The 144,179-nt window shown below is 42.9% G+C and overlaps 3 protein-coding genes and 2 pseudogenes across 5 annotated transcripts; 3 read left to right on the top strand and 2 right to left on the bottom strand.

The window, feature by feature from the left end:
• Positions 1-24,188: 24,188 nt before the first annotated feature.
• On the bottom strand, positions 24,189-43,760 carry cmpk2 (cytidine monophosphate (UMP-CMP) kinase 2, mitochondrial). The gene is made up of 5 exons (XM_064954124.1): positions 43,093-43,760; positions 27,924-28,038; positions 27,537-27,738; positions 26,519-26,752; positions 24,189-24,958 (listed from the first exon to the last, which is right to left on the bottom strand). Exons 1-5 carry the CDS (start codon positions 43,678-43,680, stop codon positions 24,838-24,840), a joined length of 1,260 nt encoding a protein of 419 aa, XP_064810196.1. The 5' UTR covers positions 43,681-43,760; the 3' UTR covers positions 24,189-24,837.
• A 756-nt stretch (positions 43,761-44,516) lies between these two features.
• Positions 44,517-48,068, top strand: LOC135526987 (S-adenosylmethionine-dependent nucleotide dehydratase RSAD2-like; annotated as a pseudogene).
• A 7,999-nt stretch (positions 48,069-56,067) lies between these two features.
• Positions 56,068-59,189, top strand: LOC135526061 (S-adenosylmethionine-dependent nucleotide dehydratase RSAD2). The gene is made up of 6 exons (XM_064954123.1): positions 56,068-56,494; positions 56,644-56,805; positions 57,239-57,468; positions 57,597-57,746; positions 58,050-58,082; positions 58,551-59,189. The coding sequence occupies exons 1-6, from the start codon at positions 56,188-56,190 to the stop codon at positions 58,713-58,715; spliced, it is 1,047 nt and encodes a 348-aa protein (XP_064810195.1). The 5' UTR covers positions 56,068-56,187; the 3' UTR covers positions 58,716-59,189.
• Positions 59,190-61,725: 2,536 nt separating this feature from the next.
• On the top strand, positions 61,726-136,008 carry rnf144aa (ring finger protein 144aa). Of its 3 annotated transcripts, XM_064954120.1 has the most exons (11): positions 61,726-62,095; positions 62,375-62,425; positions 91,833-91,983; positions 97,615-97,719; positions 101,614-101,674; positions 103,690-103,909; positions 106,898-107,045; positions 107,663-107,752; positions 109,741-109,825; positions 120,194-120,314; positions 135,921-136,008. In XM_064954120.1, exons 3-10 carry the CDS (start codon positions 91,849-91,851, stop codon positions 120,271-120,273), a joined length of 924 nt encoding a protein of 307 aa, XP_064810192.1. In that variant the 5' UTR covers positions 61,726-62,095; positions 62,375-62,425; positions 91,833-91,848; the 3' UTR covers positions 120,274-120,314; positions 135,921-136,008. The 3 variants fall into 3 exon arrangements, with proteins under 3 accessions (XP_064810192.1, XP_064810194.1, XP_064810193.1); XM_064954122.1 differs by lacking the exon at positions 97,615-97,719 and having other exon boundaries at positions 61,726-62,425; XM_064954121.1 differs by lacking the exons at positions 120,194-120,314; positions 135,921-136,008 and having other exon boundaries at positions 61,726-62,425; positions 109,741-115,012.
• On the bottom strand, positions 98,376-101,317 carry LOC135526832 (leukocyte elastase inhibitor-like; annotated as a pseudogene).
• Positions 136,009-144,179: the final 8,171 nt, after the last annotated feature.

Raw genomic sequence — 144,179 nt, 5'->3', positions numbered from 1 at the left:
TTGAAATAAATTGGCACTGTAATTTCATAAACAATTATATTTCCCACTCAGACAATTACTGTCATGCCCTGATTTGTTTCACCTGTTCCTGTTATTGTCTCCACCCCCTCCAGGTGTAGCTTATTTTCCACAGTGTATTTATCCCTGTGTTTCCTGTCTCTCTGTGCCAGTTAGTCTTGTACGTTTAGTCAAGTCAACCAGCGTGTTTTTCCCTCTACTCCTTTTGCTATTCTCTTTTTGATAGTCTTCCCGGTTTTGACCCCTGCCTGAGTCTGGACTACTTTCCCGCCTGCCTGATCATCCTGCCTGCCCTGACCTTGAATCTGCCTGCCCTTCGGTACCTATTGGACTCTGAACTGGTTTTGACCTTTTTGCCTGCACACAACCATTCTCTTGCTTACCGCTTTTTGGATGAATAAACATTGTAAGCCTCCAACCGCCCCCCTCCTGTGTCTGCATCTGGGTCTCGTCTTGTACCTTGATAGATTACGATAGAAACAAATCTGTTTTTTTGCTTTGTCCTTTGAATGCGTGTATACCGTGATGACACGTTAACCATGGATTTAGCCGGTTAATTATATCAATGTCATTTTACCTTAGGTTCTCCCCTTCAGTTTCTCCATGTAATTCAAACTCCCCATAATGCTGTGTGTGTGTGCCCTTGAACTTAATAAATATCCTAAATATTGGATCATGCCTTCATCTCAATTCTTGCGCGTTCTCTTAACTAGCCCACTGGTCCTTCCTTTCTTTCAATGCTATCGTCAAATACGCCATTGATATGTGTGTGCCCATATGTTATTCCCAACAATGGAGTCATTATATTCAGCTATATTAAATGATGTACAGTACCTAGTGTATGATGAATGAACTTGTTAGATCACAACCACATTATGTCCACAATCCACCTATTCTTTGATACATTGGGGGAAACTCCCTCATATCAAGCAAAGGGATACCAGACACTTTGTGGAAAGGTGAAGGAAAAACATCTTACAGACGAACAAATGTTGCTGGCTAACAAGTAATTAGCGATCTAACTTTAGCAAGTAGATTCCACTCAACTCAAGGTATATGCTTATGTATCAAGTTAAGGCTGCGTTTCTCAAGTCATGTGGCGCTTCCTGTTCAAGCCGGGTAGCAAGCTAAACAGACGGCTCTGAAGCGCATCTGTTTGATGTCGGGTACCCAAGAAGACTCAACCAATCACACAACACTGGACTGTCCAAGGGAAAGCATTTGTTAGTTCATCCATCACTCAAGTGTAAGTGACCAATCTAAGGTTTTTAGACACGCGCCCGCCTCAAAGTCCTCCCCCACCAGCCTGAACTCCAGCGGATGAAAGAGTCACCGACATTTTTTTTGTTGTTTGCTTCTGCTGCAGCCTTCGCTGTAAAATATAACACATTGCTGCTCTGCTTCAACCCTACAGCATCTTACCAACTTGTGGTCTACATTACCCTACATTATCATAACAACTTGAGTATCACCTGATGCATCCAAGTGACCTGTAAGACAATTTAAAATGTATCCACAATTCGCCTATGTCATAGTTCGCCTATGACACAGCTCGTAGGGTGTTATAATGTGCTTATATCCCATTATGAAGATGGTATTTGTAGGAAGTGCTACCATGAATCTTTCGTGGGTGACAGGGGACAGGCTATAGTCTCCCATTCCATCCATCCACTTTGGATGTCCATCCACTCTTTCTCATTTCCTAGGTGATTTCCTGAGCTGTCACTCTAGTTAGAAGAACTCAGTGAGAGGAAGAGTCGCTGAAGTGGTCAGCACATGACATGGCGTAGGGACAAGACATAGGGAGAGAGAGATTGTAAAAACACTGTATATATATATAATATGACATTTGAAATGTCTTTATTGTTTTGAAACTTCTGTATGTGTGATGTCTACTGTTAATTTTTATTGTTTATTTCACTTTATATATTATATACCTTACTTGCTTTGGCAATGTTAACACATGTTTCCCATGCCAATAAAGCCCCTTGAATTGAATTGAATTGAATTGAGAGAGAGAGAGAGAGAGAGAGAGAGGGAAAATAAAGAAAAAAAAGACAGAGGGGTGGTCTCAGCCAACCTGTCCTCCCTGTCCGTGTGGCCACACTCGTCTTCTCGTCTCTCGTTTCTCTCTCAGCGCTTTGGCCAAGCCAAGGCAGGCAGTAAATCCACTTTCTTTTGGCTGGGTGTTCCTGCTGACACCTTCACGAGCTCGCACAGCGGAGAGAGAGAAGAGAGAAAAGAGGAGAGGGAGGGGAATAGGAGACAATTAAAGACAGAGAACAGAAAAAAAAGAGAAAAGGTGAAAAAGAGAGAAGAGAGAGTTTTGGAAAAAATGGGAAAAGAGAGAAGAGAGAGTGAAGAGAGCGAGAGCCACAGTGTGTCTTGGCCAGAAATGCAGTGTCAGATTCTCTGAGAGCAGTGTTGTCCCGGGAAAAGTCAGTCAGTGTAATAGAGATAGGCCAACAGAACAGCTTGCCGTAGGTAGAGCCGAGTTGACTTTTCACATTACACAAGTCAGCCAACTATTCCACTCAAGTGGCGCTTGTGTTTGGGGAGCTCAGTTCTTATATTGTCTTTGTACTTCTTTACCTCCTCACTCAGTCTCAAGAATGTTATTGATGTCATGGTTTGTGTGGGGCTCCCACTGACTCATAAGTGCTGTGTAGGATAACCTTGTAATTACATTTGCAGCTTTTGTCTCCTACTCTTCTCACAGTTTGTCAGGTGTTTTTGAGATTTGCCAGTTGGGGTGTCTCTTTTTGGGGGGAGAGTGTCTGTGAATGCATCAGTTGAGAAATACTGTGAATGAATGTTTATCAGTTGATTATAGTTATCTCAACAGGATGTAATGTATATGGAATGTTCAAGATTGTGTCCACGTCGTTCAGACAATATATTCTCATGTCATGCTTCCGAACATAAAGGTAAATCAAAGTCAAAAAGCAATTGCGAGACAAACTGCAATGTCCCTTTGTCATTGAGGTTTGAATCAAATCATAAAAACAAATTCCAACTTTTTCAAGCTTATCAAATCGCCATTATACTGCTATTCCTGTGCACCATGCAAATGCATGTGATTCTCAGTTCGGAGGCAAACGTTATCTCAGTATTTGAATTACCTACCCCTCCACAAATACCCTTAAAACATTTCAAAACAACAAGTCATTAAAATAGGGTGATTATCTTCCATTGGCTGTTTATTTGTTCTTCTATTGCTATGCTCGCAGGTTATTTTAAATGACATGAGGAAGTGTACACCCACGGGGGTGAGTAGAGTGTGTGCAAAGCCCATTTAACATCATTACCACTGGGTTACTCACACAAGATTCATGTAGTCCACGTACACTTTTAAAAATAACGGTGCAAGTTGGAACCAAATAAGGTTCTTGAGAGCGACGCCATTGAGGAATCATTTTAGGGTCTCTGAAGAACAATAAATAGGATTTAGAAAAAGGATTTAGAAATAGAACCGTTGTCGAAAGTGTTCCACGGGGATGCTGGCCCACGTTGACTCCAATGCATCCCACAGTTTTGTCAAGTTGACTGGATGTCCTTGATGGACGGTGGACCATTCTTGATACACACAGGGAAAAACCCAGCTGCTTTTCAGTTTTTGACACAAACCGGTGCCTTGTGTCAAAAACTGAAAAGCAGCTGGGTTTTTCAAACCGGTGCCTTGTGTCAAAAACATGGTCCAGCATCCCTGTGGAACGCTTTCGACACCTTACCCTGACAAGTCCATACCCTGACAAATGGGGTGGGGTTCTTAATGTTTCGTACACTCGGTGTATTGTATAAAATATTCAATTAGGGTCTCACTTGGTGACGGCCACAGACTTACTACCACCCCGTTCAAAGGCACTTAAATATTTTGTCTTGCACATTCACCCTCTGAATGGCACACAAACAATCCATGTCTCAGTTTTCTCAAAGCTTAAAAATCCTTATTTAACCTGTCTCCTCCCCTTCATCTACACTGATTGACATCAATAAGGGATCATAGCTTTCACCTGGAGACACCTGGTCAGTCTATGTCATGTAAAGAGCAGTTGGTCTTAATGTTTTGTACATTCAGTGTACATATTTCATAAGGCCTTCTTTTGAGGGTCTAGTTTTACCCTAATACAGTGGCTTCAGGCCTGCGAGTCACATTATGCTGCCTTGCAAAGTGATGTGAAATTCTTCTAAGAATTCAGACAGAGCGAGTATATCCAACATTTTGAATTCTTATTCACGGCAACCTGCATTTAGAGTGATTGCCATGGTTGGGAAGACTGAAATATGAGACTACCTTAAACATCTAAACTGGAACTGGAACGGTCTTCATGCGGTGAAAGAGAGTCGGACCAAAATGCAGCGTGTAGATTGCGATCCATGTTTAATGAACAAAACGTAACACGAATCTAAATACAAACACTACAAAACAAAGAACGAAACGAAAACCGAAACAGCCTATACGAGTGTAAACTAACACAGATACAGGAACAAGGACACTAAGGACAATCACCCACGAAACACACAAAGAATATGGCTGCCTAAATATGGTTCCCAATCAGAGACAACGATAATCACCTGACTCTGATTGAGAACCGCCTCAGGCAGCCATAGACTAACGCTAGACATCCCACAAAACCCCAAGACAAAAACACACCACAATAACCCATGTCACACCCTGGCCTGACCGAATAAATGAAGAATAAACATAATATATTTCGACCAGGGTGTGACAGGAACAACCAATTCAGTAACTGAAACAAACTTAAACATCTAAACTGGAACAACCATTTCAGGACCAGTTGCAATAAGTCCAAGTAACAAATTGGAATAGTTTAGAAAAATGTATATTATTTATATTTGAGTAGCATTCGATGAATCAACCAAATCAAATCCAATTTTATTGGTCACATACACATGGTTAGCAAATGTTAATGCGAGTGTAGCGAAATGCTTGTGCTTCTGGTTCCAACAATGCAGTAATATCTAACAAGTAATCAAACAAATTCAGAACAACTACCTTATACACACAAATGTAAAGGTGTGAATAAGAATATGTACATATAAATATATGGATGAGCGATGGCCGTGCGGCATAGGCAAGAAGCAGAAGATAGTGTAGAATACAGTGTATAGAGATGAGTACTGTAGGATATGTACACGTTATTGAAGTGGCGTCACTTAAAGTGACTAGTGATACCATTATTAAGTTAATTTATTAATAAAGTGGCCAGAGATTTGAGTCTGTATGTTGGCAGCAGCCTCTATGTGTCGGCATCGACAAATTAGCCAGCACAGTCAGTGGAGTCAGCTCAGCTATCACCATTGAGACCGTGTCTGTGCCTCGACCTAGGTTGGGCAAAACTAAACATGGCGGTGTTCGCCTTAGCAATCTCACTAGGATAAAGACCACCTCAATTCCTGTCATAATTGAAAGAGATCATGATACCTCACATCTCAAAATAGGGCTACTTAATGTTAGATCCCTTACTTCAAAGGCAATTATAGTCAATGAACTAATCACTGATCATAATCTTGATGTGATTGGCCTGACTGAACCATGGCTTAAGCCTGATGAATTTACTGTGTTAGATGAGGCCTCACCTCCTGGCTACACGAGTGACCATACCCCCCGTGCATCCCGCAAAGGCGGAGGTGTTGCTAACATTTACGATAGCAAATTTAAATTTCCCCCAAAAAATGACGTTTTCGTCTTTTGAGCTTCTAGTCATGAAATCTATGCAGCCTACTCAATCACTTTTTATAGCTACTGTTTACAGGCCTCCTGGGCCATATACAGCGTTCCTCACTGAGTTCCCTGAATTCCTATCAGGCCTTGTAGTCAGAGCAGATAATATTCTAATCTTTGGTGACTTTAATATTCACATGGAAAAGTCCACAGACCCACTCCAAAAGGCTTTCGGAGCCATCATCGACTCAGTGGGTTTTGTCCAACATGTCTCTGGAACCACTCACTGTCACAGTCATACTCTGGACCTAGTTTTGTCCCATGGAATAAATATTGTGGATCTTAATGTTTTTCCTCATAATCCTGGACTATTGGACCACCATTTTATTAATTTGCAATTGCAACAAATAATCTGCTCAGACCCCAACCAAAGAACATCAACATGCTATAAATTCACAGACAACACAAAGATTCCTTGATGTCCTTCCAGATTCCCTCTGTCTACCCAAGGACGCCAGAGGACAACAATCAGTTAACCACCTAACTGAGGAACTCAATTTAACCTTGCGCAATACCCTAGATGCAGTTGCACCCCTAAAAACTAAAAACATTTCTCATAAGAAACTAGCTCCCTGGTACACAGAAAATACCCGAGCTCTGAAGCAAGCTTCCAGAAAATTGGAACGGAAATGGCGCCACAACAAACTGGAAAGTCTTCCGACTAGCTTGGAAAGACAGTACCGAAGAGCCCTTACTGCTGCTCGATCATCCTATTTTTCTAACTTAATTGAGGAATATAAGAATAATCCGAAATTCCTTTTTGATACTGTCGCAAAGCTAACTAAAAAGCAGCATTCCCCAAGAGAGGATGACTTTCACTTTAGCAGTGATAAATTCATGAAACTTCTTTAAGGAAAAGATTATGATTATGAGAAAGCAAATTACGGACTCCTCTTTAAATCTGCGTATTCCTTCAAAGCTCAGTTGTCCTGAGTCTGCACAACTCTGCCAGGACCTAGGATCAAGAGAGACGCTCAAGTGTTTTAGTACTATATCTCTTGACACAATGATGAAAATAATCATGGCCTCTAAACCTTCAAGCTGTATACTGGACCCTATTCCAACTAAACTACTGAAAGAGCTGCTTCCTGTGCTTGGCCCTCCTATGTTGAACATAATAAACGGCTCTCTATCCACCGGATGTGTACCAAACTCACTAAAAGTGGCAGTAATAAAGCCTCTCTTGAAAAAGCCAAACCTTGACCCAGAAAATATAAACAACTATCGGCCTATATCAAATCTTCCATTCCTCTCAACATTTTTAGAAAAGGCTGTTGTGCAGCAACTCACTGCCTTCCTTAAGACAAACAATGTATATGAAATGCTTCAGTCTAGTTTTAGACCCCATCATAGCACTGAGACGGCACTTGTGAAGGTGGTAAATTACATTTTAATGGCATCGGACTGAGGCTCTGCATCTGTCCTCGTGCTCCTAGACCTTAGTGCTGCTTTTGATACCATCGATCACCACATTCTTTTGGAGAGATTGGAAACCCAAATTGGTCTACACGGACAAGTTCTGGCCTGGTTTAGATCTTATCTGTCGGAAAGATATCAGTTTGTCTCTGTGAATGGTTTGTCCTCTGACAAATCAACTGTACATTTCGGTGTTCCTCAAGGTTCCGTTTTAGGACCACTATTGTTTTCACTATATATTTTACCTCTTGGGGATGTTATTCGAAAACATAATGTTAACTTTCACTGCTATGCGGATGACACACAGCTGTACATTTCAATGAAACATGGTGAAGCCCCAAAATTGCCCTCGCTAGAAGCATGTGTTTCAGACATAAGGAAGTGGATGGCTGCAAACGTTCTACTTTTAAACTCGGACAAAACAGAGATGCTTGTTCTAGGTCCCAAGAAACAAAGAGATCTTCTGTTGAATCCTACAATTAATCTTAATGGTTGTACAGTCATCTCAAATAAAACTGTGAAGGACCTCGGCGTTACTCTGGACCATGATCTCTCTTTTGAAGAGCATATCAAGACCATTTCAAGGACAGCTTTTCTCCATCTACGTAACATTGCAAAAATCAGAAACTTTCTGTGGGGTTATATCCTTCCTGTTTGGCCCTGTCCGGGGGTGTCCTCGGATGGGGCCACAGTGTCTCCTGACCCCTCCTGTCTCAGCCTCCAGTATTTATGCTGCAGTAGTTTATGTGTCGGGGGGCTAGGGTTAGTTTGTTATATCTGGAGTACTTCTCCTGTCCTATTTGTTGTCCTGTGTGAATCTAAGGGTGTGTTCTCTAATTCTCTCTTTCTCTCTCTCGGAGGACCTGAGCCCTAGGACCATGCCCCAGGACTACCTGACATGATGACTCCTTGCTGTTCCCAGTCCACCTGGCCGTGCTGCTGCTCCAGTTTCTACTGTTCTGCCTTATTATTATTCGACCATACTGGTCATTTATGAACATTTGAACATCTTGGCCATGTTCTGTTATAATCTTCGCCCGGCACAGCCAGAAGAGGACTGGCCACCCCACATAGCCTGGTTCCTCTCTAGGTTTCTTCCTAGGTTTTGGCCTTTCTAGGGAGTTTTTCCTAGCCACCGTGCTTCTACACCTGCATTGCTTGCTGTTTGGGGTTTTAGGCTGGGGTTCTGTACAGCACTTTGAGATATCAGCTGATGTACGAATTTGATTTGATTTGATTTGATTTATGTTAATGGTGGCTGTTTAATAGTCTGATGGCCTTGAGTTAGAAGCTGTTTTTCAGTCTTTTCAGTCTCTCCGCTTTGATGCAACAGTACTGACCTCGCCTTCTGGGTGATAGCGGGGTGAACAGACAGTGGCTCAGGTGGTTGATGTCCTTGATGATCTTTTTTGGCCTTTTTGTGACATCAGGTGCTGAAGATTTCCTGGAGGGCAGGTAGTTTGCCCCCAGTGATGCGTTTTTCAGACCGCACTACCCTCTGGAGAGAGTTGCAGTTAAGGGCAGTGCAGTTGCCATTCCAGGTGGTGATACAGCCCATTAGGATGCTCTCAATTGTGCATCTGTAAAAGTTTGGGAATGATTTAAATGACAAGCCAAATTTATTCAGCCTCCTGAGGTTCAATAGGCACTGTTGCACCTTCCTCACCACGCTGTCTATGTGGGTGGACCATTTCAATTTGTCCTTGATGTGTACGCCAATGAATCGAAAACTTTCCACCTTCTCCACTACTGTCCCATCGATGTGGATGAGGGGGGGGGGGTGCTCCACCTGCTGTTTCCTGAAGTCCACAATCATCTTCTTTGTTTTGTTAATGTTGTGTGAGAGGTTGTTTTTCTGACACCACACTTGTTTTTCTGATCCTTGTGGGGCCTCAGTGTTGAGGATCAACGGGGTGGAGATATTGTTTCCTACCTTCTCCACCTGGGGGGCGGCCCGTCAGAAAGTCCATAACCCAGTTGCACAGGGCGGGGTCGAGACCCAGGGTATCGAGCTTAATGACGAGTTTGGAGGGTACTATGATGTTAAATACTGAGCTGTAGTCAATGAACAACATTCTTACATAGGTATTCCTCTTGTACAGATGAGATAGGGCAGTGTACAGTGTGATGGCGATTGCATCATCAGTGGACCTATTGGGTCTAGGGTATCAGGTTAGGTGGAGGTGATGTGATCCTTAACTAGTCTCTCAAAGCACTTCATGATGACAGAGGTGAGTGCAACAGGGCGATTATCATTTAGATCAGTTACCTTAGCTTTCTTGGGAACCGTAACAATTGTGGCCATCTTGAAGCATGTGGGGACAGTAGACTGGGATAGGGATTGGTTGAATATGTCCTGAAACACATGAGCCAGCTGGTCTGCGCATGCTTTGAGGACACGGCTAGGTATGCTGTCTGGTCCGGCGGCCTTGTGAGGGTTAACTCGTTTAAATGTTTTACTCATGTTGGCCACGGAGAAGGAGCGCCCACAGGCTTTCTTAGCAGGCCGTGTCAGTGGCACTGTATTGTCCTCAAAGCGAGCAAAGATGTTGTTTAATTTGTCTGGGGGTAAGACGTTGGTGTCCACGGCAGGGCTGTTTATCTTTTTGTAATCCGTGATTGACTGTAGACCTTGCCACGTACGTCTCCTATTTGAGCCATTGAATTGTGACTCTACTTTGACTATACTGACGATTTGCTTGTTTGATTGCCTTGCGAAGGGAATAGCTACACTCGTTGTATTCAATCATGTTTCCAGTACCCTTGCCATGTTTAAAAGCGGTGGTTCGCGCTTTCAGTTTAGCGCGAATGCTGTCATCAATCCACGGTTTCTGGTTAGGAAACATTTTAATAGTCAGAGTGGGTACCACATCTCTGATGCACTTGCTAATAAACTCGCTCACCGAGTCAGCATACGCATACACATATTTTCCAAGGCTATGCAGAACATATACCAGCCCACGTGACTGGTATAGCGTGGAATCCATTTGGTCAGACCAGCGTTGGATGGACCTGAGCACAGGCGTTTCCTCTTTTAGCTTTTGCTTATAGCAGGGGAGAAATAAATGGACTCATGATCAGATTTGTGAAATGAAGGATGGTGGACGGCTTTGTATGCATCGCGGAAGTTAGAGTAGCAGTGGTCCAGAGTGCTACCAAATCGTGTTGCGCATTCGATATGCTGACAGAATTTAGGAAGAATTATTCTCAGATTAGCTTTGCTAAAATCCCCAGCTACAATAAATGCAGCCTCAGTTTATATTGTTTCCAGTTTCCATAGAGTCCACTGAAGTCCTTTCAGGGCTGTCGCGGTATCTGCTTGTGGTGGATAGCTGTGACTATAATCGAAGAGAGTTCTCTAGGAAAATAATGCTGTCGGCATTTGATTGTAAGGAAATCTAGGTCAGGTGAACAAAAGGACTTGAGTTCCTGTATGTTGTTATGATTACACCATGAGTCGTTAATCATAAGGCATACACCCCCGTTGTAACGGCTTTCTTCTGTGGACGAAGGATCGGACCAAAGCGCAGCGTGGTTAGTGTTCAACATGTTTAATAAAGACGATAAACGTGAACACTACAAAATACAAAACAACAAATGTGAAAAACTGAAACAGTCCTATCTGGTGCATAGACATGAAGACAGGAAACAACCACCCACAAAACCCAACACAAAACAGGTCTACCTAAATATGGTTCCCAATCAGAGACAATGACTAACACCTGCCTCTGATTGAGAACCATATCTGGCCAAACATAGAAATGGGAAAACTAGACACACAACATAGAATGCCCACTCAGCTCACGTCCTGAGCAACACTAAAACAAATAAAACACAAAAGAACTATGGTCAGAACGTGCCACCCGCCCTTCTTCTTACCAGAGAGATGTTTGTTTCTGTCAGTGCGAAGCATGAAGAAACCAGGTGGCTGTGCCAACTCTGACGACATATCCGGAGTGAGCCATGTTTCTGTGCAACAGAGAATGTAACAAACAATGTGCACGCAAAAACATAGATATTGAAACAAAAAATTCAAATTCTGGTTATTAAAGCGATACCTCAGGATTTTGGCAATCTACTTTCCCAGAGTCATATGAACCTGTGAATTTGTCTGTCTCTGTGTCAAGTGTGAAGGAAGTTAGAGGTCGTTTTGTGAGCCAATGCTAACTAGGATGCAATGGTGCAATGACTGGAAGTCTATGGGTATTTGCATGGTAGCACCTAAGAATTAATTTAAGTCTTGAATCAACACTAGAAGTTTTATAGTGAAAAATCAACACTAGTTAACACTGGCCAATTTGCTGAGTGCTATGAAAGGGACACATTTGCAGGGTTTCATACATTTCAATACACTTTTAGAATTCTGAAGAACCGTAGATGCCACGTCACGAAACCCACACTTAACTCAAAGGTTCTTTATCGGGGAAGAGTTCTCCAATGAACCTTCAGAGCTGAGGACGAACCATTTAAGAATCATCATTTTTTTCCAATGTAGTAACACATAAGTGGCTAATAACTTCACCAACTTCTAAAACCCTTGGGCTCTGCTTTTCCTTCTCAGGTAATTGTACACACCCACACACCAATCTGATTCCCCTTTCTCTTTCTCTAACACAACAATGAACCATCCCAGCCTGATATAGTAGTACAGCTCCTATAATATAAACATGATGCTGCATTATGCATTATTTCACAGTAAGATTAATCAGTGGGCTTGGCATGGGATAGCTCTGCCAGGAGACATCAGACAAACCCTGCCTGCCTGACTGGCATTATACCCTGGAGAGCCAGCCAGTGATAGAGGAAACGACTTGCCTCTGGTACACAATCTCCCACCGGAATCCATATTGATTACACCTGCCACGGGCGCGTGCAGTATCTCTGTAACTCTGACAGGGCACTGGCGAGGCGATGTGGATAAACGCTCTATCACTGATGTTAGAGGATGTTCGGAAGGCAAGTTGGGGAGTTTTTTTTTTTTTTTTACGGGTGAACACACTGTAGCAGGTGTTATTGAAGTCCATGTGTTGGCTGTTGCATGAAAAGCTACTGTGTTTATGAGATTTACAGTGTAATACCAGGTTGATAGCTTTTGTTTGTTATTCTAGGTTGTTTTTGGCCACAGGCTTATCTGAGAAATGAATGTATTGACAGAACTCATTGCAATGCACAGAGGGAGTTAGAGTCAGGGAGGTATATTTTTCGAGAACACCTAGAACACCTCCGTGAGCTGTTCACTTCTTGACTGTTGCTTCTGAAAACCTGATGACTTGTGTGTCAGGAAGAGTAGGGGGAAACGGATTGTTTTGATGAAGCTCCCAGATGTAAAGGCTAGCGGGTAGATAGAGCTGTTGATTATTGAGATTAACCACTATCAACTCAATATTTTTATAACAAAGGTGAGAGGACTGTGAAGTAAGAAAACAGCTGCTTTCTTGCGCCGGAGAGCCACAGAGCAGTGGTGTGAAGTACTTAGATGAAAATAGTAGTTCTTTTGGGGTATATGTACTTTACTATTTGTACTTTACTATTTACTATTTATATTTTTTTCAACTTTTACTTTTACTCCACTACATTCCGAAAGAAAATAATGTATTTTTTACTCCATACATTTCCCCTTACACCCAAAAGTACTCGTTACATTTCAAATGCTCAGGCATAACAAGAAATGTTCCAATACACGTGTTACATTGATAGGTGCGTGTATTGGAGCATTTCCTGTAATGTCTGAGCATTTAAAATGTAACGAGTACTTGTGGGTGTCAGGGGAAATGTATGGAGTAAAAGTACATTCTTTTCTTTCGGAATGTAGTGGAGTTGTGAAAAATGTCATTTGTTATATTGTGTACCTATCAATACAACGCGTAGTCATTCCTACTGCCTCTGATTTGGCAGACTCACAAAACAAAAATACTGCGTTTGTAAATTGTGTCTGAGTGTGGGAGTGTGTCCCTGTCTGTCCGTAAGTTAAAAAAAAGAAGAAATACAAATCGTGGCATCTGGTTTGCTTAAAGCAGCAATTTATAACTTTTGGGGTGACACGACTAAATTCACATAGAAATGTGTTTTCGATCTGTCATTCTCATTGAAAGCAAGTCTAAGATCCAGTAGATCTATTCTATGTGTGCTATTTATAAGCTTACCGTTCTTAAATGTCATCTTCGCATCTTTTACTTTTGGTTTGGTACACCAGCTTCAAACAGCTAAAAACACAATATTTTAGTTTATAGAAAATACATTTCATAGCGGTTTAGATGGTACAATTATTCTCTACATTGTATTTGCTTGTTTTGTCACATAATCTGAAATTAGGAAATGGCAGAGGGATTTCTGCCTAGTGAATCTGTTATTTAAGGAATGTGATGTATAGCATTTACTTGTACTTTTTTCTTTTACTCTAGTATGACAATTAAGTACTTTTTTCACTCTATACCAGGCGGTACTTAAGTACCTTTCAAACCAGATTACTTTTAGACTTTTCAAGTAATATTCTACTGGGTGACTTTCACTTTTACTTGTAATTTTCTATTAAGGTAATCCCCTTTTGAATACTTTTTCCACCACTGCCACAGAGCGAGCCAGTCAAATGGGTGTAGTGGATTCATATGGCTTAGTTAGGTTAAGGAACTAGGATCTAGCAGTAAAGTTTTTCATCACTCCACAACCCTGGGGCTTCTCTCTTGTTCTCTCTCTCTCCCTCCCTCTCTCTTCTTCTCTCTCTCTCTCTCTGTATATATATATATACATATATATAATATGACATTTGTAATGTCTTTATTGTAATGTTTACTGTTAATTTTTATTGTTTATTTCACTTTTGTATATTATCTACCTCACTTGCTTTGGCAATGTTAACACGTTTCCCATGCCAATAAAGCCCCTTGAATAGAATTGAATTCACTTATTTCACGTTTTATTTCAATTTTGTATATATATATATATACAGTGTTGTAACAATGTACAAATGGTTAAAGTACAGAAGGGAAATAAATAAGCATAAGCATATGGGTTGTATTTACAATGGTGTTTGTTCTTCACTGGTTTCCCTTTTCTTGTGGCAACAGGTCACAAATCTTGCTGCTGTGATGGCACACTGTGGTATTTCACCCAGTAGATATGGGAGTTTATCAAAATTGGATTTGTTTTCGAATTATTTGTGGATCTATGTAATCTGAGGGAAATATGTCTCTCTAATATAGTCATACATTGGGCAGGAGGCTAGGAAGTGCAGCTCAGTTTCCACTTAATTTTGTGGGCAGTGAGCACATAGCCTGTCTTCTCTTGAGAGCCATGTCTGCCTACGGTGGCCTTTCTCAATAGCAAGGCTATGCTCACTGAGTCTGTACATGGTCAAAGCTTTCCTTAAGTTTGGGTCAGTCACAGTGGTCAGGGACTCTCTGTTTAAGGCCAAATAGCATTCTAGTGTGCTCTGTTTTTTTGTTAATTCTTTCCAATGTGTCAAGTAATTATCTTTTTGTTTTCTCATGATTTGGTTGGGTCTAATTGTGCTGTTGTCCTCCGGCTCTGTGGGGTGTGTTTGTGTTTGTGAACAGAGCCCTAGGACCAGCTTGCTTAGGGGACTCTTCTCCAGGTTCATCTCTCTGTAGGTGATGGCTTTGTTATGGAAGGTTTGGGAATCGCTTCCTTTTAGGTGGTTGTAGAATTTAAAGGCTCTTTTCTGGATTTTGATAATTAGTGGGTATCGGCCTAATTCTGCTCTGCATGCATTATTTGGTGTTCTACATTGTACACGGAGGATATTTTTTGCAGAATTCTGCATGCAGAGTCTCAATTTGGTGTTTGTCCTATTTTGTGAAGTCTTGGTTGGTGAGCGGACCCCAGACCTCACAACCATAAAGGGCAATGGGCTCTATGACTGATTCAAGTATTTTTAGCCAGATCCTAATTGGTATGTTGAAATTTATGTTCCTTTTGATGGCATAGAATGCCCTTCTTGCCTTGTCTCTCAGATCGTTCACAGCTTTGTGGAAGTTACCTGTGGCGCTGATGTTTAGGCCAAGGTATGTATCGTTTTTTTGTGTGCTCTAGGGCAACAGTGTCTAGATGGAATTTGTATTTGTGGTCCTGGCGACTGGACCTTTTTTGGAATACCATTATTTTGGTCTTACTGAGATTTACTGTCAGGGCCCAGGTCAGACAGAATCTGTGCAGAAGATCTAGGTGCTGCTGTCGGCCCTCCTTGGTTGGTGACAGAAGCACCAGATCATCAGCAAACAGTAGACATTTGACTTCGGATTCTAGTAGGGTGAGGCCAGGTGCTGCAGACTTTTCTAGTGCCCGTGCCAATTCATTGATATACAGTATATGTTGAAGAGGGTGGGGCTTAAGCTGCATCCCTGTCTCACCCCACAACCCTGTGTGAAGAAATGTGTGTGTTTTTTGGCAATTTTAACCGCACACTTGTTGTTTTTGTACATTAATTTTAGAATGTCGTATGTTTTTCCCCCAACACCACTTTCCATCAATTTGTATAGCAGACCCTCATGCCAAAATGAGTCGAAGGCTTTTTTGAAATCAACAAAGCATGAGAAGACTTTGCCTTTGTTTTGGTTTGTTTGGTTGTCAATTAGGGTGTGTAGGGTGAATACATGGTCTGTTGTACGGTAATTTGGTAAAAAGCCAATTTGACATTTGCTCAGTACATTGTTTTCATTGAGGAAATGTACGAGTCTGCTGTTAATGATAATGCAGAGGATTTTCCCAAGGTTACTGTTGACACATATTCCACGGTAGTTATTGGGGTCAAATTTGTCTCCACTTTTGTGGATTGGGGTGATCAGTCCTTGGTTCCAAATATTGGGGAAGATGCCAGAGCTAAGGATGATGTTAAAGAGTTTTAGTATAGCCAATTGGAATTTGTTGTCTGTTTATTTGATCATTCCATTAAGGATACCATCAACACCATAGACTTTTTTGGGTTGGAGGGTTTTTATTTTGTCCTGTAACTCATTCAAGGTAATTGGAGAATCCAGTGGGTTCTGGTAGTCTTTAATAGTTGATTCTAAGATTTGTATTTTATCATGCATATGTTTTTGCTCTTTATTCTTTGTTATAGCGCCAAAAGATTGGAGAAGTGGTTTACCCATACATCTCCATTTTGGATAGATAATTCTTCGTGTTGTTTATTGTTTAGTGTTTTCCAATTTTCCCAGAAGTGGTTGGAGTCTATGGATTCTTCAATTACATTGAGCTAATTTCTGACGTGCTGTTCCTTCTTTTTCCGTAGTGTATTTCTGTATTGTTTTAGTGATACACCATAGTGAAGGCGTAGACTCTGTCTCTATGTTTTTGGTTGGACAGGTTTCTCAATTTCTTTCTTAGATGTTTGCATTCCTCATCAAACCATTTGTCATTGTTGTTCATTTTCTTCAGTTTTCTATTTTTGCATTCTTCATCAAACCATTTGTCATTGTTGTTCATTTTCTTCAGTTTTCTATTTGAGACTCTATTTGAGACTCTCGCGCTCCCTCTCTCTCTCTCTCTCCCTCTTGCTCTCTCTCTCTCGCAGTTTCCACATTCCACAAAAAAGGCGGTGAGAGAGCGAGATGGAAATGTGATCTATACGCACAATCCCAGGTCATTTGGAATGAGAAATTGTACTCATGAAACATTGACATGCAGCTCAGCACCTCGGGAGCCAGTAAACATGCTGCCTCACCGTATGGAAGTAATAGTGTAATAATTAAGATGAGTTTGATTATGTGGTGAAGTTTTGCTGTGTGGTCTTCGTGAAGTCGAGCAAACATTAGCTCTAGTCAATTATTCATATTCTGCACTATTCTCTGGAGCTTTGACACACTGTGCATTCTAATTTCTTCTCCTCTCTTCCTGAAATCAGAGTCTGGCCCCCCAACCCCTGTGGTAGTATCAGCGTCTCTCTTTGGTAGTGTTCATCAAAGACGAGTCTCTCCCCTGACACTGTTACACGAATATGTGATGAAGTTGCTCAACTTTTATTTGTGTAGCAATGGATGTTTAAATATTTTCGCTATCTGAGAGCTTAGTTTGTTTTGACCTCGCCGTCAGCTCTGTGACAGGGAGCACGGAACTCAAAACAGCGTGGCTTGTCTCAGACACACACACACAGAGAGAGAGAGAGAGAGAGAGAGAGAGCGAGAGGGAGAGAGAGAGAGAGAGAGAGAGAGAGAGAGAGAAGTGAAAAAGAAACCTCTCTTTTTTTCAAAGAGAATGAAAAGGATGAACACTATCCAAACAAGTAGCGAGCTCCTCTGCTTCCTGGTGACGGGTGACACTGATGAAGTTGCCTAAGCATTAATGGCACTGAAACAAAAATAAACCATCTCCAAGTATAAATCGAGACACACACACACACAGCTACGGAGGAAAGAAGTCAGCAGCATTGTCTTTGATTTATCCCCCAGGGACAGGCAGGATGGTATGCATGTGTGGAAAGGAGAGAAAACAAGTCCACAGCACACAAGGAACATTCTAAGCTCACCACAGGAAATCAATTTATTTGAGAGGGCAGCCCGGAATAAAAATAGGGAGTCCCTAACTATACACGGAATTAATTGCCCAGATTTTGTAGAGAGAGTGAGAGAAGACAGAGAAGACTCCAGAGAGCCAAAGTTTGTTCTACCGTCTTGTTTTTGTGTCGGTGTTATGGAAATATTAGTCTAGTCGGCCTGTCATGTTCTGGGCTTGTGTTTTTCTTATTGTCTGCCACTGTCAGAGCTCCGCTGAAGCTCAATCATCTCGCAGATATGATGACGAACAGTTGAAGACTGCCTTATTTGACAGGAAATGAGGATTTATCACGACCAAGAGACGGCAATAGGCAATAAGTGTTTAGTCACACTCCACTGAGTTATAACTGGGTTTCAGTGTGTGTTTGTGTGTGCGCGTGTGTGTGCGGGTGTGTGTCTATGTCTTCCTGTCTATCTGTGTGCAAGAATTTGTGTGTGTGTGTGTGTGTGTGAGCCATGTGTGCATGTCTATATTTATTTTATATATTTTTATTGAACCTTTATTTAACTAGGCACCAGGATGCATGTGTATGTGTGTGTGTGAGGGAACGCTGTGTGTGTGTGTGAGGGAACGCTGTGTGTGTCGGGCTTAATGTGGGCCGTTGTGCCGCTTTTAATGAGATCTCACAGAGTGTTTAAATATTTAACAATGCCTGGTGTAGCCTCTCTGACAGCCGCCAGGGAAGCCAACCGGGGAGGTTTCATTCCATCACCCCGCATCATCCATCCCCCCCGAAATATCAAAACTAGACTAGACTACGTCTGGAAATGAGATTGGTATTTATCATATGCACCAACCCTCTACCTGAGAAATGATATGTACACAGAGCTTTAAGTAAAGTGATGAATTATGCATTCAGAAATATCAAATTAGCTTTTTTAAATTGAAAGGTATTCAAATGTTGATGAAGAGGGGTTTAATAAATGCATTCTACAGAAGATAATGGTATAGGAAACTAATAGCAAGAACCCCCTCTGCAGTTTAGAAAATGCTGTCATAATGCTGTGCTGATAAACATTTACAATACATGTTTAGTGGCCTACTTAATGGCCTACTCTTCACACAAGATGTCCCTAAAAACTATCGGCAGTGTCATAAAGAGTCTGTATTGTAAAGTCCACTGAATATTCCCCGAAAAGGGGACAGTTCACTGAATATTCCCCCTTCGTAGACTGTAAAGATTTGGCATGGGTCCTCAGATCCTCAAAACGTTCTACAGCTGCAACATCGAGAACATCCTGACTGGTTGCATCACTGCATTGTATGGCAACTGCTCAGCCTCCAACCTCAAGGCACTACAGAGAGTAGTGTGTACGGCCCAGTACATCACTGGGGTCAAGCCTCCTGCCATCCAGGAACTCTATACCAGGCGGTGTCAGAGGAAGGCCCCAAAAATTGCCAAAGACACCAACCACCCTAGTCATAGACTGTTCTCTCTGCAACCGCAAGGCAAGCAGTAACGGACATGCCAAGTCTAGGTCCAAAAGGCTTCTTCACAGCTTCTACGCCCAAGCCGTAAGACTCCTGAACAGCTAATCAAATGGCTACCCCCCCCCCCCCCCCACGCACACACATTTTTACACTGCTGCTACTCTCTGTTTGTTATCTATGCATAGTCACTTTACCTCTCTCTACCTATATGTACATATTACCTCAATTACCTTGACTAGCCTGTGCCTTAACTAACCACATTGACTCTGTATATACTGTAGCCTCGCTACTGTTATTTTATTGTTGCTCTTTAGTTATTTGTCATTTTTCAATTTTCTTCTTTTCTATTTTATTTTTTAATTATTTTGTTTCTGTTTATTTTAGTAAATACTTTCCTAACACTTATTTTTCTTAACTTTATTGTTGGTTAAGGGCTTGTAAGTAAGCATTTCACTGTAAGGTCTACACCTGTTGTATTCAGTGCATGTGACAAATACAATTTGATTTGATTTGAAAAGGACAGTTCACTGAATATTACCCTAAATATTGACTATCTACAGTGTTAGTACAATGTCATAAAGAGTCTATGAATGTAAAGTATGACCAGAATCTAGAAAATCAAGATAATTCTGTCATTTACAGTACAATATCAAGACGCACTTATTTTAATCCTTCTATCCCCTGTATACATCAATGTCAAAACACTGTCCCTTGATCAAATTAAACCCGTTCCTCACTGTTCCTCACAGAAGTTTCCCCCCCCACTAATCCTCCACCGAGATGATGATGGTGCTGGGCCAGTGGGGGCTGCTGCCACCCTCCCACTGTGTCTAGAGGGCAGAGCGGAGGAGGAAGGGGGAGGCAGGGCCTACGTGCCAGCTGGAGGATTCTGAGGAGGGCTGAAGGATTGTGCAGCCACTGAAGGGCCATGATGGGGCCCAAGGAATCTCCCCCTCCCCTTACCCAGACAGACAGAACCCATCCCTGCCTGTCTGCACGGGCCAACTCAGCCCCACCACCGCCACCACCACCACCACCACCACCACCACCACCACCATCAAATGAGTCAGTCCCCATACTGCTGTATCTGGCAGCCAAGCCCGGTGGAAGGGTCCATGCCAGGGCACCAGACTCCCCCCTCTCCCTCCCCTACTACCATCCCCACCCCCCATGCCCTCACCACTCCCCTCACATCACGGTCCCCATCCCTCCTCTCCACACCACGCTCATTATTCATGTTCTGAGGGACAGCTTTCATTTGATCTATTACTTAGATCGGGGCCGGGGTTGCTTTGCTGCTGCGTCCCGCCTGGATCTTTCCTTATTTGAATGGAGTTTTTTTTCTACGGCTGGGTCTCTGTTGTGCTAATGAGATGTTGACGGGTGTAGTGTAGTGGAAAAGGGTCCCCATTGCTGGACTATACCTGTTCTTCTCAGACAGACCACTCCTTCCTTTATCCAGCAGGGCACTGGGGTTGACTTTTTTTCCCTGAACCTTCAGTGTGCTACACTCTTGGAAGTAAGGGTATGGTGTCGTCCCTGGGGTACAATATAATCACAATGCACAAAGTACACTCAGAGGTACAACGTAATACACTCACATGGCACTATCTTTTAGGGTACATGTGTGGATAAAGAGAATGATCCTACATGTTTGCACTCCATATTTTGATTATATACTGTAAGGGAAAGGAAAGGGAAGGTGGACACCGAGTCAGTTGTCCAACTGAATGCGTTCAACTGAAATGTGTCTTGCGCGTTTAACCCAACCCGTCTGAGTCAGAGAGGTGCAGGGGGGCCTGCCTTAATCGACATCCACGTCCGTAGTACAATCATCACATTCTCACTCTCAAGAAAAGGGGTACAATGTGAAGCTATATTTCTGTTTCCCAGGGTACCAAAGCATTTAGTGTATCCTCAATATCCTTAATTTCAACAATTATTCATATTTGTCACCTAAAACGAATGGCTTCATCACTGGGGCGGTACCCTAAAAAGGCAAATTTGCACCATAATTATTATCATCATCATATTTCCCAGTATCCTCTAACAGGTAGATTTTTTTGTTGTTGAGTTTTTAATATATGTGTTTTTTGCATGCAGACCTACTGTCACGATCGCCGTAAGAAGCGGACCAAAATGCAGCGTGCTATGTGTTCATGATGATATTTTAATTAAAGAAAGCACCAAACACTGAATACAAAACAATAAACGCAAAAAAAACGACCGTGAAGCTATAAGAACTGTGCTGACACACACAACTAACATAGACATAGATAATCACCCACCAAGTACCCACAGAATATGGCTGCCTAAATATGGTTCCCAATCAGAGACAACGATAGACAGCTGCCTCTAATTGAGAACCAATCTAGGCAACCATAGACATACAGTTTACCGAGAAAGGAAACAGCCCCAAAAAACATACAAAACCCCTAGACAAGCCAAAAACACATACATCAATCATGTCACACCCTGACCTAACCAAAATAACAAAGGGTTAGAATAAAGAATAGGGTTAGAATAAACAAAGAATACTATGGTCAGGGTGTGACACCTACATTGATTGATTGATTTATCTTATACTACACAGAGATAAATAACATAAGTTTTTCTAAACAAATAGATTTTTTTGTACACATTATGGAAATGGTTGTTCCAGTTTAAATGGCTTAGGTAGTCTCCACACAATGTTTCTAGCCCTGACAGTCATTATGAATGCAGGTTGTGGTTGAATAAAAATTCAGACTGTTGGATATGCTAACTCTGGCTGTATTCCAATAGGAATTACAGATCACTTAGCAAGCCAGCATAATGTGACTTGCAGGTAGGTTATTTTTTCCCCACCTTTATTTAACCAGGTAGGCCAGTTGAGAACAAGTTCTCATTTACAACTGCGACCTGAGCCAAGATAAAGCATAGCAGTGCGACAAAAACAACAACACAGAGTTACACATGGAGTAAACAAACATACAGTCAATAACACAATAGAGAAGTCTGTATACAGTGTGTGCAAATGAAGTAAGGAGGTAAGGCAATAAAATAGGCCATAGTGGCGAAGTAATTACAATTTAGCAATTACCACTGGAGTGATAGATGTGCAAGTAGAAATACTGGTGTGCAAAAACAAATATGGGGATGAGGTAGGTAGTTGGTTGGATGGGCTATTTACGTATGGGCTGTGTACAGCTGCAGCGATCGGTAAGCTGCTCTGATGCTTGAAGTTAGTCAGGGAGATATAAGTCTCCAACTTCAGTGATTGTTGCATTTCGTTCCAGTCATTGGCAGCACAGACCTGGTTAGGGTTAGGGTTGCTAGGGTTGTTTTGCAAGCCTAAGCAGTAAGGGTTGCAAAATCCTAGTTGGGAAATTCCTGGAAACGGGAAGGGTAAGCAGTGTTGTACCAGTTTAAGTGGTCCACGGTAAATGTTTGCCACTTACAAGGAACAAATGGCTTTGTTACTGTGGTGGTACTATATAAAAGCAATAATTATGCTTTTGTACCTGTGGAGAAAGGTACTATCTGAGGTATGAACTGGGGTACAATTATGTACCTATAACTGGGGTACAATTATGTACCTTTAACTAAAAGTAAAAAGAAGGACCTTACAGTGTCGCACGCTAATGACAAGCGGTTGTACCCCTTTTTGGAACAAAAGTAAACCTACATTTCCGAAAGTGTACGTTTATGGACTGAAATGTTCCCTTGAATTTAGTTATTCACTTTTTTTTCTTCCCGAAAACAAAAGTTGGATCTTAGTGTGATAGCGTCATCTTGTTTGGATGTAACGTACATTGCTCAGGACTACAATTAAGCCTTGGGGTTGAACATTCAGTAACATCACTCTTGAATGTTCTGCAGCCAAGAATGACGAGAAATTAACAACATCTACGAAATGTGTTAGACATCATGCTACTACCACATAACTATACAGTTCTGCCTTGAGCCTCTGACACACGACGCCAAAGTCGCTTGGCCTGTGGCATTACTGGCTCCAGTTGTTCTGCTCTCCCACCGCAGAACTTTAGTGTACTCTTGAGACAGAAGCTGTGCTACTCAGTTTTACATTTTAGATTTGAAAGGAATATCTATAAACATGAGCAGAGCTTTTTCTCTGAGTAACTGCTGAAATCCAATACATTTTTAGTCAGACTTGCAGTAAACAATTGGAAGCGGCCCCGGACTAACACCCTGGTAACGTATAAAATGTCTAGAGGCTGATACATTTCAGCACCTCAGGTTTTTTAATCCAAAGCAACGCAATTTTCACTCCTTGTAACACCAATTGTTTCGGACTATACTGCACAGACTTGCCCTACCTGAATAATTTCAACAAACATAATATAATTTCCAGGAATATATGTTAAAAAAAATAATTCTGGACGTTAGTATTCAAAATGATAGCATCTCTCCGGCCATTGAAAACACTGAACGCGGTAATTGGAAGAAGAGGTTGACTCTGCTGATGCATCACTGTAAAAGAGATGGGTCACTCTGTCTTCTCCGGCCCACAGTCTTACCAAGATCATATGAACCTAAACCTCTAATTAATCTTCCCATCACTGACCAAATACAGCTTCCTACAACATAAATGAGTTACTGTATATGTTCAAGTGTGGGTGTGTGTGTGTGTGTGTGTGTGCATTGGTGATAGAGGGAAGGGAGAGATAACAGAGAGCGAAGACGGAGAGGAGAGAAAGTGTTTGTGTGCATATGTTTTTGTGTACATTGTGTGTGTGTGTGTGTGTGTGTGTGTGTGTGTGTGTGTGTACGTGTGTGTACATGTGTGTATGTGCATGAGTGCACAGTTTGCATTTTCATAGGCGCATAATGTACACTGCTTTCACTGCCTCATATGCAGTCATTCTCAGTGGCGCAAAACATGGCATCTGTCACAGAGGTGAGGCGTGCTTTTCAAATGCACAGCTCACACACTTACACTGTAGTTGACAACGACCTGCATCAAAGCATCAGACTGCCTGTGAATAAAGAAAACACTGACATTGCACTGTATAATACTCCTTATATAAGACACTCGGACAAGAACAGCTCAGAGCCAGACGCCTGGTATATTCAATATGTTTCCTTTAATTTGAAATAGTACTCAAACAAATGAGCAGTGTTAATGTAATGTGAAATGTATCATATTGCTCTGTGTGTGCATTTTAATCCCTGGGTCCATATAGCTACTTTAAAAGGTAAATGTAGAGTTAGCTGCTGGCCCATATGTTTCAAAGAAATAGAAGTGACTGATGACTATACAAACCCTCCCTTTCATTTCCTGAATCTCAGGCCTAATAAAAATGGTTGTCACCGCGGGCTGTCTGGCTGCATATCCCTAAGTATCACTACTGACAGAACACAATGGCATTCATAATAACGTTTCTCCCCATCTCACTGATGGCGGTCATACAGAATAGGACATGTTGTGACATGCACTGGTCGGGGTCTTGGTTCTATCAGTGTGCGTGTGTGTGTGAAGGAGAGAGACTGTGTGCTACTGTGTGCATGCATGATTGTGTGTGTGTGTGTGTGAGTGTGTAGTACTGGCCCTTTGCCATATGAGGCTTATCCACAGTCCAGATCCTCTACTACACCCTGCCCTCTTCTCACTAGCCCTGCCTCTGTCAAATCAATGGCACTCTACTACCACCTAGTGGACCATAACGGAATATTAGCCATCTGGGGCAAGACTGGGAGAGGAGGAGAGGAGCTGTTTACAAGTGGCATTTTTCCCTAATTAGAAGTAGCACTTGTTGGAGCACTTGGTCTGGAGAAGGACTGGCATCCACAGTGATGCAGGCCGGGCCCTCAATCCGCTGGTAAGCCTCCTCCACTCTGCAGACAAAGAGAATAAGTAATTATGTCCCACAAATTAACAAAGCACTTAAAATCTGGGTCAGCAGTACCTTTGAGATGGTATACCAAATTAATTGCTTTTCCTGATCACATGAACTAACCAGGAAAAAGCTAAGGGCCATAAGGATGAGTAAAGCTATAAAATAATGATCACAAAGGTTTTTGATAGTTGTATGTCAATTTTAGACTGCAAATTGCTATGCCTTTGCCTGGTTCATCCATATACCGTAATATATTTCACATAATAAGTACCAAAACATACGGCCATTGTGGACATTGAGCAATAGTAAGAACAATGGTCTAGAAGATTAAAAAACAACAACTGATAGCACACAATCATCATGCCATAGGTTTGGGCAGGTTATGGACTGAGAGCCAGAGTCCAGACTGTCAACAGTGATCAACAGCGGTCTTCCTTGAGGATAATGACTGCTCGTTGAATATCTGGTGGGCCCATGTGAAAAGCATTCATCCCAAATGGCACCCTATTCCCTATATGGGGCACTACTTTTGACCAGAGCCCAATGGGCCCAGGTCAAAAGGTAGTGCACTATGTAGGGAATAGGGTGCCATTTGGGACAAAGCCCAGGATGTCAGCGGGTAGAATGAACGAAAGTTGGCATCGACCAGTCTGACTACTAGCAGTGCGTAATGGAGCAGACCAACTCAGCAACAAATCACTTGTTCTTTCCTCATCAGATGGTTCCCCTCGGGATGGGAACTGATTGTTAAGTGTTTGATGGGTCAGACGGACAGAGTAGGACCTGATGTCCACTCAATTAGGTACAGTAGTGTGTGTGTGTGTGTGTGTGTGTGTGTGTGTGTGTGTGTGTGTGTGTGTGTGTGTGTGTGTGTGTGTGTGTGTGTGTGTGTGTGTGTGTGTGTGTGTGTGTATAGGGTGTGGACATGTTTAACTAAACTTGTGGGAACCAGAATAGTAAACAAACCAAAATTTAACCAACTGGGGACATTTTGTCAGTCCCCACAAGGAAAAGGGTTCATTCTAGGGAGTTTATGGTTAGAATTAGAAGTTAGGTTCAGGAAAGTAGGATTTTCAATGGGAATCAATTGTATGTGCCCCCAAGGTTGGTTAAACAAGACTGTGTGTGTGTGTGTGTGTGTGTGTGCGTGCAGATCACAGTTAGTGATGCTCATCTGACCACTTCAATTCAGCAGTGTGTAAGGTCTGTTAATAAACCGCTGCAAAGGGTGTGCGTTCCCCACGTCTTTATACATACACCGAAACAGTAGGTGCTGTCAATATGTTGGAGTAGAACATGTAATATGTACTACTATATATCTACTCACTTCAGTATTGTGAGCTGTATCACATTCTAATACAGTGGTAAACTTGAAGTACAGTTTTGTCTGAATTTCAGTCATCTTACTTTTTTGGTCAAAGTAGAGGGGGGATAGATGAAAGGGAGACACTGTAGGAAGGTTGGACATAGAGATCAAACCTCGGCCTCTGCGGTCGACATGGGCGCTTGAGACAGGTGTGTTCCCACTAGACCACAGGCTCTGCACAAGAAATCTTACTTCTGTCTGAAAAGGTGATTGGCCTCCAGCTCCTCCTCCTCCATGGTCTTGTCCTGACCTCTGACCTGTAGTCTCCTCATCCTCTCTTGTGAGCTGAGGCTGAGCATCAGCACCAGGCTGGGCCTCAGGAGGTCCCCTGGCCAGCCATACACCTCACTGCCAGCCTGGGGCAGGTTACCCAGCTTACCACCCACCGTCGTGGCAATGGCGTAGGCTGCTGTGCTGTGCCAGTACCTGGGAGGAATGGAGAGTATAGGGAGATGGTGGGTTGTTGTGAGCCTCAAAGACCATAGACCATTTCTGGTCTACTGGTGTTGTTTGGTGGTTCATTCACAGCTATGTTGAAAATTGGAACCTTTGCTGTGCTTTTCCACTTTTATGACATTAAAGTGGCATAGCCTACTAAGGCAGTTACACATACGATTTTCACTATACAATGGCCGTGTCCGAATACCCCTACTTGCTGTCTAAACAGTAGGCTGATTGGGTATGTGAAAATAAAATGTTTTATAGTATGGGATATTTATTTTGGACCTAAGCTTGTCGCCTGCCTTCCCGTCTTTGGGACAACGACTCCCATTGTTAGGGCGGAGGCGTGCATCTCATCATTATATACAGATCTCTGGTGTAAGCATACTGTAAACGCTCATAAAAATGAAAAATAACAATTATGAACTTTCATTCGTAGGCTAGGTTGCAGTCCCCTCATGATTGACATAGGGAGAAGTTGAGTATCATGTAGCAGCCTAAACCTATGGATGTTACAGTGAGCTGGGTGAATGGAATATGAATCATCCAATATGCTGTAATAAAAACAAGTTCATGCTCCTAAAAAAAATATATTGTCCTCCCTCATCTTAAACGGCACCGACAGCCACTGAGGGTTAGTACACGGTATGTAGTTTTAGTAAGAAGTAGGCAAAACAGATTTCCGACACAGCCATACATTCAGAAGGGATGACATATCCCAACTCATCAAACTTGCTACAACACCAAAGCTATTTCATCCTGCCCTTACCTGTCTACAATGACAGGTGCTTGTCTGGCCTCCTGGCCTATCTGTCCTGCTGTCAGGTAATTCCCAAGGGCGTAGAAGGCCCTGCGGATGAGGGGGGGCTCAGTGTCGAAGCGGGCCCTCCATGGGGACAGACACTGCGGAGGGGACTTCAGGAGAGTGGCCCCCAGTGCCTCCGTCAGGGACTCAGTCAGAGTGGTTTTCCCTGAGCAGTAGTGGGAATAGAGAGAAATTAGAGAAGGAAAAAAAAGCATTGTAACTGACTGAAAGAGCATTCAGTTTTGTATGACCTGAGTTTTTCCTGACCGAAAGGAAAGGAAAACTCCTGGCCGTATACAATGGGCTACATTGAATTGGCAAGGACAATAGTGAAGTAGTGATGGTGTTAACCTGTAGCATCCAATCCCTCTATGACAATAACAGGAAAGTCAGTTTTCTCCTTAGACTCGAGTCGCTGGTCCACAAGCTCCAGCACTGCCTTGGACTCCGGGATGATGTCAACACACTACAGATGAGGAGCAAAGTAGGTGGAGATGAGCGGCAGCGTAGCCTAGTGGTTAGAGCATTGGACTATTAACCAGAAGGTTGCAAGTTCAAACCTCCAAGCTGACGAGGTCATTCTGCCCCTGAACAGGCAGTTAACCCACTGTTCCTAGGCTGTCATTGAAAATAAGAATTTGTTCTTAACTGACTTGCCTAGTTAAATAAAGAGAAAAGAAAAAATGAGATGTAGTTGGCCTGTGTGAATATCATGATATTCCTTTCTCCACCACTGGAGTGTGACATTGCAAGGTTTTTATTTTGACCCTGACTGCACACAGTATTGCACAGGCTTATAGTTTACCACAGTATGAGTCATAATACCCATACTCAAACACGGAAATGGTTCCAATAGTTTTTCCACCATTCATTTTATCCATTGTGGATTTTAGAAACACTTCAAATAAGCTCTGTGTTTCGTGTAGGTTTACCCTGGCGCAACATTTTGATAACCGTGTAAATCACTCTCGGACAAGGTGACATTTTGATAATCGTGGAAATCCCTCTCGGACAAGGTGACATTTTGATAACCGTGTAAATCACTCTCGGACAAGGTGACATTTTGATAACTGTGTAAATCACTCTCGGACAAGGTGACATTTTGATAACCGTGTAAATCACTCTCGGACAAGGTGACATTTTGATAACCGTGTAAATCCCTCTCGGACAAGGTGACATTTTTACCCCCTTTTTCGTGATTATGATCTTGTCTCGTCGCTGGAACTCCACAACAGGCTGCCAAGAGGAGAAGGTCGAGTCATGCCTCCTCCGAAACATGACCCGCCAAGCCACTCTCCTCAAAACCTGCTCGCTTAACCTGGAAGCCAGCCGCACCAATGTGTCGGAGGATACACCGTTTAACTGACAACCGATGTCAGCCTGCAGGCTCCCGGCCCGCCACAAGAAGTTGCTAGAGCACAATGAGCAAGGTAAAGCCCATCTGCCAAACCCTTCCCTAACCCGGACGGCACTGGGCCAATTGTGCGCCGCCTTATGGGACTCCCAGTCATGGCTGGTTGTGACACTGCCTTGGTTCGATCCCAGGCTGTAGTGACACGGCAGTACTGCGGTGCAGTGCCTTAGACCGCTGGGCCACTCTGGAGCCCTCAGACAAGGTGACTTTTATCAATTCATTCGCCTGTATTTACCACCCAATCATGAAATGCTAATTAGCTGCTGATGTGGCTATCATACAGAACTACAAATGTCTAGCTGAAGCTTCATGTCACATCACAAAAATGGAACCTTTATTTAACTAAGCAATTACTAATTGTAGAATTTAATAAATGAATAAACAGAGAGAAAACATTGCTGACCGCAATGCAGCACCATTGCAGAGAAAAGAGGCCACTCTAGGCGGGCCACGAAAATAAAGAAATGCTGAAACTAATGTTGGACAATCAAATTCGAGATGTAAATAAACGAAATGAGTTAAGCCTGGGTCAATAACACCGGGCTTATTTAACACTGCTCCAATGAAACGAGGCCCTCCACGCATTTATGAAAGCTCAAATGATCTCACTCTTTTTACAGTTCTACAGGAATATCAAACTATACGTTGAATGAAAGTGTTAAGTTTTATTGTAATTGTAACAATTGTGGGATGGTAACAGGCGGCATATTATTAGAAAGAAACTCTGTTTCCTACTACAGGCAGCTGGCTGCATAGTGATTGCAACATTGTAACTCTCCACTGCAGATGTAAAAGCAAAATTCCCTTCGGCCTGGTAAGGGACCTCCTAAATGTGCACGCTCGCACCAACATTTTCTACCAGTTTAATCATAGAATTACATAGATAATTGGTGCCTATATCTTTCTATTAAAAAAATAAAGTGGTGGGCCTACCTTTTGAACAGACACAGTTATGATACCCATAGATGTCGGTATAGACAAATCCTCTAATACTGTCACATGCAATCCTTAAAAACCAGGGCTCGAATTGAGTGAGGGTATCCCATACCCTTTGTTAAAGAAAAGAGCAAAAAGGATATCGATTGTTTGCTTTATATTTTGAAATAAATACATACAAAGTATCCAGATTGAATAAAGTGTTCTATAACAATGCTTAACTCGATGATGCCTTATGGTGGAAACGAGTTTTAAAATGCCCGCGAAGGACTGTTATTCCGATGTAAAAAAGGGATGTATTGATTACTCTCTATGACATTCTGAGGCTGAGCTGCAGCTTATAATATTCGAGGAGATTTTTCACTTTCTGAAAAGAGAAGATGTTTGCTTAAACCCAGGAACTTTTAGGGAAGCACTTCTGTTGGGCTGGGTTATGCAATAGACAAGTAGCCAGCAGTTGAAGCTTACATTTTTCTGCATCGATAGAGCCTCTGTCTGGGTGGAGAGGTAACTTTTGAAAGTGCCATGCTTAGATTCATAAGGATGTCTAAGAATTCATTATTTGAAAAACAGCAAACAAGACACTCTGGTTTGACATGGGAAAAATATGGTAAGAATGCCTATTTCTCTGTCCATTCTTCCCCATTTTCACTATCCACCTGTCACGCCCTGGTCGTATTATATTGTGCTTGTCTTCATTTATTTGGTCAGGCCAGGGTGTGACATGGGTTTATTGTGGTGTGTTTTGTCTTGGGGGTGTCTAGCATAGTCTATTGCTGCCTGAGGCGGTTCTCAATCAGAGTCAGGTGATTATCGTTGTCTCTGATTGGGAACCATATTTAGGCAGCCATATTCTTTGAGTATTTCGTGGGTGATTGTTCCTGTCTTTGTGTTTGTTGTCACCAGATGGGCTGTATGGTAACAGGCAAGCGGCGTGGTAACAGGCAACAGCAACAGCAGGAGAAACATAATAAGGATTTCTGGACTTGGGAGGAAATCCTAAACGGAGAAGGACCCTGGGCTCAGCCTGGAGAATATCGCAGCCCCAAAGAAGAACTGGAGGCGACGAGAGCTGAGAGGCGCTGGTATGAGGAGAAACAACAGTGGCAGCAGGAGCAACAATATCTGGACTACACAACTTGGGAGGAGATAGACAGGTGGGCGGTCGACCCAGGGAGAGTGCCGGAGCCCGCCTGGGATACGATGGAGCAGTGTGCAGAGGGTTACGAGAGAATGAGGTTGGCGAAGCAAGCATGGCGGTGCGGAAGGAAGCCCGAGAGTCAGCCCCAAAGATTTCTTGGGGGGGGGCTCAGGGAGAGTGTGGCAGAGTCAGGAGTCAGATCTGAGCCAACTCTCCCTGTTTATCGTGAGGAGCCAAGGAGGAGACCAGAACCAGAGCCGGTGTTGGAGGTGAGCGAAGCAGAGACTGTGAAGGGGTTAATGGGGAAATTGGAGGAGAGAGAAATGAGGGAGTTGCTGTGTTGGTGCTTTAAGCATGGAATTCGCCCGACGGAGCGTGTCGGGGATTTGATGGCACCTGGGTCAGCGCTCCATACTCGTCCTGAGGTGCGTGTTAGTCGGCTGGTTAAGATGGTGCCAGCCTCACGCACCAGGCCTCCTGTGCACCTTCCTAGCCTTACACGTCCTGTGCCAGCACTGCTCTCAAGATCTCCAGTACGCCTTCACGGTCTAGCCCATCCTGTGCCACCTTCACACACCAGCCCTCCGGTGGCAGCTCCACGCACCATGCTTCCTGTGCGTGTCCTCGGCCCAGTACCAGCAGTGCCTGCACCACGCATTAGACCTACAGTGCGCCTCGCCTCTCCAGCGCTGCCGGAGACTTCCTCCTCTCCTGCGCTGTCGGAGTCTCCCGCCTGTTCAGCGCTGCCGGAGCCTTTCTCCTCTACAGCGCTACCAGAGTCTCCCGTCTGTTCAGCGCAGCCAAAGCCTTCCTCCTCTCCTGCGCTGCTGGAGTCTCCCGCCTGTTTAGCGCAGCCAGAGCCTTCCTCCTTTCCTGCGCTGCCGGAGTCTCCCGCCTGTTCAGCGCTGCCCGAGCCTTCCTCCTCTACAGCGCTGCTGGAGTCTCCTGCCTGTTCAGCGCAGTCAGAGCTGCCAGCCTGCATGGAGCAGCCAGAGCTGTCAGCCTGCATGGAGCAGCCTGAGCTGCCAGTCTGCATGGAGCAGCCAGAGCTGCTGTCTGCATGAAGCAGCCTGAGCTGTCAGTCTGCATGGAGCAGCCAGAGCTGCCAGTCTGCATGGAGCAGCCAGAGCTGCCAGTCTGCATGGAGCAGCCAGAGCTGCCAGTCTGCAAGGAGCTGCCAGTCTGCAAGGAGCTGCCAGTCTGCAAGGAGCTGCCAGTCTGCAAGGAGCTGCCAGAGCTGCCAGTCTGCAAGAAGCCGCCAGAGCTGTCAGTCTGCATGGAGCAGCCAGAACTGCCAGTCAGCATGGAGCAGCCAGAGCCGCCAGTCAGCATGGAGCAGCCAGATCCGTCAGTCTGCCAAGATCCGCCAGTCAGCCAGACTCTTCCAGATCCGCCAGTCAGCCAGACTCTTCCAGATCTGCCAGTCAGCCAGACTCTTCCAGATCCGCCAGTCAGCCAGACTCTTCCAGATCCGCCAGTCAGCCAGACTCTTCCAGATCTGCCAGTCAGCCAGACTCTTCCAGATCTGCCAGTCAGCCAGACTCTTCCAGATCCGCCAGTCAGCCAGACTCTTCCAGATCCGCCAGTCAGCCAGGATCTGCCAGAACCGCCAGCCAGCCAGGATCTGCCGGATCCAACTACCTGCCTGAGCTTCCTCTCAGTGCTGGGCTTCCTGTCTGTGCTGAGCTTCCCCTCAGTTCCGAGCTTCCCCTCAGTTCCGAGCTTCCCCTCAGTTCCGAGCTTCCCCTCAGTTCCGAGCTTCCCCTCAGTTCCGAGCTTCCCCTCAGTCCCGAGCTTCCCCTCAGTCCCGAGCTGCCCCTCAGTCCCGAGCTTCCCCTCAGTCCCGAGCTTCCCCTCAGTCCCGAGCTGCCCCTCAGTCCCGAGCTGCCCCTCAGTCCCGAGCTGCCCCTCAGTCCCGAGCTGCCCCTCAGTCCCGAGCTGCCCCTCAGTCCCGAGCTGCCCCTCAGTCCCGAGCTGCTCCTCAGTCCCGAGCTGCCCCTCAGTCCAGTGGGTTTCTGGGTGAGGACTACTAGGCCATTCCGGGTTGGAGCGAGCGGTCGCATCTACACTTCGGTCCGCAGGTAGTATAACCTTTCATTACATTTTCATTACATTTCATTATAGTACAACGGTTTGATTTGTCTAATCTTAGCAATTTCTTCTTAGCTAGCTACATAGCCGTCTTTGTATCAAAGATAATTGCGTAATTATCGTATTTCGTCGTCCTAACGTAGTCTACACTGCTATCTGCCCAGCAGCTAGCTAAGCAACTAGCTAACGTCTAAGACAATTGTGGAGTCTAGAGCGATTTTCTAGGTTAGCTAGCCAGCTATTGTCGTTCTTTTAACGTAACGCAATCAACACTGCTAGCTAGCCAGCTAGCCCCCGAATAGCAGCACTGTAGAAACTATTACAGTATAACGGTTTGATTTGTTTGATCGTAGCTAGCTAGCTACATAGCCGTCTTTGTATCTAAGACAATTGTGTAGTCTAGAGCGATTTTCTAGGTTAGCTAGCCAGCTATTGTCGTTCTTTTAACGTAACGCAATCAACACTGCCAGCTAGCCAGCTAGCCCCCGACTAGCAGCACTGTAGAAACTATTACAGTACAACGGTTTGATTTGTTTGATCGTAGCTAGCTAGCTACATAGCCGTCTTTGTATTTAAGACAATTGTGTAGTCTAGAGCGACTTTCTAGGTTAGCTAGCCAGCTATTGTCGTTCTTTTAACGTAACGTAACGCAATCATCACTGCTAGCTAGCCAGCTAGCCCCCGAATAGCAGCACTGTAGAAACTATTACAGTACAACGGTTTGATTTGTTTGATCGTAGCTAGCTAGCTACATAGCCGTCTTTGTATTTAAGACAATTGTGTAGTCTAGAGCGATTTTCTAGGTTAGCTAGCCAGCTATTGTCGTTCTTTTAACGTAACGTAACGCAATCAACACTGCTAGCTAGCTAGCTAGCTAGCCCAAATAGCAGCACTGTAGACACTATTACACTCGACGGAACGACTTGATTAGTGTAGTGTCAACATCGCAGCCACTGCCAGCTAGCCTACTCCAGCAGTACTGTATCATTTCAATCATTTTAGTCAATTAGATTCTTGCTACGTAAGCTTAACTTTCTGAACATTCGAGACGTGTAGTCCACTTGTCATTCCAATCTCCTTTGCATTAGCGTAGCCTCTTCTGTAGCCTGTCAACTATGTGTCTATCTATCCCTGTTCTCTCCTCTCTGCACAGACCATACAAACGCTCCACACCGCGTGGCCGCGGCCACCCTAATCTGGTGGTCCCAGCGCGCACGACCCACGTGGAGTTCCAGGTCTCCGGTAGCCTCTGGAACTGCCGATCTGCGGCCAACAAGGCAGAGTTCATCTCAGCCTATGCCTCCCTCCAGTCCCTCGACTTTTTGGCACTGACGGAAACATGGATCACCACAGATAACACTGCTACTCCTACTGCTCTCTCTTCGTCCGCCCACGTGTTCTCGCACACCCCGAGAGCTTCTGGTCAGCGGGGTGGTGGCACCGGGATCCTCATCTCTCCCAAGTGGTCATTCTCTCTTTCTCCCCTTACCCATCTGTCTATCGCCTCCTTTGAATTCCATGCTGTCACAGTTACCAGCCCTTTCAAGCTTAACATCCTTATCATTTATCGCCCTCCAGGTTCCCTCGGAGAGTTCATCAATGAGCTTGATGCCTTTATAAGCTCCTTTCCTGAGGACGGCTCACCTCTCACAGTCCTGGGCGACTTTAACCTCCCCACGTCTACCTTTGACTCATTCCTCTCTGCCTCCTTCTTTCCACTCCTCTCCTCTTTTGACCTCACCCTCTCACCTTCCCCCCCTACTCACAAGGCAGGCAATACGCTCGACCTCATCTTTACTAGATGCTGTTCTTCCACTAACCTCATTGCAACTCCCCTCCAAGTCTCCGACCACTACCTTGTATCCTTTTCCCTCTCGCTCTCATCCAACACTTCCCACACTGCCCCTACTCGGATGGTCGCGCCGTCCCAACCTTCGCTCTCTCTCCCCCGCTACTCTCTCCTCTTCCATCCTATCATCTCTTCCCTCTGCTCATACCTTCTCCAACCTATCTCCTGATTCTGCCTCCTCAACCCTCCTCTCTTCCCTTTCTGCATCCTTTGACTCTCTATGTCCCCTATCCTCCAGGCCGGCTCGGTCCTCCCCTCCCGCTCCGTGGCTCGACGACTCATTGCGAGCTCACAGAACAGAGCTCCGGGCAGCCGAGCGGAAATGGAGGAAAACTCGCCTCCCTGCGGACCTGGCATCCTTTCACTCCCTCCTCTCTACATTTTCCTCCTCTGTCTCTGCTGCTAAAGCCACTTTCTACCACTCTAAATTCCAAGCATCTGCCTCTAACCCTAGGAAGCTCTTTGCCACCTTCTCCTCCCTCCTGATTCCTCCCCCCCCTCCTCCCTCTCTGCAGATGACTTCGTCAACCATTTTGAAAAGAAGGTCGACGACATCCGATCCTCGTTTGCTAAGTCAAACGACACCGCTGGTTCTGCTCACACTGCCCTACCCTGTGCTCTGACCTCTTTCTCTCCAGATGAAATCTCGCTTCTTGTGACGGCCGGCCGCCCAACAACCTGCCCGCTTGACCCTATCCCCTCCTCTCTTCTCCAGACCATTTCCGGAGACCTTCTCCCTTACCTCACTCGCTCATCAACTCATCCCTGACCGCTGGCTACGTCCCTTCCGTCTTCAAGAGAGCGAGAGTTGCACCCCTTCTGAAAAAACCTACACTCGATCCCTCCGATGTCAACAACTACAGACCAGTATCCCTTCTTTCTTTTCTCTCAAACTCTTGAACGTGCCGTCCTTGGCCAGCTCTCCCGCTATCTCTCTCAGAATGACCTTCTTGATCCAAATCAGTCAGGTTTCAAGACTAGTCATTCAACTGAGACTGCTCTTCTCTGTATCACGGAGGCGCTCCGCACTGCTAAAGCTAACTCTCTCTCCTCTGCTCTCATCCTTCTAGACCTATCGGCTGCCTTCGATACTGTGAACCATCAGATCCTCCTCTCCACCCTCTCCGAGTTGGGCATCTCCGGCGCGGCCCACGCTTGGATTGCGTCCTACCTGACAGGTCGCTCCTACCAGGTGGCGTGGCGAGAATCTGTCTCCTCACCACGCGCTCTCACCACAGGTGTCCCCCAGGGCTCTGTTCTAGGCCCTCTCCTATTCTCGCTATACACCAAGTCACTTGGCTCTGTCATAACCTCACATGGTCTCTCCTATCATTGCTATGCAGACGACACACAATTAATCTTCTCCTTTCCCCCTTCTGATGACCAGGTGGCGAATCGCATCTCTGCATGTCTGGCAGACATATCAGTGTGGATGACGGATCACCACCTCAAGCTGAACCTCGGCAAGACGGAGCTGCTCTTCCTCCCGGGGAAGGACTGCCCGTTCCATGATCTCGCCATCACGGTTGACAACTCCATTGTGTCCTCCTCCCAGAGCGCTAAGAACCTTGGCGTGATCCTGGACAACACCCTGTCGTTCTCAACCAACATCATGGCGGTGGCCCGTTCCTGTAGGTTCATGCTCTACAACATCCGCAGAGTACGACCCTGCCTCACACAGGAAGCGGCGCAGGTCCTAATCCAGGCATTTGTCATCTCCCGTCTGGATTACTGCAACTCGCTGTTGGCTGGGCTCCCTGCCTGTGCCATTAAACCCCTACAACTCATCCAGAACGCCGCAGCCCGCCTGGTGTTACACCCAAACAAGGGCACTGCGTTCATCCACCTCTGGCCTGCTCGCCTCCCTACCACTGAAGAAGTACAGTTCCCGCTCAGCCCAGTCAAAACTGTTCGCTGCTCTGGCCCCCCAATGGTGGAACAAACTCCCTCACGACGCCAGGAAAGCAGAGTCAATCACCACCTTCCGGAGACACCTGAAACCCCACCTCTTCAAGGAATACCTAGGATAGGATAAGTAATCCTTCTCACCCCCCCCCTTAAATGATTTAGATGCACTATTGTAAGTGGCTGTTCCACTGGATGTCAGAAGGTGAATTCACCAATTTGTAAGTCGCTCTGGATAAGAGCGTCTGCTAAATGACTTAAATGTAAATGTAATGGTCGGCGTCGAGGGTGGACTATCCTAGGACGCGAGGAGGAAGGACTAAGACAATGATAGAGTGGGGTCCACGTCCCGCACCGGAGCCGCCACCATGGACAGACGCCCACCCGGACCCTCCCTATTGTTTTGATCTGCGTCCGGGAGTCCGCACCTTAGGGGGGTTCTGTCACGCCCTGTTCGTATTATATTGTGTTTGTCTTCATTTATTTGGTCAGGCCAGGGTGTGACATGGGTTTATTGTGGTGTGTTTTGTCTTGGGGGTGTCTAGCATAGTCTATGGCCGCCTGAGGCGGTTCTCAATCAGAGTCAGGTGATTATAGTTGTCTCTGATTGGGAACCATATTTAGGCAGCCATATTCTTTGAGTATTTCGTGGGTGATTGTTCCGGTCTTTGTGTTTGTTGTCACCAGATAGGCTGTATAGGATTTCACGTTCCGTTTGTCGTTTTTGTATTGGTCATTTTTCATTGTCATTAAACATGTCTCTAAAATACCACGCTGCATTTTGGTCCGCTTCTCCTTCACCAGACGAAAGCCGTTACACCACCTTTCTTTTGAGACTTTTTCAGCACAGCATTTTCTCTTGATTGCAAGCAGTTTTTTCCCTAATCAACACACAAAGAAATATAAAAAATGAATTGAATAGAGTCATTGGTGATTTCATCAACATAATCTATATTAGGCTATGTCATTGACATTTAACTGGTTACATAGCCTATTAACCAGATGTGTTAAAAATGTTGTTTAATTTGCAGCATAAGCCTATGAATTGGGACGCTATTATGCTCAGTTCCTGAGACTTTCAGCTGAGAAAAAAGTTGAGCCAAAGCAAAACCTATTGCCGACCCCTGCTGTACACAGTTTAGCTAGGATAGGATGGGGGGCTGCAGTGCGGCAGAACGTCCAGTGCTGGCCCTGTCTGTAAATTCAGAGCGTTGTCAGATTGTCAGTTCATAAATTCAGAGTATTTTTCTCTTGGAGCCTTCAGAGCACACACTGGACTCTGGTCGAGGAGTAGGGTTGATCCGAGCGTTCTGACCTCACAACAGCAGTCAAGCTCCAAAGCTAACAGGCTCAAGTTGGCTAGCTTGCGAGTTATTTCCAGACACAAATGAGAGAACCTCACTAGTGTTAGTGACTGTAACTGTGCTGCTAGTGTAACTAGTGATGCACCGGCATTAAACTTTTGGCCAATACTGATATCTGATATTTAAAATTTTTGCTGCCTTTTTAGCATTCTAGTACAGATAAATAGCTGCATGCACACATGGATGCAGCAGTCTAAGGCACTGCATCTAAGGCACTGCATCTCAGTGCTATAGTCCCTGGTTCGAATCCAGGCTGTATCACATCCGGCCGTGATTGGGAGTCCCATAGGGTGGCGCACAATTGTCTGGGCCGTAATTGTAAATAAGAATTTGTTCTTAACTGACTTGCTTAGTTAAATAAAGGTTACACACACACACACACTGACCAAAAAGTTATTTTGGTGGCATTTACGTATGTCCCCATTACCAGTAAAACATAATCAAAACCTATTTCTTTCACTTACTTGCTGTGCTGTTTCATTGTTAATTTCAGTCGTTTCCAGGATTTCTATTAGAGGTCGACCGACCGATTATGATTTTTCAATGCCGATACTGATACCGATTATTGGAGGACCAAAAAAGCCGATACGATTAATCGGACGATTTTTATACATATATTTGTAATAATGACAATTACAACAATACTGAATGAACACTTTTATTTTAACATAATATAAAACATAAATAAAATCAATTTAGTCGCAAATAAATAATGAACATGGTCAATTTGGTTTAAATAATGCAAAAACACAGTGTTGGAGAAGAAAGTAAAAGTGCAGTACTTTTATTGTAACATGAGTCTTCAAGGTTGTAGTTATTTTAGGAATTATAGGACTATTTCTCTCTACATCATTTGTATTTCATATACCTTTGACTATTGGATGTTCTTATAGGCACTATAGTATTGCCAGCCTAATCTCAGGAGTTGATAGGCTTGAAGTCATAAACAGCACAATGCTTGAAGTACAGCGAAGAGCTGCTGGCGAACGCAGGAAAGTGCTGTTTTGAATGAATGCTTACGAGCCTGCTGCTGCCTACCACCGCTCAGTCAGACTGCTCTATCAAATATGAAATCAAAGACTTAATTATAGTATAATAAACACACATAAATACGAGCCTTAGGTCATTAAAATGGTCAAATCTGGAAACTATCATTTCAGTGAAATACATTGCTAGGAATATTATATTATTGTTTTCAGGCTGGTTGTATTGGTGCTAGCTAGGAACAAAGCTAAAGCTAGCTACCCCAGAAGTTGTGGTCGAACAAATTATGCTTTATTACCAATGCAGTATTGTAAACATATCATTCGTGGCCGGTGTTTGCTTGTTTGCAGATGTTTCTGTACAGCTTTGACAGTGCGACTGTATCTTTTTTGACATGCAAAGACCCAATTGGCGTTCCATAGTATGTATGTCTTGAAGCTAATTGCAGTGATGGTATTACTGTGTAACTCCAGTAGTAACTCCAGTAGGGCAACATCTGAAAAATAGCGGACTTGGTAGTGTTAACCGGTGCTCGACCAGTCGCCGAAAGACAACATCACCAACAACAGAGAATGATTGATTGTCAAGGGCAATGAATTCCAGTATCTTCGCTTTGATTGATTTTGCCTTTAAGTTGTCTCGCTGAAAATGTCTTACTCTTTCAAAAGACTGCTCGACCTGTTGACTGCTCGATCCACACAGCAGACATTGTGTGTGCTAGGTTAGAAATGCTGTTTTGCACGTCTAGTGCAACATTTCTACATGCCGTTATTATGTCATATAGGTTATATAGGTATGCACGGTAGCTTTGACATTGGCTTTAAACTAGACATCCGATATGTTCACGGATATATAAGTGTAACAGTGTTGCTTCCGTCCCTCTTCTCGCCCCTTCCCGGGCTCGAACCAGGGACCCTCTGCACACATCGACAACAGTCACCCTCGAAGCACCATTATCCACCTCTCCACAAAAGAAGTGGCCTTGCAGAGCTAGGGAAACAACTACTTCAAGGTCTCAGAGCGAGTGACGTCACCGATTGAAACGCTATTAGCACACACCCCGCTAACTTGCTAGCCATTTCACAAGGGTTACGCATGTAACTCAAACCCCTTTTGACCTCCTTTTCTGCAGCAACGAGTGATCCGGGTCACGGCACCAATGTAACAGTGTTGCTTCAATCCCTCTCCTCGCCCCTACCCGGGCTCAAACCAGGGACCCTCTGCACACATCGACAACAGTCACCCTTGAAGCACCGTTACCCATTGCTGCACAAAAACCACGGCCCTTGCAGAGCAAGAGAAACAACTACTTCAAGGTCTCAGTGCGAGTAACGTCGCCGATTGAAACGCTATTAGTGCACACCTCACTAACTAGCTAGCCATTTCACACTGGTTACACTAGCAACAACTGAATTATTTTATTTTTTTGTCGACCATTACTGACACCTGTCATATTCAACGGGTGTTGAGCATTCATTCATTAATCAGTTATTCTGAGCTCTGGCACACTCCAACGAGAGACTGCTCTGAAACTGGTACATAGCCAAACTGAATTTACTTTTGTTTGTAAATTCACTCTGGTGTTTTTTGGAGATGTTTACTGACACAGTTCGTTGTGCGTTCGTATAGTCATCAGTTATTCTGCGCTCTGGCTCACTCAGTCGAGAGTGTTCTGAAATCGGAGTAGATACCCAGAGAGAATTTACGAAAGCACATATTTTCGGCATTTATCCCAAAACTAGGGATGCACGATATATCGGTGAACATATCGGAATTGGACGATATTAGCTAAAAATGCAACCATCGGTATGTCTAGGTTAATGCCGATGTGCAAAACCGATGTCAAAGCTGACGGGCATACCTATATAATGTAGGTACATGCCGTAATGACGCCACGTATAATTTTGAGCTACACGTGCAACACAGCATTCATAGCCTAGCCCACAATGTCTGCTGTGTGGATCAAGCAGTCAACAAGTCGAGCAGTCATTTGAAAGAGTAAGAACATTTCAGCGAGACAACTCAAAACACAAAATACATTAAAGCCGAGATGATGGGATTCACTGTCATGGGTGATGTTGGCTTTGTCCAACTGGTCGGCACCGGTACATACTACCAAATGTGCAATTTTTCAGATGTTACCCTACCGAAGTTACACAGTAATAGCGTCACTGCTATTAGCTTCAAGACATACATACAATGGAACGCCACTTGGGTCGTCACATGTCAAAAAAGATACAGTAGCACTGTCAAAGCTGTACAAAAAGTGTGCAAACAAGCAAACACCGGCCACGAACGATGTGTTTACAATACTGCATTGGTAATAAAGCATAATTTGCTCAACAGCAACTTTTGGGGTAGCTAGCTTTAGCTTGGTACCTAGCTAGAACCAATACAACCAGCCTGTAAACAAAGACCAGTAGAAACTGCAGTTATTATTCTTAGGAATCCTTGTGAGTAAGTATTAGCTAGGTTGCCACTTGTTGTTCGCCTATTGAAATTGAGCTTCAGTTCATGTAATAAATAGCTAGCCAGCTACTTAACCCTGTTGCCCAAAGCTAACGTTATGAACAGCCAGCTAGCTTCATCTGGCTAATGAGGCTCGACCGGAGTTGGTTATGTGTTGTTAAGCTAGCCACAATAAATATTAGGCACAATAGTGGAATTTGGGGTTAGCCTTCAAAATAAAAGTGTCATTGACAGCGATGCAATTGAATACAATTAGTATAATTATGCCATACTTTAAAAAAAAAGACTAACCGTTAAGTCCACTATTGTGGCTAATCCTTATTGCGGCTAGCTTCACATAGATGGGTCCGACCCCCATCAATCAAATACAAACTGTTTTATAAATTAGGGTTATTTTAGATGACACCTAGTTCATATAGTTAGTTAGCTAACTATGGCTACTGAAACAGCACTGTAGGTGAGCAAGACAACTTTACCAGCATCATAGCATTCATATCGATTAATCGTAGTGTAATCAATGTGTAATAACTATGTAAAAAATGTATGAATGCGTTAAATTATTATGTGACGTGCAGTCATATTCAGGTCCTGATTGGCCAACAAGCTTATTTGACACATCAAATAGTGTTATCGCCTGGTCATTGTTTTATTTTTGACATGCAAAGACCCAAACAGAGTTCCTTAGCAAAGGCCCAAACGGCATCCCATAGAAATCCTGGTTGAGAAAAAAAAGACTGAATAAATGAACAACAAAGCAGCACAGCAAGTAGGTGAAAGAAATAGGTTTTGATTATGTTTTACTGGTAATGGGGACATATGTAAATGCCAACAAAATATATTTTTGGTCAGTGTGGTGGGTGTGTGTGTAACCTTTATTTAACTAGGCAAGTCAGTTAAGAACACATTTTTATTTACAATGACGGTCTACCCCGGCCAAACCCGGACGACGCTGGGCCAATTGTGCGCCGCCCTATGGGACTCCCAATCACGGCCGGATGTGATACAGCCTGGATTCGAACCAGGGACTGTAGTGGCGCCTCTTGCACTGAGATGCAGTGCCTTAGACTGCTGCGTCCATGTGTGTGTGTTAACTATTTAACTGTACTGGAATGCTTAAAAAGCCGCTAAAATTGTAAATATCGGTTATTGGTGTCTTTTTTTATACAAGGAAAATAACGGATATCAGTATTGGCCAAAAATGTCAAATTGGTGCATCACTACCCAAAATCCTACGCAAACCAGATGTAACTAATTTCGAGTGTTTTAGGATTACAAACCGGCCAGCTCTATACACATAATGACAACTGCACAAATACACGGCAACATGTGTCAACTGATTTGAAACATAAAAGTGTCACTATTCAAACCTGTTGCAGAACTTTGTAGGCATCCTCAAAACTATAGAATACGTCATAGTTGATAATGTTGAGAGTTGAAGGATGATGCACTGGATTTTCAGCAGGTACCACGCAGTATTTCTCTAACACCTCCACCCAACCGTCTTCTGTATTGGACCACAGGTGTTGCGACCACTGTCTGTCCTCTCCCCCGCACAAGTAGGAGCAGACATAGACTGGGTCATTGCGAAGCAACTCGCCTAATACTCGTTCAGTCGCTGAGGACTTAGATGCGTCTTTTAGAAAATATCCTTTGATGACAGAATCTTTGACATTGGGCTGAAAGATGGACATTTCCAAAATCGTACATTCTGGAGGTAACTCTTTTGAAAGTTTTTTTTTCAGTCCTCCATAAAACTTTGCTCTTTCAATTTTGTCATCGCTCTGCACATGGAGCGAGTAGCACATTTCATCAGCGAGGACATTTCTGAACACTTGTGGCCGCTCGCTCTGCTTGCTTGCTAGGGCGAAGTAGATTGGGTCAGAGTTCGTATCGAAGTCCACTGCAAAAACATAAGAAGACCACTGGCCCAACCGGGACATCATGCGTCTTGCCATCTTGAATCAAACCACGAACGAAATGCACTTTCAGCTGAATCACAACTGACAGGCACGCCTGATTTGGGAAGCTGGGGGGGGGGGACGAAACTTATGGCGCTTGACAAGCAAACCGAAACTCGAGCCACTTGATAATACCAAAAACGAAAGTGATAAGGTGTGCCTAACATAATATGGCTGTTATTTACTTTCCCATGGCCTCACCCAAATGACACAAATGAGTCAGCAAATTTGCTTAGCACTATTACGGTATGAAGGCCTATTCAAGCACTAACGTATGTAGGCATGTAATAGGACTGCATTTGAATAAATACATTATAGTTCATTTTATTTTCAAGTTTTTAGAGCGCTGCAGTGATGGTCATTTAGCCGAGTGCACCACTACTCATACAGTAGGTAGCCCACTGGGCACAGATGTCAGTCAACGTCTAGTTTTGATTCAGCCTACATTTGGTTGAGTCGTCAACAAAGGTGAATTAAAAGTGAAATCGACAACAAAAAACTCCCATGACATTGGATTTAGGTTCAAAGCAATTTTTGAAAATCCAACCATTTATCCACGTTGATTCAACATGATCACATGTAATTGTTTGGTTGAAATGGCGTGGATTCAACCCGTTTTTGTGGGAGGCCTATTCAATTTTGGAATAGAAACTGCTCAGGTGACGTTATGAAGATCAGTTACATTACAGCGCCAGGAGACGCTTCATTTATTATATGAATATTTATTTATTCATTTATTGCGGAGTCGAGTTAGCCCTGCATCAGAAGTTTCAACAGGACAGGACAGCTGAAGACTAGTAATATTGTTCTCTACTCAAGTCGTGTTTGTGAAGATGTTCCTACAGTTCTGCAAAAGTTTCCTCCAGTGCATCTTTGCAACTGTCCTGGCCTGGCATGGATCAATGTGCGAGGACAGCAGGTGCACGTCGCATCACAGTTCTCTTCTACAGGAAAAATCAACCCAAGTGTCAATTATATTTGGTCCTACTCATTGAGGAAGCAAAGAGAGGTTTAAAGCTTCTCAATGAATCTGGTAAATTTTCCCCAAGATTATATTTATGCATTTTAAAATTCCCTATTTCAATTCACATTATATGTTATTAGATTAGTATTACAGCCTATTTCTATCTAATTTAATATTATATTCAGTGTTTATTAATGTCATACACGATAGAGATGATTTCTTGGGGAAATTAGTCCAATAGTGCAAACATGAACTCCAGCTCCCAAGTGTCAGCAATGGCAGCATGATCACAAAGAAGTGGTTCCAAACATAAGATAAGATGGTTTTCATTTTAGGTTCTGTGTTAAAATAAAACAATGTAGGCCAACCAACGTTACCCCGGTGATCTTCATTATATCATAAAGCACCTATCATAAACAAACAAACCACATTATCCTCAGGAAAAAAAAAACAAGTTAATGTTATTTACACTAGATGTCAGCACCGGGTTAGTTTTGATATGAGGTCACAAAAAGCGAACTCAGAGAAGCATTTCACACTTTTTATTTGAAAGGCCTCGCAGTTGACTTTGATCATCAAAATGTTTTTAAAAATGACTTAGTTGATATTTTCACTTCTATAAATATAAACTATCACATGGATGTCTGGATATGAATACATTTTGAATTCATTGGTGTTTCAAAATAACATTCTTTGAGAGATGATGTCAGTTCTATCACCAAAACTCTCCTTGGCAAATATCAGGACATTCTGGCCATTTCCTGTGAGAGCTTTGACAAGGACACCAACCAGACTATAGGCAGAGGCCGGGGCAGGAAGAGCCACCTGGACAACCTCTTCAAGGTCCGTGACTGGTGCCGGAAGTACAAAGTGGCGTTCAAAATCAACTCTGTGATCAACACCTTCAATGTGGATGAAGACATGAGAGAAAACATCACTGAACTCAACCCTGTACGCTGGAAGGTTAGGGTGTTCCAATGCATTAACATTACACACCAGTAATGCTGTATCTGTGAAAAGAGGTGTCTTCTCATACCATAGATGTAACAAATGAGTTGTATGGCCTTGACTTCACTGTGTGTGCTGTATAGGTGTTCCAGTGTCTGCTGATCGATGGCGAGAACGCTGGGGAGAACAGTCTGAGGGAGGCAGAGAGGTTTCTCATCAGCAACCAGCATTTTCAGGTCTTCCTGGAAAGGCACAGCACCATTAGCTGCCTAGTACCAGAGGCCAATCAGAAGGTATGGGACTGGACTTAAGACAATATTATATATTTTTATTTTCCGTTATTGATATTATGATGGTTCAACAACTACTACTCTATTTAAGTTGTTTCCAAATGCTACTAAGGTTTAAAGTTCTCAACCAACATCATGGCGGTGGCCCGTTCCTGTAGGTTCATGCTCTACAACATCCGCAGAGTACGACCCTGCCTCACACAGGAAGCGGCGCAGGTCCTAATCCAGGCACTTGTCATCTCCCGTCTGGATTACTGCAACTCGCTGTTGGCTGGGCTCCCTGCCTGTGCCATTAAACCCCTACAACTCATCCAGAACGCCGCAGCCCGTCTGGTGTTCAACCTTCCCAAGTTCTCTCACGTCACCCCGCTCCTCCGCTCTCTCCACTGGCTTCCAGTTGAAGCTCGCATCCGCTACAAGACCATGGTGCTTGCCTACGGAGCTGTGAGGGGAACGGCACCGCAGTACCTCCAGGCTCTGATCAGGCCCTACACCCAAGCAAGGGCACTGCGTTCATCCACCTCTGGCCTGCTCGCCTCCCTACCATTGAGGAAGTACAGTTCCCGCTCAGCCCAGTCAAAACTGTTCGCTGCTCTGGCCCCCCAATGGTGGAACAAACTCCCTCACGACGCCAGGACAGCGGAGTCAATCACCACCTTCCGGAGACACCTGAAACCCCACCTCTTCAAGGAATACCTAGGATAGGATAAGTAATCCTTCTCACCCCCCCCCTTAATGATTTAGATGCACTATTGTAAAGTGGCTGTTCCACTGGATGTCAGAAGGTGAATTCACCAATTTGTAAGTCGCTCTGGATAAGAGCGTCTGCTAAATGACTTAAATGTAATGTAAATGTAAGTACACTATTAGAAAAAAGGGTTCCAAAAGGGTTCTTCTGCTGTCCCTATAGGAGAACCATTTTTGGTTCCAGGTAGAACCTTCTTTTGGGTTGCATGTAGTACCCTCTATGGACAACATTGTAATACAACATAGTTGTGACATTAAAACATTTCCTTTTTGTCCTGTCTTGTCAGATGAGAGATTCCTACCTCATGCTGGATGAATATGTCAGTCCTTTTTATTAATCTGTTATTTTACATGATACTCACTCTACATTCCAAGTCTTAGCATGCCCTTTAAAGGAGACAGTCCTCGTCCATCAGAACTATTGAACAGCTGTCTAAATGCTTTTGAGTTGTATAGACATGTACCTTGATCAGAGTGGATTTACAGGCTCTAGGAAGGGTGAAATAAGATGCTGTTTTGCATATATTTAATATTTATAAGTATTAGGTATGAGGTTTTATAGCAGTAATATTTTGATAATGGACTAGATTGTCAAGAAGCTCTTCTATGACCAGTTGGTGACCCTTTATAATAACTTTCATGATAAAGCCTTTATAAATGCTTATACAATTCTTTATAAATGATTCTTCATGTTCTAAATGCTTATGAATTAGACATTTTTTTTAAATGCGTTTCCTGGATTGCCGAGAGGGGAGGAAAGATCCATCCAAGTCCATCCTTGATGTTGGCGTGGAAGAGGCCATTCAGTTCTGTAACGGCTTTCGTCTGGTGGAAGAGAGTCGGACCAAAATGCAGCGTGGTATTTTTGAGACATGTTTAATGACGATGAAAAAACGAACAATACAAAAACAACAAACGGAACGTGAAAACCTATACAGCCTATCTGGTGACAACAAACACAGAGACAGGAACAATCACCCACGAAATACTCAAAGAATATGGCTGTTCCCAATCAGAGACAGCGATAATAAGCTGACTCTGATTGAGAACCGCCTCAGGCAGCCATAGACTATGCTAGACACCCCCAAGAAAAAACACACCACAAAAACCCATGTCACACCCTGACCTAACCAAATAAATGCAGACAAACACAATATACTTCGACCAGGGCGTGACAAGTTCAGGGGCTTTGACGAGAAGATGTTCCTAAAGAGAGGAGGGAAATATGTGTGGAGCAAAGCTGACATGCGGCTCGAGTGGTGATCCACACATTATAATCAGTTATTGCTACACTTCTGAATGTATTTTCTGTATGTTTTTCTATAAAAAAAGTTGTTTCCGCCTGTATAACTGCACTTTACACTTAAATATTTATGATATTCTAAACGTTATGTTGTAATCTTTTACTGCTACAGTGGGGGAAAAAACTATTTAGTCAGCCATCAATTGTGCAAGTTCTCCCACTTAAAAAGATGAGAGAGGCCTGTAATTTTCATCATAGGTACACTTCAACTATGACAGACAAAATGTGGAAAAAAAATCCAGAAAATCACATTGTGGGATTTTTTATGAATTTATTTGCAAATTATGGTGGAAAATAAGTATTTGGTCAATAACAAAAGTTTATCTCAATACTTTGTTATATACCCTTTGTTGGCAATGACAGAGGTCAAACGTTTTCTGTAAGTCTTCACAAGGTTTTCACACACTATTGCTGGTATTTTGGCCCATTCCTCCATGCAGATCTCCTCTAGAGCAGTGATGTTTTCGGGCTGTTGCTGGGCAACACGGACTTTCAACTCCCTCCAAAGATTTTCTATGGGGTTGAGATCTGGAGACTGGCTAGGCCACTCCAGGACCTTGAAATGCTTCTTAAGAAGCAACTCCTTCGTTGCCCGGGCGGTGTGTTCTGGATCAGTCATGCTGAAAGACCCAGCAAAGATTCATTTTCAATTCCATTGCTGATAGAAGGAGGTTTTCACTCAAAATCTCACGATACATGGCCCCATTCATTTTTTCCTTTACACGGATCAGTCTTCCTGGTCCCTTTGCAGAAAAACAGCCCTAAAGCATGATGTTTCTACCCCCATGCTTCACAGTAGGTATGATGTTCTTTGGATGCAACTCAGCATTCTTTGTCCTCCATACACGTCAAGTTGAGTTTTTACCAAAACGTTCTATTTTGGTTTCATCTGACCATATGACATTCTCCCAATCTTCTTCTGGATCATCCAAATGCTCTCTAGCAAACTTCAGACGGGCCTGGACATGTACTGGCTTAAGCAGGGGGACATGTCTGGCACTGCAGGATTTGAGTCCCTGGCGGCAAGGTGTGTTACTGATGGTAGGCTTTGTTACTTTGGTCCCAGCTCTCAGCAGGTCATTCACTAGGTCCCCCTGTGTGGTTCTGGGATTTTTGCTCACTTTGACCCCACGGGGTGAGATCTTGCGTGGAGCCCCAGATCGAGAGAGATTATCAGTGGTCTTGTATGTCTTCCATTCCCTAATAATTGTTCCCACAGTTGATTTCTTCAAACCAAGCTGCTTACCTATTGCAGATTCAGTCTTCCCAGCCTGGTGCAGGTCCACAATTTTGTTTCTGGTGTCCTTTGACAGCTCTTTGGTCTTGGCCATAGTGGAGTTTGGAGTGTGACTGTTTGAGGTTGTGGACAGGTGTCTTTTATACTGATATCCAGTTCAAACAGGTGCCATTAATACAGATAACGAGTGGAGGACAGAGGAGCCTCTTAAAGAAGAAGTTACAGGTCTGTGAGAGCCAGAAATCCTGCTTGTTTGTAGGTGACCAAATACTTTTTTTCCACCATAATTTGCAAATAAATTCATAAAAAATCCTACAATGTGATTTTCTGGATTTTTTAAACTAATTTTGTCTGTCATAGTTGAAGTGTACCTATGATGAAAATTATACAGGCCTCTCTCATCTTTTTAAGAGGGGGAACATTCACAATTCGTGGCTGAATAAATACTTTTTTTCCCCACTGTATACCTTGAGGCCTGTGTATACTGTAGCTTTAATTAGTAGTAAAATTACACAACACAGCTACTCTACAGGGACAACTATTTAATCACTCACCGGATAATAATAACTTGCTTTTTGTATGTCCAGATTTGTTGGATTTTCCTTATATGTCCTGTTATCCAATTTTTTACATGTTCTATTCACCAGCCAAGAGGCTTATTTGCACTTTCGCGTAACATTTGGAATTTAGCACTTTGAGTGAAATGTGGGGAATTTATGAATAGAGTTACTACTATTTGCAGTGTGTTACATCTGTCTCTGTATGTAATGTATCGCAAAAAAAATAAAAAGTAAAGATGACATTGGATGATAAAGAATGATGTTTGTTAATCACAATCAATTTAAAGGAAGCACATTTATTCAGTATCTGGATCAGGTTTGTTGCCATACAACCATTCCAATATTAAGAGGCAACTGCTGTAGCTTAAAGTTATATGGTATTGTTCTCCATCCATTTCAGTGGTTGTAGTTCTACTGTAGCCTAAATGTGTCTATTGGGATAACTCAAATCCCCACCCCTGATAAGATTGCTCACTGGATCACTATGATGATGGGTTCCCTTGGGACTGACATAATGTCTCTGTTTACTACAGTATGTTGTAATCAGGCCTTGATCTTTGTCTCATCATATCTGGAGATTCTTAATGGGACAATAGTCAGTCCCCCTTATATAAATAAGCAGGCCTATAATCCTTCATCTATTGCTACTGAAGCTGAATACATGCATCAAGTAAAGCTTAATTTTCTTTCCTTGTTTTCCTTCATGTTATTCTGTCTTTTCAACCCTGAGATATTTCCTTCCTGTAAGAACCAACGCTGATGAAGCAGGTAAGGAGAGTGAACATTTAATATTGCACAGACATGGAGCAGGACAGGAAAAGCGTCAGAACTGGGGGAACAAAACGAGATACGACAATCAAGGCGGAAGCGGGGAACAGAGCTGGGGAACAGACAGATATAGGGGAAGTAATGGCACAGGTGATTAAGTCCAGGTGAGTGCAATGATTCACAGATGCGCGTGACGAGGGAACTAGGTGTGCATAATGATGGTGGTAGGAGTGCGTAGTACTGGGTAGCCAGGGAGGGAGAGTGGGAGCAGGCATGACAGTACCCCCCCACCCCCTCTAGGGGTGCCACCTGGCGTCCCACTTGGACGAGCCTGACAGGCTGGCCGAGCCAGGGCGCTGGACCAGCCGGCTGGGAGCGTAGAAGCCCGACGAACCAGCTGAGGCGTGGGAGCCTGACGATCTGGTTGAGGTTTGACAGCCTGATGATCCCGCTGGGACGTGGGAGCCTGATGAACCAGCTGAGAAGTGGGAGCCTGATGATCCGGCTGAGGCGTAAAACCCTGACGATCCGGCGGACGCCTGACGTGGGATGGGTGCCTGCCGAGCCAACCGGGGCAAGAAAACCTCTCGAGGCAGCTAGGGTGTGGAAGCCCAACGAGCCAACTAAGGCACCGAAAAGCCAACACTCTCCAATGCTTCATTTGGTGGTTTCCGCATTCTGTAAGAACCGACGCTGATGATGAGAAGCAGGAGAGTGAACATTCCATCTGCGGAGGCCACCGGAACCGACGTCACCACCTACCGAAAAGCTAGCACTCTCCATTGCTTCATTTGGTGGTTTCCGCATTCTGTAAGAACCGACGCTAATGATGAGAAGCAAGAACGGAGAGTGAACATTTTAATCTTGCACAGGACAGGAATAGTTCCAGAACCGGGGGAACAAAACGACAATCAATGCGGAAGTGGGGAACAGAGCTGGGGAACAGACAAATATAGGGGAGGTAATGACACAGGTGTTGAAGTCCAGGTGAGTGCAACGAATCGCTGAAGAAAAAGAAAGAAAAAACAATTTTGAAATGAATCGCCTGACCACAATGGAATTGGACATCAAAATGTAATTTGCTTCAAAATGTAATAGGCCAATCAAAAGGAAATTTATTTCAGAAATTGCATTATACAATAAGTTAATTTCCGACCAGGGCGATGACGAGTGAACATTTGATAGTGAAATTTGCTCAGTTGGGTAATCCTCTCCATAATGCACCATCGACATTGAAAACAAAATGCCAGTGACGCCTTTCGTCATTTAGATAAAGTTAAACACAGTAGCTTTGATAAACTGGGTAGTTTGGGTCCTGGATGCTGGTTGGCTGAAAGTTGTGGTATATCAGACAATATACCACGGATATGATGCAACATTACTTGTTTACTGTTTCAATTGCATTGATAACCAGTTTTTTTCAATTGATAATGCCCGCGAAGTCGATGTTTGGATGATAAATTGGCACGGGTGTTGTTAAGTCCGAAACTAATTTGAGGGCTGGCAAACTGTTCCAATATATCCTCCAAACATCGGCTTCGAGGGCATTATTGTAACGGTTCTCTTCTTCCTCCTCCTCTGAAGAGGAGGTGTAGCAAGGATCGGACCAAAATGCGGCGTAGTTGGTGTTCATGTTCTTTAATAAAGAAAAAACTCAAACATGAACATAATACAAAAAAATAAACGTGAAAAACCGAAACAGTCCTCTCTGGTGCAACAAACACAAAGACAGGAACAATCGCCCACAAAAGACCTAAAGAATATGGCTGCCTAAATATGGTTCCCAATCAGAGACAACGATAAACACCTGCCTCTGATTGAGAACCACTCTAGGCAACCATAGACTTACCTGGAGTACTACTCTAACCACAATCCCATACCTACAAACAACCCCAGACAAAACAAACCACATAAATCCCCATGTCACACCCTGGCCTAACCAAAATAATACCGAAAACACAGAATACTAAGGCCAGGGTGTGACAATTATCACTTTTATACAACGGGTCACCAACATAATCAAATAATGATTGACACATTTAAAAAAAAAACATTATTTTGTTGAATTTATTCATACTAGTTCATATTTTCATGAGATATAGACCCAACACAAATCTCAGGGTGCTACCCAAACTGGCTGGTCGTTCGTTCTATCAGTTTGGTTGCCAGAGACAGTCATTAAGTATTTTTGTTCAGTATCAGCTTTTCATTCTAAATGTTCCATTGCCCATGCTGGCTGGCAACGTTCTTATCCCTTGCTTGCTAACTAGCCAACTACAGCTAACATAGTTACGTCAAACAGTGCATCCAGAATAACAGCAAATTAGCTGCATTTGCGTTTGTTTAAGCTGTTTTCTATTGACATTTATTTATGTATATCCATAAAAATGATACCAGCTGATTCATGATTTCGACTACCTGAGAAAAGTTGTCTGCCTGCCTGTATTGTCCCGACACGTTCATTACTATGGGACAGCTGGAGATCGAATTTCCATATTGAAACGATGTTGCAAATATCGGAGAGACAGGCAGCAAGGTTAAATACAAATCTCCGCTGTTGAAAACCAAATGCTATTAAAAAAGAAATGGGAAATAATGTCTAGATGCTTTTTATAGTGGAGATCAAGTTCATACATTGGATTGAGCAGTTAGATGGAACAGAGTAAATAGGCATGTCAATGTCATAGTTTGTGGAATAGAGACTGGCTGGAATACAGTTTTAACCAATCAGCATCCAGGATTAGACCCAACCATTATATTAAATAGCAATAAGGCACCTCTGGGGTTTGTTGTATATAGCCAATATACCACTGCTAAGGGCTGTATCCAGGCACTTCATGTTGCGTTGTGCATAAGGACAACCCTTAGCCTTGGTATACTGGCGATATACCACAACTCCTTGGGCCTTATTGCTTAAATATAATCAAATTAAGTTAGACCTATACATATATATATTCAGTGACAGTTAAAAGTTTGGACACCAAGTGTATAGGTCTAACTTAATTTGATTATATTTAAGCAATAAGGCCCAAGGAGTTGTGGTATATCGCCAGTATACCAAGGCTAAGGGTTGTCCTTATATATGTATATATATATATATATATATTAGGGGAGCCTACACCCTAAAAGTAGTGGGATGAGGTGGTGGGTTTTGGGAAATAATGTATAGGTGCAGGGTTAGATGGTGCAATTTAAGTTTTTCACATTCCCCTTGTCCCTTTTTCCCCTTGTCCCTTTTTTCGGTGGGACCCAAAATGTGCAATTCGCATGATCTGAAAGGAAGCAATACGCCACACAGTGTCTAGTCTGCCGGAAAGACACATGAAGAAGAAGTAGAAGTCAACAGAGGCTGCGTTTCAAAGTCATAAAAGACACACCCTCGTCTTCTTACCCTTGCAGTATGTCCTTGGGGGAATCCCTGTGGCCATATTTGTCGTCAGTCCAAATTATTAGCCAAGCAACGTAAGCTCCTCAGTCCTCGTTTTTAATGGAGTTTGCGAGTGTACAATTATGTTCAGTGAGGGGCCTGAAACGCCCCATAATTCAATTAGCAATGATTGTGCATCCGCTAAGAAAAGTCTGCCGAAACTTCAAACCTCAACATCAATATGGATAAGTCAACATACAAGTGTAAGTAAAAACAACTGTAAAAAAGATTAGAAATTGTGCTACTAACGCAAATGACAGCACAAACACGTCTCGTAAAAGTAATGTTTTTGTTTGGTTAGCTTTTGGAAATTGTAGAAAAGAAAACAAAATCCTTCTTCAGAAGTTCCAGCTAGGCAGGCTAACGTTAATTAGCTAATTAATTTGCTAGCTATCAGACAGTAGGCATATATTAATAATTATATAGTTAATATAAGTATATATGCAATCATAATTGAGAGAGCATATAAGGCACCAACAAGCTACCGGTGGCTGAAAACACAATCATCGAGGAATGAACGAGTGACGAATGAACGAGTGACGAATTTCCGGGCAAGGGCAGGCCATTTAAAAATCATTCCTTCCTCTGTCGCCCCTTGTCCTGCAAGTGTATACTCGTCAGACGTCATGATACGTCATCAGAAGTGTCCACTTACTTTGAGGGCTGAGGGGATAGGGTGTGTATTTTAAGTGTTTGGAAAGCAGCCAGAGACATTCACCGACAAATTACGTCATTCCATTGTGTCACTGCATATTTTATTAGGATCGCTTTTAAATCCTCATTTGGATTAATCTTCCAAGAGTCCTTAAACATTAAAATATAATTTATAACAATGAGCTTTTTGGTCAGAATTTAAATAAAATAGGCATAAGGTTAGCAGTGTGGTTCAATGTAGGTTTAAAATCACAAAATAGCACGCCTGATTTGGGAAACTGAGGAGAAAACGAAACTTATGGCGCACTTGACAAGCAAACCAAAACTTGAGCCATATTACCAAAAACGAAAGTGATGCAATGTGCACCTGACTGTCTGAGATAAGGGCTGCGTTTCAATCTCATAAAAGACACACCCTCGTCCACTTACCCTCGCCTTATGTCCTTGGGGGAATCCCTGTCACCATCTTGGACATCGGTCCAAACGATTAGCAAAACAAGGGAAGTTCGCAATGTAAGCTCCTCAGCCCTCGTTTTTGATTGAGTGTACAATTATGTTAACTTCGGGCCTGAAACAGCCCATAATTCAATTCATGATGATTGTACATCTACTAAGAAAAGTCGGCCGAAACATAAAACCTTAACATCAATATGTATAAGTCAATATACAAGTGTAAGTAAAGATAACGAACGTAAAAAGTTTAGAAATTGTGCTACTAATGCAAACGATGGCACAAACAGTCTTGTAAAAGTAATTATGTTTTTGTTTGGTTAGCTTTTGGAAATTGTAGAAATAAAAAATGTTCCTTCTTCAGAAGTTCCAGCCAGACAGGCTAACGTTAGGTAGCTAATTAATTTGCTAGCTATCACACAGTAGGCGTATATTAATAATTATATAGTTAATATAAGTAGACTTGCAATCATAATTGACTGTAGCGCATATAAAGCACCCACAAGCTACCTGTGGCTGAAAACACAATCATCGCGGGATGAATAAGTGACGAATTTCAGCTAATTTGCAGGGCACTATTAGGGTATGAAGGCCTATTCAAAGCGCTTAAGCATGTAGGCGTGTAATAGGACTGAATTTGAATCAAGGCATACATTTATTTTTACGTTTTTAGAGCACTGCAGTGATGGCCATTATGCCTAATTGCACCACGACTCATACAGTTGGTAGCCATTGGGCACAGATGTCAGTTCAATGTTTAGTTTGGTTTAGCCTACATTTGGTTGAGTTGTCAACAAACGTGAATTAAATGTGAAATCGACAACAACAAAAAAACGTTTTACAAATCCTATCAGTTATCCAGGTGGATTCAACATAATCACGTTACATTTTGGGGGGTTGAAACAACGTTGATTCAACCTGTTTTCGACCCGTGGGAGGCTATTTCAAATGTGGACATTTCGGTTTCCTTATTAGCAAATAGAAACCCAGATGATGTTTTGATGACACGTATGTTACGTTACAACGCCAGGCGACGCGTTGTGTATCGCGGTATACATATACATAGAGTCAAGTGAGCCCTGCATCAGACGTTTCAACTGGACAGGCCAGGTGAAGACTAGTAATATTGTTCTTTACCCAAATCGTGTTTGTGAAGATGTTCCTACAGCTCTGCATACGTTTCCTCCAGCGCATCTTTGCAACTGTCCTGGCCTGGATCGGTGTGCGAGGACAGCAGGTGCACGGCGCATCACAGTTCTCTTCTACAGAAAAAGTCAATCCAGCTCCAATCAAGGTGGTGAACAATGTTATTTCTCAAGCTGCGGCAACTCCAAGCAGTGTTAATTATCATTTTACCCGACAGTGCAATTATAAGTGCGGTTTTTGTTTCCACACTGCAAAAACGTCTTTTGTCCTACCTATTGAGGAAGCAAAGAGAGGTTTACAGCTTCTGAAGGAATCAGGTAAGTTTGTCCAAATATGATATTTATGCTATTTCAAATCCATATTTAAATTCACATGATATGTTATGACAGTTTTATTATAGCCTATTGCTATGTCATTTAATGTTATATTCAGTGTTTACAATTCAGAATTTCATAATTTTTTGCAGGACTGGAAAAAATAAACTTTTCTGGCGGAGAACCTTTCATACACGACAGAGGTGATTTCTTGGGGAAATTAGTCCAATACTGCAAACACGACCTCCAGCTCCCAAGTGTCAGTATTGTCAGCAATGGCAGCATGATCAGAGAAAAGTGGTTCCAAACATATGGTAAGATGGGTTTCATTTTCATTTCTGTGTTCAAATAAAATATGGTAGGCCAACCAACATCGTAAAGGCACCCATCATAAACAAACAATCCTCATTATTCTCATGCGGTCAGGGGGAAAAAAAGGTCATTTGATTGACACGAGATGTCAGCACCGGGTTAGTTTTTGATATAAGGTCACAAAATGTAAACTCAGAGAAGCATTTCACACGTTTTATTTGAAAAGCTTCACAGTTGACTCCTTACAAAATGTAGGACTCATCATAAAAGGCATACTTTGATCATCAAAGTGTTTAAAAAAAGACTTGTTGATATTTTATCTCAATAAATCTAAACTGTCACATGAATGTGTGGATATTTATACATTTACAATACATTGGTGTTTCAAAATACAATTGTTTGAGATGATGTCCAAAACTCTCCTTTTCCTCACAGGCGAATACCTGGACATTCTGGCCATTTCCTGTGACAGCTTTGACGAGGACACCAACCAGACTATTGGCAGAGCCCAGGGCAGGAAGAGCCACCTGGACAACCTTTTCAAGGTCCGTGACTGGTGCCGGAAGTACAAGGTGGCGTTCAAAATCAACTCTGTGATCAACACCTTCAATGTGGATGAAGACATGAGAGAAAACATCACCAAACTCAACCCTGTACGCTGGAAGGTTAGGGTGTTCCAATGCATTAACATTACATACCAGTAATGCTGTATCTGTGAAAAGAGGTGTCTTCTCATACCATAGATGTAACAAATGAGTTGTATGGCCTTAACTTCCCTGTGTGTGCTGTATAGGTGTTCCAGTGTCTGCTGATCGATGGCGAGAACGCTGGGGAGAACAGTCTGAGGGAGGCAGAAAGATTTCTCATCAGTGATCAGCAGTTTCAGGACTTCCTGGAAAGGCACAGCAGCATTAGCTGCCTGGTACCAGAGTCCAATCAGAAGGTATGGGACTGGACTTAAGACGAAGAGAACACAATATTATATTTTTTTATTGTCCATTATATATATTATGATGATTCAACAACTACTACTCTATTTAAGTTGTTTCCAAATGCTACTAAGGTTTAAAGTACACTATTAGAAAAAAGGGTTCCAAAAGGGTTCTTCTGCTGTCCCTATAGGAGAACCATTTTTGGTTCAAGGTAGAACAATATTTTGGGTTGCATGTAGAACCCTCTGTGGACAATATTGTAATACAACATAGTTTTGACATTAACATGTTTCCTTGTTGTCTTCTCTTGTCAGATGAGAGATTCCTACCTCATTCTGGATGAATATGTAAGTCCTTTTTTTTCAATCTGTTATTTTACATGATACTCACTCTACATTCCAAGTCTTAGCATGCCCTTTAAAGGAGACAGTCCTCGTCCATCAGAACTATTGAACAGCTGTCTAAATGCTTCTCACCGATTGAGATTTATAGACATGTACCTTCACATAGTAAGTCCCAGAGTAATGTGTGCCTTCAATCTTGATCAGAGGGGAATTACAGGCTTTGAGAAGGATGACATGAGATGCTGTTTTGTCGATATTTTATATTTATTAGTATTAGGTATGAGGTTTCATAGCATTGATATTTCGATAATGAACTAGACTGTCAAAAGGCTCTTCTATGACCAGTTGTTAACCCTTTATAACAGCTTTCACGATTAAGCCTTTATAAATGCTTATACAATTCTTTATAAATGATTCTTCATGTTCTAAATGCTTACGAATGAGATTTTTTCTTTTTAAATGCTTTTTTAGATGCGTTTCCTGGATTGCCGAGAGGGGAGGAAAGATCCATCCAAGTCCATCCTTGATGTTGGCGTGGAAGAGGCCATTCAGTTCAGTGGCTTTGACGAGAAGATGTTCCTAAAGAGAGGAGGGAAATATGTGTGGAGCAAAGCTGACATGCGGCTCGATTGGTGATCCACACATTATAATCAGTTATTGCTACACTTCTGTATGTATTTTCGGTATGTTTTTTTATAAGAAATTGTTTCCACCTGTATAACTGCACTTTACACTTAAATATTTATGATATTCTAAAAGTTATGTTGGAATCTTTTACTGCTATACCTTGAGGCGTTTGTGTACTGTACCTTTAATTAGTAGTAAAATTACACAACACAGCTACTCTACAGGGACAACTATTTAATCACTCACTATCCCACAAGATAATAACTTTTTGTGTGCCCCGTTTTGTTTGAATTTTCTTATATACCTTGTTATCAAAATTTGTTTATATTTTCTATTCACCAACCAAGAGGCTTATTTGCACTTTCATGTAGCATTTGGAATTTAGCACTTTGATTGAAGTGTAAGAAATGTATGAATTGCAGTGTGTTACATCTCTCTGTGTTTGTAATGTATCTCAAATAAATACAAAAATATGACATTGGATGATACAGAATGATGTTTGTTAATCACAATCAATTTACAGGAAGCACATTTATTCAGTATCTGGATCAGGTTTTTTTTAAGAGGCAACTACTGTAGCTTAAAGTTACATGCTATTATTCTCCATGCATTTCAGTTTGCTGTAAATGTTATTTTTGGAGGGTTTTACCTTTATTTAACTAGGCAAGTCAGTTAAGAACAAATTCTTATTTACAATGACGGCCTAGAAACAGTGGGTTAAATGCCTTGTTCAGAATTACAGAATTTTACCTTGTCAGCTCGGGGATTCAATCTAGCAAACCTTTCGGTTACTGGCCCAATGCTCTAACCACTAGGCTACCTGCTGCCCCAGTGTGTTGTAGTTCTACTGTAGCCTAAATGTGCAGTAAATGTCTATTGGGAAAACTTAAATCCACACCCCTGATAATATTGCTCACTGGATCACTATGAGGATGGGTTCCTTTGGGACTGACATGATGTCTCTGTTTACTACAGTATGTTGCAATCATTTATTGATTTTTGTCTCATCAGATCTGGAGATTCTTAATGGGACAATAGTTAGTCCCTTGATAAAAACCTATTATATTAAGCAGACCTATAGGCTTACCTCTGTTGCTACTGAAGCTGAATACTTGCATCAAGTAAAGCTTCATTTTCTTTCCTTGTTTTCCTTTCTTCATATTCTTCTTTCTGTTCTACAACATTAGATATTTCCTTCCTTACTAGTGCTATGCTGATCAATGTTAGTGCTCTCCTACAATAAACACATGTTTTTCCATTTATTGATATTGGTCCATAATATAGCAAAACAAAATAAAAATAGGCCTACAATTCTGAAATAAATCGCCTGACCAGAATGGAATTTGACACAGTCACTGGTTCAATTTTATAATAGGCCAATCAATATGAACTGTAATTCAGAAATTGCAAAATAAAATGATTTAATCTCCAACCAGGCTGTTGATGAGTGAACATTTGATAGTGAAATGTACTCAGTTGGGTAATCCTACGTATTCATAATGTGCCATCGACACTGAAAGCAAAATGCCATTCGTCATTTAAAAAAAGTTAAACACAGTAGCTATTGATTAACCAGGGTGTTTGGGTCCTGGATGCTGGTTGGCTGAAAGCTGTGGTATATCAGACAATATACCACGGGTATGATGCAAAATTACTTGTTTACTGTTTTAATTGCGTTGATAACCAGTTTATTTAAGTGATATTGCCCTAGAAGCCGGTGTTTGCAGGATATATTGGTACGGGTTATGTTAGGCCCGAGACAAAACTGAGGGCTGGCAAACCGTGCCAATACTTCCTCCAAACACCAGCTTCAAGTGCATTATCACATTTATACAATGGATTTCCAACATGTTTAAATGATGATTGACATTATTTTCATAAAAAATAATTTATTCATACTATTTCATCCTTTCACGAGATATAGTCCCGACACAAATCTAAGGTTGCTACCCAAGCCGGCTGGTCGTTCGTTCCGTCGAGACGCAACCCAGTCATTTAGTCTTTTTTGTTCTACACAGTTTGTATGACCGCGACCCAGTTGTTCGTTCTAAATGTTCCATTGCCAAATTGGCTGGGAACGTTCGTATCCCCTCCTTGCTAGCTAGCCAACTTACAGTTACGTGAAACAGTGCAGCCAAAATAACATCAAAGCTGCCGCATTTGCATTTGGTTAAGCTGTTTTCTAGTGACATTTATTTGGATTCATCCATAACAATGCGCTAACGATGCACATCTTTTTTGCCTGGCATAGAAATTCTGCTCACTGTTTTTCAGAGAAGCTAGCCATTAATACAGCTAACACAATAGCTTCAAACTGAAGCTGGAAAGACTGCAAACTATCGGCATTTTGTTTGACCTGTTTTCTATTGAAATGTCATTCTATACAGTTGAAGTGGGAAGTTTACATACACCTTAGCCAAATACATTTCAACATCGTTTTGTCACAATTCCTTACATTTAATCCCAGTAAAAATTCCTTGTTTTAGGTCAGTTAGGAACATCACTTTATTTTAAGAATGTGAAATGTCAGAATAATAGTAGAGAGAATGATTTATTTCAGCTTTAATGTATTTCATCACATTCCCAATGGATCAGAAGTTTACATACACTCAATTAGTATTTGGTAGCATTGCCTTTACATTTTTTTTTACCTTGGGTCAAACATTTCGGGTAGCCTTCGACAAGTGTCCCACAATAAGTTGGGTGAATTTTGGCCCATTCCTCCTGACAGAGCTGGTGTAACTGAGTCAGGTTTGTAGGCCACCAAGACTGTTGAACAAGCATTCCAGGGAAAGCTGGTTGAGAGAATGCCAAGAGTGTACAAAGGGGTCATCAAGGAAAAGGGTGGCTACATTGAAGAATCTCAAAAATAAAATATATTTTGATTTGTTTATCACTTTTTTGGTTACTATATGATTCCATATGTGTTGTTTCCGAAACGTGCAATGCGCACGATCTGTGAAAGGCTGCAAGCAATACGCAACACAGCGTCTAGTCTGCCGGAAAGACACACGAAGAAGAAGAAGAAGTCAACAGAACCGTCACGTTCACACATTCACAGACATTTACAGTCATTCTAGTGCGTCGGCCGCGAAAATCACGAAGACAACAATTAGCTTTTTGGCCATAATTTAATACAGTTTAGTGATAGGTATGAGGTTAGCAGTGTGGTTATGGTTAGGTTCAAAATCACATTTTTTAGAATATAAATTGTAGAATTGGGCGGGGTTTATGGATTTGGTAACGATTTGTGTAGTGCTGCAGGGCATTTTCAAGGTAGGCACATCACCTTGTGACATTCACAATATTATGTGCAGAGATAGGCTCGGTTTGTGTTATGTGAGCAAACGGTTTCGAGGCGGGTAAAGAGGACGTACTGGACGTTGCAAGTGAGTCCTCAGTATTTGCCCCATGCAGCTACTATACTGTAGCTGTCAGTCGATTGAGCTTGTCAGCTGTGGTGCCGCTTTCGTTACCCACATAACGGTACTCGTTGGTTGCATTGGATATCATATTCGTTTCTTTCCAGGTGATACACGGTCGAATCTTAGATACATTCATGGATTTATTTAGAATGTCAGTCACCACCGAAAACGATACTCTGTAACCTGCCTTTCAAGCCAGCGACATCTTTCCAGGAGATAACCATTGAAGTTCTGCTTTCATAGCCCCTGAAGTAATTTCCTAACCAAGAAGACTGCGCTGTCACAAAAGGCCAGGTAATATTGTTTTATTTCCAACATGTGCACGGAGATGTAATGCTCACACGACAGTTCTGCCTGCGCGGTTTTTCTCGTACAGGCGAGGCTACACTGTTTTTGTAACATCTTGTAATAACCCGAAGGACAATTTTGAACGAATTTGCTTAGCAAATATAGGCTTACATTGTCATCGCAATTCCAGCTGAAATATCCCTCACCTTTTACACTGTACAGGTAGATTACAGTAGCATCCCACTGGGCAAAAACTGCTTGAATCAACGTTGTTTCCAGGTCATTTAATTGATGACGTTGAATCAACGTGGAAAACTGATTGGATTTACAAAAAGTCATCAACAACTTCAATGACATGGTACATTTTTGTTGTTGTTGAATTCACACTAGTTGACAACAAAACTAGTCGTTGATTTGACATCTGTGCCCAGTGGGATACTCTTTGTGCTGTAAAATAGTGTTGCAGCCTATTGTAGGCCTTTTTGTTATAAAATTAGGCCTATTGAAAATGAACTGAGAGGGTGCCAACATTAGGATTGGCTTTTGTTCTGCAATGACCTGTTGTTTAGGAAGCTCTTTTGCATTTGGCATTTGCTTGTATTGTCTATACTCCGAGCTCTCCAATTAATTTAGCCAAGACTATTTGTTGATCCACTCAGGTGGTGACAACTGTTATGATTTTATGAGCTGCTGCTCTCTGTTGTTGACACTGCAGCTACATTATCATTATCCAAGCACAGCGCTCCTCAGCAACCATGAGACCGATACAGTGCTGATATCCGATAGGCTGCTAGTTTTTGTTGAATATGATGCACAGCTAGTTGATCGTACTTACGCCCCACCTTAAAACATTTTTTTGAGTCTAATATCCCCCTGGGTTATTGTTCTTGTGAGTGTCATCACCTAGAATAAGGTAACATTAAATGCTATATAGTGATACTATAAAAATGAATATCAAAGATTCTAGATAAAGTTAATCCGTGATAATCTTTAAGGTAAACATATTGAAACACAAAATATCATTGATGACACAGTAACACCGCAGAGGTTCATTTCAATATTAATCTCAACCTGTGTTGTTTAGACTGGTTGACTGCTCTTTGTGGGCACCAAAATGTCATATTGTGCCTTGCCATGGCATTTCCATTTAAATGTACAATATCTAACTTTTTGGACTACCTGACCAAATTCACATAGAAATATGAGTTATAGATCTTTCATTCCTGTTGAAAGCAAGTCTAAGAAGAGGTAGATCTGTTTTGTGTGTCATTTCTATGCTTCCTGCTTAGAAGTTACATTTTTGCATCTTTTTCTTTCGGTTTTGTACACCAGCTTCAAGCAGCTGAATATACATTATTTTTGTTTATGGAAAATATATTTTACAGTGTTTTAGTTTAGATGGTACAATGGTACGCAATGACTGCTTGTTTTGTCACATAAACTGAAATTAGGCGAACTATTAGAATTTTAGCAACCGGGGAAATTGTGGTGTGATTTATGCATAGTGCATCTTTAAATCGGGTAGATAACCTCAGTGGTCAAGATTAGGCCTAGACATGACATCCTGCTACTGAACACAGAGCATGTCTGCACAGTCACAGTCGAGGCTGAGAACACATTGTTATACTGTACATGCATGCCCATTTCTCTCTCACCGTCACTGCTCTTATCTGGCCCAATGCTCTACAATTGATTATGTTTCCCTTAAATGATTCTGTGTTGTATCAAACACTTCAAAGGCTAAGTAAATACAGCCTCGCAGACAGGCGTGTAAGGTGATGGAGTTTCCATTTTTTCTTATTCCTAGTCGAATGAGGCAGGCATTCCCATTAGGGAACAAAACACATCCAACTCCAAGGCCAAAGGTTTTTCTTATTAAGAAAAATGATTGTTCTGAGAAGAATGGTTGTATTGAAATGCATTCACTGAGTGACAAGCCACTCTCGGGGGGGGTGGGGGGGGGACCTGGATTTGCATGAGAGGAAGATGGATGTGTTTTTCAATGGATGCGATATGCTGGTTATGAGAGGCAGGCTGAGAACCCACTGTACCTGCCAGACTCTTGGGAACACAGTCAACATTGCACTCCCCAATCCCTCAGAACTGTGAGTCCTGCCTCAAGCATCCACCTCTACCAGCAGAAAGCCCAGGTAAATGATGCTGACTGACTGCAGCCTTGTGTTTTCCTTTTTATTTAATCAGGCACTGCATGTGTACCTGGGTGTGGGGGTGTGTGTTATGTTGGCTTCAGCACAAGCCTCCTTTTCAGTAGTAAAGCACATGGGCATTTCGCAATGTTCGTCCAAGCATTTCATGGCCGTTGACCTTGGCTTGGCGTGTAACGTGAACAGCTGTCGTTTTTAGAAGACTTGTGAATGATGACGTAAATTTCCATGTGAAAGGACCCATGAGCACCAACATGAAGTTTAAAGGAACATATCACAGATAGACTCTTAGCTTTCATTTGCCACTATCTGTTGGTGAAATTAAGGCGTAGATCTGTTTTTCAACCAATTGTCATCCTAAACATTTTGAATAAAAAAAACATCTACTAGAAAACGTCTAAAAAGGTGTAAGAAATCAAAACGCAATCAGTCATGTTTAAGTAAAGCCCCCTGCCAACTAATTTTACATTTACATTTAAGTCATTTAGCAGACGCTCTTATCCAGAGCGACTTACAAATTGGTGAATTCACCTTCTGACATCCAGTGGAACAGCCACTTTACAATAGTGCATCTAAATCATTTAAGGGGGGGGGTGAGAAGGATTACTTTATCCTATCCTAGGTATTCCTTGAAGAGGTGGGGTTTCAGGTGTCTCCGGAAGGTGGTGATTGACTCCGCTGTCCTGGCGTCGTGAGGGAGTTTGTTCCACCATTGGGGGGCCAGAGCAGCGAACAGTTTTGACTGGGCTGAGCGGGAACTGTACTTCCTCAGTGGTAGGGAGGCGAGCAGGCCAGAGGTGGATGAACGCAGTGCCCTTGTTTGAGTGTAGGGCCTGATCAGAGCCTGGAGGTACTGGGGTGCCGTTCCCCTCACAGCTCCGTAGGCAAGCACCATGGTCTTGTAGCGGATGCGAGCTTCAACTGGAAGCCAGTGGAGAGAGCGGAGGAGCGGGGTGACGTGAGAGAACTTGGGAAGGTTGAACACCAGACGGGCTGCGGCGTTCTGGATGAGTTGTAGGGGTTTAATGGCACAGGCAGGGAGCCCAGCCAACAGCGAGTTGCAGTAATCCAGACGGGAGATGACAAGTGCCTGGATTAGGACCTGTGCCGCTTCCTGTGTGAGGCAGGGTCGTACTCTGCGGATGTTGTAGAGCATGAGCCTACAGGAACGGGCCACCGCCTTGATGTTAGTTGAGAACGACAGGGTGTTGTCCAGGATCACGCCAGGGTTCTTAGCGCTCTAATATCAACATTTTATATTTAGTTTTGCAGAAATTATTTGCCTTCTGTAAATGTAACAAATATTTCACTAACTGTTTAGTAGTCTTGTGGCTTGGGCATAGAAGCTGTTCAGAGTCCTGTTGGTTCCAGACTTGCTCCATTGTTACCGCTTGCCGTACGGTAGCAGAGAGAACAGTCTATGACTTTGGTGGCTGGAGTCTAATAGTATTTAGGGCCTTCCTCGGACACCGCCTGGTATAGAGGTCCTGGATGGCAGGGAGCTCGGCCTCAGTGATGTACTGGGCTGTACGCACTACCCTCTGTAGCGCCTTGCGGTCGGATGCCAAGCTGTTGCCATACCAGGCGGTGATGCAGCACGTCAAGATGCTCTCAATGGTGCAGCTGTAGACCTTTTTTAGGACCTGAGGGCCAATAGCAATATTGTTTTCTGCCACCTGTGGGGGAAGAGGCGTTGTCATGCCTTCTTCACGACTCTGGTGTGTGTGAGTACCATGATAATTCCTTAGTGATGTGGACACCGGAGAACTTGAGGCTCTCGTCCCGATCCACTACAGGCCCGTCGGCGTGGATGGAGGCGTGCTCAGCCCTCTGTTTCCTGTAGTCCACGATCAGCTCCTTTGTCTTGCTGACATTGAGGGAGAGGTTAGCACCACACTGCCAGGTCACTGACCTCTTCTCTGTAGGCTGTCTCATCGTCATCGGTGGTCAGGCCAACCACCGTCGTGTCGTCGGCAAACTTAATGATGGTGTTTTTTATTTTTATTTTACCTTTATTTAACCAGGCAAGTCAGTTAAGAACACATTCTTATTTTCAATGACGGCCTGGGAACAGTGGGTTAACTGCCTGTTCAGGGGCAGAACGACAGATTTGTACCTTGTCAGCTCGGGGGTTTGAACTCGCAACCTTCCGGTTACTAGTCCAACGCTCTAACCACTAGGCTACGCTGCCGCCCCATCCCTGCTGCCCCGTCCCGTGTTACAGACGTGCGCGGCCATGCAGTCATGGGTGGCCCCCGTGTTCAGGGTTAGTGTGGCGAATGGGTTGTTTTCCTACTCTCACCAACTGGGGTGGTCCAGGATCTAGTTGCAGATGTAGGTGTTCAGTCCCAGGGGTCCTGATTGAGTCAGTTGAACACTGAGCTATAGTCAATGAACAGCATTCTCACGTAGGTGTTCCTCTTGTCCAGGTGGGAGAGGGCTGTATGGAGTTGAATAGAGATTGCGTCGTTTGTTGGGGCGGTATGTGAATTGGAGTTTTTGGAAAACGCGGTCGACCTAAAAAACTGCCTGAGATTTTTCTGTCACCAAACTTTATCTGCACTGTTCCTCAAGTGGCAAATGTTAGAAGTATTTGCTTGAAATACTGGAATGCATGACGGCATGCATTCCAGAAATGTGACACACGTTCAGTTTAAACGGAAGCATTTACCAGCTAATAAATGCCTAATTACCTTCCGATGTTCATTACCAGGGTCTAAAACTGAGTTTTTGTGTGTTGTGTTGCTACACAAGGTGGGAACAAGGTGGGATATAATGTTAGGATGTGTATTTCTTTATGCATTACCAGACATGAAACATGAAACAAAATGGAAGACATTGCTACTGCAGCAATTATTTTGCAAATAATCACAACTTGCATGTAACTGCTTATACTTGACTTTAGACAGTTAAAAAAATAAAAAAAGAAAGGTTTGCACTGTAGAGCCCTGACTGACCACCCTGCAACATGGCTGGTGAATTAGACATTCTTACATTCATGCTAACCTCTCACCATTACCAATAACAGGAGGTTAGCATTTTTTGAGCAGGGCCTAATTTTAGGCCATTATCTTGTGAATGCTTTTAGGCCGGCTGGGAGAGAAAGTTAGAGGCATAACTATCATACCCCCCCCCCCAAAAAAAATGCTAACCTTATTATTGTTATTGGTAATGGTGGGAGGTTAGCATGATTTGGGGGTATTATCTTTGCCTTTGTATCTTTCTCACTCATCTCTATTCACAATTCATTCATGATTATTCATAATCATTGTAGGATCCACATTTAATGTAGAAGTGTTAAACATATTCTGTTCTTATCTACAATGAAAGTTACTCCAAAATAACCCTTCATTATTTACCATTAATTTCTATTGGGCACAACATAATCTGAAACACAACCAAAACAAACCACAAATATATCCAACAAGTTTGTAGACTCACAAGCGAGATGTAGTCAGTCACAAGCTAGGTGTAGTCAGTCACAAGCTAGGTGTAGTCAGTCACAAGCTAGGTGTAGTCAGTCACAAGCTAGGTGTAGTCAGTCACAAGCTAGGTGTAGTCAGTCACAAGCTAGGTGTAGTCAGTCACAAGCTAGATGTAGTCATTCTGTGCTAGGAATATACGACCAAAAACTTTTGACTACTTTAATACACCAGAAGTGAATTTGTACAATATTTACACCTTCAAATGGGGGACTAGATTCATAAAGATTCATAAAGTGCTTTCATTTCAAACGGTAAAACAGATATGTATGAGAATACCTTAAAAGAAAAGGTGACATTCTGTACTGTCACCTCATTTGACACATTGGATCTCAAATCCAAAATACTGGGTTATAAACCCAAATCAAAAGATCTAGCTTTAGTGTCCAAATAAATACGTAGTGGAGTGTACATTTACACTACGGCGGTGGAGTTTAAAGTAGTAGTACACCCTTACAATGGATACACACTTCACACATTTTCAGGAGAACTACAAACCTGAACCTTTCAAACATTATGCCCGTATGCCTGGGCTTTGATTCGTGTGCGATGTTTAAAGGAAAAGGCAATAGGCTTGCTCGGTAGGCTACGATAGAGGACCGTTAGAGTGAGCAGTATATATCGTAAGCTGATGTAATTCCACTGGAGAAAATGGGGAATGCTTTGATCAGGTAAATGAATGCGTTAGTCGTAACCGCGCTTAGAGCCCACACTCCCTCCCTATTAAGTCAGTCACCATGGTGTTTTGTCTCTCCCTTTTTTGATATGGTAAGTCGGAGACCTTGCTCTTTTGAGTGTTCCTTACTTGAAGCGAGTGTGTTCTGTCTATCGACAGGCTCAATTGTGTTTCCTTAGGTACTTTTCACTTCCTCTCCTTCTCTAGCCCTCCGTGTTTGTCAGTTCTTTCTTCCGTTTGGTGCCTAATGATTATGACCTAGGCCGCTAAGTCAGTCTGCGGTCGACACCAGAGAGGGCCCCGCAGAACTAGTCTGGGCAAAGGGGGAGATGAGATGTACAATGTGCTATTCATCATTTTTTTCCGGACTTGGATTCTGAAATAGGGTGTGGGTAGATGTGAGCCAAAATACTGCGTAAGGCTGTCTAGCCACATAGGGAGAGAGTTAAGGAGAAGTACATTTTTATCAATGTCAGACAACAGCAAATGTGTTTCCACAGACTAGGGGAGCATGTTTGGCAGCATTGTATTTAGCAGTATGTCATAAGGTCTTTCAGTATGTACAACATTATCAATAGAGCGAGCATCCGTTTTAATGGACAATAGTATGCCAATAGAGATTGCATTCCATCTGAAAGACCTTTTACTCTGCTGTTGCGTTTACTGTGTGGTGAACTGCTAGGTTGTTGTTGGGATGGCCCAGTGTGGCCTTGCTGGAGCTCATTCAAGCCACGTGGAAGGGTTATAGCAGGATGAATTGGGGGGTGGCGGCTCAGTGAGACTCAGTGCCCACTCAGTCAGTCTTCCCACTTGATTATCCGTGAAGTGCTGTGTTGGGAGAATTAGAAAGTGCCGTAAACGTGTCAGTCCCGTGGTACGGCTGCCGGGATGACACAAAGGACGTCTTTTATCTGTGACTTTGTCGTTTTGTTAAAGAGAGCTTTTACTGTCACTGCATTTTTTTTTTTACGGTCAGAAGTTTTGATATTCCTGTAAATTTACCAAACTGCGTTACGCATGAGAAAATAACCCTGTGCCATGTCCTTTTGGATTAAACTGTCTCTCTCTCCCTCTCCCCCTCTGTCTCTCCCCCTCTGTGTGTCATTCAATTTAAGGGCTTTATTGGCATGGGAAACATATGTTAACATTGCCAAAGCAAGTGAAGTAGATAATTAACACAATAATCTCTCTCTGTTTCTCTCTATATCTGTGTCTCTCTCCCTCTTTTTCTCTCTCCCTCTGTTTGTCTCTTTTTTTCTCTCTCTCTCTCTCTCGCTGTGTGTGTCTGTCTCTCTCACACACTCACACTCTCTGTCTCTTTGTCTCTGTCTCACTCTGTTTCTCCTTGTCTCTCTAACTATATATATGTCGCTCTCTGTTTCTCTCTCTCTCTCTTATTCCCACTTTTTCTGCACCTCTGTCTCTCTCTGTCTCCCCCCTATATATCTCTCTCTGTCTCCCCCCTATATATCTCTCTCTGTCTCCCCCCTATATATCTCTCTCTGTCTCCCCCCTATATATCTCTCTCTGTCTCCCCCCTATATATCTCTCTCTGTCTCCCCCCTATATATCTCTCTCTGTCTCCCCCCTATATATCTCTCTCTCTGTGGTAAAATGGCATGGTGTCCCGCCTGCCCAGGCACTTGTGGAATGCAGGTGATGATGTTGTAACCGTCTCGGTCTCTGAGCCCAGTTAGGATGCCCCTGAAAGGGGCCCCTGAAAGGAAATATTCTACAAATTTTGAATGTTATATTGGTTTGTTTTATTTTGTCTCTCGCTCAGAGATTCATGTTTTCCATATTTCCATGTGTATCTGAGCTATTCACCGTTCAAGCAGGCAGAAATGGTTCCGGTATGACGAGTTTTACAGAATGATGGCACAAACAGCATTAACTGTCATTCTGTTACCCAACTTTGCATCTGCACTGTTCTTCAAGTAAATGTGTTTCTGTCAAATGTTCAGTGGAAATTGTTAATAGTAGTTATCGTGCATAGATGTGTATGGTTTGTTTTACTTGGCAATCATTTGCTTTTTGTTTGAAATACATTTTAAAGTGAAAAGAATACGGGTGTCAATACTGGCAAAACAGTAAGGGTGTGCCAATCTGCTGTACCATTTATGCCCAGGGTTTTTTGGTGCAATGGGAGAGAATGCCCACAATCTGCTTTAGTGTTGACATTGGTGTTAGAATGAGTTAGATTTGACCTCCACTTTCATCTCAAATATGGAGGTTCTGGTTAGCTGGACCAAATATGCTTAGGTTTTACATTTCCATTCTATATTTCAGTACATTTGGTCTTCACACATATATGGTATGTTATCTTGAATGATGCTTTTATGTATTTTTACCCTTGTAGATCCGGTCTCATCCAGCTCTTGTCCCAAGCGTCAACATGTGGCCTAGCGTAGCTGTGGTGTACTGGCTCTTCCAGACTCTGTGTGTGTGCGTGCGTGCGTCCGTCCCAGGGCTCTAGGAGAGTGTGAATCGGCTGACGTCTGTGAGGGCGTTGAGGACACGGAGTCTGGAGGCAAAGGGGAAGCAAGGCCAGTCACACGCTGGATGTTCTGGTCCGTGGAGTGTGTGCAGTACTGTGAGTGAGCTTCTGTGTGTGAGAGCATTGAGCGCTGTGTGTGAACATACTATGTGCTAGCCAGTGTGGGTGATGACCGACAAGGCACGCACAAGTCAACACAACAGGGGTGAGTAGGCACTCGGGGCAGAAGCATCGTGACTGTGCCCACAGGGTTAAATGTGCATTAAGAACGAGTTAACAGTTATGGCAGGCTTTCTGATTGAGTCATGTAATGGAAAACAACTTCTGGTTACAAAAGGCCCCCCAAAAGAAAGGAAGTGAACCTATTTTGTATACATGTACATAGAATGTATCCTTGTGGAGTGTTTTTGAAAGGATTTGAAAATGCGGGCACGTCTCCTGACATTACAGTGAAGTTATACACCTTTAAATTTAGAAGTTTACATACACTTAGGTTGGAGTCATTAAGACTTGTTTTTCAACCACTCCACAAATTTCTTGTCAACGAACTATAGTTTTGGTAAGCTGGTTTGGACATCTACTTTGTGCATGACAATAGTAATTTTTCCAACAATTGTTTACAGACAGATCATTTCACTTATAATTCACTGTATCACAATTCCAGTGGTTCAGAAGTTTACATACACTAAGTTGACTGTGCCTTTAAACAGCTTGGAAAATTCCAGAAAATGTCATGGCTTTAGAAGTTTCTGAAAGGCTAATTGACATCATTTGAGTCAATTGGAGGTGTACCTGTGGATGTATTTCAAGGCCTAAATTCAAACTCAGAGCCTCTTTGCTTGACATCATGGAAAAATCCAAATAAATCAGCCAAGAAAAAAAATCGTTGACCTCCACAAGTCTGGTTCATCCTTGGGAGCAATTTCCAAATGCCTGAAGGTACCACGTTCATCTGTACAAACAATAGTGTTCAAGTATAAACACCATGGGACCACGCAGCTGTCATTCTGCTCAGGAAGGAGACTCCTTCTGTCTCCTAGAGATTAACGTACTTTGGTGCAAAAAGTGTAAATCAATCCCAGAACAACAGCAAAGGACCTTGTGAAGGTGATGAGAGTAAACAGTTACAAAAGTATCTATATCCACAGTAAAACAAGTCCCATATCGACTTAACCTGAAAGGCCTCTCGGCAAGGGAGAAGCCACTGTTCCAAAACCGCCATAAAAAAGCCAGGTGACAGTTTGCAACTGCAGATGGGGACAAAGATCGTACTTTTTAGAGAAATGTCCTCCAGTCTGATGAAACAAAAATAGAACTGTTTGGCCATAATGACCATCGTTATGTTTGGCGGAAAAGGGGTGATGCTTGCAAGCCGAAGAACACCATCCCAACCGTGAAGCATGGGGGTAGCAGCATCATGTTGTGGGGGTGCTTTGCTCCTGGAGGATCTGGTGCTCTTCACAAAATATATGGCATCATGAGGGGGGGAAATTATGTGGATATAGTGAAGCAACATCTTAAGACATCATTCAGGAAGTTAGAGCCTGGTCGCAAATTGGTCTTTCAAAGTCCTGACCTCAATCCTATAGACAATTTGTGGGCAGAACTGAAAAAGCGTGTGCAAGCAAGGAGGCCTACAAACCTGACTCAGTTACACCAGCTCTGTCAGGAGGAATGGGCCAAAATACACTCAACTTATTGCTTGTGGAAGGCTACCTGACACGTTTGACCCAAGTTACACAATTTTAAAGGCAATGCTACCAAATACTAATTGAGTGTATGTAAACTTCTGACCCATTGGGAATGTGATGAAATACATTAAAGCTGAAATAAATCATTATTTCTACTATTATTCTGACATTTGACATTCTTAAAATAAAGTGGTGATCCTAACTGACCTGAGACAGGGAATTTTTACTAGGATGAAATGTCAGGAATTGCGAAAACGGAGTTTAAATGTAATTGGCTAAGGTGTATGTAAACTTCTGACTTCAACTGTGTTCTATCTATCTATCATATTTTGAACCGGAATTACATTATAAAGCACTTTCTCTTGTCTGATGACTGTGAATATATTGTGATGTGACTTGAGCCGTTATAAGAAGTCGAGCACAGAGAGGCGTGAGAGACAACAGATTGTGGACACATTCAACCCTGGGCCTTTGCTCTCTGCGTCTGTCAATAAGGATATCCACGTTGCAGCGCACACGTCGTCTCCTCTTAGCTTTTCAGACATTCATATTTGCCAAGAGGCTTTTTTGGGGGGAGAGGACGTCTCCTCGAGCTGCTCTGCGCTCCGTTTTTTAAGGTTGTGGCAAGACTGATTTTATCTATCCTGATGCAGTTTACCAAGACACAAATGCTGCCTTCTCTTGTTTGTTTCTAAGATCTCATTATTCACTGTGGCAGTTTGTCCTCTGTGGAAAGACGGCACAGCAAATGCTTTCTTCTTCTCTCTCTCTCTCTCTCTCTCTCTCTCTCTCTGTCTCTCTGTCTCTCTCTCTCTCTGTCTCTCTCTCTCTCTCTGTATGTGTGTGCAAGGCTCAAGTCATGCCCCCTTGAGATTACACCTCTGTTCAGTTGTCATTTGGCTGTGTTTGAGAAGTGGATAATCTATTTGTCTACTAATTGTCATGTCACCGATTTGCTTTCAAAACAGAATCTGACAATGTTCATACGGTTAACTGTGCAAACCACCTTTTCTCCTGCACTTTGCTATTGGGGAACAGTCTCAGAAGGATTGGAGTTTCGTCGGAAATTGTAGACATGGGACAAACAGTTTTGACCCACGTGTTTATCAAAATTGATATATTGATGGGGATTAAACGGTAACACTTTACTTGACACCAGCTCCACAACATGTTATGTCATGACCATGCATGTCATAACAGCTGACAAAAGCTGTTATAATAATGTTATAACACTATCATGACACATACAGTATATTTACACCTGTTGCCTTACTTTATGGCTGGTTATGTCACCTACTGTACATAAGTGTTAAAACCCACAAAACCTACTACACAAGGCAAAACATTCCATTACACCATAGTAGAGGTTGACAGATTATGATTTTTCAACGCCGATACTGATACCGGTTATTGGAGGACCAAAAAGCCGATACCGATTTTAATCGTCCGATTAAAAAACAAAACAAAAAAAAACATATATATTTGTAACAATGACAATTGCAACAATACTGAATTAACACTTATTTTAACTTAATATAAAACATCAATAAAATCAATTTAGCCTCAAATAAATAGACATGTTCAATTTGGTTTAAATAATGCAAAAACAAAGTGTTGCAGAAGAAAATAATATGTGCCATGTAAAATATGTGCCATGTAAAAAAGCTATCAGAACATATGAAAGTTGGTGGTTCCTTTTAACATGAGACTTCAATATTCCAAGGTAAGACGTTTTAGGGTGTAGTTAATATATTATTTATTGGACTATTTCTCTCTATACCATATATATTTCATATACCTTTGACTATTGGATGTTCTTATAGGCACTATAGTATTGCCAGTGTAACAGTATTGCTTCCGTCCACCTCCTTGCCCCTACCTGGGCTCGAACCAGGAACACAACGACAACAGCTACACTCGAAGCATCGTTACCCATCGCTCCACAAAAGTCACGGCCCTTGCAGCGCAAGGGGAATAACTACTCCAAATCTAAAAGCGAGTGACGTTTGAAACAGTATTAGCGCACACACAGCTAACTAGCTAGCCATTTCACATTGGTTACACCAGCCATTAGACTGATAGGCTTGAAGTCATAAACAGCGCTGTGCTTGCGAAGAGCTGCTGGCAAAATGCACGAAAGTGCTGTTTGAATGAATGATTACGGGCCTGCTGCTGCTCAGTCAGACTGCTCTATCAAATCGGACTTAATTATAACATGATAACACACAGATACGAGCCTTTGGTCATTAATATGATCACTAGCAATTTCCCTTGGCTTCTACTACATTTGCGTAATAGGCAGGCTACTCGTGGACTGCAATGGTTAGAGCGTTGGACTAGTTAACTGTGCGGTTGCAAGATTGGAACCCTGAGCTGACAAGGTGAAAATCTGTCGTTCTGCACCTGAACAAGGCAGTTAACCCACAGTTCCTAGGCAGTCATTAAAGATAAGAATGTGTTCTTAACTGACCTGCCTAGTTAAATAAAAGGTATACATTTTTTTTTATATATATAATCGGAAATCGGTGCCCAAAAATACTGATTTCCGATTGTAATGAAAACGTGAAATCGGCCCGAATTAATTGGCCATTCCGATTAATCGGTCGACCTCTACACCATAGCCTACATGTTAATAGTATGCCTGTATGTGCAGCTGACGTCGGAAGTTTACATACACCTTAGCCAAATACATTTAAACTCAGTTTTTCACAATTCCTGACATTTAATCTTAGTAAAAATTCCCTTTCTTAGATCAGTTAGGATCAGCACTTTATTTTAAGAATGTGAAATGTCAGAATAAGGCCCGTCTGAAGATGTGCTCCCATTGAGCACATCTGTAACCTGTTGGATCGGCGGGTGAGGGCTAGGGCCATTCCCCCCCCAGAAATGTCCGGGAACTTGCAGGTGCCTTGGTGGAAGAGTGGGGTAACATCTCACAGAAAGAACTGGCAAGTCTGGTTCAGCCCATGAGGTGGAGATGCACTGCGCCACTCTGTAGCCATGAGATAACAACAGAATAAGAGAACAAAAAATGGTCTACTTACTGTAAGTCTTCCCCTTTGTCGGATATATTTAAATTTTTATGATCAAGTCGGAAGTCAGAAAAGAAAGCCGACACAAAAAATCCACAAATCTTACATTTGTTTGTCTTTCCCCTACTGTCCTATAAATATACATTGTTTAATTCTATAGCAGTTTATATATACACTGCTCAAAAAAATAAAGGGGACACTTAAACAACACAATGTAACTCCAAGTCAATCACACTTCTTTGAAATCAAACTGTCCACTTAGGAAGCAACACTGATTGACAATACATTTCACATGCTGTTGTGCAAATGGAATAGACAACAGGTGGAAATTATAAGCAATTAGCAAGACACCCCCAACAAAGGAGTGGTTCTGCAGGTGATAACCACAGACCACTTCTCAGTTCCTATGCTTCCTGGCTGATGTTTTGGTCACTTTTGAATGCTGGCGGTGCTTTCACTCTAGTGGTAGCATGAGACGGAGTCTACAACCCACACAAGTGGCTCAGGTAGTGCAGCACATCCAGGATGGCACATCAATGCGAGCTGTGGCAGGAAGGTTTGCTGTGTCTGTCAACGTAGTGTCCAGAGCATAGAGGCTACCAGGAGACAGGCCAGTACATCAGGAGACGTGGAGGAGGCCGTAGGAGGGCAACAACCCAGCAGCAGGACCGCTACCTTTGCCTTTGTGCAAGGAGGAGCAGGAGGAGCACTGCCAGAGCCCTGCAAAATGACCTCCAGCAGGCCACAAATGTGCATGTGTCTGCTCAAACGGTCAGAAACAGACTCCATGAGGGTGGTATTGAGGGCCCGACGTCCACAGGTGGGGGTTGTGCTTACAGCTCAACACCGTGCAGGACTTTTTGGATTTGCCAAAGAACACCAAGATTGGCAAATTCTCCACTGGCGCCCTGTGCTCTTCACAGATGAAAGCAGGTTCACACTGAGCACATGTGACAGTCTAGAGACGCTGTGGAGAACGTTCTGCTGCCTGCAACATCCTCCAGCATGACCGGTTTGGCGATGGGTCAGTCATGGTGTGGGGTGGCATTTCTTTTGGGGGCTGCACAGCCCTCCATGTGCTCGCCAGAGGTAGCCTGACTGCCATTAGGTACCGAGATGAGATCCTCAGACCCCTTGTGAGACCATATGCTGGTGCAGTTGGCCCTGGGTTCCTCCTAATGCAAGACAATGCTAGACCTCATGTGGCTGGAGTGTGTCAGCAGTTCCTGCAAGAGGAAGGCATTGATGCTATGGACTGGCCCGCTCGTTCCCCAGACCTGAATCCAATTGAGCACATCTGGGACATCATGTCTCGCTCCATCCAGCAACGCCACATTGCACCACAGACTCTCCAGGAGTTGGCGGATGCTTTAGTCCAGGTCTGGGAGGAGATCCCTCAGGAGACCATCAACTACCTCATCAGTAGCTTCCCAGGCATTGTAGGGAGGTCATACAGGCACGCGGAGGCCACACACACTACTGAGCCTCATTTTGACTTGTTTTAAGGACATTACATCAAAGTTGGATCAGCCTGTAGTGTGGTTTTCCACTTTCATTTTGAGTGTGACTCCAAATCCAGACCTCCATGGGTTGATACATTTGATTTCCATTGATCATTTTTGTGATTTTGTTGTCAGCACATTCAACTATGTAAAGAAAAAAGTATTTAATAAGAATATTTCATTCATTCAGATCTGGGATGTGTTATTTTAGTGTTCCCTTTATTTTTTTGAGCAGTGTATATCGATGTTCACAACAGGTCTATACTAATTTGGTACGGAACATTTCCACCTCGTGTTTTATATTCCAGATGACATCAATCATGAATAAGTAATGCCGCACGTGTTTGAGTAAAAGCCATGGTGAAAGTTGACTGGAGATTGTAAGGGGGCAATTGTAAGAACACATTTTGATCAATCATGGAAATAAAAGTGCTGTAAACAAATTCGCTCCCTATTTAAAAGAAGAATGCTGGAGTTTTGTTGCAGGTACAGCCAACTAGCGCAAAAATACTATTGCGATATTGTCAATACGATGTATCATCAAAAATAATATTTCGATATGTAACTATTGATGTTTTCCCTCATCACTTGGCGGTACCTTAGAAAGAGCTGATTGGATAGAATAATTTAATGTAAATGTATTAAATTATGCCCGTATTTAAATGCTAATGAATGTTATTTGTTCTGCAACACAATAACAAAAAATATAACAAGGGCATATGTGGATTAAAAAGCTTGGCATATGTATTTTCAAAGAAGAACAAATTTGACATTCCATTGAATACCAGACGTTCTTCCAAAATGGCTGGATTCTGTTGTTTTTCAGTCTCATGGTTTGTGCTATAGTATGCAGTATATTTGGTGGATTAAAAACAAAATTCTAGAAGAGTTGAGTATATTACTCCATTATCCAGCTGTTACATTTATCTGAACTCTATTTTCTACTTTTTTTTTGTTAATCCATTTTCATGACCATTGCTACTCAGTGTGGACCAATGTCAGTGTGTTACTGTGTTTGTGTCGACACAATGAAGAAACTGTATTAAGCCAGATCACTTTTTTTCTTTCAAGCCAATTCGTCATTGTGGCTCTTCAAACGTTGCTTTGAAATGAGTCATATCGTCTTAGGGTGACCTCGTCCTACTCAAAATCAAAACAACCCAGGCTTTTGTTTAGTCTGTGGTTGTCATTCTCTTTCGGCTGTGTGAAGCCATTTAGAATTCTCCATGGCCAGTGCCTCTGTGGCAACAACAATGTTGTCAAGCTGACTGTTGTTGACATAGTAGTATGGATGAGTTCAAGACTAGCACTGACGGTAACAGTGCCTTCTAGTTTGTGTGTGTGCGCTTAGGGAATGCGTTTTGAGCCACAATTGCACACTGCCAACCAAAACCAAGAGGGATTTCAATCAGACACAGCAGATGAAAGATGGGTCTTGTCCCTGCCTCTGCGTTTTTGGGGATCGGAAAGGAATAAATGGAGCCCCACTTAAAGCAGCAGCACAAAATATTTACGCTGATTCATTAAGCTCTACCTAAACCCTGGGTCGTTTGGCTAATGGCACATTAGGAGACTTATCAAGGTGTAGAAAGTGGACTGGGGCCTATGGCAGCATTCATTAGCGCCACCCCGTTCCTCCTGCCATCCCTCCCTCCTCTCAGAATTAGAGAAAGTAGCACAAGGCCTGCACTGGGATGGTGACGTGCCCAATAGGCATGAGAATGGTTGTGTCCTAGTTACCCGGGCATGGCCACTGTCTGTCCATTGGCCTGTCTGAATGATTAACTCAATCCCAAACAGCACAACACTGTATATACCCTTCCATCAAATCTACAACTCTACATTTGGACGGTGGTCTGATGTGTTACCTAACTCCTCCAGCTATGGAATAAATAGACCTCTACTGTCACACTCAACTAAGTTGGTTCAGTCCCCCCCCACCTCATCAAGGACAGAAAGCCAATTGTTCAATGTCTGGGCCCGCCCGGTACTATACTACACTCTGCATGCATGTCATGTCAACTCCGAGATCCTCATTAAGGGAAAAAAGAGAACCCAAAATAAAGGACCCCTGGATCCCTCTGGGTAATACATTTGGGTCAATTGGCTGGGGATGGAGGGCGGTGGAAAGGGGCGAAGTGTGTGTGTGTGTGTGTGTGTGTGTGTGTGTGTGAGAGAGAGACATTAAGTATGCGGCTTGAAACATTTCAGTCACAGCATTTTCTTACGATAATGGCCAGGCCCAGCACAGCACATTCAAATGTATTATGCTGAATTCATATATCGCTATAGCAAAAACAGTGTTCTATTCTTTGAATTCTCTTATTGTTTTCATAATGTTCTGTGTTGAATAATGTGTGCCATTTGTGTGTGCCTTGAGCCTATGTTTAGGGGACGGTGAGATGGGTCGAGGGATTGACTTACAAACACAGCACCTATTTTCCTCAATTCGCAAATCAATGACCGCTTCAGGAATAATGAGAACGTCTATCTAAAGCCCAGCTGCATTTAGAACCGAAACTGCCACAGCGGTGTTACTGTCGCACATTGCAACGTGCACCTGCTCCTACCCACGGTCTTCCACTCCTTCTGAAACGGTGAAAGCATGACTTCCATGGCAACCAGAAGTTAATGAGTCGTCGTGTTCCTGGCACAGGACCAGGGGTGACCTTTTTACAGAGACGGACAAATTAGGAGCAGGTTGACTCCACACCGAGTCCACCATATCGGCGGCCCTCAGACCAGCCTGACACACACACACACACACACTCACACACACTCTCACACACACTCACACACACACACACACACACACACACACACACACACACACACACACACACACACACACACACACACACACACACACACACACACAGCCAAACATGCAGGCTGGATGGGAATAAGGCCTCTATGTTGTGGTGCATTTGATTGAATGCTATCTGGATTTGAGTTCATTGTTATCTTCTTGTACTGATGAACGAGTTAATATAGCATGGAGCACGGTAAGCGCAAGTGGGATGCACCAGATCACCATCTGGAAATATACTGTGTCCTTTCTTCTGTTTGTGGTGCAACTTGTGGTTCCTGTCAAAATGTATTGCGGTTGATGGAGTTGAGCGAAGATTCCATATTTTCTTTTGGAGTACAACCAGGCTTGAAATGAAGAGACATGTTTCTCATGTTCCGTTGGGATTATGCTTTAAATCCCCGATCTCTGCATATAATACAACCCTTGACAAAGACAATGAACTAGCATTGACTTGTCCTTTGTCTGGCTTGCAACATCAAGGATGTCGTACTCCGACTGCCACTCAGAGATGGCGTCGTTCCACTTCAACATGTCAACGCTGTTGTCATCTTGTTCTCTTTTATGATTCCAAGAGATTGTAGTGACTTGTTGTATCCTTTCCCTATTCCAATACCTCTATACAATACAATATGTAATTTATGGCAATTTCAGTTCTATAAACAACAGGAAAACGCACAGAAAATGTTCACAGCCACACGTTGAAGTACATGCAGGCTTCAAATCCTCTGTTGGTTTAATTAATTTGTACATAGATACACTATCTGACTTCATAACTAGATAGACCCCCCCCCCCTTGCTTGAAGGGCTCGACCGCAAACCGAGGTATGTCTGTGCTCGTGATGTACAATGTATGCCCAGTGAGAGCTACACAGCAAGGTGTCCCGGGACAACAGGCAGCGCTGCCGAAAACCAGGTGACCCTGGAGACTGAGGATATTGGCAGATGGCCAGGACGAGACATAAAAACTGGACGCTAAGGATGAATTCTTAAAATGTTATTTAACCAGGAAAGAGTCAATTAAGAACAAATGTGTATTTACAATGACGGGAAGAGACAGAAGGCCAAGAGCAAGGGGCTGAGAAACGAAAGGACTTTTTCCCATGCTCGGTTTTAATTTGCAGGACTCCTAGCATAAAACGACCTTGAGATCTGAGCGTGTATATGTTTTCATTTTGAGCGAGAAGAGAAGATTGATATAAAATCCCAGTTTTCCTAACAATGGCTTTATAAATAACGCTGTACCAGTGTTTGAGCCTGCGTGTTGCTAGGGATATGCTACCTGACAGCACTGTGGAGATAAGTGGTCGGTTACACATCTGATTGGTGACAAAACGAAGGGCTGCGTGATATAGAGACAAGAACCTTCAATGTAGAGCTTGTCGCTTGCACATACTGTAGGTAGTATCACTATAGTCCAATAGAGATGAGTACAATGAATGAACTATTTTCTGGCGGCAAAGAAAGAACGAGCTTTGTGCCGGTAATAAAACCCAAATCGCAGGCTTGCGTTTCTTGATAAGGTTCTCTACACGGGGAGTGAAGCTCAACTTGTCATCCACCCAAACTACAAGATATATTTGTACGTTTTCCAATGTAGTGATTACATGGTTTTCAGAGTGTTTTAATATTGGAAAAGACCATGCATTTTGTTTTTAGAGGAATTCTGAACCGGCTTCAAATCATACAGATTCTGTCGAATGACATTAAAATGCTGCCTGAGCTTTTTCATAGGACAAAATCAAACTGCTGCCACTTGAATGGAGAACAGTATCATCCACATAAAAATGTACATCAGCTGTCTCACTCGTCTCCCTATGTTGTTGGTCTAGATAATAATCAACGGGGCCTAAAATGTATCCTCGAGGCACCCACCTGCCTTAACACACTACGTTCGATTTGACAGGTAATTCACACAAACCACCCCAAAGCATGACCAGTATTCCCAACACAAGACCGTGTCAAACGCCTTTGACGTGTCCAAGAAAACAGATCCACGATGCAGCTTCCTGTCCAGGGCTCAGTCAACATCATTCAAATCCTTTTAAAGTTGCTGTGACAGTGCTGACCTGAAACCTAATTGTATACCACTCAAAATATTGTTTTCCTGGAGATAGGCCCTGCTTATTGACTAGGGACTCCAATGCCTTTGCCAGAATAGACCACTTAGTTTGGCCAATTTTTAGGTATTCATTAGAGGGGGATCACTTCCTTTCAAAAGGGGTACAGTAGGGCAAATGCTGATTTCTACCACATGGGGATTTCATTCGATTCTATGGTAAAGTTAAAGATGTTCAGAATAGAGGTTTCTCAGTTGCCACCTGATGTCAACCCACAGTTGTTTAGGGAGCTGTGCATATGTTTTGGGCTCTACATGTGGGTTTACTTGCCAACATTTTGAAGGATTATTCAGATTATCAGCAGAAGATTTGAGGTCTGGTACTGGTACTCCCTGTATTAAAGCTCCGTTCTTGTGTATTTTATTGTATTCCTCTTGTGTTAGTTACTATTTTGTGTTATTTTTAACTGCATTGTTGGGAAAGGTTTGTGTGCAAGCTTTTCACTGTAAAGTGTAAACCTGTTGTATTGGCGCATGTGATACATACAATTTGATTTGAGGTCTGCTTTCGGGTCATAGCCACACCATGAATCCATCCAATCACCAGCTGAGTCAGACCTTCCTGCTTTAGCCCATGTAGCGTTCCGTTTCCTTATGACTTCAGCTAGTTCATCTGAGAATGACATGCTGATCACACCGCTTCCGTTGCTAAATACATTGACACATTTTATTCAATCATTTCATCTAAACTGCTCTCGTGCGTCAACGAGCGTCTGCATAGCCAGGCACGCAACAGCAAGCTAGCGAAATGTCCATGAATGTTTCATGTGTTTTGACCTGTCCCCAAATGTAATATAGTTGGTTCAGAGTTCGTTTTGATATTTCAACCTGCGTGTCTGTCTTGCCTTGCCTTCTGGTGTGGATGTACAAAAATCAACATGCACGTGTCTAGTCTAGACAGCATGTTAAGTGTTGTGCGCTGCCCTTAACTCTGTGTTGTTTGAAAGGGTCATGCTTGTGCATATATCCTGGAATGCTTTATGGAAGTAAGAAAATGCTAATTCAACATCAGGGATGAATTCAACTCTATTCAAGGAAATGAGTATCAAAGTGCCTCCAGTTTCTCTTCATGATGGTACGTGGAGGTAGTTTAGGAATTGTACCATCCCTTACACAAGAAACTGCATAGTGATCACTTGTATAATTAGCAAAAGCAACAGATGCATTAAAACGATGTGGGAGTGTTGATTTTAAAATAAGGTCAATCAAAGATGATTTTAGAGGACAATTTGACACACAATGAGCACCAAAGTTTCTCCTTATCTGTCTAGAGCAGGAATTGGCAACTTTGATGGGGGTGGGGGCCACAAAATCTGAACTCATCATTAGGGGCTGCAGTGGCTCGTGGGTCTGCATACCCACATCCATAAGCACACATGCAGTCAGAGCCGGCCCTAGTCCTTTTGGGGCCATAAGTGGGGGCCATACCTTGCGAGCCAAACATTTTTAGTGGCCCCCGTCTTGAAAGTGGACTGATTTTATTGTAAATTTCCTGCAATTCTACACATTTTGCCATGGAGCGTAGAGAACATTTCACAAGTCGTAGGCCACACAAGCTCAGCATGAGCAATGCCAAGCGTCGGCTGGAGTGGTGTAAAGCTCGCCGCCGTTGAACTTGAGCAGTGGAAATGCCTTCTCTGGAGTGATGAATCACGTTCCACCAGCTGGCAGTCCGACAGACTAATCTGGGTTTGCCAGGAGAACGCTACCTGCGTAGTTCCAATTATAACATTTGGTGGGGGAGGAATAAGGGTCTGGGACTGTTTTTCTCATGGTTCGGGCTGTGGCCCCTTAGTTCCGTTGTAGGGAAGTCTTAACGCTACAGTATACATTGACATTCTAGATGATTCTGTGCTTCCATTTTTGTGGCAACAGTTTGGAGAATAAGCTTTCCTGTTTCAACATGACAATGCCCCTGTGCACAAAGCGAGGTCCATACAGAAATGGTTTGTCGAGATCGGTGTATGAAAGAACTTGACTGGCCTGCACAGAGCCTTAACCTCAACCCCATGGGACACCTTTGGATGAATTGGAACGCAGACTGCGACCTGGCCTAATTGCCCAACATCAGTACCCGCAACAATTTCCCAACATCTCTCATGGAAAGCCTTTCCAGAAGAGTGGAAGCTGTTATAGCAGAAAAGGTGGGACCCATCTCCATATTAATGCTCAAGATTTTGGAGTGACATATTCATCTAGCACGTACTTCCACGTACTTCCGGCCATGTAGTGTATTGGTGAGAGTGACTGACCCCCCCAGTTTTAAATTCGACCATGATTACTACAATTTTAGAGTCTAGCCAGCTAACTTACCAAACTAAAAATGCTTAGCTGACGTTGGCTAGTTGATTGACTAACATAACAAGAGTAATATCTCTACTGCTAAACCAAATTTCGAAATTGCATCTTGTATATATGTATATATTGGAATTGATCCTGGGACCTACCTAAGGGGGAATTGAATTGTAAGTTATATCAGCATCCAAGCAAGAGAAACACAACCACTCTGTCTTTGTATGTGTAGACCATCTATCTGATGCTTTCTGGTCAAAAAGATTGACATTGTTGCCACGCGTAGCATTGAATGCAAGGGGATTCAGCGAGCATTAGACCTCCCTTGATAACAAAAAAAAGTATAAAGCAATAGCCCATCAGCGTTGCGCTAAACTGAGTAAGCTCATTTGTGATTGGTGCTGGTGCACCTAAAAAAAAAGTGTCAAGGGAAGCCAGATTGGAGTGACACCAACTCCAATCACTTTGCATCGAGAGCTTCACCAGACAGAGGTTGCTCTCGGGTTTTGTGATGAATGACCATCTTAAAACAATTCCATATGTCAGTTTAGACTTTTAAGAATGAACCTAGCCTGTTTGTCATTTTAGTTTTGTGGTTTGGACTCAAACGAGTCCAAACTATGATCACGACCTAATATGATCACGACCTAATATTTGTTTGGTGTTGAGGAACTTCCAGTAAGTGGGAGCTTACAGAGGCTAAATGTTCAATGAGACTGGTGGCAGCTTTTGGATGACCAAGATGTTATTTGGCAGTTTGATAGGCACATAGAGGCTGACCATTGAGCCAATCTGCACTTCATTGATACGGCCAATTGCGAGAGCAAAAAAATACTTTTAATTTCACTGCGTGATAAACCCAGAAACCATTTCCCTGAAGGTTATATCATAAGCATGGTTCCAACCATCTCAACTGCCATTCATTTCCCCCTCTGGCTGAATGCACACCAACCTTGTTGTTTCTTTTCACATTCCCTCCGCAGTGGACGATGGATAACTCTCCTCAGAATGACAGCTTTCCTTTTATGCACTGCTCCAGAGTGTTCACTTCAGTAGGAAACAAGCACTTTCAGCAGTAATTGTATCACATCTATATATTTTTTGTAGCTGTCTACCACAACAAACCGATGTTGGCATTAAGACTGCATTCAATGAGCTGTAGGCCATAAGCAAACTAGAAAATGCTCATCCAGAGGTGGCACTCCTAGTGGCTAGGGACTTTAATACAGGAAAACTTACATCCGTTTGACCTCATTTCTACCAGCATGTCACGTGCAACCAAAGGAAAAAACTGAGACCCGTACAAAGATCTCCCTCGCCCTCCATTTGGCAAATCTAACCATAATTCTATCCTCCTGATTCCTACTTACAGGCAAAAACTAAAGAAGGGAGAACCATTGACTCGTTCAATACGGAACTGGGCAGATTCTAAGCTAAGGACTGTTTTGCTAGCACAGACTGGAATACGTTCCTGGATTCATTTGATGGCATTGAGGAGTACACCACATCGGTCACCAGCTTCATCAATAAGTGCATCGATGACGTCGTCCCCACAGTGTCCGCACATGCATACCCCAACCAGAAGCCATGAATTACAGGCAAAATCGGCATTGAGCTAAAGGGTAGAGCTGCCGCTTTCATGGAGTGGGACACTAACCCGGACGTTTAAGAAATTCCACTATGCCCTCCGATGAACCATCAAACAGGCAAAGCGTCAATACAGGACTAAGATTGAATCCTACTAAACCGGCTCTGATGCTCGTCGGATGTGGCAGGGCTTGCAAACTATTATGGACTAAAAAGGGAAGCCCAGACGCAAGCTGCCCAGTGACACGAGCCTACTAGACGAGCTAAATTACTTCTATACGTGCTTCAAGGCATGCAACACTGAAGCATGCATCAGAGCACCAGCTGTTCCGGACAACTGTGTGATCATACTCTCCGTACCCTATGTGAGTAAGAACCTTTAAACAGGTCAACATTCACCAGACGGATTACCAGGACGTGTACGCCAATTCGCATACCGCCCCAACAGATCCACAGATGATGCAATCTTTATTGCACTCCACATTGCCCTTTCCTACCTGGACAAAAGGAACACCTACGTGAGAATGCTGTTCTTTGACTAAAGCTCAGCGTTCAACACCATAGTGCCCTCAAAGCTCTTCACTAAGCTAAGGACCCTGGGACTAAATACCTCCCTCTGCAACGTGATCCTGAACTTCCTGACGGGCCGCCCCCAGCTGGTAAAGGTAGGCAACAACACGTCTGTCAGGCTGATCCTCAACATGGTGGCCTCTCAGGCGTGTGTACTTAGTCCCCTCCTATACTCCTTGTTCACCCACAACTGTGTGACCAAGCACGACTCCAACACCATCAAGTTTGCAGATGACACAACGTTGGTAGTCCTGATCACTGACAACAATGAGACTGCCTATGGGGAGGAGGTCAGAGAGCTGGCAGTGTGTTGCCAGGACAACATCCTCTCCCTCAACGTGATGAAGACAAAAGAGCTGATCGTGGACTACAGGAAAAGGATTGCTGAGCACATCCCCATTCACATTGACGGGGATGTAGTGGAGCAGGTTGAGAGCTTCAAGTTCCTTGGTGTCCACATCACCATCAAACTATCATACACCAAGACAGTTGTGAAGAGGGCACGACAACACCTATTCCCCCTCAGGAGACTGAAAATATTTGACATGGGTCCTCAGATCCTCAAAGTTCTTCAACTCCACCATCGAGAGCATCCTGACTGGTTGCATCATATCCTGGTATGGCAACTGCTCGGCCGAAAGGTGCTACAGAGGGTAGGTTGTACGGTCCAGTACATTACTGGGGCCAAGCTTCCTGGACCATCCAGGACCTCTATGCCAAGCAGTGTCAGAGGAAGGCCCTAAATATGGTCAAAGACTTCAGCCACCCTAGTCATAGACTGTTCTCTCTGCTACCACACGGCAAGCGGTACCAGAGTGTCAAGTCTAGGTCCAAAAGGCTCCTTAACAGCTTCTACCCCAAAGCCATAAGCCTGCTGATCTGAACAGGTAATCAAATGGCTACCCAGACTATATAGATTTTTTTTATGCAACTGCTACTCGCATTTTAACATCTATGCATTGTTGCTTTACCTCTACCTACATGTACATATTAACTCAATTACTTAACCTGTACCCCTGCACATTGACTCAGTACCTGTACTCCCTGTATATAGCCTCATTGTTATTTTATTGTGTTACTTATTTGTGATTTAAAAAAATATATATATTTTTAACTTTATTTTGTAAATATTTTCTTAATTCTTATTTTTCGTAACTGCATTGTTGGTAAGTAAGCATTTCAGGGAGGGTCTACACCTGTTGTATTCAGTGCATGTGACAAATAATTTGATTCCATCTCAAATAAATTTTTGCATGTGTTTATTTATTTTTTATTTTATTTTTGTCCTTCAAATGTTGAATTGACCAGGGGCAGGTCATCAGTTGTTTAACAGCACTTTGGTCTCTTTGAAAAAGTACCCCTATCCACCATCAAAGCCCCTGCATTTTGCACAAACGCACAACGACGGCTTGTGGCTTGGCCGTTTCACAGAAGTGAACCTGCGTTTGGAGTGTGGAACACAGAGTGCATCCGCTCTGGGAGGCTGCAGTCATAAGCATTCTCTCACATTAGCCTAGGTAGAGTATAAATAGACCTTACGCAACCCAGTTTGATATGACATTATGTAATTACAGAGAAAGCTGCTAGGTTCACATGAGAGCCGTTCTTGACCAGTCTCCGTCTGCATCGCGGCCGAGTAGGCGTATTGATATTAACGAGCGATGGCTGCGCCGTATCGCATCGATTCTAATGCAGAGCTCGGCTATTCCGTGGTCTCAATGGTAGATGGCAGTGACAGACGAGTTGAGAACGAAAGAGAGGTTCGACGAGGCCTATTTGATGAAGTGTCATGTGTTTCTGCATATCATAACTCGGGTCATGGACTATCCATTTTGAAGATGACCCATTTTCCTCTGACGGAAGGTGAATTGTGTAGAGACCGTCGGAATACTGTAGCTCATTATAAACTGTACAGGATACGTCCACTTATAGATGGCCTACTTGGCTCGCTCATCTCAGAAAGGCCCACTGCTCCACTTTCCGTACAACCCTACTCTCTACTGTACACATTCACCATCTAGGCTGCTCACGTAATATGTTATGGAAGAGTTCAACGCTGACAGAGACAGAGATACACATTCTGTGCAGTAATAGTAACAGAATGATAGAACATCCCTCAAACCCCCCTGGGACGCTACAAAATGTAGACACACGCACAAAATCACACTCTGTTGTCAGAATTCTGCCCCCCCCCCCCCCCCTTATATATTTGTGTTATTTTTTGCAGGCGCTAACCCCTGTAGCCAGGGGGCATATGTGGTTGGAAGCTTAGACTGCTACACCAGACTCTTCACTCCCACTCCATTTAGTTCATCTATATGATAAGACTGGTAACTTCCTCGTCTAGCAGTGGTTCACCATGTTCACTTATGGCAGGCACCCTGCGTATTGATTTGGTGCCGACATGTGACCTGCCAGACATGCGTTTCATAAAGCAGGGAGCCAAGATCATGCATTTTGGTGTGTGTGTGTGTGTGTTTTTTTTTTCTCACTGAGCGATAATGGACCTCCTTGTAAATAATGCAGCGGTGAGAGTGCTCCCTTTCGCATTGCACCACCTTTTTTGTCAAGATAATTCTGCTCTTTTCCACTCGTCTGGCTCGCCTTATGAAACACTCCTTTCTCCTCATTGACTCTCGTTGTGAACCTGAGCCTAAGCAATACAGAGACTGAGGAGGAAGCTTTATAGTACTGTGATTTATAGTACTGTATTATGGCCGTCCATCTACCTGGTACGACCGTAACAGACCACACAACCTCTTCAATGAGGCTCTCGCTGTAAAGACTGCCGTATAATGCACGTAGCATTTCGTCAATGATATGGCTATCTATAGTGCTAATGGGATTCCGCTCCCACTTGCTGCCATCTCAGCTGGCCCTGGCAGGTATTCACTGAGCAGCCAGTGGGTCTTCTCTTGACACCGCCAGTCTGATTCTGTGTAGAGTACTGGCTTTTAGAGCTCCTGGCTAGCCTCGCTGCCTGTCCTGATGAAAGCAGGCCCAGTGTACTACGCTAATGGATAGAGGGGAGGCTCTCCTCAAGCTCTCTTTCCCTCTCACACACTCACACTCTCTCTCACACACACGCACACACAACCTGGTTGCCTCCACTGAGCTGAAGGGAAGAGCAGAGTCCACAAATCAAGGGGAATAACTGTTTAATTAGGAAGTGCCCATTTCAGTTGCTTGCTATATCATTCGTATTATAATTTATCACATAATGATTCCCACAACTCTTCATCTTGTCTGTGTTGTCTCCGTGTTTTTGCCTAGTAGACACGGGGTGGTTTTGGTGACTTCCCATACAGCGTGTTGACCTTGTTGACACACACCTACAATACCAGCACACTGTTCCTGTGGGCAACTCACACTGGCCAGTGTGTTGTCAGTCAGCCCCTAGCACAGGTCAGGACAAGTTATCTCCCCGCAGCACATGTAGACAGCGTTGGGCTGGCTTTACTCATTCCCATCCCCCACAGCAGCCCCTCCCCCTTTCCCTCCTACTCCACCTCCTTCCCCTTTTAGGTTTCTGAGAGGGACACTATTCTGTTAGCTTTCACTCGCCTAAGCAGTAACTACTATTTATTTGGTTGGCCCCTCCTAATCTCCCTCGTCTCTCCCCCCAGTTGCCTAGCAGCAATGGGAGAGTTTGACAGTGTTGACGTTGCCTGCATGGGGGCACTTCCTGTAAACACTCAGAGACATTAAGCCACTCTGTGCTCCCTCTCTCTCTCTTTCTGTGTCTCTCTATCTCGCCGCCTCCGCTCTCATCCACGGTGGAAGAAAGGCAGTGGGAGTCAGAGTTGAGGTGGCCCAAAATAAACCCCTTTCTCCAAATAGAAAGGACATGACTGGAAAGGGAAAGTGTTATTTTAATATGAATGCTTTTATCGTATGGGGGAACAAGGCGCTTGCTGCAGGACTGTTTGTATTGAGATTTATTTAGGGCTCTATACAATTTTGCATTTAAAAACATTTTTTTTTACTGATTCCGTTTAGTTTTTTCCCAAAATTCAAATTTCTCCATTTCGTTTTCCCAGGTTTCTGTTTTCTGAAAATCAAAATTGTTAATAGAAAATCAACTTAAATTTGATTTTCTAAGTCTACAACCAAGCTTAAACCACTTCAGGAGAACACTTTTGAGGTCTGGGAGAACTGAGAAATGTAGATATTTGGGTGTAGTTACCCTTTTAATTCCCAAGCAAGGGGCTGTTGTTTTGATGTTTTGTATGTGATGGTAGACTTTTCAAAACAAAATACCCATTGCATTGAGGCAAATAATCATGGTATTATTCTGCCAGGTAGGCATAGGCTACTTCATAGTTAACATTCAATTGAGAAGGTTTTTTGGGAAAGCCTTTCCATCTACCAGAAGAATTTTCATTCTCGTTGCCTCTTCAGAAAGTTGCAGGAAATTTGAATCACTGTTCATATTTTATGATAAACTTGGGCAAATGTAATACATTTTTGCGGAAACACATTTCAGTTGAATGCGTTCAGTTGTACAACTGACTCGGTATCCCCGTTTCCCTACATTTTCAATGCATTTAGTTGATTCCCTACTAAGTTCAATGGTATTGTTGAATTCCCTTTTAATGTCTGGATTCCGTGATTCTGTCCGTGTTCTCCGCATCACACATTTTAAAGGGCCCTAAATGGATTCTCTGTCTGTGAGCAACCAGAACAGAACGGAAATAATAGTTACTGACCAGGGACATTTAGGCAAAGAGCTTGTGCCACTCTGCATTGGCCCGTGTCTCTAATGTGTCCTCACTTTGACACAATTCAGTAAGCCTTTTTGGCCAATGCATATTATCACAGCAAAATATGTGCATGCCTTGGATTAGGGACAGATCATGTATACATGCTCATATTGTGCTATCTTCATTCACATGAATATCATGTCCGTTTCCTTTTTGTTGTCTGTGAAACAACAAACATTAGCCAACCTACATCTTTAACTCCCCTCATTCTCACTCTCTCTCTGTCAGCTCTGTGCCAGGCAAGATGACCACAGCCAGGTATCGGCCCACCTGGGACCTGGCACTGGACCCGCTGGTCTCCTGCAAACTCTGCCTTGGAGAGTTCCCGCTGGAGCAGATGACCACCATTTCTCAGTGCCAGTGTGTCTTCTGTACACTAGTGAGTGCCCTTTCATCGTCTTTTACCCATCTTGTCAAAATGTCCTCTGTGTGCATTAGGGCTGGCTCAGTAATCGTGTAACCACCGATTTATGGATGAAGACCGTCATCAAAATTAAATAATCGGCATAACCGTTTTTATGGATTACAAAATGTAATAAAAAAAAGTTTAATCAAATTCATATTCAAGTCAACAAACGGAGTAAAAAAAGTGAGCCTGGTTTACATCCATCAACCCATATAAGGATGCAGAGTTGCAAAACTAGTCAGTTAACCTGTTTTTGCTTTGTGACAAGTTTTTAGAAATTTTTGCAAATGTATTAAAAATAAGAAACTGATCACATTTACACAAGTATTCAGACCCTCTACTCAGTATTTTGTTGAAGCACCTTTGGCAGCAATTACAGCCTCAAATCTTCTTTGGTATGATGCTACAAGCTTGGCGCACCTATATTTGGGGAGTTTATTTTCCGCTGAAAAAAATCCCCACAGCATGATACTGCCACCACCATAGGCTTCACCATAGGGCTGGTGCCAGGTTTCCACCAAATGTGACGCTTGGCATTCAGGCCAAAGAGTTCAATCTTGGTTTCATCAGACCAGAGAATCTTGTTTTCCATGGTTTGAGAGTCCTCTACATGCCTTTTGGCAAACTCCAAGCGGGCTGTCGTTTGCCTTTTACTGAGGAGTGGCTTCTGTCTGGCCACTCTACCAAGGCCTGATTTGGTGGAGTGCTGCAGAGATGGTTGTCCTTCTGGAAGGTTCTCATCTCCACAGAGGAATTCAGAGTGACCATTGGTTTCTTGGTCACCTCCCTGATCAAGGCCTTTCTCAACCGATTGTTCAGTTTGGCCGGGCAGCCAGCTTTAGGACAAGTTTTGGCGTTTTCTAAACTTCTTCCATTTAAGAATGATTATTCTTGGGAACAATCATTGTTCTTGGGAACCTTCAGTGCTACATACATTTTTTTGGTACCCTTCTGCAGATCTGTGCCTTGACACAATCCTGTTTCAGAGCTCAACGGACAATTCCATCAACCTCATGGCTTGGTTTTTTCTCTGACATGCACTGTCAACTGTGGGACCTTACATAGACAGGTGTGTCTTTCCATGTCATGTCCAATCAATTGAGTTTACCACAGGTGGACTCCAATCAAGTTGTAGAAACATCTCAAGGCTGATCAATGGAAACAGGATGCACCTGAACTCAATTTCAAGTCTCATAGCAAAGGGTCTGAATACTCGGTATTTCTAAAAACCTGTTTTTGCTTTTTTCATTATGGGGTATTGTGTGTAGAAAAAAAAAACATAATTTTATACATTTTAGAATAAGGGTGTAACGTAAAAAAAATGGAAAACATCAAGGGGTCTGAATACTTTCCCAATGCACTGTGTGTGTGGGTGGGTGGGTGGGTGGGCTGAAGCTTGGCCGCAAGACATTAACTCAAAGCACCCATCAAAATCCACAAATAAATGGTTAATTGACCACAAAATCAGTCTCTGGATTTGAACCCCATTGAAAACCTGTTTTTAAAATAAAAAATGTTGAAGAGGGCACTCTATTAACACAGATGAAGGATATCAAGGATCTGGAAAGATTCTGTATAGCAAATTAGTAAGAATGTCTCAACCCATGTTCAAGAATGGCCTTTTCCCCTTTATTCAGATTACAACCTCTCACTTTCAGGTATTTGAAAAGGAAATAATCTCCCAAATATAGCTATTTTTAAAACAAGCCATAGACAGTTTGTTGAGATTTCAATTTAATCCACGAGAAAGGACCGAACAAATAATACAATAAATATTGTGGTTAAACTCAAATGTACTAATTGAAAAAAAACAGGTTTAATCTTCATATTTATGATATAAGTTATGTCCCACATGCAGCTCAGGTTGCACATTTTGGGGAATATTCAGAGGTGTAAACTTTCCATGGAAATATATGCAAATTAATATTAAGTTAGTAAATGTTATGTTTTTTCCATTAGATATATTTACCATATCATATGGAGACAGAAACATAAACCTTTTACCTTATCTTAAGTAGACATAATTGCAAATGATTAAATCCTTCCAATATAATTTTTTTTTAAACAATTTAGTTAGGAATTGAACTTTAATTCAATTAGTTGACTCGTCACATGAGATGATTTCACTGAACAACAAAAGAAAGGGAATATTGAATGATCCCCAAAGATCCGTCGCATCTCCCCAAAAAGTTTTCAACATACATCTGTAAAATTATACTCAAGAAATGAAAGCTTTGGTTGTCTTCCTCTCAGGCTTCCATGTCTTCTCCCTGGACCTCCTCAATGTCCACCTCTTGAACATCAGACTGAGGCCTCATCTTCACTGTCACTTTCCAACCTAGTTGAGGATGGCTCGTTGTCAGGCTCAAAAGCCATAAATTTGCCCGGATGGCCACCAATTTTTAAACCCTGTTGTCAACCTGTTGCGTGCTTTGGTGTGTGTGTTCCCAAACAAGGACCAGTTGCGCTCTAAGGTGGCTGACGTTGGTGGGATTTGGAGGATGATGGCGGCAACAGGGGAAAGAGCCTCAGATCCACAAAGTCCCTTCCACCAGGTGGCTGATAAGATATGTTGACATGACTGCCATATTACATCTCCATGCCAAAGCCCTTACTTGGAAGTGCACTTCGCCAGACTGCCAAGAACCTTGCCCTCATCCAGGCCTAGGTGGCGAGACATGGTAGTGATGACACCATATGCCTTGTTGATCTCTGCACCAGACAGGATGCTCTTGCCTGCATACTTGGGGTCCAACATGTACATTGTGGCTTATATGGGCTTCAGGCAGAAGTCTTCACGCTTTTTGATGTATTTCAGAACTGCGGTGTACTCTGCTTGGAGCAACAGTGAAGTGGGCAGGGCAGTATGGATTTCTTCTCTTACATCTGCAAGCAGAGTCTGAACATCAGACAGGATAGCATTGTCTCCATGCAATGGCTACTGCTATAGGTTTTAGGAGTTTAAGGCTGCTTACCACTCTCTCCCATAATACATAATCCAGGAGGATCCTCTTGATGGGGCTGTCCATATCGGCAGACTGTGATATGGTCATTTCTTCGAGAGACTCCTTCCCCTCCAGGAGACTGTCAAACATGATGACAACACCACCCCAACAGGCGTTGCTGGGCAGCTTCAATGTGGTGCTCTTATTCTTCTCACTTTGCTTGGTGGGGTAGATTGCTGCTATAACTTGATGACCCTTCACATACCTAACCATTTCCTTGGCTCTCTTGTAGAGTGTAGCCATTGTTTTCAGTGCCATGCTGTCCCTGAGGAGCAGATTCAATGCATGAACAGCACAGCCAATGGATGTAATGTGAGGGTAGGACTCTTCCACTTGAGACCAAGCAGCCTTCATGTTCGCAGCATTGTCTGTCACCAGTACAAATACCTTCTGTGGTCCAAGGTCATTGATGACTGCCTTCAGCTCATCTGCAATGTAGAGACTGGTGTGTCTGTTGTCCCTTGTGACTGTGTTCTTGTAGAATACTGGTTGAGGGGTGGAAATTATGTAGTTAATTATTCCTTGCCCACCCATCAGAGATGACTGCAATAGTCTACTTTCTCTATGATTTTCTTGACCTTCACTTGAACTCTGCATCCAGCAAATGAGTAGATAAAGCATGTCTGGTTGGAGGGGTGCATGCTGAGCAAAGAACATTCAGAAATCTCTACCAATCCACATTGCCTGTGAGCATCAGAGGTGAACCAGTTGCATACACAGCTCGAGTAAGACATTCATCAGCATTTCTCTGACTACGTTCCTCCATTGAGTCAAAATAACTTCTGATTCCAGGAGGACCATGAGCTGTTGCTGTCGATAAGGTGTCTGATTCATCATTTTCACCTTGAATAGAAGTAGAGGGACTTTTGTCAGAGGTTGCTAGTTGTGACCGCTGAGGCAACTTTATGCACTTGGCCAGATGATTCTGCAGCTTTGTTCCATTCTTCACATGATTTGGCACAGTATTTGCAAATGTACAAAGCTTTTCCTTCTACATTAGCTGCAGTGAAATGTCTCCACACATCAGATGGTGCCCGTGGCATTTTCATGTTAAGATTAGAAAAAAAACATGTATGGAAACAGGTCCAATTAACACTCCTCAGTTAGCAGGCTCAAGCAAGCTAAAACCAACATTGTAGCAAAGAATAATTAGCAGACATTGTTATCAAGTTAGAAATTATTTAAACACACTTTGCTGTAGGCTACTATTTACTAGTTAACAAAAATCATGTATGTCATATAAAATACATTCAAGGCTCAGTGTCTTTATCCTCACAGGGTGAGGCTGCTGGAGTATTAGAAACAGGCGATCCAATCATTTTGATAATACTTTTTAAACAATCTCTTTCGATGAGCAATTGTATTAATATAAAATAATGTGCATACAATACAATGCATCTCAGTATTAGTATTGTTTATTTTATGCAGTCTTTTTTGCTCATCTTTATCAAGGGATCCAATCATTCCGGACGGACCCCACTGTACCTCACATACTTAGTTAATACTTAGATCTAGGACCTATTGGGAGTGAGCAACTCCTATACACGTAAGTGCATGGTCCGCCTACCAGGGTAAATCTGAAATCTGACTGCAACTTTAAATCCCTTCTCGACTTCCTGATCTTGCTATTTTGTTTGCATTGCATGGACAGAAATATAACTTGTATCTTCCAGTGTTTACATGTCATTAAACTACACTGAACGACCATTTCTCCTGCAGTCAATCTGGACTGATGTCCGGTTGCATGAATTCAGAGAGGCAAATGGACATTTGACCTGACAAGCAAGTTGGTACCACAGCCATGACTCTGCCGGCATGGGAAATGTCTAAACATGCTTGAAAACTCAGCCCCTCTTATCCCTCCGCCTTAATATGAATCATGCTATTTTTCTCGCCACTCAGTGTTTGGAGAGTGGGAGAAATACAAAACATGAAAAATCATTTGTTTTCCCAAACCATAAAAATAATGAGGCAGAAAAAGTCAATAACTCTGTGATAAATATCAGGTGTGCTGTACTTGTTTTACGACAATGGCCTATTTGAACAGTGAAGCATCGCGCCATTAACAAATTCTGATTATACCGTTCCTGTTCACTGGAGCTCAATCATAGCTATGAAAAGAGCAATGGCTTTTTAGTTTGGGAGTAAACTAATGTTCACTGCAGTTGCTTATAGGGAATGGACAGGATTGATGTCAGAAGGTGAATTCACCAGTTTGTAAGTCGCTCTGGATAAGAGCGTCTGCTAAATGACTTAAATGTAAATGTAAATTTGTACCACAATGCAAGCGTACATCTTGTAGCTGAGAGGAGTCTTAGTTTAGAAGTCCCTCTATCGTTATCTCATTAATTTAAAAAATACTTTCATTCGGATGTTCTCTGGTTAGCATGCTTCTCTTCAGCGAAGCAGACACTGTTGTAAATAAATAAATGGATAGCAGAATGAATAGTCAATGCCAAAAGCAGAGAATATCTTCTACGGGTTTCAGAGAGGGAGAGGCACAGTGCAGTTTGTCATCCAATACGCCTACACATTTTCTGATTAACTGCATGGCCATAGAATGAGGTCAATGTTATGCCCCCCCCCCCTTTTCTTTCAGTGCCTGAAGCAGTATGTGGAACTCCTGATCAAAGAGGGCCTTGAAACTGCAATTAGCTGTCCAGACTCTGCCTGTCCAAAACGAGGACACTTGTTGGAAAATGAGGTATTATTTCCAACTATTTGTATTTTACTGTTAATCCTGTGATTTGAGGGGAAGATATAATTATGATATTGACACATTGAACGAGAAACAGTCTTGTTATTGTACCCTCACACTTCAGCAGGCGCTTATTTCCAGTGAACAGTTGCTTAATTGTAGTAAAACCTTTCTTACATCAGAACACGCACATACACATCTTCATAATTCATTTGAGTGAATTCATGATCACAATACACAAAGTTGTGGCAAGTTGGAGGATAATTGCATATGATTTTACTGGACTTGATGCTTGCATTTTACAGCAACAAAACAGAATCCATGCGGAATTGACAGACGTTTCTTTCATAAAATGTGTTCGTATCAAGACGACAACAGGGAGGTTACACAGACACAACAGTCATGATAGAGGATGGGGAAACTAGCCTGAGGGCCAGTCTGGTTTGTGCTATCACATCAACTTCTTGTCATTCATTGTCATGCCATTGATCGGCTTGACATTGAGCAATGGAGTTGGCGAGAACAAACAAATCCGGGACCTGCCTCTGACTATTTCATAGTGAGGCACAATGCATTGCATGTATACCATCAGATCATCAAGGAAAACCATGTGACCAAAGCCCCTCAACTTCACCATTCTTTGGTAAAGCATTAAGGGAACACTAGTCGCCACAGAAGAGGATTTTCTGTGTGTCGTTGTGGCGGATGAAGAACAAAAAGGGGCGGTCGGCTCTGAAAGTGTGTATTTTATTCAAACAAGCTCGCGGTGATGGCAGCGGGCCTTTCTGCACTGCTCGTTCACGTCTACAAAGGCCTTTTTCACCACTCCAGCCAACTGCAGGTCGTCATCGGGCGACGTGCCTGAGAAGTCGCTAGACCAGTCTAAGGTGTCAACTATGCCCGTCTTAGACAAAATGTCATTCAGGTTGTAGGTCTCATCCAACTTACATTGTGGATGTTACTCTCTTGCCTCCATGTACTGGATTCTCACTGTCTGCATCGCAAAGTTCTCTCATGTGAGCTGCTTCTTCAGCCCAGTGGTGAAGTCCAGCTTCTCCAGCCCTCGTCAGGGAGCATAATGAGCATGCTCACCTTGGTTCCTTCATAGGGCATCCCCAGAATCTGAAAGTGGACGTTGATTGTCATTTTCATATTTTCCACACGCAGTTTCTAAATCTTGCTCACTTTGAACCTGATCTTCTCCATCATTGGACTCCTCAAATGCCTCTCTCCACTTGCCCTTGAAGTAGATTGCAGTCACCAACACTAGTTTTGTTAAATAGTTGAAAGTCCCCTGCCGACAGGTGATTCATTTTACACTCTATTTCTCTACCCCCCTCCCCCTTTGCAGCCTCTGCACTGGGCCTCCAACTCGGCACCGTAGTACTTCTTGCTTTCACTGAGGAAAGCCTCAGCAAACTGATAAGACTGCTCTCCTTATAGATGGTTGGCCAGGCTCAGTGTGTATGGGGCTCCCCCTTTGTTCAGCACAGACAGATGATCCTCTTCCACCTACAAACAATACCCCATAATGACAAAGCAAAAACTGTTATTTTAGAAAAAGTCCAATTAAATATCACATTTGCATAAGTACTCAGACCCTTTACTACTACGTTGTTGAAGCACCTTTGGCAGAGATTACAGCCTTGAGTCGTCTTGGCTATGACGTTACAAGCTTGGCACACCTGTGTTTGGGGAATTTCTCCCAGTCTTCTCTGCAGATCATCTCAAGCTCTGTCAGGTTGGATGGGGAGCGTCGCTTAACAGTTATTTTCAGGTCTCTCCATAGATGTTTCATCGATTGGGTTCAAGTTCGGGCTCTGACCACTCAAGGACATTCAGAGACTTGTCCCGAAGCCACTCCTGCGTTGTCTTGGCTGTGTGCTTAGGGTTGTTGACCTGTTGGAAGGTGAACCTTTGCCCCATTCTGAGGTCTTGCGCATTCTGGAGCAGGTTTTCATCTAGGATCTCTTAGTACTTTGCTCAATATATCTTTCCCTCAATCCTGATTTGTTCCCCAGTACCTGCCGCTGAAAAACACCCCCACTGCATGATGCTGCCACCACCATGCTTCACTGTAGGGATAATGCCAGGTTTCCTCCAGACGCGACCCTTGGCATTCAGGCCAATGAGTTTAATCTTGGTTTCATGAGACCCAGAGAATCTTGTTTCTCATGATCTGAGACTCTTTTAGCTACCTTTTTGGAAAACTCCAAGCGGGCTGTCTTGCCTTTTACTGAGGAGTGGCTTCCGTCTGGCTACTCTACCATAAAGGCCTGATTGGTGGAGTGCTGCAGAGATGGTTCTTCTGGAAGGTTCTCCCATCTCAACAGAGGAACTCTGGAGCTCTGTCTGAGTGACCATTTGGGTTCTTGGTCACTTCCCTGACCAATGCCCTTCTCCCCCGATTGCTCAGTTTGGCTGGGCGGCCAGCTCTAGGAATAGTCTTGGTGGTTGCATACTTCTTCTATTTAAGAATGTTGGAGGCCACTGTATTCTTGGGGACCTTCATTTCTGCAGACAGCAGAAATGAAGAGTTTGAATACAGCAAAAAGAGTTTGAATACCTATGTCAATAAGGTATTTCTGTTTAAAAATTAATATATTTGCAAACATTTCAAAAAAACAAAAATGTTCACTATCATTATGAGGTATTGTGTGTAGATTGATATTTGTTTTTAATTTTGATTTGTTTTAGAATACAGCTGTAATGTTATATATTGGGGGAAAAAGTCAAGGGGTCTGAATACTCTCCGAATGTACTTTAGGTAAAAAAGAATACATATTTAAGTATTTTCTTTCTTCCATATTTACAGTTAGTACGGTAGTTATTTACACATGCGGGGGAAGTGGAAAGTTCCAATTTGAAGGGATAGTTACAGAAATAGTCTCCTTACCTTTAAACTTGTATGGTCCAAGATTAATTTAGATTAATTTAGATTAATTCACTCTTCAGATTTATTTACTAAGCCGCTGCTATCAACTGCTAATATTAGCATTGATGACCAAAACCAATGAATTTCAAGTGGCCGTCATGGATTTGAAAGACATAAAAAAATATCAGGGATTAGTGTCGTTCCTGGCCCAATATACTTATTTACTTTTTATTGATATTTAGACCTTTTGAACATGTTCAATGACTATGAACATATAGGTAATGCATGTGCTTTATTTAGATGAAAGAAATCTCCTAACTCAGCCTCAAAGACCTCCACATCCATTCCAGAGGCCTCTGAGGCTGCACAAGACCATGTTTTTAATTGGGGTCCCTTGCCGCGCAGACCTTAGCCCTCTCTGTGAATATCTCTCTCCGTCTTTTCCAAAACTACCTGCACAAACAAGTCTGGCTTCGCTCCGTCTCAGCTCTGGCCCACCTTCGAGATGCGTTGGTGTGTTTTATACAGAGTGGATGGGCCCCGCTCGTCTGTGTCCTTCCCCGATTTGAGGTCAATCTGAGGTCACCTCTCACTCTCTCTGTTTTGGAGGCCGGCGGCCGTATGTTTCCAATCAATCAAAGTCACTGGCCTTTTACTCGGACCCGGCTTGTCACACCAGTCAGAGACGAGGCGTCTCTCATCCAGCCGCTGTGACAGTCTTTGACTCATAATTGACTGTTCTCACACTCACCACCCCACCCCCCCCACCCCCGAATGTTATTTTCATCATTGCATAATGACTACATTTAACCTTTTATTATATGTAGCCAGTATGCAAATATACCTCTCACGGAATATGTGAATAAAACCGCTGGGCTAATCCTAATTATGCTGAAATTGAGTGGGGTTTTGTAATTGATCATCTTCAGACTGTCGTGTGGCTGAAAGCATCATGTCCTGTATTCGTTTGGTAAGCTATCACACGGGCATTATGTTCCTAACTCTCCCTCTTCTTTCTCCTGCAGATTGAGTGCATAGTGGCGACAGCGATTATGCAGAGATACAAGAAGCTGCAGTTTGAGAGGGGTAAGTGGGAGAGTAACCGCACTGACTGCATCACTGCTCATAGACGTGTAGGTAATTGAGCTCCCACCTGGCTCCCTTGTCTCCCCACACCATTTAGTATTTATTAGGGATCCTCATTAGCTGCTGCCAAGGCAGAAACTACTCTTCCTGGAGTCCAATATCAATTTGACCTGGAGGACAATGACAACCCTCTACCTTTTCTTATTGTGTTCTGATTTAGCCTACATTCTGTATCAAAGTTTAACACGGCCACCATCAAAGATGCATGAGGGGAAAGCCTTTTCAGGTACATTTAAAGTGATGTGAATTGGATAGGTAGTGCTATATCATGACCTACACTGTCTGGCTGGGGAATGTATATCTATACAGTATGTCTGTCTAAATGTCCTAATTCAAAGCCTTTAATATTTATTCCCTGTGTTCGGTTATGAATTCATCATCTGTGGTTGTCTGTCTGTATATTTAATAAGGTCGTAAAAGTCACACTGAGGAGTGTTAGGGGGTGCCTTTCTGCTGTGAATGGCGTATGGCTGGGCGGTATACCTAAATGTATTGGTATTGATATTTCAATGTTTGGTTTGTTAAATGTGTTAACGCACTGCTCTTCGATGGTGAAATAATGTCCGTTTTTGTTGTTTCCCCCGTTTGCTACTTGAGTCGTCTCTTTCCTTCCACATACACCATTCCCCGCCCCCTGTCATTCAAGGAGAGCAGTTTTTGCGCTACCACGAGTCGCAACAACCACTCGCAGTCAGTCTTCATGGTCAATGCTGCAGATCTGGCTAGTCAGCTAGCTAAATGTACTTAGTCAGAGCAATGATACCAGTGCTGTTGTAGGCCTACATCAGCATGTTTGCACAATGGTACATTCTAAATAAGAGAGGTAATACGCAAAACATGGACATTTTAGCTACATCAAAGCAACAGTAAGATACCATTTATTTTATGTCGCATTCATTATGGTCCACTGGGAAACACTGACCAACACTTTGGTTCCTTCCCTGTCCCAATAGCCTTGTTTTTTTCACTATTCAAAGTGCCTATTATATTCCAACTTTTGTTTGAAGTTTCATTGAACAGTATAAAACAATCAGAATGGACAAAGCCCCATTTAAAAAAACAGCAACAACAAAACTTAGAATGTATGTGTTGCCATCCTAGGGTCATACGCTACTCATAAAGCACATTTATAACTTTTATTATTAACAAACCTCAAATACCATCAAAAATGTGAATAATATTGTGATTATGATATGTGCTAATCTGTGACATGGGGTTCCCACGCTAACCTCAGCCAGACTTGCACACCCACTCTATATGGCATGTGCCTCGAAGGTACTCCACCCACCCAAAGGCACAAACACAGACACACATTGTGGACACACAGGGATGGAGAGTCGCACAGACAGGGGGGCAGGGGGCTGCCATTTTGGTTCAACAGCAACAGACTGAGGAACATGCGAGAGTCAACAGAACAGAGCCATGTGATGGCAAGCAGTGTGTGTTAGTCATTGGGACTGGATGGTTGGACTTGTTTTGTAGTTTTGTAGTTAGTTTGGTCGAAGCACATTTAAATAGGGTGATTGGAGGAAAAAATAGATGTTGATTTAGCTGCTGTGTTAGGGAGCACCAACTGATCTGTGTGTGCATATGTCAAATGACACTTGTGCTTGCGGGAGTATGTACTTGTGCATAGGTCAAAAACATGAAATAAAAATGTTTTTTTAATAGACCCGAAACAAGATAACAATTAACAGTAAAGTAGTAAACCACGTCTGGCACATAGCACCTATGTCTCTGTGTTAAAACACACACACACACACACACACACACTTTCTGATTTGCAATGGCTTTTTCCACAGATTACAGATGGATATCCATCTGAAAGTGTGTGTGTGTGAACAGAGACGATCACCTCGTGACCTCCTGTCTCCTCATGACCTGTCACCATGCTTTGGAAGCAGTCACTGTATACAGTACTGTTGGTGGTGACACCTGGTTTTGTGCCACCGCAGAGGTGCTTCTGGACCCGTGCCGGACGTGGTGCCCATCGTCGTCGTGCCAGGCAGTGTGCCAGCTGAAGGAGATGGAGGTGGCGCAGCCCCAGCTGGTGAAGTGTGCCGTGTGCACCCTGGAGTTCTGCTCGGCCTGCAAGGCTAACTGGCACCCCGGGCAGGTCTGCCCACCCCAGGAGAACAACCTGCCCATCACCGCTTTCCTACCCGGAGAGACCAGGTATGGAACTGAATCGTCTCCTCTTCCTTCATCATATCAATCACTTCCTCTCCACCTCATCAATTCTTTGATATCTGTAGAGACCAGGTATAGATGAGCTGGAGTTTTTCCTCTTCATCCTCCTATTGTCTTCACCAATCTCAATCGCACTCTCCTCCCCATCACCTCCTCGAGCTAGTTGACAGAGGTTAGACTCCGTGACCGTTGAATGACATTTCGTCCCGAGAATCATAGGTTCTCATTCTATCCGTCATTGTAACTGGCTTTCCGCAATGAGCCACACTGTAAACACTGCGTTGTTGAGACCGCAAAGTCGTATGTTTTACAGGGATAATGTCCTTATCCCGGAAACCCTGGTCCCATTATCCACACACACGTACACTCACACGCTCGCGCGCTGACACACACACACACACACAAACGGCTCGTAGTTGTTTTCTCCTAATGTGGTTGATGATCTGCCTTCACCTGCTCTCACCCCTCTACTGAGGACACTGTGAGGACACAGCCTCTGGTCCCCGTGGGAACCTGTATTTACCACCCTGGATACCAGCCTAGCTACCGCTGTGTTGATGTCTCCATGAAGCCAGCTGCTCTCATGCATAACCATCCAGGCGCGAGTCATCTAGTGCCTTCTAGTGCATATTTAATATGACTGAGTGTATTAGCTGGAGCAGGTTGCCTGGTGATAGTGCTGGGACCCATGGGCTCAGATAAGGCTAGCCGGGGTTGACCAAGGTCACAGAGGAAGTCAGAATGTGTCAATATAAGGAGTCAAGGCCGTAACTCTTAGCCAACCTGCATTTGGACTATTGGTCTACTTAAAACTCTAGAATGTGGTGGCCCAGTGGCAAAGCTACACTACATGACCAAAAGTATGTGGGCATCTGCTCGTTGAACGTCTCATTCATAAATCATGGGCTCTGCTGCTATAACAGCCTCCACTCTTCTGGGAAAACTTCCCACTAGATGTTGAAACATTGCTGCGGGGACTGGCTTCCATTTTAGCCACGAGTCAAACCGAGATTTGTCTGTCGACTCCAGAGTCCAATGGCGCCGAGCTTTACACCACTCCAGCAGATCTTTGGCATTGCGCATGGCGATCTTAGGCTCGTGTGCGGCTGCTCGGCCACGGAAACCCATTTCATGAAGCTCCAGACGAACAGTTCTTGTGCTGACGTTGCTTCCAGAGGCAATTTGGAACTCGGTAGTGAGTGTTGCAACCAAGGACAGACTGTTTTTACGCACCATGCACTTTAGCACTCTGCAGTCCTGTTCTGTGAATGGCCTACCACTTGGTGGCTGAGCAGTTGTTGCTCCTAGACGTTTCCACTTCACAATAACAGCAGAAGTTTGACAAACTGACTTGTTGGAAAAGTGGCATCCTATGACAGTGCCACGTTGAAAGTCCCTGAGCTCTTCAGTAAGGCCATTCTACTGTCAGTGTTTGTCTATGGAGATTGCATGACTTTGTGCTCGATTTTATACACCTGTCAGCAACGGGTGTGGCTGAAATAGCCGAATCCACTAATTTGAAGGGGTGTACACACATTTTTCTGTGTGTATATATAGTATATCTAAAAATAAAGCGAGAGAGAGGGTTGTGGAGTTGTCCTCAGATGTCACGAAAGGCCACAGTGGTTTAAAGGGAAAGTTTTGGACTTTACAACTTAATGTTAGATGGTTCCTCACCCTGAAAAAGAAGTCTATGGGCCAGAAGAAACTGTAATCCATAGTTGTTTTCTCTAAACAGCCCCAACAAACTTCATCTAACTTGAGCCATGGATTACAGTTTTTCCAGGCCCATAGACTACTTTTAGCTTGCGGAACCATCGAACATCAAGTTGTAAAATCCTGAACTTCCCCTTTAAACTCTGCCGCCTCCTCTCTCTTTCTCTACCCCCTGTCAGGACTCCAAGTATGGCTTGTATGACTCTTACTGTGATTAATGTACATACTGCACTTATCTAAACAATGAGCTCTGGAGTACGTTCTTCTCCTCTCTCGCCTTTCAAGAGTGTGGGAAATTAGTGTCCTAATTCGAATGGACTCCACATACACTATTAGCCCGATCTGCACCAAGCTGACATATGCAGCAATTACCGCAAAGGGCAAATGTATTACTCTATGGACCTTTCCCATTTTGCCTGGATCTTGCTGCCTTTTGCTGATACAATTTCATTTTTTAAAACATTTCTCCCATGACATACCTCTGACATAACAGCCAGCATTCAGGAGAAGGACACTCTCTCCTTAATCCTCACACTGATCCAGGTATATTAATTTCTGATCTTTAGCCTGTATTCCATTACATTCAGGCCTCTATCCCGTTCCTTCCAGAGTCAAAGCTAGAATCCGAAAGTCCTGATTAGTTACAAAATGACTGCCAGGGTGTCAAATGAAGTAGGACATGGAAGGTGGGCATTAATTCACTCTGGCCAGATGCGATCAATAGCCGGAGAATTGGCTCAGAAAATGAATGCGCTTGTTCCCTGTCCGCCTCTCTGACACTTGAGGGGGACAGCCGACAGCATCACCTGCTCTCCTTTCTGGCCTTCAAGAGTCAGCAGCACTCAGGTGGGAAAAGGACACAAAAGACCTGCTTTGAAGATGAATAGAAGAAAGAAAAGCCTGAAAGGAGTGGGAGAAAGAGAGGCTGGGACGAGCACACTTTACATTCTCTCATTTCGTTTGCATTTCAGGTGTTAGGAGGAAATTCTGTTGATGTTTATTGCAAGCTTAGATCTGTTGTACATTTAACAAAGGCTGTTCAAGATCTGTGTCATGATAAACTGTATGAGTGGGTAATCTCTCGTGGCATTCTGGATCTCTGATGTATCATGGTCTTTGTTCTTTAGCGTCATTCAGCAAAAACAATTGTTTCTACCAACATTTGTTTAAGAAACGTAACACACTGAACATTGCTCTCTCTCTCTCTCTCTCTCTCTCTCTCTCTACCGCACGCGCGCTCTCACCGTGTCTCCTCAGCTCCTTCTACAAGAGTGACGATGACGATGGTCCCATCAAGCGCTGTCCCAAGTGTAAGGTGTACATCGAGAGGGACGAGGGCTGTGCCCAGATGATGTGCAAGAACTGCAAACACGCCTTCTGCTGGTACTGTCTGGAGTCACTGGACGTGAGTAGAGAACCTTGTCGCATGCAAACACACACCCCTTTCTCGTGGTACTTTCTGGAGCCTCTGGATATGAGTAGAACCTTGTCCCAATGTTTCTCCAAAACACCTCCCCACATCTGTGCTGCTGCAACATGTTCGTATAGAATAATACACACGTATCTTTGCAAATGACTTTTAATTTCCCCTTTCAGCATGTTGGTCCTGACTTCAATACAGCAGTCTGAAATGTGCATAGAATTCACTCTGTATATTTCGCATGTCTGGTGTGAGCAGTGATCTAATGTGTTATCAGGGAATAACAGCACTGCAGGAGGTGTGATAAGGCTGCAGGCGGATGGATTTCCAAATCCAAAACTCGTTTTTATGACGTTTGATACAAGACAATGGAACTGAAACAGAGGGATTTTATCTGGGCTTGTAGGAGGCTTTACTGGCAGTGGCTTAAGTCAATTCTAATTGCAGACCACAGGCGATTTTACACCACACTGGTCATTTAAAAGCAATTTTCTCCAAGCAGCTGCCCCTACCTCTCAGTACTAATGATAGATCATTCTTTTCTCTTCTTTCTCTCTCTCTCTGTGTGTGTGTGTGTGTGTGTGTGTGTGTATGACACACAGGATGACTTCCTCCTGATCCACTATGACAAAGGGCCCTGTCGAAACAAACTGGGCCACTCCAGGGCGTCTGTCATCTGGCACAGAACACAGGTGAGTAAAGTTAGTGCGCCCACTTTCCTCCTTTGTCTCTCTCTGTCTCTCACACACACACTGGACTTCCCCTATGTCTGCAGCATGTGGCAGGGCACATGCAACACACTTTTCCCCTCACACAAACACTTCCACGCACACACATGTTTAACGTGAATAATCATGGATGGTGGTCTGTGAAAACACTAGTCTGTAGGAGAGCACAGCTTGGTCGTTGTTCTGTGTGTTGGCCCGTTGTTGTTTGTGTCAACATGTCTCTCCAGCATTGCTTTCTTACAGTAGATTGTTTTCTGTGTATAATATGTGGACATTTGCAAGTCACTTATGGGTTAGAGTAATGCTTTTACTCTGGCACAGTCTCTAAAGTAAAAAGCAGGGAACAACTTTCACTGCACATTCTGAAATTTAATTTTTGCCCCCCCCCCCACTTTTATCATTGGAATTTGATCCAAAACGAGGCACCGGTGTGCTTCAGGACCATGCGGACGCCTCCGAGTTGACTGGATAAAAATGATATTCATTAAAACCAAAGTTGCGCCCCTGGTCAAATGTAACACTGGTTGCTCAATATTATTTGATGGTACTGTTAAGCTGTTCAGTTACAACATACATAATGCTTGCCACACATTATGAATTAAAAGTCAACACATCCTTTTTAGAATTCTGATTCTAATATCGAATGAGAATATTGAGTAGATTTTTCTGTTCACCCAGTCGTTGTTCAGCTCTAGCTATCATCCAGCACATATCTAGTCATAGACGAGCACATTTCCCGGGTTTAACAGAGCGTTGTGAACGCTAGCGCACACACTGGCATCTGTTGCCCAGTAGGACAGGCTGAGTCATTTGAGCATGATTACAGCTTGTGGTACTGCACCTCCTTTACCCAGCCCATGCAACCTCACTGCTCCCCAAGCCCAGTCTCTCTCTTTAGCTCCTCATGAACGCGTAACACATACAGAAAGGACCCCGGGGCCCTTATTCACAAAAGAAGTGCTGATCTAGGATGAGGTCCTCCCTGTCAATGTCATCTTATTCATTATGGCTAAAACAGATCCTAGATCAGCACTCTTACTCAGACGTTTTCTGAATTAAGGCCCTAATATATCCTGCCTTTTTATAAAGAAAGCTCAGCCTCCCTGTTTTCTGTTTTCACCTCTGTATCGGATTTTTCAAATCCGTTTTGAGATTTGAGCTGAGGGGGTTGCATCCGCTAGGGATGCCATAGAAGGAATGAAGGTCACCTCTCTCGACGCTTACTGTTCTCAGACCAGACATGGTCTATTGCATACGGTAGCTTTGTCAAGGGTTTGGTTGATCTGAGCGAATAGGATATCATGCTAACACCGTTATGCCGGTGCAACTAAAGGTTCATGGGGTGCTCGTCTGGGTAAATAATGTGATTACGGAGACCCCCGAAAAGAAGGAAGTGGACAGAAATACACAAGAAGGGATGGCAACAGCAATGTATATACATGCATGGAGCTATTTTATCGAAAGGTCTTTGTCATAGGGTGCCACTCTCTCCTGTCTTGTCCTTCATTGGCCCGCCCTGGGTGATCCTCAAAATGACTCTCCTACTCTGACACCGGCAGAAGTCCATTAGGTTATTCTAAGAAGGCAGGTTTGCGTGTAATTGCTGCTTTCAAAGGCCGTTTTGTAGCTGAGGAGATGTTTCTGCTTGTATCTGATGCCCCCATGTGGTGAGATGGGAGACTTGCACTACAAAAGATTGAAAATAACTTGCATGGTGGGTTATGACCACGTCAAACAAGAGAGCAAGTTTTGAGAAGGGAAGTGGAAATGATTTGGTGTGTATTATCTTGTTAAGGGATCTCTCATACGCTAGTCCTGTTTTTTCTATATAGTGCCAATTGTGTTCTTCCTGATATTTTTTGCAATGTAGCTAAACAAACGGTGTCTTATTTGCTGGTGCCTCTGCCTTGTTTGCAGTCTCTTACTTTCTCTCCTCTCTCTCTTTCTCCAAGGTGGTGGGGATCTTCGCTGGCTTCGGCCTTCTCCTGCTGGTGGCCTCTCCCTTTCTCCTCCTGGCCACGCCCTTTGTCCTCTGCTGTAAGTGCAAGTGCAGCAAAGGGGACGACGACCCCCTGCCCACCTAAACCCCGCCTCGCTAAGCAGGCGGCCATATTTATTTTACGTCCCTTTCTTCCGTTTTCTCCCTCCACGCTTCTGGCGGTGCTTCATTTAACGGGTCTGGGGCCGAGCTGCACCGTCTCGGCCCAGCCGGGTCCCGATCCATCTCGCTCGCAGTGTCATGGTGGGAGAGGAGGAGTTGTGTTGACCCTGTGCTCCCTGGCCTGGTGGAAGATGGGTTCACAGAGGTCAGACTTTGTGGACGACAACGACGCGCCTCTCTGTGGGCTTGGGGGCCATGTGTCCGTTTACTGTAGCAGGGCCACGCTGAGGCCTTGAGGTGAGCTACAGGCAGTGGTTGTAGTACAGAACCGAAGAAGAAGAGGATGTTTTATGAAGAGAAGAGGGATAAAGACGTGATGTCTGAATCCTCTTGTTGGAGACAGTTTCATGCAGGAGCTGCTACTATTGGAGGACCTTCACCTGAACTCGTTTCAGTCGAGTTTCTTGTTTTTGTTGGTTTGTCAAACACAAAGCTTTCCCCCCACCCCTCTACTCTCGCTTTTTATCTCTCAACATACAGGAAATACCACTGGAGTTACGTTTCTACAAACGTTTGGTGTTTACTCTGTTTGCACATTAAAGACACTCCATTTGTCGCTTTATGAACCGGGGCGGAAGTCAGGAGGTTTTCTGTCTCTCACTCCCCTGTACAGCACGTTCTCTTGGTGATGTCTGTGTTTCTGTCATCTTTTGCTCTGTTCCCACTATCAGCAAGAAGTTATTGTTTTTAAAAAATGGATTTGATCTCCTATTTCTGTCTTTAAAAAAAATATATATATATTCATATATTCATATTCTTACCCCCTTTTACTCCCCAATTTCGTAGTATCCAATTGTTAGTAGTTACTGTCTTGTCTCATCGCTACAACTCCCGTACGGGCTCGGGAGAGACGAAGGTCGAGAGCCACGCGTCCTCCGAAACACAACTCAACCAAGCCGCACTGCTTCTTTAACACAGCGCGCATCCGACCCTGGAAGCCAGCCGCACCAATGTGTCGGAGGAAACACCGTACACCTAGCGACCTGATCAGTATGCACTGTGCCCGGCCCGCCACAGGAGTCACTACTGCTCGATGAGACAAGGATATCCCTACCGACCAAACCCTCCCTAACCCGATGGACCTCCCGGGTCGCGGCCTGCTGCGACAGAGCCTGGGCTCGAACCCACAGTCTCTGGTGACCTTAGACCACTGCGTCACCCGATAGGTCTACGTGTCTTTTTGCGAGGGTGTCCCAAACGCCTTCTCACAGCCCAAAAAGAGGGACTCCTGGTCCTGTGTTTACAAAGAGTCTCAGAGTAGGAGTGCTCATCTAGGTAAGACAAAACTGATCCTATATCAGTACTCCTACTTCAAGACACTTTGTGACCATGGGCCCTGAACATTCGTCTCCCCATCCACACAGACGTGAACAAACCGTCTGGAACTGGTTCTGACTTGTGTTGTCGAATGGAATAATTTAATATCATGGGGTTCATTCTGAGTTCCTCTCAACTCAAATAAGAATCATATTTAGCCACATAGCAACAAATGGCCTTAAATGAATAAGAAACAAAGCCAAAAAAGCCACCTCCCAGTATTCTGATGAAGGGGAAAAAAAACGTCTTACAAAAACACATGGCCATTGTCCAATTCCGTCCTTGTGAAAGCACACCTAAAATAATGAATTTGTTCAATGCGTCAGTCATTCATTAAAACCTGTCTATTTTCAGGTGGAACATAGGAAATGAAATTGTCTCTCTGATACAAAGATGTCCTATTCATATGATCTATATTACACTGATGTTGGTCATATATCCAACCTCTGTAATGAACAATAATCCTATACGATGTTTTTATTTATTTTTATGGTGTGAGTCCGTGGCAAACTTGCATAATGTTAGTGGGATTGTTGTCAGCGTTTTTGTTGGGAGCGAGTCGAGAGCTCTCACTACATGCAGCTACTGCAACCTTTGCAGGGATAGAAAATGTCAAGAACTTCACTGGACTGTTTTAGACACATCTGAAGACTGCTCTACACATGACTGTATCTATGCAAGTTTGTACATTTCCTATCTTTAGTATCTTAGTCTTGCTAACAGTGTGGTCATATCAAGTGGTCCAGTATGTTATACCAGATTCCGTGTGCCATGATCACGTCATACGGTAGAATTTCACAAAAGGGAGGTCGACTTATATCAGACATACTGATAGTTTTCTTTTTTTTTTAAATCTATCATTATTTTCCCTTAAGTTGTTCCCTCAGAACTTGTGGTGAGGGACATTTACTGTAGCTACACCATTTCTCACTCTGAAACACATTTAAACTCAAGAGATCAGTCATTGGCGGTCCGCCATCAATAAGCCACTTTGGAACACATACAATAAATCCTGGGTGCCAGTCTGTTTCTGCTCTCTTGCCAACTCCGTATGAAATTGTCATGCAAAACTGTCTTGACAACGGATTAGGGGAAAGCACAAACAAATCCGGGACTACTGTAGACTACATACAGAATACTGAGATACTCTTCTCAGAAATCCCTGATTTTTTTTTTTTTTTTTTTTTGAATTTTGCTCTTCCATATTGGGCTCCACGTAGCATTCAAAGAGTGGGTATGACAGTTACTGGAACTAGCATTAGCCATTCACCTCTAGCTTATGGTAGCCACCACACACAAAGAAAACATTAGCCTTAACTTGTAAGTACCTCGTACCTTTTAGCCTCATCCTTTTCTGCTAACCCTTGATGCATGTTGTCAAAGACTCGAGTTAAACAACAAACAACAACAAAAACATTTCAGTTGAGCTAATTTACCCTCATTTTCTGGCAGTAGGGAATACGAAAGGTCCCAACTGAACATGTGGACCACTGAGCTGACCGTGTCTTTGTGTGACAATCATGCCAAGCAAGTCTTGTGGGTGGCGATTAGAGAGTGACTAGTTTCAAGCATTTTAAGATTTGTAACATAAAAGTGGAGATCTTGTGTCTGTATGGCCAGTGCCAGTTGCAGGCATGATCCAATTAGGGTCTCAACTTACTATTGAGAGTAAGAATAGTAGAGTACACCAAGGTGCCATTTTGGAATTTGGTTGTGCATTAGCAGTTTTTCTCTTCATATCACTCACTGACAGTCAATTAGCAATGTCAGTTAACAATTTTCAGAGTGGTAGTTAGGCTAGCCATCTTTCTGAACTCGTAGTGTTCATGGCCGCATACCGACCGGGCCCTGACCTCCAGGGGGCCCCCGTTTTTGATTTTGTTGGTCATTCTCACTCCGATATCATATAAACATGGCATAAGTCATTAGAAAATGTTTAGAATTGCAGTAAATTGGCTGTAAAACGGAAATGTTTTCTCCAACTCATGGCAAAGTATGTAGAATTGCAGAAAAAAAAAACATGCTTTAAAGGTCCAATGCAGCCATTTTTATCTCAATATCAAATAATTTCTGTGATTGTTTTAAATTAAAATTTAAACAAAGATGGCTTAGCTAAGAGCAATTTCTCAGGCAACACTTTTGTTAGGGAGTGGTCTGAGTGGGGAGGGGGAAACTGAAAAGTAGCTGTTATTGGCAAAAAAGGTTTGGAACTCTCTTTCCTGTTGGTCTATTTACCGCATGGTGTTGTCACCATGGAAGGCCAAAACAACATTCCATGAAAACAGGATGAAATTTCAGTGTTTTCAAACAGCTTAAACACTAAAAGGGAATTATCATGTTCACAATTTCACAGTATTATTCTAACCTCCATAGTGTGGAAATTAGGTCTGTCAAACAATGAAAATAATGAATTGCGATTAATCGGCAGTTATATCGAGGTATTCAGTCACAGGCATTCAGCTTGCTAGCTAACATTAGCATAACTAGAACAACTGTTATCTAAAAGGAAAAACGCCTGGGGATGTGTGTATAGTTCAACTTTCTGTACGTTTTCCTTCAATTGTTGCTCTAAGCTGCGTGAACTGCAGGAAATTCCCCATCGTCAAGATAGGGGCCACTAAAATGTGTTTTTTTTCCGCTAGGTGGATTTGGTCCCTCAACCAAATCTCGTTTAGGGCCCCAAAAGAATAGAGTCGTCCCTGCCGATGGCAGGGGGAAGTTAATGTTGGAAAGTTGAGCTTTTGAAGACTCTACAGTATGACGGTGTACTCTTGTTTCTGTTTTCAAGATGCAGTATGTTCATTAAATATTGCCGTTCTCTCTAGAAATGTGTAAAGCTGTCACAGACACTTTTTGTTGTCCTTATTAAAGGGGTTCGTTCGCAGATTGTAATTTTAAGAAATGTAGCCTCTATTTTCAGGCTTCCTCATCACTCTGAGACTTGGGAGGATGGCATTGCGTGACTATAGGGGAATGCACATTCAAGAGAAGTGGAAACAAGCTCTTGTCATCCATTTGGTTTAGAGGGGCTTTGAGCTGAGAGAATCTTGAAGGCTTGTCACAAAGTCCTCCGACTCAACTGATTTTTCCAGTATGCCAATCAAACTCCGATGACTCGTACAGTCATTAGTGTTATCATCTGGTTTCTTTCGGCATTATGCAGCAAAGGGACACAAAACGTTGAATAAATCCCATTCACCTCGAGGTGAGACCAAAGCCTGTTGCACAATTATATTCTAAGGCTTCAAACCTATTTTGCTCTTTGTTCACACTTTTGGGCTTCTAAACTATATTTCAACCTGTTATATCAGATGATGACACTGCTCTTGTTTTTAACATTGCATGTTCTGCTCTCTACCATTTGCTATATATATATATATATTTTTTTAAAGGTCAAACTCTGCCTCTTAATTTTAGGGAGTCCGAAACAACATTGTGAATACAGAACGTTTGACGGTTTCAGTCATGACGCACCCTTTATCCTGGATTTTAAGTTTGACTGTCACACGTACCGTACTTGCCTTTGTGTTATACTTGTTCTGTTGGCTTTGATGCCGTAAAGCATACTGTAATGACTTGTATTTGTGTTAACTGTGGAAGGAATTAATTTTTCCAACTTTTCAAAAGATGTAACCGTGTAAATTGGCATGTGTGGACAGCATTGTATAAACACATTGTGGTTCTCCCATGTATCTACTGTTCCACTGACACTGTGAAATGGAATAAATGTGGTTGTTTTTTTGTGACTTGCCTCTCTGGACATAAACGTTGCAAGCATTTTGAGATTAGTTCACGCTATAGGTCGAGCTGGCGCAGGTTTTCTTTTCGCTTTGTCCTCTCCGGCACGTTTCCCAGCAACTATGGTGGATGTGTAACCAGACCATTGCAGCTTGGCTCTGTTTTGGCCGTATGGCGTGAATAAGGGAATACATGTCTCACTGGTCCCCGTCATCAGTTCCAAATACATTGGCAGTCTCATGTTCAAGTGCGCCCTCTGGTGTTGGAAGATGGTATAACACTTGATGGGACATTGTCTTTCCAGTCAGCGCTCGGGTCATGTAAAGGCCACTGAATATAGATTTGTTTTTAGTAGGTGAGCAAGAGCCATCAATGTACTTGTCTTATTTGAAGGCATGCCTACCAATATGTTTTTTTTGGGGGGGATCTGACGTTTTACAGAAGGGAAATCGGTAAAGTGACATTTTTCCACACTGAATTCTCATAAATTGCTTCAAATGTTGATTTCCTACATTGTGACAATGACACCATGAGAATAATTCCCTTTTTCTCCCCTCCTATTTTTGGAATATCGGTTATCAGTGGAGTTATAGGCCGATACCGATGTAGCGTTAAAAGGCCAATATATAGGTAGATCATATCTGTCGGGCTCTAATCAAATGTTGCCAGAGACAGATTCTCAGAATAAGCAAAGACTACTGATAATTAAGGATAGTCAACATTCATTCCCTGGTATATTTAATAAATAAATGCAGTACATTCATATAAATGTAATATGTTTGTGTGTTACCATTCACAATGTTGTTTTGGTCTCAAACTATTTTCGCACAGCTTTGGGGTTTAGTACTGTACATACCGAGGTTGAAGCCCTTAACCAACAATGCAGTTCAAGAAAGAGTTACAATATTTACTAAATAAACTAAAGTAAAAATAGAAATAACAAGGTTATATACAGGTGGTACTGGCACAGAGTCAATGTGCGGGGGTACTGGTTAATCAAGTTACAGTATTTTGTACATGTAGGTAGGGGTAAAGTGACTACATACAGTGAGGGGGAAGTATTTGATCCCCTGCTGATTTTGTACATTTGCCCACTGACAAAGAAATGATCCGTCTATAATTGTAATGGTATTTGAACAGTGAGAGACAGAATAACAAAAACATCCAGAAAAACGCATGTCAAAAATGCTATTAATTGATTTGCATTTTAATCAGGGAAATAAGTATTTGACCCCCTCTCAATCAGAAAGATTTCTGGCTCCCAGGTGTCTTTTTATGCAGGTAACGAGCTGAGATTAGGAGCACACTCTTAAAGGGAGTGCTCCTAATCGCAGCTTGTTACCTGTATAAAAGACACCTGTCCACAGAAGCAACCAATCAATCAGATTCCAAACTCTCCACCATGGCCAAGACCAAAGAGCTCTCCAAGGATGTCAGGGACAAGATTATAGACCTACACAAGGCTGGAATGGGCTACAAGACCATCGCCAGGCAGCTTGGTGAGAAGGTGACAACAGTTGGAACCGTCACTCTCCCTCAGCCTGGTGCTCCGTGCAAGATCTCACCTCGTGGAGTTGCAATGATCATGAGAACGGTGAGGAATCAGCCCAGAACTACACGAGAGGATCTTGTCAATGATCTCAAGGCAGCTGAGATCATAGTCACCAAGAAAACAATTGGTAACACACTACGCCATGAAGGACTGAAATCCTGCAGCGCCTGCAAGGTCCCCCTGTTCAAGAAAGCACATATACATGCCCGTCTGAAGTTTGCCAATGAACATCTGATTGATTCATAGGACAACTGGGTCTTTGTCATCGACAGCTCTTTGTCATCAACTCAACTCGAAATGCTGCCTATAAACACCATCCCCACCGTCAAACATGGAGGTGGAAACATTATGCTTTAAGGGTGTTCTGCTAAGGGGACAGGACAACTTCACCGCATTAAAGGGACGATGGACGGGGCCATGTACCGTCAAATCTGGAGTGAGAACCTCCTTTCCTCAGCCAGGGCATTGAAAATGGGTCGTGATGATTGGTATTCCAGCATGACAATGACCCAAAACACACAGCCAAGGCATCAAAGGAGTAGCTCAAGAAGAAGCACATTAAGGTCCTGGAGTGGCCTAGCCAGTCTCCAGACCTTAATCCCATAGAAAATCTGTGGAGGGAGCTGAAGGTTCGAGTTGCCAAACGTCAGCCTCGAAATCTGAATGACTTGGAGAAGATCTGCAAAGAGGAGTGGGACAAAATCCCTCCTGAGATGTGTGCAAACCTAAGTACTAAGTAATGTTTTGCAGAGGGGTCAAATACTTATTTCCCTCATTAAAATGCAAATCAATTTATAACATTTTTGACATGCGTTTTTCTGGATTTTTTTGTTATTCTGTCTCTCACTTCAAATAAACCTACCATTTAAAATTATAGACTGTTAATTTCTTTGTCAGTGGGCAAATGTACAAAATCAGCAGGGGATCAAATACTTTTTTCCCTCACTGTAGATAATAAACAGCGAGTAGCAGCAGTGTAAAAACAAAGGGGGGGAGGGGGGCATTTGATTAATTGTTCAACAGTTTTATGGCTTGGGGGTAGAAGCTGTTAAAGAGTCTTTTGGTCCTAGACTTGGTGCTCTGGTACCGATTCCCGTGTGGTAGCAGAGAGAACAGTCTATGACTAGGGTGACTGGAGTCTTTGACAATGTTTTGGGCCTTCCTCTGACACAGCCTAGTATATAGGTCCTGGATGGGAAGAAGCTTGGCCCCAGTGATGTACTGGGCCGTACGCACCACCCTCTGTAGCGCCTTCTGGTCAGATGCTGAGCAGTTGCCATACCAGGCGGTGATGCAACCGTTCAGGGTGCTCTCTGGTGCAGCTCTAGTAATTTTTGAGTATCAAGAAGCTATAGAATAAATGCTCACTAAAGCTATTGAAAAGCCTTCTGCGAGCAACCTCCATTTCTCCTCATACATTGTAGTCCTGTGTGGCCCTGTCAAACCAACACCTGCTCTTCAGCCCTTTGTTAATCACTCTCTCTTTTCTCTCCCTCTTTCTTTCATTGTGCTTCAATTTCCTGCCAGATGTGGGTCTGGAAGTGTCAAGCAGACGAGCCTGAAATGCAATTGCTAACGCCAAATAACAACTCCGTGATATATCATCCCCCAGCAGCTGTTCTCTGTTTGGAAGGCCCCCACCAATCGCAGGGCCCGGCCGCAGAAAGCGCCATCTGTGGGCGCCATGGCGACAGGGTTGCGGGTGCTGAGGCTGATGGGTTATCTGGAGCGAATTAAGCAAGGAGAGTGGATAGGAAGCCAGCACCAGGCCCTCACACCTGCACTGTAGGGTACACAAAGTCCTGAAATCACACGTGTGTGGGTGCCCGGCCGCAGGGCTGGGTTTACCCACTGCTCTGCCAAATCCTTCCTTTGCTCTCTCGTGTACTTCACCCATTGGGGTAAAGAGTGTACTTTATACTTTGGTTACTTCTTTCTCCTTGTGTCTTCCAGGGTGTATTTCTGTGAAATGTTACACACACTAATTGCTGTACTGTCTCCAGAGTGGACCTGCATAGTAATTGGATTGTGCAAATATACAGGTTCATGAGTAGGTCATCATTTCTTTTAGGTTGATCTTTCATGTACACACATGATTTAGTTCTATCTGTACTTACCCAAACACACCCTCTTCATACGCATGATATACACACAGTACCAGTCAAAAGTTTGGACACACCTACTCATTCAAGGGTTTTTCTTTATTTTGTACTATGTTCTACAATGTACAATAATAGTGAAGACATTAAAACTATGAAATAACACGGAATCATGTATTAACCAAAAAAGTGTTAAACATCAAAATATATTTTAGTTTCTTCAAAGTAGCCTCCCTTTGCCTTGGTGACAGCTTTGCACACTCTTGGCATTCTCTCAACCAGCTTCATGAGGAATGCTTTTCCAACAGTCTTGAAGGAGTTTCCATATATGCTGAGCATTTGTTGTCTGCTTTTCCTTCACTCTACATTCCAACTCATCCCAAACCGTCTCAATTGTGTTGAGGTTGACTGATTGAGGAGGCCAGGTCATCTGATACAGCACTCCATTACTCTCCTTCTTGGTCAAATAGCCCTTACACAGCCTGGAGGTGTGTTTTGGGGTCATTGTCCTGTTGAAAAACAAATGATAGTCTCACTAAGTGCAAACCAGATGGGATGGAGTATCACTGCAGCAAAGCACCATCACACCTCCTCCTCCATGCTTCACGTGGGAACCACACATGTAGAGATCATCCGTTCTTCCTACTCTTTGTCTCACAAAGACACGGCGGTTGGAACCAAACATCTCAAATTTGGACTCATTAGACAGATTTCCACCAGCCTAATGTCAATTGCTCGTGTTTCTTGGCCCAAGCAAGTCTCTTATTATTATTGGTGTCCTTTAGTCGTGGTTTCTTTGCAGGAATTCGACCCTGAAGGCCTGCTTCACGTTGTCTCCTCTGAACAGTTGATGTTGAGATGTGTCTGTTACTTGAACTCTGTGAAGCATTTATTTGGGCTACAATCTGAGGTGCAGAGGATAATGAACTGATCCTCTGCAGCAGAGGTCTGGGTCTTCCTTTCCTGTGGCGGTCCTCATGAGAGCCAGTTTCATCATAGCGCTTGATAGTTTTTGCGACTGCACTTGAAGAAACTTTCAAAGTTCTTGACATTTTAAGGATTGACTGACCTTCATATCTTAAAGTAATGATGGACTGTCATTTCGCTTTGATTATTTGAGCTGTTCTTGCCATAATATGGACTTGGTCTTTTACCAAATAGGGCTATCTTCTGTATACCAACCCTACCTTGTCACAACACAACTGATTGGCTCAAATGCTTTACGAAAGGAAAGAAATTCCACAAAGTATCAAGGCACACCGGTTAATTGAAATGCATTCCAGTGTGCAAAGCTGTCATCAGGTCAAAGGGTGGCTACTTTGAAGAATATAAAATATATTTGAATTTGTTGATCACTTTTTTGGTTACATGATACCATGGGTTCATCTCATAGTTTTGATGTCTTCAGTATTATTCTACAATGTAGAAAAAAACCCTGAAATGAGTAGGTGTGTCCAAACTTTAGACTGGTACTGTATATAAAATGTCACAATTATGTATTACCTTAGATAGGACTCTGCTCTGTTCTTTATCTGCAGACCCTGCCTGTTCTTTCAGAGGTCCTCTTCCTGTCTCTGTGGTTTGTAACAAGCTGCTAGGAGCTGGGAGGCAGCTGTAAACTTGGCTGTGGAGAGACTGGGCTGGACTGGACTGGTGATGGTATGTGGTTGGAATTTCTCATCATCTCTAAGTGGCAACTTGATGGATAGCCCATAAAATGTCTCAAAGCGTTGTGGTACTGTAAAATAGGCCCCAGGTGCGGCCCAGCCGGTATTGGACCGATCCTATCCGCATAACACAATAATTTGGATAGCCACGCACCTTTTCCCTCATGTTGGTGCTAGCGAGATAGCAAGCAGGCTAGGGAGGGCTCGGTATCAACAGCTAATCCAGTGAGCTATAGTGCGTTTCGACTGGTCAGTAGCGTCGCGATATTGCTGTGTACTTGCATAAAGTTTGGCTTTCCCCAAGTTTGGTCCCGCCCTGTTCACGCTCGCCCCCCCCGCCCACTTCACTCCCCTCCATTGAAAATGAACGGGGCTTTGTTGATTCGCGTTATGTGAAAATGCACATCTTTGCTTTGATAATGCTGCAAGCGAAGAGCTCCTTTTGGTCAATCAGTGGTGGAGTTGTGTTGGAACTTGAGATAAGGGTGTGGCATTGATATCGACAAATGCCAGTTCAACCCAGTGTCACACAATGTATTTCAGTGATGAGTGACACAGACCACAGTTTATTGGTTCATTACTTACTCATGCCTTAACTTCATGTAATGGTTTCTGTTTCAGTGTCAGTAAAACTCGACTTAACCTTTTTTGCAATGTAAGTAGTTAATCATTTCACACACCTCATATACACGGCACATATGGTTAGATGAATTAGCCAATATTGAAAAGTTCGAACTTTTTAAAGTGTCGGTGGTGTTCCACTTTTGGCTCTTAGTTTTTGTTAATTGTCAATAATGTGTGTTGAATTGAGATGATAATATGATTAACACGTAGCAAGCGGTTATTTTGGTCCTTCCTACTTTCACTTAAAAACATGGAAGGAGTTCAGCACTGTGGCAATTAAAAGTCATTTTAGTTCAAGTATTCAACTTTGAATAGTATCATTATCACTAACTAATTTGCTTCAGTAAGCATGTATCTGTTCTTCTTACCACCACCTACAACACATTAGATTCACAGCAGTGATTTGTAAGGAATGCATACAATATGAATAGAATATGATTATCACTTCCTGTTGATCAACTGTGTCACGCAATCATTTTGAAAATGTATGGTGTTGAATTTCACTATTCTACTGGCCCAGTGACCTGGTTGTTTTTATCTACCTGGATTTAAATGTGCGATATTAATCTCCTGTTATTTCCTTTAACTCACTGGTCCTCATAAATGTGCTAGGATGTTAACTAAATCAGTAAATACTGTACATTTTTTAATGTTGCGAATGTCTTTGCTTCTATGATCTTTGGGGGCTTAATCCAAGGGATATGAGCAGTGTAAGGGATGTCATGTAGAATTCCAAGGTGAATGCTATAGATCAGTTTGCCAGAAGAGGGAACTAGAGTGCTAACATCTACCACACAGACGGCATGCCCCCCCCCCCCCACACACACACACACACACACACACACACACACACACACACACACACACACACACACACACACACACACACATTATGTGACTGATAACCTGAATATAGAGCTAACCTAGAGTATGTCACCTTCTGGCCAAAACATGATGACAAGTTGTGCTTCAAGTGGATTATTTAGTAGAGTTTAACAACATGTAGTGTTGCATATGGACCAGGAACGTATAGGTTGCATGACAGAGTGCTGTCTTTTCTATACCATATTCCTCTTTTTCTTAAACATTATGTAACGCTTCAACCTTCCTGAATGTAGCCCATATATTGCATCATATCCATAGCTGACAGTGTTGATTGTTGTGAGGTCAGTGAAGGCATACATGCCTGCTATGATCTGTTGACAGGGGGTTGTTTGTTTCCCACACACAGATGAATGGAGTAAACACAGGTTGCCATTGGGCACGCCCCCGAAAGGTCAAAAGTTAATAATGAGCAGGGTGATGTGACTCAAGCTGTGACCGGAGGCCATGTGACTGCCATCAGATGACATGTTGATCAGTTTTCTCCCAGCATGCTACAGTGCTGCTCTTTGTCCATGTCACCCATGACACCTATTAACTTCCTGTGGTTCGGCGTGGCCTTGGTCCTCTCGCGCTGTGTGACATTAGCAGAAGAAGAAAAGGCTTGTTGGCCTCCGACCAACAAAGGATGCCCTTATTGGTGGCTTTCCAAAGGTCTTCTCGCGCCTTTGACAAGATTTTCTGCCCATGATGTCATACAAATTGGAGGCAATAAAATCCATTCTGAGATCAATGAATAGCATAAGGCAAATTACCATCATACTCCTATAGAAGTAATTCTGACAGATGGAAGTCATTCTAAACTCACCATATTCCTGACGGCACAGCCAGAAGAGGACTGGCCACCTCTCATAGCCTGGTTCCTCTCTAGGTTTCTTCCTAGGTTCTGGCCTTTCTAGGTAGATTTTCCTAGCCACTGTGCTTCTACACCTGCATTGCTTGCTGTTTGGGGTTTTAGGCTGAGTTTCTTTTACAGCACTTTGTGACATCAGCTGATGTAAGAAGGGTTTGATAAATACATTTGATTGATTGATGACCATAAACATTCGGATACCAGGGCAGAATACATTTAATTCCAAGTCATTGCTTTATGTACACTCTGTCCCCATAGGAGAACCCTTTGAATAACTACTTTTGGTTCAAATCAAATCAAATTTTATTTGTCACATACACATGGTTAGCAGATGTTAATGCGAGTGTAGCGAAATGCTTGTGCTTCCAGTTCCGACAATGCAGTAATAACCAACAAGTAATCTAACTAACAATTCCAAAACTACTGTCTTATACACAGTGTAAGGGGATAAAGAATATGTACATAAAGATATGAATGAATGATGGTGCAGAGCAGCATAGGCAAGATACAGTAGATGGCATCGAGTACAGTATATACATATGAGATGAGTATGTAAACAAAGTGGCATAGTTAAAGTGGCAAGTGATACATGTATTACATTAGGATGCAGTAGATGATATAGAGTACAGTATATACGTATACATATGAGATGAATAATGTAGGGTATGTAAACATTATATTAGGTAGCATTGTTTAAAGTGGCTAGTGATATATTTTACATCCTTTCCTATCAATTCCCATTATTGAAGTGGCTGGAGTTGAGTCAGTGTGTTGGCAGCAGCCACTCAATGTTAGTGGGTGCTGTTTAACAGTCTGATGGCCCTGAGACAGAAGCTGTTTTTCAGTCTCTCGGTCCCAGCTTTGATGCACCTGTACTGACCTCGCCTTCTGGATGATAGCGGGGTGAACAGGCAGTGGCTCGGGTGGGTGTTGTCCTTAATGATCTTTATGGCCTTCCTGTAACATCGGGTGGTGTAGGTGTCCTGGAGGGCAGGTAGTTTGCACCCGGTGATACGTTGTGCAGACCTCACTACCCTCTGGAGAGCCTTACGGTTGTGGGCGGAGCAGTTGCCGTACCAGGCGGTGATACAGCCCGCCAGGATGCTCTCGATTGTGCATCTGTAGAAGTTTGTGAGTGTTTTTGGTGACAAGCCGAATTTCTTCAGCCTCCTGAGGTTGAAGAGGCGCTGCTGCGCCTTCTTCACGATGCTGTCTGTGTGAGTGGACCAATTCAGTTTGTCTGTGATGTGTATGCCGAGGAACTTAACACTTACTACCCTCTCCACTACTGTTCCATCGATGTGGATAGGGGGGTGTTCCCTCTGCTGTTTCCTGAAGTCCACAAATCATCACCAACTCCACATAGAACTCATTTGGGTTCAATCTAGAACCCTTTCCACAGAGGAAACCCAAAAGAGCTGGAAACAAAAAGGGTTCTACCTGACTCCAAAAAGGGTTCTACCTGACTCCAAAAAGGGTTCTACCTGACTCCAAAAAGGGTTCTACCTGACTCCAAAAAGGGTTCTACCTGACTCCAAAAAGGGTTCTACCTGACTCCAAAAAGGGTTCTCAGCTGCATAACCCTTTTTGGAACCCTTTTTTGCTAAGAGTGTATTGCACCGAATCACCCAAATAACCCTCATATCAACATACAGTAAGTATTGTTCTACAGTGTGTTTATTGATGAACCATTCCAGTGAATGTTATGATACCAAAGGTAGGACCTACAGTAGAAGCTGTTATGTAACAACTGCCAATAGTGTTGACATGTCTCTTCTCCGTAAGGGCTCCACCCTCCTCCTCCTCCCTCTGAGGCCGCCTGCAGTCATTCACCTGAGACCTCTCAGCCGTTCTCTCTCTTTGACATATCTGCCGGCTTCCGTGGAAATGTTGTTCCCTGCCGCACGGGCAAAAAGCCCTGTTTCTCTGTGTCTGTTCTGACACGCCCTCAGATCTGAGCATGCCAGAGGAATTTGTTGGTGGTGAATGCAGGCAAATGCAGATGCACAAACATGTTTGAAATGGAGATCACCGAGTCAATCTGCAAACACCCGTATCTATGTCTTGGGAAGATTGATTATATAAGAACACAGGGACACGAGACGGGATTTGTCATAAGAGAAATGACTGATATTATGAGAATTTTGTGTGACTTAAGTTCTCATTTTTTGCATAGTTTTCCTTATAGGTGTCAAATGACAGTTTAGAGCTCAATTACATATTGAGGTTCATAGGCACAAAAAAGCTAATTGGATTTATCTGCCTTCCACTTTCCCTAAACTCCACAATACCCCACCCCTGGTTATGGATCTAAGTAGATTGGCCTCCAGTTTGCCAAGAATTTGCCAGTGTTCAAAGTGTACATTTTGTCTTAAGACTTCAAACTGCTGCACAGCCTTGGGCAGTAGAGAGAACCTGGATTCACAAGAGTTTGGCACGTTGTTTTGAAACCACCACAGGGCTAGACTTGGCAGATTTCGCACCGCACCAGTCTTTAAGTTGTGTCACTCAGTCATCTCTCTGCAGTTGTAGGATCACCCTGTTGCAGGAGAATTTGTCGTGGAATGCAGGAAACAAGAAACTTGTGGTTTATTTGAGGTTTGAAAAGGCTTCTAAAGTTGGTCATTCCCACTTTGAAATGTCTTGATTTTCCCGTTACGAAAAATGTATCAACCCCTACAAAAATGTCCAATGATTATAACCCACATAATAATTCACATTTCCTGTTGCTGCGAAGATTGTTTTCCTGCTGTAGCGAACTGGCTCAAAGTAAGATCCTACATCTGCATTACTTCTTCTCTTTTATGTGTGTTTGACTCGTGTGATTGGATGTGGCAGTAATCAGAAGAGATGTGTAGAACAGCTCTCCGATGGATGTTCAGTTATACCAGCGCTCCCAGCCACGCACCTGTTCCTTCCTCCTGCTCTCGTGCTGCTTGTGGATTTTGCTTGGCTCTTCTCATTAAAAACTCTGGCGAAAGTTGACCGAAATAGTTCCCGACGAGTGACGCTTCCCACAAAGACTCTCAAACTGACAGACAGATGACATCCAGCAGCTTGTTGTTGGTAGCTGGTGCCTTATTGTGAAAACGCCGGTGTCTCAGGCTCGGGACAAAACCCAGATGTAAATTGACAACGCTGATAGTCACTGACTGTTTTTCTGGAATCAGGGTAGATGTCAATCTAATGGCAGTACTTTATTCTGTTCAAGCAAATTAGATCCTTATACTTGGAAGCATTTTACTAAAAAAAATAATATTCACCTTTTTAAGAAATAACTTGATTTCTCTTCTGCCTTCCTATTTCCCTATGAGTAATTTCACATTTCTCAGAGCAGTCTACTGTATATAGCCACTACAGTAATTCCATGTTTCTACGAGCTCCTTAGCTCTGGCTTTAATAATGCTTGAGTGTACACTCTTTTTTTCGACGGCGTGCCCTCTGTCGCCAGTAAACTTTTTGAAAAGCAAGTTTAACAGGCCATGAAAGAGCAGCACAGATGGCTACATCCTAGGTGGTAATTATCAACCACTTCCTTCCAAAAACAAGTGAAGGTGTTGCCATCAGGTCAGGTGGTTGACACATTTCGCTAGTCAACTCCAATCGATGGCGGCCTTCTGCCGCGCGGAGATGGCGAGCGAATGGTGTCACAGGTCATGCGCGTCCATAAGAGGATGATTTCTAGCTTCACTGCGCATCACTTCCTTCCCCAGTGGAAGTCTATATTAAGGGCTGACTGTAATAGCTTAGAAAATATGGAATGTGATTATACTGTACTGTAGGCATTAGTTGACAAGTGTTGTCTACGGGACTTTGAAGGAGTACTTTGAATACATTTCAGAGGTAGGTTTTGTCATGTACAGTAGACGGGCACATTGCTAAGACGCAATTAGTGCGAACCTTCCCGTCTCCACGAGCTGTTGGTAATAGGGGCGTTTACGCCACATTAAACGAGCAGGGGTTGTTTTTGAAGAGCTTAAGCGTTTATTTTGGCGCCAATCTATTAAAATTGAAGGTGACAGCTAATTTGAATCATCTTTTAATTTGGGTGCAATTGAATACTCTACAAGGTGATAGCAGCTCCCCACGTACAAGCGTGCGCATGCAAAAATATGTAAATGCTGCCCATATTAGAATCTTTGTCTGCTTGTCATTCTCACATGGGGCACATCAAAGCCATATGACCTGATTTTTGCACCTGCTGTTTAATTAAATTTACAAGACAGACACAGTCTCCACTCCTGGTGATGTACAAATCTGGTTTTATTACCCGGGCCCTGTAATTTACAAGGCAATTGACTGCTGATTGGTAATGGTGCCTGCCAAAGAGGCTCTCCCCCGAAAACATGTTACAAACCCAAGAAACACTGGGGTTTGTCTTCTGCTCCTATTCAGAAGAATGCTTTGAATCTACAGTATCATAGCTGGAGTGTCCTCATCCTGGACATAAGAGGTATCACTTCTGGCGTTTTTCTTACCTGGGACCTACTTTTCGACTTCTTCTTTTTCCATCGTGAAGGTACACCCAGTACAAAGACCACCATCACACAGGCGCACACACAGAGTATCTGCTCGTGTGCACGGGTTTGCGTCACGCTGTTCACAGCGTTGTAGCCAGGTCACCAAAACGGAGGAGAAGTTGAGCCTCGCTGTAATTGACGCACTCTGCCGTTTTTTGCTTTCTGCCTATCGCCGAGTCGACCATGAACTTTCTCCTGATATGAGGCTCTGAAATAGTGTTCATGTGACATTGGCATTGTGCTGTACGAGATCTGTGTTGGGAATTCCTGGTTTCATTGTGATTGTTATTTTTTCAATATGATACACTCCAATTGACATTGTGATTCATTATCCATTATGATTTATAATGGTAGAATTTTATCAGTTTTATACCCTGTCATTTCTTTTTGATTGGCAATCCACTTATCCATCATATTATAGTCTACTTCCTTTATAAAACAACAAAAACATCAAATGCAATACAATAAAATGCATTATTTTGTTCCAAAAAGGTTTGGTGTCTGCGTGAAGTATGCAAATTTGAGATTGCATGTGATTCAGAAACATGCCCCCGGTCGCAGAGGAGTGTGCTTCTCAGGCAATCCATAATAGATGATGGAATTTGGCAAGCGGTCCAGCCTTATGGTCCATTCTTCCTCCTGCAGCTGCTTGTTTTCCCAGAACTCATCTGTGCTGACCAAGTTGTGTGTGTGTGTACGTGCCTGTGCCCGTATGTCACTGGCTCTGCCCACAAGTACTCCACAAGCAACTTTTCATTATTCAATATGTCAGAATATGTAACGTCCAACTTTCCTCAGAGCTCAACCTCCATGTGCACATATGGGCGGGAGTTGATCTAGAAAGGCCATGTGCTTTGGAGGAAAATAGGTAGGAGTTGAAAGTAGAAGACAAGCTGTTGCGTTTTGACTTGAGTCTGAGTGTTTGTCTGATGAGGTTGGATGAAGTTGCCTTGAGACACTGATCTTAGGTCAGTTTAGGGTCTTTTCACCTAATGGTTATGGTTGGGATATGGGGAAGGATGGCTGATCCTAGATTCGGTGATCTGGGATGATGGGAAGAGACACACCTGCCTCAGTTTAGATGAGACTGTTATGATGACTATGCACACTCCTTCCGCCACTACCTCTACACTACCTCTCATCAAGTTTGCAGACGACACAACAGTAGTAGACTTCATTACCAACGATGACGAGACAGCATACAGGGAGGAGGTGAGGGCTCTGGGAGTGTGGTGCCTGGAAAACAACCACTTACTCAACGTCAACAAAACAAAGGAGATGATTGTGGACTTCGGGAAGCAGCAGAAGGTGCACCTGTCTATCTACATCGACGGGACCGAAGTGGAGAAGATGGAAAGCTTCAACTTCCGTGGCGTACAAATCACTGACAAACTGAAATGGACCACCCACACAGACAGTGTGGTGAAGAAGGCACAACAGAGCCTCTTCAACCTCAGGAGGCTAAAGAAATGTGGCCTGTCACCTGAAACCGTCACACATTTTTACAGATGCACAATTAAAAGCATCCTGTCGGGCTATAACACCGCCTGGTATATATAGCAACTGCACCGCCCGCAACCTCAAGGCACTCCAGAGGGTGGTGCGGTCTGCACAACGCATTACAGGGGGCAAACTACCCACCCTACAGGATACTTACAGCACCTACCGCCAAAAAGAACATCAAGGACATCAAGCACCCAAGCAGGGACCGAGAGACTGAAAAACAGCTTCTATCTCAAGGCCATCAGACTGTTAAACAGCCATCACTAGCACATTAGAGGCTGCTGCCTATAGGCATAGACTAGGCATCACTGGCCACTTTAAGAAATGGAAGACTAGTCACTTACATTTGTTTTATCCTTTATTTAACTAGACCAGTCAGTTAAGAACAAATTCTTATTTACAATGACAAACTAGGAACTGTGGGTTAACTGCCTTGTTCGGGGGCATAATGACAGATTTTTACCTTGTCAGCTCGGGGATTCGATCTACCAACCTTTTGGTTACTGGCTCAATACTCGAACCACTAGGCTACCTGCCACCCATTTTAATAATGTTTACATATCTGGCATTACTCATCTCATCTCATATGTATATACTGTATTCTGTACTGTTCTACAGTATCTTAGTCACTTCATAATGTTTACATATCTTGCATTGCTCATCTCGTATGTACAGTTGAAGTCAGAAGTTTACATACAATTGGGTTGGAGTCATTAACTTGTTTTTCAACCACTCAACACATTTCTTGTTAGTCGGTTAGGACATCTACTTTGTGCATGACAAGGAATTTTTCCAACAATTGTTTACAGAGATTATTTCACTTATAATCCTATAGAAAATATGTGGGCAGAACTGAAAAGCGTGTGCGAGCAAGGAGGCCTACAAACCTGACTCAGTTACACCAGTTCTGTCAGGAGGAATGGGCCAACATTCACCCAACTTATTGTGGGTATTGTGGAAGGCTTCCCATAATGTTTGACCCAAGTTAAACAATTGTAAGGCAATGCTACCAAATACTAATTGAGTGTATGTAAACTTCTGACCCACTGGGAATGTGATGAAAGAAATAAAAGCTGAAATAAATCATTCTCTCTACTATTATTCTGACACTTCACATTCTTAAAATAAAGTGGTGATCCTAACTGACCTAAAACAGGGAATTTTCATTAGGGTTAAGGTTTCAAACATAAAGATATAAAACTGTATTTTTTGTGAAGAATCAACAACAAGTGGGACACAATCATGAAGTGGAATGACATTTATTGGATATTTCAAACTTTTTTAACAAATCAAAAACTGAAAAATTGGGCGTGCAAAATTATTCAGCCCCCTTAAGTTAATACTCTGTAGCGCCATCTTTTGCTGCGATTACAGCTGTAAGTCGCTTGGGGTAGGTCTCTATCAGTTTTGCACATCGAGAGACTGAAATTTTTTCCCATTCCTCCTTGCAAAACAGCTCGAGCTCAGTGAGGTTGGATGGAGAGCATTTGTGAACAGCAGTTTTCAGTTCTTTCCACAGATTCTCGATTGGATTCAGGTCTGGACTTTGACTTGGCCATTCTAACACCTGAATATGTTTATTTTTGAACCATTCCATTGTAGATTTTGCTTTATGTTTTGGATCATTGTCTGGTTGGAAGACAAATCTCTGTCCCAGTCTCAGGTCTTTTGCAGACTCCATCAGGTTTTCTTCCAGAATGGTCCTGTATTTGGCTCCATCCATCTTCCCATCAATTTTAACCATCTTCCCTGTCCCTGCTGAAGAAAAGCAGGCCCAAACCATGATGCTGCCACCACCATGTTTGACAGTGGGTATGGTGTGTTCAGGGTGATGAGCTGTGTTGTTTTTACGCCAAACATAACGTTTTGCATTGTTGCCAAAAAGTTCAATTTTGGTTTCATCTGACCAGAGCACCTTCTTCCACATGTTTGGTGTGTCTCCCAGGTGGCTTGTGGCAAACTTTAAACAACACTTTTTATGGATATCTTTAAGAAATGGCTTTCTTCTTGCCACTCTTCCATAAAGGCCAGATTTGTGCAATATACGACTGATTGTTGTCCTATGGACAGAGTCTCCCACCTCAGCTGTAGATCTCTGCAGTTCATCCAGAGTGATCATGGGCCTCTTGGCTGCATCTCTGATCAGTCTTCTCCTTGTATGAGCTGAAAGTTTAGAGGGACGGCCAGGTCTTGGTAGATTTGCAGTGGTCTGATACTCCTTCCATTTCAATATTATCGCTTGCACAGTGCTCCTTGGGATGTTTAAAGCTTGGGAAAAAAATATGTATCCAAACCCGTCTTTAAACTTCTTCACAGCAGTATCTCGGACCTGCCTGGTGTGTTCCCTGTTCTTCATGATGCTCTCTGCGCTTTTAACGGACCTCTGAGACTATCACAGTGCAGGTGCATTTATACGGAGACTTGATTACAGACAGGTGGATTGTATTTATCATCATTAGTCATTTAGGTCAACATTGGATCATTCAGAGATCCTCACTGAACTTCTGGAGAGAGTTTGCTGCACTGAAAGTAAAGGGGCTGAATATTTTTCAGTATCTCATTCACTTAATAATGCTTACATATCTTGCATTACTCATATCATATGTATATACTGTTTTTCTACTATTTCTATTTTTCTACTATTTCTACTTTTTTTTTTACTATTCTACTGTATCTTAGTCCGTTCCGCTCTGACATCACTCATCCATAAGTATACAGTCTTAATTCATTCCTACTTAGATGTGTGTGTTTTGGGTATATGCTGTGTAATTTGTTGGATATTACTTTTTAGATATTACTGCACTGTCGGAGCTAGGAGCACAAGCATTTCGCTACACCTGCAAGAACATCTGCTAATCATGTGTATGTGACCAGTAAATTTAGATTTGAAATCACCGGGGAAGCAAGGGCCAGAAAAATAAGCCATATTACAATCTACCATACTGTATTTGTTTTGATAATTGCTTTGTTTGCTCCATAACCTGTTAGTTCATACTGTGATATCTGTATAGGCCTCAGGCCGAGACAGTAAGTAGACGGTGGCAGAATAAGTTCAACCACTCCTTTTGTTTCATTACAAAACAGGAGAGCAACATCTGTCCGGTGAAGTCCACAAAGCATATTGCATGTAACAAACAGTTGCATGACCTACAGCACGGTCAAACATGGAAATGTTTGGAAGTGTGTGAGAGAAAGAGAGAGACTTTGTGTGTGTGTGTGTGTGTGCGCGCAAGTAGAAAAAAACATGTTGATTCATACTTCTTGTAGAGAAACACCAATTCCATCCTCCTCTTTTTCATGTTACCTAAATAGCCTAGGACTCTGTCATACAGTACAGTTTTTGTTGTCCTAGGCTACCTGGTAAAATGCTTGCTCGCTAGCCTAACTTCTTTTCATGGGCAATGATGCGCCAGGCCAGCTAGTTAACATTAGCCTAATACATCTAGCTACATGTTGAACTTTCATCCTCTCAGGCCAGGGGAACAATGTATGAATTTAAGGTTGAATCCGAATCCCCATTATAATCACTGGCCAGTATGGAAAATTACGTAAAACCAGAAATCCAAATCTCTATCTCCATCTCCATCCATGGCTAATCTAGGAAAGGGCTGATTTTAGCTAGATAGCTAGCCACCAGAGGACAATGACACAACGAGAAGCAACAATTTAAAAAAGTATGTCAATGAGGTTTAGCTTCTGATGTGATTGGTCTTAAGCCAAATCCAAACTGGCTTCCCTTGAGATTTTTTTTTTCCTTCAGTACACCCAGGACCATCCACAGCTGAGCTCAATCAGTTTAGCTCAATGCTTATTGGCTGCTGTTGTATTTTTATTTTTTTTAATTAAAGGAAGGCCAAAGCTGGCTGGCTTCCGTTGCATTCAATGCTACGGGCAAAAAACAAAGTCATGCGCTTTTTGACCAGATAGCATCAGATAGATACACCGCACATTCTGAGACAGAGTGGCGCTGTTTAGTTCTCTTGGATACTTTCTCTGGTGAGATCAAATCAATCAAATCACATTTTATTTGTCACGTGCACCGAATACAACAGGTGTAAACCTTACTGTGAAATGCTTACTTAAGAAGCCATAGCCAACAATGAAGAGTTTTAAAAAGTAATAAAAATGTGCTCAATAAACTAAAGGAAAATAGTAACACAATAACATAACAATAACAAGAGATACATTTCCTTGAGTTCGCAAAAGGCTGAATGTATGAAACACAGAGAGATGACAAATTTAGTATGTGTTTTTTTTCTTGGTCAATTTTTTGGGGTAGCCTGGATTCCCTTGGCACCCATGAATACTCACCACTGTACCGATCTGCTCATGGCTTTTCAACTTCAATCACAAAAATAATTGAATGTACTGGAATAGTTCTCTGTATATTAATTAATGCATTGACTTTTCACCCAAGTTTGATTTGATCTGACACAAAGCGCGGGGTACACACACTCTCTCTCACACACACCCATTCTACACAGCGGTGTGGTGATTGATGGGATGGGGTTAGGCTGGTATGGTGGTATAGCTGTGTGTGAGTGGCTGAACAGCAGCTGTTTTCTCCAAGCGAAAAGAGTGAAAGAGAGCAGGAGTGAGAAAGAGAGAGAATAGAGAGCAAGAGAGGAGAGGAGAGGGAGGAAGTCTTCCGCTTGCCCTTCAGGCAGACCAGGTGTCTGTAGCTCCATGCTGTGTCATCGATAGAACCTGGCACGACTGCTCTCAAACATGTCCTCTTCATAAGGGAGGGCACAATTAACACACATGGAGTGCAACGCCCCCCAAAAAACACACAAAAAATATGACAATTTCCCTAGCCTCCGAACACGGAAGCGAATGGAAATGGGAAAGGGAGCCAGAGAATCACACAGGAGAGCTTGTTTTGGATAGGTGCAGGTGCAGAATTTGAGTGACTGCCAGGTTGCGCTCTCCTTTTGGATCCTGTATTAACGTGTCAGCTTTTTCCATGTTTTTTTTTCATCCCACCTGCAGCACATTCAAACCACATTTTGCAGTTTGCTCATTTTGTGTTCCTCATAATATGGAAAGATGGGTGAAGTTTGATTTTTGATGATTATCATACAGTACATCTCACAGTTGTATGAAAATAGAATGTGTGAAATGGAATGTCAGGAAAATAAAGGCATAATTTGATAATATCTCAACCTTGAACTTGCCATAGTCATAACTTGGTCCAAGTTAAGTCCTGCACAGTGATGTGTATTCACGTATGCCAAGAGAAGCCAGCCCCCCCCCCCCCCAAAAAAATGCGAGAAAAAAACGTGTGTTTCATAGTTGTTTCATAATTGTCCTTCAGTTCACAAGAGGCTGAATGTACAGTGCATTCAGAAAGTATTCAGACCCCTTGACTTTTTTCACATTTTGTTACACTAGTCTTATTCTAAAATTTAGTAAATATTTTTTTTTTCCTACATCTATCTACACACAATACCCCACAATGGAAAAGCAAAAACAGGTTTTCATAAATGTTTGTAAATGTATTAAAAATACAAAACGATCACATTTACATAATTATTCAGACACTTTACTCAGTACTTTGTTGAAGCACCTTTGGCAGTGATTACAGCCTCGAGTCTTCTTGGGTATGACGCTACAGGCTTGACACACCTGTATTTGGGGAGTTTCTCCCATTCTTCTATTAAAGAATGATGGAGGCCACTGTGTTCTTTGGTACTTTCAATGCTGCAGAAATGTTTTGGTACCCTTCCCCAGATCTGTGCCTCGACACAATCCTGTCTCTGAGATCTACGGATAATACCTTCGACCTCCTCGCTTTGTTTTTGCTTTGACATGCTCTGTCAACTGTTGGACCTTATATAGACATGTGTGCCTTTCCACATCATGTTCAATCATTTGATTTTACCACAGGTGGACACCAATCAAGTTGTAGAAACATCTCAAGGATGATCAATGGAAACAGGATGCACCTGAGCTCAATTTTGAGTCTCATAGAAAAGGGTTTGGATGCTTATGTAAATAAGGTGTTTTTTTATTTCATTTTTAAAAAAAACTGTTTTTGCTTTGTCATTATGGGATATTGTGTGTAGATTGATTGAAAAATGTATATATATATTATACAATTTTAACAATAAGGGTGTAACGTAACAAGGGGTCTGAATACTTTCCGTATGCTCTGTATCTCACCAGAGAAAGCATCCGAGTAACCAAAACAGTGCCCCTCTGTCTCAGTATGTGTAGCCCATCAATCTGATGCTGTCTGGTCAGAAAGAGTATGACATTGTTGCCGCCCATAGCATTGAATACCAGGGAAGCCAGCGAGCATTTGGCCTCCCTTGATAATATTTTTTTAGACAATAATAGCCAATCAGCATTGAGCTAAACTGAGTGAGCTCAACTGTGTCCTGTCACACCCCAAGAAAGTGTCAAGGGAAGCCATTTTCTTCACACCAATCACATCAGAAGCAAAACATCATACAGAAATAATCTTCAATTGTGTGCCGCTATCCTCCGGTGGCTAGCTAGCTAAAATTGTTCCTTTTCTAAATTAGCCATGGATGGTGATTTGGATTTGGACTTGTGATTTTACTTCAACGCACAGGCCAATGCCCCTGGCCTGAGAGGGTGGAATTTCAATATGTAGCCAGGTGTAGTAAGCTAATGTACCAGGCCAGCTAGTTAACATCATTGCCCATGAAAGTAAGCGAGCAAGCATTTTAGCCAGGTAACCGAGGCCGACATATATGAAAGGCGCATTCATATAGATTGTTTTGCCAACATGAAAGAGATGAGGATGGCATTGGCGTTTCTCTACGAGTAGGGTGATTCAACATGTTTTTTCTACTTCGTGCTACTTCGTGCTTCTAAATCAATAGTTGTTTAGTGTTCCGAAAATGTCAGAAACATTAACTTGCAGATGTTGCTCTCTGGTTTCGTGATGAAACAAAGGTGTGGTTGAATTTATTCTGCCGTTTAGGCCTATATATCACGGTGGCAAGGCATTTGAACTAACAGGTTATAGAGCAAACAACGCAATTATCTCAATACATAGGTTGTAAAATGGCTACCCCCCGTCTTGGCTTCCCCATTGACTTTACCCACACACTGCTACTGGTACAATAACAATCTGAAAACATTCTATCCAGCTCTAATGCCATAACAAATGTGAAGTCAAATGTTATTTGTCACCTGCGTCATAAACAACAGGTTTCACTAACAGTGAAATGTTTACTTACAGGCACTTCCCAACAATGCAGAGAGAAAAAAGAGAAATAATCTGAAGGGGGTGCTGTGACGTTATGAATAAATACCCATTGGGCACAAACTGGTTAAATCGATGTTGTTTCAACGTAATTTGTCAACGCTTTGCAATGTGGAATATACATTACATTTGGGGGGGGGAAAAAAATAACTTTTGTTTTGAGGGTGAAATTTCAACCACAGGGTTATGTCCTCATTGTAACCTATTTTCAACACAGACAAACCTGGACTAATTTTTTTTTTTTGTATTTTTTTTTTTTTACAATTTGTACCTTTTTTAAACAACGTCAGAACTTCAACAATATATCAACTATCAGAAAAAACAACAATGGGATATGCAACATTTTCTACTGGAGATTGGATCCATCTACAGCTCTTCATTTGGTGTCCCGTCCAGGTTTTTAACCAAGCCCAGCCCTGCTTAGCTTTGTCATGGTCTACTGTGGTGAGGAAGATTATTGAGACATCTCTTAATAACTAAATATATTTACAGTTGCTATCAAAGTCATTCCAAAGGGTAGGTTTCACAGAACAAATGAAATGTATCCACACTTTCAAAGTCATGTATCATCACTGAGAGTTTTCAGGCCTGTAAAGCATTTGCAAAGTCATTTGCAACCCAGGGTTCAACTGAAACTAGACCATACATAAAGGCCTAGGGTTTCAAGCTCTGGTTGATTTTTCAAATGTAATCGTCAAGTTAATCATTAAATATGTTGGATTCACATCACCATCTCAACCAAAAATCTAAGTGAAGGAGTAGGACTAAAATCAAATCAAACTTTATTTAAAGTGCGTTTAAAGTTTGATTTCATTTAGTTCTACTCTTGAACTAGTATTTTGGTTGAGATGGTGATGTGAATCCAACGTAATCAACCATTCATTTGTAGAAAAACTGGAATTAAAGCGAGACAGTGGCACAAAGGTTACATGTCCTTCAAATGTTGATATTTGGTTGTGTTGACAACCAAACACCATCAGTCCCACTGGGCACAGACGTCAATCCAACATCTATTCCACATTGTTGATTCTATCAGTGTGTGCCCAGTGGGGTATCACTTTTGAAATACAGCAAATAGCCTATTAACCTGTCGACAAGTTAATTTATCTGTTGGATTCACGTCTCCAACTTAACCAAAAATAAAAGTTAAAGAATAGAATTAAACCAGTCGATCAGATGAAACAAAATAGCCTAAAGTTAAGGCTATCAAACTAATGTAGCAGTATTTATTCAACCTTAAAATGAGTAACACATCCATAACTACATTGTGAGGTGTCTGTAACTATAAATGTCTTCTTATGTAATGATGGAAAGCGTGTATGTTCAAGATGGCATGCAAAGGTCACAGGTCTGTGGAGATCTTCACCATTGCTATAGTAATCTGGGCAGATTCTCGAACAGCATTGATCACTTCCACTATGTACTTTTAAGGTAATCTCAACTGTAATCCAGGTCATTTGGTTGTGCTATTAGATGAAGCACAGTGATAACACATTAAATTGTAATAAATACTAAATATCGGACATTGTAATCCCATTTGACCGTTGTTATTATTCAAAATGGTTGAAAGCTCAGTGATGACACATTTTAGATTACAACTAAACCAAAAAAAAATGACCTAGCGTCTATTGACACCATCATTGGTGCAGAATACATTACTTCCCATAAGCACAAATATAACCTGTTTTCATCCTCACAGATGACCAGCCAGCTGGATGTATACAGACGTGTCGAGTGACCTCAGCATGGGCCTATAAAACATATTGAGCCCAACATCATATGCAAACCCACACACTGTATTGGTGTATTTAGAGGCCCCTCCCATCCCCATTGCCTGCCACTCTACTCCGCTGCCATAACAACCTCAATCCTTATCTGTTTAATTAAGCTTTTATGCCATTGTTTGTGTTGATTTTTTTTTAGTCCTGACAGATGTTTGTCTTTGCAAGGAGAGCTATTCTTAATTGTGCAGACAGATGCTTCTCACCAAAACACACAAAGCAAGCAGGCCTTTAGTTTAAACCCAATGAAAGTGAGGCACACGTGTTCCTATACCCACTGTGTTTTTGCAGTAGTATTTTGATAATCGTCTCTATTTGGCATGGAATGTTCTTTTTTTAATGACATTTCAGAAGTACCAGTGTGGTGTTGAGTGGGGAACTTGAGTGGAACAATAATCAAATGCAAGTTCAACTACTTCCTACCTGTTAGGAGTACATTGAGTACACTGCAAGTTACATCAAGGAATCCAACAAACCATAGGGTCAAAACACAACCAAAACTTGGATGGGAAAAAAGTTCCTGAAACTCCAATATGTGTCTGATCGCTCTGATCTTTGCATGTTTGATAAAGCCAGTTGGTGAGGACAATTTATGGACCACGCTCAAGTCTAAATTAAACAAATGGCGGGAGTTGGATGACAGCTTTAGAGGGGCAGGGCACAACTATTGTGTGTGTGTGTGTGTGTGTGAGAAAGAGAGCAAATGTAGCACAGCAAACATTGGCACAAACCGAACCCAGCTCGGAGGCAACGGAAGAAAAATAACTTCTGTCGTAGGAAAACAACAAAGGAGAGACACACGGCATGCCTACCACTTTGGTCCTCATTATTTTAAGATTTCGTAACCAAGAGGATAGGATCTGATCTACAAACCATGGACAGCTGGTTCATTTCCACCGCCGAGCCTGCTGGGACTTGTAGTTCTTTCTCTACGACATATGCAAATCCCAATTGTCCCTCCCCGCGCTCCCTATAAGTGTCGACTTTTGAGAGACAGAAGGAGGCTCTGTGTGTGTGTGTTTTTGTGTTTATGCATGTGTGTGCTCGAAAGGTCCTACGTTATTTCCAGTAGATAAATAAAGTGCGATGCTTCTTCAGGGCCGGGCATGTTAGAGATACAGAGGGGATTGTTGAGGAAATCTGGGCCGTGGCTCTGCATCGATTCTCCATTGGATCCACGGGTGCTGCATTGTGGGTCACAGATTGCGTCGCCCGCATGGGCGTCCCTCAAGTGAGCTGTAAAAAGCGAAGCTCCCATCTGCCGAGCAGATTTTCTACAGCCCCATGAAAGCCTTGTCAGCCGGGGAGGATGATGGGAGGAGGACAGAATGACACACACACAGCACGCCACGCCACTCAAATCAACTCCGCTGTCACCAGAGAAGTGGAGCTAGTGCGAATCTCTAACCTTGCTGACGACTTGCTACAAACTTTACTGTGCATAACTGCATGAGAGCGCTTAAGCCTGTCAGTACTGTAGGTTTCACAGAATAGCATGGCTATGGTACAACACAACAGCCTGCAGCAGGGTAAATTATGGTAATAACATGCAAGTCATCTGCTTGGTGGCATTTGACTTGATACATCTCTGAAACACTCCACTTCAGAGTGGGAAACAAAGAGGCCATTTCAGATCGACGTGGACTGTGGTGTTTGTACAAGAACCCTTGTTCCTGTTCTCTCCCAAATAAAATCATAGAGGAAGTCCGTTTTACAGGTGGTGTAATAATCCGTATCACTTGATGGTGAAGTGACCAGGGGTTTGATTTTGAGACCTGATCATAGTGATGTGACGTGAAGTCTTCAGGGCAAGGCCGGAACAAGGCCTGTTTATTCTCCATAGTCAAACATCAGCAGTAGAATGGCCTTACTGAAGAGCTCAGTGACTTTCAACGTGGCAACGTCATAGGATGCCACCTTTCCAACAAGTCAGTTCATAAAATGTCTGCCCTGCTAGACCTGCCCCGGTCAACTGTAAGTGTTGTTATTGTGAAGTGGAAACGTCTAGGAGCAACAACGGCTCAGCCGCGAAGTGGTAGGCCACACAAACTCAAAGAACGGAACCGCCGAGTACTGAGGTGCGTTGCACTTAAAAATTGCCTGTCCTCGGTTGCAACACTGACTACTGAGTTCTAAACTGCCTCTGGAAGCAATGTCAGCACAAGAACTGTTTGTCGGGAGCATCAGGAAATGGGTTTCCATGGCCGAGCAGCCGCACACAAGCCTAAGATCACCACGCACAATGCCAAGTGTCGGCTGGAGTGGTGTAAAGCTTGCTGCCATTGGACTCTGGAGCAGTGGAAACACGTTCTCTGGAGTGATGAATCATGCTTCACCATCTGGCAGTCTGACGGACTAATCTAGGTTTGTCAGATGCCAGGAGAATGCTACCTGCCCGAATGCATAGTGCTAACTGTAAAGTTTGGAGGAGGAATAATGATGTGGGGCTGTTTTTGATGGTTCAGACTAGACCCCTGAGGTCCAGGGAAAAGTCTTAACACTACAGCATACAATTACATTCTGTCCGATTCTGTGCTTCCAACTTTGTGGCAACAGTTTGGGGAAGGCCCTTTCCTGTTTCAGTATGACAATGCCCCCATGCACAAAGCGAAGTCCATACAGAAATGGTTTGTCAAGATAGGTGTGGAAGAACTTGACTGGCCTTCACAGAGCCCTGAACTCAACCCCATCGAACACTTTTGGGATGAATTGGAACGCCGACTGTGAGCCAACATCTGGTGGAAAGCCTGCCCAGAAGAGTGGAGGCTATTATAGCAGCAAAGAGGGGACCAACTTCATATTAATGCCCATGATTTTGTATCTCTCCCTGTCTAGGTGGATGCTGGGCTTCAGAGGTGCAGTGGGGGTGTCTTTCAGTTTAGCATTCCAACCTTCCTGTTCACACCACCCACTTTCTGATGGCATAATTATTCAACGTGGTAAAGTAAGTTGGAACTTTTTCTACCCATACTAATTTGTTCTCTTAAGTGTTTTTGTAGGTAGCAGGCTTTCGTCAGTACTCTACTACTGTTTATCATACCAAAGAATCATAGGTGCTAAAATTGCAATAGGCTCTTAAGTCTGTTGCTACACAGTCCAGCTGGGGCTACAGTAAGCAGGGTCTTGCTTGGTCGGTTCTTGATTGCGGGGCCTCTTGGGAGGAGCAAGGTGCTGCAGACAACATACTGTACATCTGCTGATTAAACCATAGATTATTGTCATAAATCTTCAACATTTGATTTAATAGGCCTTATGTATAATATTTCAACATTTGTTGATATTGATCATGTATTTGGAGATACTGTTACTATAACTATTTATATTCTTTAAGACCAAATTGCATTAAAATTACACTCATGGTCCCTTCGTATATGGTAATGTCGAGACCTCCTCTCATGATGTCTATAGAGGTCACATGACTTGGTCTGTTAATGTGAATGTCTACTTGCATTTGACATCTGAGAGGACTAAGGTGAAGTGACATGCTCTCTCCCTCTGATGTCATTACCAATGGCAGGGGATATAGTTGAAATGGTATTCAATCAAACCAATCCTTTTACTGGGGCTTCAAATCAACTGCAATATTGACACCAGACTATAAAGTCATTTTCTCATGAGCTATTCAAGACGGCTCACAGATTCCTTCAGTCGTTCTCTAAATGTCTAAGTTTGTTCCAGAGACGACAAGAAAGACACAGCCATCAGCAATGCATAATCTTGTCTTGAGGCTGCTTCGCTCTTTCTCTGCCTCCCTCTATTTCTCCTTCCCTCCTCCCTCCCTTTGCCCGTCTCTAGCCTCTCTATTGAAACTCTAGACAGAACCATTAGAATTATACAAACCTGCGATCAATAGAAAACATGTCATGCAGAAAGTTTCTCCTGCTTAAGTGAGTTATCTGGATCTATATAAAGAATGTAATTCAATCACAAGATGGGAGACTTCAAAGACCTTAACCTTGTACTGAGATGTCCAGACAGGCAGTATGCAATGAATGTTCTGGTTCAACAGTGGAACCATTTCCTTCCTACATACACAATCCATGTCTCAATTCTCGAGGCTTAAACATCAGTCTTTAACCTAACTCATCCCCTTCATCTACACTGATTTTTAAGTGGATTTGACAAATTACATCAATAAGAGATCATAGCGTTCACCCGGATTCACCTGCTCGGTCTATATGTCATGGGAAGAGCAGGTGTTCTTAATGTGTTGTACAGTCAGTGTATCAGCGTCAGTCGGTTGTAATGAGAAATTGCATAAAATCATCAACTCTTTATATAGATATCTAATTTCTGAGATGACATTTGCGTTCACATACGTTCTCTAACACGGGACCCAAACCGGCTGCTCGCGTGTGCCATCGTGCATACATTTATTTTGTAACCCTACACTAAACGTGATCACGACACGCAGGTAAAAAATATCAAAACAAACTCTGAACCAATGACATTCATTTGGGGACAGGTCGAAAAGCATTAAACATGTATGGCAATTTAGCTAGTTAGCTTGCACTTGCAGCGCGATCTGCATCAGAAATAGAAAGGAGTTCTATTTTTCTTTTTGCCCTTGGCATCACAGACGCTCGTTGGCGCGTGCGAGCAGTGTGGGTGCAATAATAGAATAATAATTGAATAAATAACATGGATTTCTAAATTTATTTTGCGACACTCGCGCACGCGTCATGTCTGGTCAGCATGTTAGGCATTACTAATCAAGCTCCGCACAAACAGACATCAATGTAGCACACAGATGATCGTATCATCCCATTCACATGAATTACTAGAATATTACTTGTGGTTCTGTATTAATATCAGTGACGTAGTAGTAAAAAAAAAAGCTTGTAATGGGTAAACTATAAACTCCAGTGGGCGATCAAGATAAGACGAGTGAACAACCGCCGACAGAAAAGAATATGGAAGGCCATTTTTTGAACTGTATTTTTTGCATGTTGATGTAGGCGTTTAGGGAAGACGGGCCATGTGGAGATGTTCATACTAAACCCTGTCTTCATTTGATTTACTTCCTAACATGTTTGATAAGATTAGTGCATATTTTCTCAGGGGACCCCACATGGGGCCCCGACCCTAAGTGTGGGAACCACTGTACGAACCTCTCTCTCTGCTTGCTTCCTCGCTCTCTCTCTCTATGTATCCACTCTGCTTCCTCCTGCATGCATTGCAACCAGCCTTAACCTCACCACTGAGCACCACATCACTGTCCGTCTCAGTAGCCCTACTCTGAAAAGCATTATTATGAGAATTTAGTAGCATTTATTTATTTTGCTCCTTCTGAGGTAGGCTCTGTTTTAACATTAGCTTCTTACTTCATCCTTCTAGCTGGCTAATAGCCAGAGCCCTTCAACGTTACTGCACATATCTATAAGTGACTATTTACCAGTTGTGCACTCATTCACAGAGAATTGTTTTTTGTTTGTTTGGGGGGGGTTCTGTAGTCTCGGGACGGTTTCAAAATGGCCTTTTGTCCGGAGTCTTGCAAACACACTGTCAGCAGTTGCCTACTTGAGAGGACTCGGAGGCGAACATAACAAACAAACCACTGTTCATGATTCCGCTCATTTGCAAAGAGCCAGGCGCGATTAGAACTCTGTCAGATCAAGCGTTCTGCGCTTTGATCAACGCTGGGAGCAATCTTTAGATGTATTTCTTTTTGGGGTGGGGGTGGGTTCACATGTACTCATACAGTATGTACACTGAACAAAAATCTACATGCAACATGCTCAAAGATTTTACTGAGTTATGGTTCATATAAGGAAATCAGTCAATTTAAATCAATTAATTAGGCCCTAATCCAGGGTTTCCCGAACTCTGTCCCCGGGAACACATGTGGTGCACGTTTTGGTTTTTGCCCTAGCACTACACAGCTGATTCAAAGAATCAACTAATCCTCAAGCTTTGATCATTTGAATCAGCTGTGTTGTGTTAGGGCAAAAACCAAAACGTGCACCCCTTCGGGTCCCCAGAACTGAGTCTGGGAAATGCTGCGCTTAATGTATGGATTTCACATGACTGGTTATACAGATATGCACCTGTTGGTCAGAGATACCTTAAAAAAAAGTAGGGGCGTGGATCAGAAAACCAGTCAGTATCTGGTGTGATCACCATTTACCTCATGCAACTTAAAACATCTCCTTCGCATAGAGTTGATCAGGCTGTCTTCAATGGTCTGTTCTTAAATGCAAGTAAAATTAAATGCATGATCTTCAACCGATCGCTGCCCGCACCCGCCTGTCCGTCTTGCATCACTACTCTGGACGGTTCTGACGTAGAATATGTGGACAACTACAAATACCTAGGTGTCTGGATAGACAGTAACCTCTCCTTCCAGACTCACATTAAGCATCTCCAATCCAAAATTAAATCAAGAATCGGCTTCCTATTTCGCAACAAAGCCTCCTTCACTCATGCTGCCAAACATGCCCTCGTAAAATTGACT

Source organism: Oncorhynchus masou, chromosome 32 (genome assembly GCF_036934945.1).
Source record: "Oncorhynchus masou masou isolate Uvic2021 chromosome 32, UVic_Omas_1.1, whole genome shotgun sequence".
Taxonomy (NCBI): domain Eukaryota; kingdom Metazoa; phylum Chordata; class Actinopteri; order Salmoniformes; family Salmonidae; genus Oncorhynchus; species Oncorhynchus masou.
This window is presented reverse-complemented; position numbering and strand designations above follow the sequence as displayed.

Bases quoted from the DNA above. Each gene is read 5' to 3' on its own strand.
- cmpk2 (XM_064954124.1), bottom strand. From the start codon at position 43,680: ATGGCAAGACGCATGATGTCCCGGTTGGGCCAGTGGTCTTCTTATGTT. The intron at 27,739-27,923 runs GTTAACACCATC...ACTACTGCTCAG, and splicing joins AGAGGGATTGGATGCTACAG to GGAAAACCACTCTGACTGAG. The intron at 26,753-27,536 runs GTAAGGGCAGGA...CATTCCTCCCAG, and splicing joins GCACCTGTCATTGTAGACAG to GTACTGGCACAGCACAGCAG.
- LOC135526061 (XM_064954123.1), top strand. From the start codon at position 56,188: ATGTTCCTACAGCTCTGCATACGTTTCCTCCAGCGCATCTTTGCAACT. The intron at 56,806-57,238 runs GTAAGATGGGTT...TTTTCCTCACAG, and splicing joins AAAGTGGTTCCAAACATATG to GCGAATACCTGGACATTCTG. The intron at 57,469-57,596 runs GTTAGGGTGTTC...TGTGCTGTATAG, and splicing joins TCAACCCTGTACGCTGGAAG to GTGTTCCAGTGTCTGCTGAT.
- rnf144aa (XM_064954120.1), top strand. From the start codon at position 91,849: ATGACCACAGCCAGGTATCGGCCCACCTGGGACCTGGCACTGGACCCG. The intron at 91,984-97,614 runs GTGAGTGCCCTT...CTTTTCTTTCAG, and splicing joins AGTGTGTCTTCTGTACACTA to TGCCTGAAGCAGTATGTGGA. The intron at 107,753-109,740 runs GTGAGTAAAGTT...TCTTTCTCCAAG, and splicing joins TCATCTGGCACAGAACACAG to GTGGTGGGGATCTTCGCTGG.